This window comes from Tiliqua scincoides, chromosome 3 (assembly GCF_035046505.1).
Source record: "Tiliqua scincoides isolate rTilSci1 chromosome 3, rTilSci1.hap2, whole genome shotgun sequence".
Lineage (NCBI taxonomy): Eukaryota > Metazoa > Chordata > Lepidosauria > Squamata > Scincidae > Tiliqua > Tiliqua scincoides.
In genome coordinates this window covers 52882268-53026446 of record NC_089823.1, presented here as the reverse complement: position 1 = coordinate 53026446, position 144179 = coordinate 52882268, and the positions used below count along the sequence as shown (strand labels likewise).

The 144179-nt window shown below is 42.4% G+C and overlaps 1 protein-coding gene and 1 pseudogene across 1 annotated transcript; both read left to right on the top strand.

Moving 5' to 3' along the window:
• The first annotated feature begins 35285 nt into the window (after positions 1-35285).
• On the top strand, positions 35286-131227 carry NRIP1 (nuclear receptor interacting protein 1). Its single transcript, XM_066621003.1, has 2 exons — positions 35286-35650; positions 120955-131227. The coding sequence occupies exon 2, from the start codon at positions 121314-121316 to the stop codon at positions 124815-124817; it is 3504 nt and encodes a 1167-aa protein (XP_066477100.1). The 5' UTR covers positions 35286-35650; positions 120955-121313; the 3' UTR covers positions 124818-131227.
• Positions 131228-139563: 8336 nt separating this feature from the next.
• On the top strand, positions 139564-139683 carry LOC136647237 (5S ribosomal RNA; annotated as a pseudogene).
• The last annotated feature ends 4496 nt before the right edge of the window (positions 139684-144179 follow it).

The following is a 144179-nucleotide window of genomic DNA, read 5'->3' as shown; positions in this document are numbered from 1 at the left end:
TTGCCTGAGGGACATTTGACCCTTCTTGTTCTTCCACTGATATTGCTAATCACTGTATCTGTTCTTTTCCTTCGTGGAAGAGTTTGCTTGGTATTGTCCACAAAAATCACTGAGGAAAAAGCCCAGAAAGATGTACAGTATTTGTCTTCTAATTTTGTATAGATTAAATTCTGAATCACTGATTCTAATTATGCCTACAAACCATGTGAAGGCCACCTTGTGTTGCAGAAAAAATGAAACTATGTATTTAAAAAAATATATTGTTGGCCTCCTTTCTCCAGAGTTTATTATACACTGTAAATAGGGACACAACTGTATTTATATGTATATGTAATGCAGCAGACCTTTATTCAGGACCTCCAAGTTCAAAAATTGCAACAGGACCCAAATTGGATCAGGACAGTGACATTGAAAAGGGTAGGGTTAAGTCCTCCTAATTGAAATTGCTGTTATTGAATTTCCATGTGGTTTCTTTTTCTGAAAAAAGGGGAAGTGAAGTGTCATAGGTAAAAAAAAATGGCAGTCTCTGTTTTAAAGATTTGTAAATATTTACAAATATTTGTGAATATTTCAGAACAGAAATGTTTATTAGCTTTAGAAAAATTACAAAAAAGACTGCCTGGGGTAACTGAAACAGTAATGTCCATAAGACTTAAGCAGAGGTATAATATTTAAAATGGTGTAACTGCTGAGGCTATCATCCATATCAGTTCATCTGTGTAGATCATGTTGTTTTTTTTAAAGCTTCATTACCAAAAAGAACTTTACTCAAGAAGGGAATGTTAATAAGTAATGAAACAAAGAGCTCTGTCATAGAGATTAAGTGCCCCTGTGTCTAAGTACAAAGTTCATGTAGCAAAGTGCAGCTGTTAGTCTGTTCATAACCCTACAGCAGCCTTGCAACCTCTGTCCAAGATCTGTCTGCCGACTTTCCTGTTACTGTGCTGACTGGTACAAGGGCCAGCCAAGGTTCAAAGTTCACTGTCTGAAGGCTGGCTGGCTGTGTTCTTTGTGCAGATCTGACAATTTTCAGATAAGCCACAAAATGCTTATTTAAGATTATTGCAGAAGCAGTTGAACAGCTCCCATCCTAAAGTTCTCACATTTTAGCTCTGAATATATTTAAATAGATCTTCTGTTTATCAGCTGGTTTTGTAACATGCTTGAGTTACAGCATACACCAGTGGTTCTCAAACCTTTTATCCCAGGACCCACTTTTTAGAATGACAATCTGTCAGGACCCACCAGAAGTGATGTCATGGCCAGAAGTGACATCATCAAGCAGGAAAATTTTTAACAATCCTGCACTGCAATCCTACCCAGGAGTAAGTACCATTTACTATCATTGTAAGTACCATTTACTATCATTGTTAAAAACATATACATTGTAGCCTGTTAAAAGTACAGATTTCCTCAAATACAGTCACATATTAAGTTGGTATCAAGTCTAATATACTAAAAATAAAATATTGAAATGAATGGGGACCCACCTGAAATTGTCTCATGACCCACCTAGTGGGTCCCAACCCACAGTTTGAGAAACAGTGGCATAAGCCATTAATATCTGTAAAATAATACTGGTTGATGACAGGAAGTGGCAGGGAGGAGCCTGTAACAGTCTGTCTTATTAGCAGAAGACCTATACTTAAATAATTTATTTTCATTGTACAAAAGAAATAAAATAAGATGGAAAGTTTCTCCTCTGTACACAGAGAATCAATACATGGTGCAGTCTCTTACATCTGCCTGGGAAACATCCCGAACTTCCTTACAGTTAGAGCTCTGGGTGAACAGAAGTTCTGTTTTCTGTGAGTGTCATTACATGGGTTAGATGGGAAACACAGTGAATGTGGAGAAGTATGATTTTTGACTAGTCAGGACATAGCACAATTTGTGGTTGGCCTCAGGTGCCCACTTCTCCTTTGGTTCCTTGGTATTGCTGCTGCTGCTGCTGAGGTCTCAGCTCATCCATTTTTGCCAGATGCAAAACAAAAGAGCAAAACCCCCAGCAACACTGTGGCAGCAGTTCCCAGACTCTCCAGGAGTGTTTGGACCACTGTAAGACCTTGCAGGGGAGGGAAGGGGGTTGCGCTGGCACTTCTGCAATCCTGCTAGGGCCAGGAACATCAGGGCTAATTTAGATTTACCAAGGACCACAGATGGCCTCTAGGTGGGTGGGGGAAGCCTGTGGGACCCTCAGCAAGCCTCCCTGCATTTTAGAATTGTTGAAAAATGCTTGTGTCACCCACTTTCGGTTTTTGTTGTGAAACAGAAAGTGGGAAGCGCAAGCATTTTTCAACAATTCTAGGGTGCAGGGAGGCTTGCTGAGGGCCCAGCATGCTTTCCCCACTCTCTGGAGGGCATCTGTGGGCCTTGGTAAGTCTAAAATTAGCCCCAATGTCCACAGCCCCAGAGCTGCTTTCAAGGTCGCCCCTCCCCTTAAGGGTGCAGGGTCAGAGTTACTCAGGCTGGAGAGTCGTGATGCCCCAGTTTGAGAAGAGGCCCAAACGCTGTAGCCTTTCCTCATAAAGAAGGTGCCCCAGCCCAGTATTCATCTTAGTCGCTCTCTTTTGCACCTTTTCCATTTTTCACTATGTCCTTTTTGAAATGTGGTGACCAGAACTGGACACAATACTCCAGGTGTGGCCTTACCATCGATTTGTACAACGGCATTATAATACTAGCCGTTTTGTTCTCAATACCCTTCCTAATGATCCCAAGCATAGAATTGGCCTTCTTCACTGCCACCGCACATTGGGTCGACACTTTCATCGACCTGTCCACCACCACCCCAAGATCTCTCTCCTGATCTGTCACAGACAGCTCAGAACCCATCAGCCTATATCTAAAGTTTTGATTTTTTGCCCCAATGTGCATGACTTTACACTTACTGACATTGAAGCGCATCAGCCATTTTGCTGCCCATTCTGCCAGTCTGGAGAGATCCTTCTGGAGCTCCTCACAATCACTTCTGGTCTTCACCACTTGGAAAAGTTTGGTGTCGTCTGCAAACTTAGCCACTTCACTGCTCAATCCTGTCTCCAGGTCATTTATGAATTATTTCAGAATTATTCAAATAATTCTGAAAGGTTTGTGAGGCAAGACTTACCCTTACAGAAGCCATGCTGACTCTCCCTCAGCAAGGCCTGTTCGTCTATGTGTTTTGAGATCCTATCTTTGATGAGGCATTCCACCATCTTACCCGGTATGGATGTTAGGCTAACAGAAGAAAAAACAATAAGTACACAGCAATTTGAACAAATCTACAAGCATCTCCAACTTGGCGCTCTTCAGTTCCTTGTGTGCAGCTGCATGTTTAACAAACCGTTTGAAAAATCCACCCCATTACCTTATATAATAACAAAAGCAGAGGTTTTGCCACAACGAAACTTTGCCCACTGTTCCAGTCATCTCTGAAGTGGTTCCACTCCTCGCTATATCAGTTGGATCAACTTACCATCTCTACTTCAGATACACCAACAGCTCAATCCTATGTATGTCTATCTATTCAGAAGTCTCATTATAGTCAATAGGGCTTACTCCCAAGTAACAGCCCAACTTTCCAGCACCGGTGCAGCCCCAAGGTAAGGGAACAAATGTTCCCATACCTTGAGGAGACCTCAGTGACTGTCTCCCCAACACAGGAAGCAGTGCATACCCCATTGGCACAGCAGCATCAGCACTGGAAAACTGAATAGGATTGGGCCCTAAGTGTGGATAGGATTGCAGCCCAGGTAAGTTTATTCACCTTGGTGAGCACAAGTCATCAGTTTTGCAAGCCACCTTTTCAGCCTCAGTGTATCTAGCCTTCCAATATTTTGCTATTATCAATCTGAAATTGGTTGATAGGGAACCATAAGTAAAATTTCTTTTTCATGAAGCGTCTTGCACCAGGTACAAGACGCCGCAATCCTAACCAATCTTCTTAGGCCGCAATCCTAACCAATTTTCCTGCACTTACATAAGGGCAATGCAACTCGGAGGTAAGGGAACAAACATTGCCTTACCTTGAGGAGGCCTCCATGACTGTCCCCCGACTGCAGGATGCAGCACAGGCCCCACTGGCATAGCTGTGCCAGTGCTGGAAAGTTGGTTGGGATTGTGCCCTTAAGATGATATATATCTTTTATGGTAATTGCTTATCAGGCAGCCCAGGTAGACAAAATGCCATAAAGCCTCAAGTGGCAAGATGTCCTGCACCATATCCCTGCTGCCCTCCATCAACCCCTTCCCCATGCACCCTTTGAGGTGGAAAGACAGAAATTTCCCCAGGCCACTGTTTGCTGTTGATACACAGCCTGGTCCAGTCAGACTTCACCACGCCCACTACCCAGGGCATTGCCCCATGCACTGATCTTTAAAAAGGGAAGGAGAGGGGACCCGGGAAACTATAGGCCGGTCACCCTAACATCTATTCCAGGTAAGATGGTGGAATGCCTCATCAAAGATAGAATCTCAAAACACGTAGATGAACAGGCCTTGCTGAGGGAGAGTCAGCATGGCTTCTGTAAGGGTAAGTCTTGCCTCACAAACCTTTCAGAATTATTTGAAAGGGTCAACAGGCATGTGGATGTGGGAGAACTCGTGGACATTATATATCTGGACTTTCAGAAGGCGTTCAACACAGTCCCTCACCAAAGGCTACTGAGAAAACTCCATAGTCAAGGAATTAGAGGGCAGGTCCTCTTATGGTTGAGAACTGGTTGAAGACCAGGAAACAGAGAGTGGGTGTCAATGGGCAATTTTCACAATGGAGAGAGGTGAAGAGCGGTGTGCCCCAAGGATCTGTCCTGGGACCAGTGCTTTTCAACCTGTTCATAAATGACCTGGAGACAGGGTTGAGCAGTGAAGTGGCTAAGTTTGCAGATGACACCAAACTTTTCCAAGTGGTGAAGACCAGAAGCGATTATGAGGAGCTCCAGAAGGATCTCTCCAAACTGGCAGAATGGGCAGCAAAATCGCAGATGCATTTTAATGTAGAGGCATGTACAGTGGGCAAAAAATCAGAACTTCACATATAGGCTAATGGATTCTGAGCTGTCTGTGACAGATCAGGAGAGAGATCTTGGGGTGGTGGTGGACAGGTTGATGAAAGTGTCGCCCCAATGTGCGGCGGCAGTGAAGAAGGCCAATTCTATGCTTGGGATCATTAGGAAGGGTATTGAGAACAAAACGGCTAGTATTATAATGCCGTTGTACAAATCGATGGTAAGGCCACACCTGGAGTATTGTGTCCAGTTCTGGTCACCACATTTCAAAAAGGACATAGTGGAAATGAAAAAGGTGCAAAAGAGAGCGACTAAGATGAATACCGGGCTGGGGCACCTTCTTTATGAGGAAAGGCTACAGCGTTTGGGCCTCTTCAGTCTAGAAAAGATGCACCTGAGGGAGGACATTAATGAGAGATACAAAATTATGCAGGGGATGGACAGAGTGGATAGAGAGAGATGCTCTTCACTCTCTCACACAACACCAGAACCAGGGGACATCCACTAAAATTGAGTGTTTGGAGAGTTAGAACAGAGAAAAGAAAATATTTCTTTACATGGCGTGCAGCTGGTCTGTGGAACTCCTTGCCACAGGATGTGGTGATGGCATCTGGCCTAGATGCCTTTGAAAGGGGATTGGACAAGTTTCTGGAGGAAAAATCCATTATGGGTTACAAGCCATGTGTAAGCTCTTGATTTTAGAAATGGGCTGTGTCAGAATGCCAGATGCAAGGGAGGGCACCAGGATGCAGGTTTCTTGTTGTCTTGTGGCATTTGGTGGGCCACTGTGAGATACAGGAAGCTGGACTAGATGGGCCTATGGCCTGATCCAGCGGGACTGTTCTTATGTTCTTATGCACGCATGGGAGGAGGACCATCATAGGGGTGATGCACTGGCCTCCTGCAACTGGGTGATGCAAACCCTAGTGACACCACTGACCTCTGGCATTACAGCAGAATGTGAAGTTGGCAACCTTCAGTCTCGAAAGACTATGGTATCGCGCTCTGAATAGTACTACTGTAATAACATATGACATATTTTACCATTTTCATCATCCTGAATTTGGTGCATAAGAGAAGAAGAAATACAATTAAACAAGTAATTATAAAAAAAACAGCAGATAGATATGCTAAAATATTTAGGTTTACAGAGAGGCTGGTCAGCCACCTACAACCTTCTATGGTAGTTGCCTGCACTGAGCAACTTGTTGGACTAGATGATATCTAAGATCCTTTCTATCTCTAACTTCTATGCTTCTATTCTATGACCTCTCTCAAGTCATGGCATTGGTTCCATGCTTCACAATGGTTCCCACGGTTTCTCCGTCTGCTGTGTGGGCCGAAGTTTGCCATGGGCTGAAGAAGCTTTGAAAACTGCTGTGTAGTTTCAGCCTGAGTGGGGGGCTTGATCAAAGATGGAAGCTTTACTTCCCAACGGAATTCTGAAAATAGGTCAGCAGCAGCACTCTCTTGCTTATCACCTTCTCTGGGATGGACTCAGTAGGGCAGAGCTTTTGCTCTGAGGGTTATACATCAAAGTAAATAACATGATCTTTGTGGTTCCCCTGAGGACTGTGTTCTTTTGAAGTCGTCTTCCTTTACCTGCAGTCACACACACTCTCACCTTTGAAGAAGGTCAAAGGAGGCTTCCTTTCCAGACAGTTTCCGCCTTTGAAAATATACAAAATGCTTCCTTTTGGCACACATAATTCAAATAGCATATTCTTTTCCTGTAGCTTATTCTTTGCATCATATTGTGGTTCTTTTTGTCCCCCAACTTGATCCCTGCTATTGACACAGGCTAGAATAGGATATATCTGACAATGTATTCGGAAACCTCTTGAATGTATGCTTGTTTTCTATATTTTCAACATAATTATGTTGTTTCCCAGATCTTTAAATGAGAGACTTTTTAGAACAGAATAGGAAGAACGTTAGTATCTGTTTCTCAGTGCCTTTTTTCCCAAATACGTATGATAATTTATACACATACTATGTTGCACACTTGTTGGTTTGTATGCATGCACAGTTAATTCACACATTAGATTCAGTGCATGTATGGCAGGATATATAGCTTGTACTCTATATTTTGAAGAGTTCACTCTCCAGGTTCATGTTTAAAATTAACAGCTTTTCAGGCATTTACAAAAAAAACATCTATCTATGTGTGTGCAGGACTAGTTTATGCATACAATATAATGTGTAAAGAATCCACAGCAACTCCCCAAATGGTGATGCAGTGGCACCAATAAGCCACCCACTGCATCCCACAGGGGAGTTTCAGCTTCCAGATGTCTTCTTGGGGTAGGGAATTATTTTTTGTGTTGGCTGTGTTGGCTGACCAGGTCTGCACAGACCTGCATCAGCAATATCGCTGGCACAAGTCCACATGGACCCTGGTCAGGGAATCAAGGTAAGGAAGGGGTTGAGGTTTTGGCATGTGCTGCTGCCCCTGAGCCCAACCCCTTCCCAGCCACAATCAGCCCTCCTCTCCGCCCCATTGCTATCCCGTTCTGCCAGCCCAATTCCACCCACCCTCGCCTCCTTCCCACTCCCTGCCCAACTTACCAGTGCTTATGGGTGTCTGCTGTTTGCACACGGAGCTAGGCATTTGCCACTTGTGGTGTTGGCCAGGTCTTGTGTTCCAGCATGTCTCCTTTTTCGACAGCTGGAAAGTGCACCTGCAAGATAGCCAGCTGTTTGGAAAAGTAAATTTACAAAATTGGAAGGAGTGAACAATGTGATATTTTGTATATACTAATGGAAAGCTAGGCATTTTCCTATACTGAGGTTGTTCTTGTTGTTTTCAGCAGATTCAGATCTCTGCTTCTGACAAAGGATTCAGTGCAGAACTAAATATGATGACTGAGTTGGCAGCAGTGTAAAAAGGTCATTTACGCTAATGCAATAAAGATAAGCAATAAGTTCCAGTGATGCATATAGTATGTTGTGTGCTTTCTTGCTTGTTCTTTCTTCCCTGAGCAAAAGCCTGGCAACTGAATACTGTGCAAGCAGAAATTGACCAAAGTCGCCGATCATCTTGCTTGTTACAAAAAATGGCCTGTCATCGGCTGAGGTACAACCCCAAAAGCTTAGAGCAGCCCTTTTATTTTATTATTCAAATCTATCTACTTTCTAATCATCTCTTGAGCGGTGGGGAAAGCCGCTGATCGTGCACTACTTTTGCATAAAAATACACATCCCTCAAAGCTGGTGAATTCAATAGGCATTTGGAATGTGCAAAAAAAAAAAAAAAAAAAATACAGGACCAAATCCAAAGAAAGCGATTTCTGCAGTGCATTGCGACAAATACGTTTAGCAGATTTTACTTGCTCAGCATTAAACGGATGTGAAAAAGTAATGCATTTTATATTCATAGAAATTTACTGACATTTAAAAACAAAACTTCCAAGGGAATGGAGGGTGTCTTTATCCCCAGTTTCTTTTCCTAAGGGTTGTCATCACAGCCTATATAGTCATTCTATATTTACAGCAGGTTGCTCTCCATAATTTATAATTATATTTCATGGTAAAAGTGTAATTTTGGATTGTTTTTTAAACATCATTGAAATCACCCACTACTGGATGGGTGGTATTTTAGTTACCCAATGCAATTATGTTTATTAAAAAGATTCAAATTGTTGTTAAAGATCAAACACATTTCTGGGAGATTCATGCATTAGTGCCACAATCTAATTATTACTATAACACCTTAATACAACATTTTTAATATTGTTCTTTGATGTCAGATCTACCCACCAAATTCCTTGGGATCCTGTTGTTTGCTTTCCTTTGAGTTTTGAGTCATCTGGAGCTATTTCTGGCAGGTAGCTTGAAGCAATAGCAATTGTTTATTGGTGTTTTTGACTTCATCAACAGCCTAGTTCTCACAATTCATGTATTAGTTATTTAGTTTGTTTCCCCTGGGGGCTGGGGATAAGAATAGGCCCTCAGTTTGGCTGTACTTGTCATAAGAGGTGACTAAACAGCCACTGGGTAGATGGGACTCCTCAGCCTGGGAAGGCAGCTCATTTGAGAGAAAGAAAACTCTGATCCCAAACCTCCACTGCCTTGTGGCTACATCCAGTTATGGAAAAGGCTTCAGGAGTCAACCTTGAAGCAAAATCCGGAGCTAGAGTCCCTGAGGCAGTTCATGGCTGAACACAGTCACATTCTGGCAACTCCTGCGACGCCGCTAGAACCAACCGTATTGGCTTCTGCCTTTCCATTGGACCATTTCAGCAATGTGGAGAGGGGGGATTTGCTGCATGGGAAACAGTCTATCCTCCATATCTACTTTACCCAGGCTTCGCGCACTGGAGAGGACACTGTTCCAGAACCACCATTCAGTGCGCGATACTGTGGTCTTCCAAGACTGAAGGATTACAACAATATTTAGTTTGTTGATTTCAAACACTTACCTGCCCTGCTGCTTTTCCAATATGTTCAAAAGCATATGACAGCGAAGAAAACCACAATAAAATAGAATTAGTAAACAAGCAAGAAACATAAAGTTATTCTACATTATTCTTTCTAAATGCTCTAGGGTAGCGGTTCCCAAACTTTTTAGAGGATCTAGAGGCTGCTGCCTTTTTTTAAATGCCAAGGGTTTGATTATAATGGTGATTGGCAGCAGTGCTCCCCCCCCCCAAGTAGCAGAGGGAGGGCAGATCAGGCCTGGGGAGGCAATTTTGCAGCAGTGGTGTGCATTGAATCCTGACCCCCTTCCCAGGTCTGATCTGCCTCCATGGATCAACTCAGACTTGTGCCTATGATTGAGCTGGCAGAAGTGCATGTTGACACATAGTGGCTGCTGGGGGTTACCCTGGGTCAAGGGAACTTATGTTCCCTTACCCTAAAGAGGCCTTAAGTGACCGTGGGATAAGGAGATATTTTTCCTCTTATCCCATGTCAAGCCCCAGTCACCCATATGGAGCTACTTGGAGCTGCGTCAGTGCAAATCCAAGCAAGCAGTGTAAGGCTACCTGGGCCAGGAGTGGGGTTAGGATTCAGCCTGCACTGCTGTGACTGATGCTGCCCCCTTCCTGGGCCCATTCCGCCTCCTATCTGCCCTACCCCTGACCAAAATGCCCCTTCCCTGCCTCCATTCCACCCTCCCACCTCCATCTCCCACCCCCCACACCAGCCTGCCTTGGCTGGCACAAATGTACCCTATCCCAGACCGGATCCAGCCTCCAGGAGCCAGTGCAGGCCTCCGCGTCAGCACACCCAGCTGTTAAGTAGCTGCAAGCAGACACTCCTTGGCTGGCGCAGGGGGTCTGCACCAGCACAATGATATCTCTGGATTGCTCTGTAAGTCTTACTGAACATCATTGGCTTACTTCTGAGCAAAATAAAAAACAGTTTTCAAACACCTCTAATTATGAGGAATGAAATCTAAGGCTACAATCCTATAACACTTACCTGGGAGTAACTGTGCCAAGTACAATATCATCTGTACCATCTCATTGTGCCAAATTGCAATTCTACCAGCTCCCAAACTCTGCCCACCCAACTCTACTAGTGGGTTAGGACACACTTTTGCAAAACCTTGGCTAAGAGATTCAAAGTATAATGTGGGGTGAGATAAGATTTGACAACCCCCCCCCATCCGAAAACAACAGTTTCATTAACAAGAGATTAGAAAAGGCAGTAGCGTAGCTAGGGGAGAAAAACGGTAAGTACTGCAAGTGCCAGGATGTGCCGTGTAAGCACCTGCTCTCACTCATTGTCGGAGCCATTCCAGACAGCAATGGCAATGCACAAGTGATTGAAGGACCAAACGGCATCTCCTGGGCTTTGCCATTGCTACCTAGAATGGCTCTAACGGTGAGTGGGAGGGGCCACTTACACAGCGCTACCTCATTCACACTGTACATTTCAATTTCTGACAGTTCAGAGCTCTAGGTTACTAAAGAAATATGTCCTTGGGAGGGGGCAAGGATCTCTCCAGAGTCTCTGACTCAACTATCCTGTGACCATTCTTCTTAAGCCCTGTCCAGACTTTTGTAACTGGGAGTAGTCACAGCCCAAGAGCAGTGCATCAGAAAAGTTCATCCTGGCACTGATGTGCTCCATAGAACTATTTTCTCCCAGCATCTAGGGGCAGCTAAACAAATCTAGGAGCAGTCAATGTGAAAATAACTCTCAAGTTCAGGTGGATAATGACTGTACTTCCTTTGAAGCTAGAATTTCACTTAAGATGTTGATAGAGGGAACAATTTAGGTTCTTCCTAAGATTATTAAAGAGTCTAGACTTGCAAAGTTTGCTGCTTCAAAGGCATGGCTGGGTCATTAAGATAAGGGATGGGTAAATGTAATGACAGAGGTTGTCACTTTGCATTTGCTAAACACCTCTCAAAAGAGTTCTGAAAGGAGTGATATGCCCTGACAAAAGGAGACCATTGCTTTTAAATCTGGTATTGTGTATGTTGCACTGTGCAGTTGATTCTGTTAACTTGTCCTTCTGGTCTGGAGGGAGGTTTGGATCCATAGGTGGCAGAGTATTTATTTATTTATTTATTTATTTATTTATTTATTTATTTATTTATTTATTTTTCACATTTTTATATGGCCCTTCCTCCAAGGAGCTAATCATGGCCAAATATGGAATATCAGGACTTTTCTTCAGTGCACGGCGAAGTACATATGAAATATAATTCAGAAATGATATATGCTGTATGGAAGATGAATTTACAATTTATTATGCATAATAAAGGTTTGTTGTTGTTTGTTGTTTGCTTGAATTTACAATTTCCGAAGATCTTCTTTTCCTACTATCATTAACAAAAACTATAGCCATTCAGGGCCATATGGTTTCAGTATATTATTTATTTGTTCTTTTTACAGGAAAATAAAATGCCACATTGGTGTAGGCCAGCATGTAATATTATCACACAAGCGGGCTTGCTAATCATCAACTCCCAGCAGGGCCATTGTGCCATTGCAAGTTATCCAACAGATGGCCAAGTAACAGGTTCCAGTGAGGTTTGGCTGTACCTGTTGGTTCACTGTCTACCATGGAATTTTCAAAGCAACACAGGCCTGACTGGAAGGGTAAGATTGCAGTCTTGCCAAGCAGCAGCAGGGCTTATACTGGCTGCTGCAGGCTGACAAGCTATAAGTATCCCTTTGGAGTCTGCATGATCTACTCACCTGTGGCAAAGCTACCTTTGGGGAGCCAGATTCCCTGGTGCATCTGTCAGTGAGCAGGCTGCTGCACAAGTGGGGCTGTTGTTGCACTGGCATTTGTGGTGACATACCACTGTGTCTCAAAGATTGGATTGGGCTCTAAGACTGGTGCTCACTTTGCTGTTCATTAGGATTTCTGGAAGTGTTTGGGACATAGAGCTTTTCCTTTATTCCACCTCCGATTTTTGGTGTAGTCAGTCATTCTGCTGAGAAGAGTAGTCATTTGTTTAGTTGGCTGGGGTAGGAATGAATGAATGTGCATGCACATAGTTCCCAAAAAACTAATACTACATCTGGTCATGATAAGGTTAGTATATAACACTGAGATTTTTTTTATGAACTCTTATCTATAAATACATGATATGTCATAGATTTGTACTGCACGTTGGATTTGTTTTTTTTTTAATCCTTTGTAATTTTTTCTTTTGTAACCATAATCATTTTTCATGTATGCTATTCATACTCATATTCCAGCAGCGTGAAATAGGGATAGAAGAAATCTGCTGAAAAGAGAAAACTTAGTCTGTGTGCTGCATGTAAGTAAAAAATAATCATAGATAAGAACATTTTGGAAATCAATACAAGAAAATAGAAGAAAGGGAAGAGGAAGTTAGAATTAAGAGTGAGACGAATTTGAAAAGGAAAGAGATTGGGTTGCTTTGGCAGAAGATAATTAACAGGCTAAAAGGTGTGAGGCCAAGTTCTAAAATGAACAAGTGATAATTATTCACACAATGAAAGGCTGGTACAGAGTCAGCCATGGGAATCGCAAGGAAAGATTAAAAAAATGAAAAGAGCAAAGCACTCTAAAGAAAATGACAAAAGAAGTGTGATGGCAATTACAAAAACCACACATTATATACATTTGGTAACCTCATGGAATATATAATAATAATAATAACAACAACAACAACAACAACAACAACAACAACAACAACAACAACAACAACAACTAGGTATTTATATACCACCTTTCTGGTCATCGGATTACTCCTCTGACTTTATTCAAGGCAGTTTACATAGGCAGGCGTTTCTAAATCCCTCAAGGGGATTTTTACAATCATACTCTCTTTCAAGAACCAACAACATTTCAAATGGATCTTCCTGGTTTGGTCTTCTGGCCTCCAATTCTCCCACACAGGCTGGCAAGCAGCTCCATCTCTCACATGGAGGGCAGCCGGGACACTTCTTGCTCACACCCAGAACAGGTGGAATCACTCAGCTCAGCTTGTCAGCTGCTTCAAGGTCTCGCCATTCTCAGCCGTTCAGGGAGCTGCTGGTGTCCTCGAACTGGTGACCTTCTTATGTTATCTTCTGGCTAATGGAGGCTCTACCCTCTAGACCAGACCTCCTGCCCTCCTGCCTCAGAATATATTCTGAACTTGAAATGGTCATCAATTTGTAAAAGGAATTTGTCTATATAGACAATGTCTATGTCATATATGTCACATATGCTATGTCGTATATGCTGGTTACCACATCCAGCCTTTGTCAGTGCAGCACAGGAGCTCACACTGCTTTCTGGTGAACATCCCAAGTATTCACATAGAGGTCCCCCCTCCACATTACTTCCCCATTTATTGAATTGGCCTGCAGATAAATATTAGAGACAAAATCCTACCCTGATTAGTTGTAAATGGACCACAGGGTCAAAGGCAAGTGCTCTGGTGGCTTGGAATGCACATTAAGGGCTAAAATGCACACTACACAAAATGAGTCAACGTGTTGGCTTACATTTACTTCTGTGTAGCAACCAAGCAGAACTGGGACTGGGACCTCAGCAAGAAGGTAGGATTTATTTAGCTCTTTGATTCTGCACTGCTTTCCCATTCAAAATTTCTCTCCAAAGTAGCTTGCACATCCTGGAAAATGGGGAGAAAAAGTAAAATAGGAAAAAAGTTTCAGTTGAAATTGTTTAACAGAAATATCAGCTACAAAATTAAAAATAAAGACATCCAATAAAGTTACATATCTAGTAGCCAGTAAGGCCAGTGTTAAGGAATCCCAATGTTGTTACTATTGTCATTTATAAATGTCATCAGTGTAAATGAAGCAAAAATAGATGAGTCCTCCCTTCAAGGAGTTTGCAATCTAATGGCCCAATTCTATCCAATTTTCCAGTGCTGGTGCAGCTGTGCCAATGGGTTATGCACTGCATCCGGTGGAGGGGAGGCAGTCACAGAGGTATCCTCAAGGTATGGCTACATTGCAGCTGCACCAGTGCTGAAAAGTTGGATAGGATTGGGCCCGAAGCTGTTAAAGGTTCTGAGACAGTGTGTGTGTCGGGGGGGGGGGGGTATTTTTTTTAAATATGTATACAATCCAACATTTTTTATACACTGGTTGCAAATAGTGAAACTATGGATTTTTTTAAATTGGTCTTGTGAATACATTTCTATATTACCCATCAATCTAAATAACCTTGATTATTTTTTAATCTTAATTTATCATTATAAATGTCTTGCATGGTTTAATTATCAGCATGGTACAAACATTAAAAAAGGCTGTCTTAAATTGACTGAGATTGCAAACCTATACACACTTTCCTGGGAGTAAGCCTCACTGCACACAGTGGGACTTATTTCTGAGTGGACATGAATAGGATTGTTCTGTGAGCTATGTAAGAAAGGTACAGATGGACAGCCATCAATTTAAGAATTGCCATTCTGCAATGCCACTAGTGAAATCAAAGCTTCCTGCATAGTCTCTAGGGATTAAATGCATTTTAAAAATCAGATTGAATCTATTGGTAGGTTTTTTTCTCTTTCATTTTGCATTCCTATACATTTATGGTATAAGCCAGGTTTACCACCTTTAAATGGTTTACAAAACATCATCCTCTCATTGAAATGAGAGACATCTCATTGACATCACTCATTGCAGTATTTGAAATGTCTTTTCTAAGTTTAAAAAACTGTTTTAGTTCATTTGCCTTCATGGTTTTGACAAGTGGCAGCCAAATCCTATGCATGTCTACTCAGAAGTACGTCTCATTAAAGTCAATGGGACTTACTCCAAGGAAAATGTGGATAGCATTGGGCTGTAACTCTTTTATTTCACTTCTCAGGATTTTATTAGAAATGAATCAATCGCAAACCCTTCAGAACTGAAACCAACATTGATTTATTTGAATCACCTATCGGTTTACCCCTCTTTTGCTAGTAGATAAATGAGGGGAGAGAAATTCTAATTACGCAGGCAAGTATAATGACAGAGAAAAGGTATGAAAACAGTGTGTTGTGAAGCATTCCATTTTAATTTCTGTTTGTATGTGAGAACCTTGTGCTATCACTTCTGCATGCATAAACCCCCTTAGGCAAGCAGAAAGATAACTTAGGATACAATCCCCTAATATTTGATCATTTGGGGGCATTATTTTAAATTAACTGCAAGCTACACTATGGGTTCCAATACAGTGTATAGATAAATAGGTAGGCAGGCAGGCAGAATTTCAGTAGATTAGCTTTTATACGCTATCATATCATTTATATTTTGTAGGACTATCAACCTGCTTCGTGGAAAATCTGGTGGAACTACTTGTTCTAATCAGACCATCCTGTTAGTCACTCGATTGGTGTTTGCCTAAATTGTGCATTAAAACAGAATTCACATAATACCTTATTCAAAGCTTTAGAAAAGAAGAAACAGAAGAAGCTGCTGGTCTAAATTTATTAAATACCATTTTTAGAGAATATAGGGCCATTAATTTTACAGCCTAATTTCTGATTAGATTTAACAGCATCGCTGATGGACTGCATAGTTTTGATCCATTAAAAGTGATGACTTTTCAGTTCCATCATTGTAAGTGGAATTGTACCCTGTACTGCCAAGTATGGTAATATCCTCGGGGTAAGTGAACCTCTGGATTTTTTCCTTTTCTTAATTTATTGGTTTTTTCTATGTAGCTGTATTATACTGTACTTTATCAAAATCTGTTGGAATCGCTTTTAAAAGTGACAAGGAAACATACGTAGCAAAATCTTGCTTCATGCTGCCACTTAATATTTTTTGTATTTGATGTTTATTTTCCCCCTAAAGAAGAGCCAATTAATCTGGGAATGTGTTTGGAATTGCTTTTTGGACTATTTCACAAAGATACATGCACATTAGGGAGTGTCATGCAAAAAATTCCATTTTTGTCTTGATTTGATCAATGCCCTCCTGTTTTTGCTGTTGGAAGTAATGCCCAGCCTTGTTATTTGAATAAGCATTCATAATCCAAGGAGTTATTATGGTCTCTGAATTATACATTGGTCTCTGGATTATATATTTTAGACAGTATATTAGTATATACATGTTATTTTCTCCTCTGAACCATCAGAGATAAAGCATGCTAAAAATTCTTATAAATAAGAGATTGCAATTGCAGTGACATGACTTAGTATTCATTCAATGGAAAAATTCCTTGCTGATTTCAGAGGATTTTATGGACAGAGAAAGACTGCAGTGTTTAGTGGTTATACTAACCCATGACCATCAGAGGGTCCACCTGGCTGGAGAAGCACTGGTAGCAGTACTGGCAGCACTCTCAACACTGGTAGCAGAGTTCTCAGTGCATTGCCAGGATCCTAAGGCCTGCAGCAACCAGGGGCTGGCACTGAGGTGATCCGCTTTACCATGGATTAGCCCTCCCTGATGACATCAGTGGGGATTCTAGCCAGTCAGCACCGCACTCTTGCATAACACTGACTAACAGCCAGATCCTATTGGCTTATCACCCGCAGTCTTGCGTTCCTGCTGGCTCCTGGTGTCATGAAAAGTGCCACAAAGCACTCTGGCAACAGCAGTAAAGCCTCAGCACTGAGAAGTTGCATTGGGGCAGCTCCAGGTGGTATCACCACCAGTTGGTGGTGAGGTTTTTTGGGGTGGGGGAGGATGAAACTGGGTGGAGGGAGGAAGGGCTGGAGGGAGGATTGGGCCCCAGAGGGGGGTGGAGACAGTGGCAGAGGCTGCTGCCAAATCCTAAACCCCCTTCTGAGTCATGGAAACTGACATAGGTCTCCTGGTGCTTGCTCAATAGATCCAAAATATAAGCAGACCCACCTGGTCCACCCGGGCTTGACTAAGAGAGTAAGAGAAGTAAGGGAACCTCAGGCACCTTCCCTGGTCCTACAGAATACAGTGGTGACCATTTCAGCACTGCTGCTCCTCCAGGTGCTGCAGAAGCTTGGGACTGGGCCTAATACTGGCTGACTGACGTTGCCTCCTCTGCCACATTCCAGACAAAGTGAACCTCCTTAATCCCCTTGCAATAGAAGTGGGTGTTTCTCAGCTGCTGCTGCGTCATATCCCGTTTTGTTTTTCTGTGATATTATGGGCGCAATCCAGAGAACTACTTCATCAACTACTACAATCCTCATAAGTTGACTGGGCTGGAACGCAAGGTGTGTAAGCCTGCAGAGGCTGGCGTAAGTCTCCGTGCTGACAGAGGCACCAAGTCTTGTGTTGGTCTTGTGTTGGGTGGGCGGGTGGGGAGTGGGAGGTGGGGCTGGGACCCGGCAGTTATGCCGGATCCCAGCCCCAATTCCTGGAGAGTTCGCTTCAAGCCGCTCCACTCTCAGGTAGTGGCACAAGTTCGAGGAGACTCATAGGGGCCAGTGTGCCTTCCCTCTGGCTGAGTCACTCCATACCTTTGGGCCCCTATCCTCTTGGCTTGCCTGTTCCAGCACAGGATAGGATTGAGCCTCTGTAAGAGAGAAAAAAGAAAATGTAGGATTGTCTTTTTCAGTAACAGACTTGCACTTTCTATCTTTTATTTCTGATCAAAGCTCCAGGGATTTCACTGTGAGTTAAGCACACCCTTCCCACTGATACCAATGGAATCTTACTACTTAACGTTCTCTGGATAGTTCCCATAGGATAGAAGGTGATATCGGTAAAGATGATCTTGAACGATTTAAGAACCTTTTGTAAAAGGGTGAGATAAAGGAGAAGGAAAGTCGGAAGACCTATTCAAAGGTTTTGGAGCAAATGTTTGACTAGAAAGAATCTGGAATGCACACCAGCAAAAAAATTAAGATATATTTATTTTATTTTTTATTTTTCTCTTAACAGATTGAACTTGAAATTGATTTTTTGAAGAGTTTGACATTTAGGTATTACTGAGGAAATTATTTCAGGCACAACATTTGTGAACTCTGCTATTTTATATCATTTATGCTCTTCCTTGCTCAAATAAACAGTGACTGAACTGTCACAAATAAACAGCACTGAATATTTCTGGTATCAGATTTCAGCCAAAGTCTTTGACTATCAAAAACACTTGAAGTTTGGTGCAACCTCTTAAGGAAAAGGTTACTACATACATATCTGTTGAATTCCCATGTCCATACCCAGCCTGGATCAGAGAATATTCATGTACAATAATTCTAGTGGTATTGTCCACAGGCGGCCCAATCCTAATGTTAGGATTCACAGGCCTCTGTGCAGACCTCCATGCAGTCCAAGGCACATCTGTGCTTACTCAGGAGCTGACTGGGCCACCATGGAGGCCTGCACTGGCTTGGCCGGACCAGTTCCTAACTCTGCAACATCCAGCACAGGTGAGTGCCGGACAGTGTGGAGGGTGGGAGAGGGTGGTGTGGGTGTGGGAAGCTGGTGTTTTTGGGTGAGGGGAGAGCAGGAGGGTGGAATGGGGAAGGAAAGGGCCAGAGAGCGAATGGGGTCAGCAGCAGCAGCACTTGCCACATCCTAATCACCGCTCCCAGGTCTGGCAGGCCTACATGGAACGTTCCCAGACATGTAACAGCTAAATAGCTGAAAATATCCCTTACCCCAAGGTGACCTCCAGCCACATAACCTGTGTTAGATTCCGTGCAGGTTAGGATTGCGCTGTTAATCTTATTGCATAGTGCTCTTTGACTTTGGCCACCAGAAATTCATGGTTACGTCTGTTATGCAAGCTCGCGGATTTTGTAAGTGGCACTTGAATGCAGTTTTCAATCTACAAATATGCTTTGAAACATATATTCAATGATTCACATGGGTACTAGGAATGGGCAAAACCTGACCCTTTTGTTTCTGTGGATCTTGTACCTTCCCACATGCTGACACTGCATGCTCTGCATACTTACCTGCAGAAGCAGATATGCAATTTCTCACAACGCTGATCTGAATCATCATTGCATTTACCTGCATAATAGAATATTCCACAGCTGACTTTATGTTTCCCATTCAAAACACCAGCAACTTTCTACAAAGCAGATTTAAATTGTTACACATTTTTTGCTTAAGGGCCCAATCCTATCCAACATTCCACCGCTGGTGTAGCCACGATGCAGCCCCCTGGTAAGGGAGCACATGTTCCCATACCTTGAGAAGTCCCCACTGACTGCCCCTCCACCACAGAATGCAGCGTCCACCCCACTGGCACAATTGCAACAGTACTGGAAAATTAGGATTGGGCCTAATAGGATTGGGCCCTAAGCCATTTCTGCCCAACGTTGCATATACATAACAGGAACCAAATGTGTACTGTGGGCAGGGCAGAAATAGGTTAACTATCTTACAGCAGAAAACTTATGCATGTCTACTCAGAAGTAAATCCTATTCTGATCAGTGGGTTTATTTCCAGGAGGGTGTGTAGGACTGCAGCCTTACAGCCCAATCCTATGCATTTCTACTCAGAAGTAAGTCCCATTAGAGTCCAATTAGAGTCCTGGCGTACTCCCAGGAAAGTGTGGATAGGATTGGGCTGTCAGGTATTGAGTTAATTTTTTTTAAAACAAATCTGATTATAACATCAAATCTCTTGTCTGCCTGGGACACTTTTAGATAAGTAATTTTCACTAGGGCAATAGATAATCATTAGCATCACTAGTAGACAAGGCATATAACAATAGTGTGAATATGCCCCTAGACTTCTAGACCACTGTTTTCAAACTGTGGGTCAGGACCCACTAGGTGGGTTGCAAGCCGATTTCAGATGGGTCCTCATTCATTTCAATATTTTATTTTTAATATATTAGACTTGATGCTACCCTGGTCTGTGACTGCATTTGGGGAAATGTTACAGACCTGTACTTTTAACAAGCTACTATGTACAATGATAGTAAATGGGACTTACTCCTGGGTAAGTGTGGGTAGAATTGCAGCCTAGGATTGTTAAAAATTTTCCTGTTTGATGATGTCACTTCTGGTCATGACATCACTTCCAGTGGGTCCTGACAAGATTCTCATTCAAAGAAGTGGGTCCCAGTGCTAAATGTGTGAGAACCACTGTTCTAGACCAGGGGTGCTCAAACCCCGGCCCAGGGGCCAATTGTGGCTCTCGGGGACTACCAACCCGGCCCGTGGGGAGCCCCCAGTCTCCAATGAGCCTCTGACCCTCTGGAGATTTGCTGGAGCCCACACTGGCCCGACGCAACTGCTCTCAGCATGAGGATGACTATTCAACCTCTCATATGAGCTGTGAGATGAGGGCTCCATGCACTACTTGCTGTTTCACATATGTGATGTAGCAGTGGCAGCGAAGGAAAGACTGGCCTTGCTTTATGCAAGGTCTTTTATAGGCTTTGAGCTACACTTCTAATATATTCAGTTATGTAAATTTATGCAAATTTATTCAAATTTGAAATGTAACTTAATTCGGCCCCCAACACAGTGTCAGAGAGATGATGTGGCCCTCCTACCAAAATGTTTGGACACCCCTGTTCTAGACTGTTAAAACTTTTAAACTGGAAAATACACCTTATTTTAGAAACTATTGTTCAAAATTGGATGTCTATTAGTTTTTCTCAGTGTGCGGCTAGATGATTATCTATATGATAAAACACAACGATCTTCAGTTTAGGATTTGTGATCATCTCTTGCTTTCTTCCAATGCCACCCACACTGAGCAGAACTGTATGTTTGTAAAAAAATACTTTCTCCCCCTGATAGGAAGATAAGAAAGAGGTTTCTTGCCAGATTATTGATCCTTAATCTAGCAGAGGTGAAAAGAGATGAAGCTTGCTATGTGCTCTGAAGAAGATTAACCTTCACTGTAAAAGATCTGCTAAGGAAAACCAAGTTTGTTATGCATTCAAAATGCGGAAGATTACTTGGGAGAGGGATCCTGTAAATACAGCTAGGAATAGACATTTACAGATGATATTGGAAATCCAGTTTAAAAGCATAATGCCTTGTCTCACCACACAAGTAGGGAATGAACAAGATAACTTTTTTCTGCAATGGAATGCTCTTTTGTACCTAATGGGCATACTGAAGGCATTGGGCCAACTTTGTGATCCATCCAATAGTCAACATTTGTAGCCACCATTTTGTGGGAAAATTCTCATGTTTGTTGATAGGAGGCTTCTAATAACACAGGTGTGGCCAAACTTGCTTAAGCCATTTCTACCCAACATTGCATATATGCAACAGGGATCAAATGTGGGCAGGAGGTCTGGTCTAGAGGATAGAGCCTCCGTTAGCCCAAAGATAACATCAGAAGGTCACCAGTTGAAGGACACCAGCAGCTCCCTGAACGGCTGAGAATGGCGAGACCTTGAAGCAGCTGACAAGCTGAGCTGAGTGATTCCACCTGCTCTGGGTGTGAGCAAGAAGCATCTTGGCTGCCCTCCATGTGAGAGATGGAGCTGCTTGTCAGCCTGCGTGGGAGAACTGGAGGCCAGAAGCGAGACCAAACCAGGAAGAGCCATTCTGAAATGTTGTTGGTTCTAAGAACCTCTATAATTGTAAAAATCCCCTTGAGGGATTTAGAAATGCCTGCCTATGTAAACTGCCTTGAATAAAGTCAGAGGAGTAACCCGATGACCAGAAAGGCAGTATATAAATACCTAGTTGTTGCTGTTGTTATCATCATCATCATCTATGGGCTGGGCAAAAATTAATGTAAGAGCTTCATATGATACATTTCAGATGTTTGAAAGCTGCAATATTTTAGTATTTAAATTTTTAAATATATTTACTCACCATGAACATTCAATTTAATGCAGTGGACTCCCAGTTTATAACTGGTAAATAATGATAAACCTTTAACATTTTTTATGTACCTTTTATATTAATTGTCATGCAAAAAGGAGCTCAGCCTACAAATTTTCAAGAGCAGCACAATATATGTCAAAGAGCCGCAGTTTGGTCACCCCGGTATAATATTCAAAGTAGGTTACATGAAAACTCATTGTCATTTTCTCTCTACACTTCCATGGAAATATTATCTGAGATAGATCCATCATTTACAGAACTAGTGAGACAATGCCATGGTATGTGTCTGTAAGTGGTTTCAGACACTCTGCTGAAGAGTGAAGAAGCTGAAAGATCTATTTCTTGTTAGATAAAAAGAAATTGAAGTATGAGATGATTTTGTTTCTTGTTTCCTTCACTTCATCAAAACCTTTAAAGTTCCTATCCGTTGCAGGCAGTACATCCTTGACTACAAAAGGTGATGGGTAAGAAGACAGTGTTTGGTCATCTTACCAGTTGGCAGCCATACAGTAAAAGAAGATGGATGTGTGAATGAGCAAGAAGAAAAGGACTGCATATGTATTTCCAGCCACTTGCAAGGTTTAATAGCTCAAACCTAATAGCTCAAACCTTTCCACTCAGAAAGTCCCATTAATGGAGCTTACTCCCAGGAAAGTGTGGATAGGATTGCAGCCCTAGTTGGTTGAAGATAACAATATGTGGAGAAAGGGATGAACCTCAGACAACAAGGATTTTAGCATGTGAATCTGAACTATCTTTTGCAGATGAGTCAGTTCAAGTGACTCTCAGATGATGAGAAGAGCCCATTATAAACAACTCTGTTTTGTCTATTTTTAACTGCAGAAAATTGATAATCATCTAGGCTTCCATAGTTTCCAGTGAATCCATGTAGTAACAGCACTGTTGAAAGCTGGCTGAACTGATAGATGGGTTGGTAAGTCAACACATAACTGCAAACCAATCTCATGCCAATGAGTAACCTTGCATAAAGATAGTTTTGGAGTGCTAAATGAGAACTCAGCCAAGATGGAACCCTGTGGAGACACAAAGAAAAGTTCACAAGCAGAAGAACATGTATTATCCTTGGAAATATATTGCAGGTAGTGAGTTAATAAATATTCAAGCCAATGTCACCATGTGCCAAATGGGAAGATAACGTTCCATACAAATTCTAGAAGAACACTGAGATCTAGTGAAATGACAATGGAAGGAGAATGAGGCACTGCAGTTAAGTGAAAGCTATTTCTCATCTATATTTCATTTGATATTATATGCAGACTAACCTTAGGGGGTTTGAGGCATCCTGTGGAATATTTGGCATGACATCAGCTCCCACTGACTTTAGTGGAGTTGAATCAGGCCCATACAATGCTTTAATAGAGTACATTTTAGTTTCAAGTTGGGATGGGCAACTTAAGGCTCATCTAAATATAACACAATAATTTAACGTAGCCAGTATAGATATTTTGTGACAGATGGCCCAATCCCAACTTTCAGGACCATTCTGGTGTCCTCACATCCCCCTTTGCCTGGCCAGACCACCAGCCAAGGCTTGTCTGCCTACTCGTGAGTAAATGCGACATGAGGCTGCTTCGCTTTCCATAGGGCTGGGAGGGAGGGACCTCCTTCTGCCTTTTGTGTTTTTTGGGGCTGCATTCATTGGATCAGGAGCATTCTGATGTCCTTGGAGTCCTCTCAGCCTGCCCTGAGCCCTCTCAGTCCTTGCCTGGACTAAGGCAAGTTTGCGTACTTGCGAGTAAACGTAGTCACGTGGCTTCATTTCGGGCTCAATAGATGCAGTTGGGAGGGAAGCAGGGACCTCCTTCTCATGTTTTTGGGGGCTGCATTCATTGGATCAGGACCATTCTGGTGTCATTGGATTCCTGTCAGCCTGCCCTTTCTGACGGACTATGTCAAGTACACCTACTCGTGAGTAAATGCGCAATACGGCTCACTTTCACTTTCCATAGGGCTCCATGCATTTTTTTCTTTCTGGTTTTTTGGCCATACCTTTTGAACGAAAGGAGCTATTTCAATTGTTTTTTGCATTGCACTCCACTGGGAATTCTGCCTCCAACAGTGTATGGCACAACGGGGTAGCTCCAAAAGCCGCGAAGTTAGCACGTCCTCCGACCCAGGGCGCGTCACCCCCCTGGCGCATCACCCGGTGTGGCCCGCACCCCCTGCACCCCACTAGTGACGCCAGTGAAGCTGGTGGGGAATCACTGGTGGGGATGCCAGACAGCCCACTTGTGCGATGGTGGATGTTCAAAGATCCGTTGGCCTTGGTAAACTGGTGCAGGGAATTGCCAGTGGTAAGCCGGTGCGTCAAGCACAGCATTGGGCTCTTAGGTAGGATTGGGCAGTGGATGTCAAAAATGCAGATCTTGTAACTGTGCCAAATAGCTGCTTGAAAGCCCAAGCCTATGCCTGTCTTCTCAGAAGTAAGTGTCTTTAAAGTCAATGGGGCTTACTCTCAGATAAGTGTGGATAGGATTGCAACCTAAGAATGGTGCTATGGTGCCAATAGGAGGCTATACTAAGGGCACCAGCTTCAGGTATTGTGGCTTTGTAGGCAAAGTAGTAAGATGTCATGCATAAAAAAGCTGTTCAGTTTCCTGTTCTTGACTTATGAGAAATATTACAAGAAATATGAGAAATATTACACGACTTTTATTTAGGGATAATAAAAATGATGATGATGATGGTAATGATGATGATGAAATTGAAAGAGATTTCTGAACTGTTTCATGGGACCCACTATCTCAGGGTTCAAACCATGTGACTGAGTGTCCTTTCACCCATTTTAAAGAGGCAAATCCAGATTTACCGTACTGTATCTTTTATTTTACTCCTGGCTGGCGGTCTAATTGCCTCCCCCAACCAGGGGATGCAGCGCATACTCTAGCGCAGTTGCATTAGTGCCAATGGTGGGGGATAGGATTGGGCAGTTTGTCATGTCAATCACCATCATCACGAGCACATTAGCTTGAAGAAACGGACCACCTTTTCTCAGATACAAAACTTTGTGGTTTGTTTTCTGTGAAAATTATAATAATATACAGGTTGAGACTAATTATTCACATGGGTTCCATTCCAAGCACTCCCATGGATAACAAAAAACGCACTATAGCAAATCAATTTAAAAAACAAAAGTTTCTTTGCTCTGGTGATTTAAAAACAGCCTTGTTGACCTTCCTGATGTAAGATAAGAGTCATTAAGAAGACAATCCATCAGCGCTTCACTCAGCCCCTCCCTTCACCAATGCAAAATGATCACCTTTCTTTCATGTGCTGGGGGGAAGGGAGAGAGAAGGATTGATGGATTGTCAGCCAGCTGCCCTCTCACTCTCTCCCATTAAGGAGGCTGTTGTTAAAGGACTGTTCAGTTTTTAAAACTGATTTTAAAGGGATGCATTTTCATCATCTCCAGGGATCAGCACATTCCATCTCATTTGCAGGGGCCATTCCTGCTGAGTCAAATTCGTGTATTAAAAATCCGTGTATAAATAGGCTGGACCTGTAATATTATTCATGCGGGGGACGTTCAGCCTTGCTGGAAGATGTGTGGGCTGTTAACAATAAATAAGAAACAAATGCACATTTATTGCACCATAAGCTAATTGTGCATAAAGGGCCAAAGAAAAGCTTCGTTTAACTAAGGTGATTCCGTGCTAGTGAGGCCTATAGACCAGTGTTTCTCAAACTGTGGGTTGGGACCGCTAGGTGGGTCGTGAGCCAATTTCAGGCGGGTCTCCACTCATTTAAAAATTTTATTTTTAATACATTAAACTTGATGCTTCCATGGTATGTGACTGCATTTAGGGAAAGGTTACAGACCTGTACTTTTTACAAGCTACTCTGTATATGCTTTTAACAATGATAGTCAATAGGACTTACTCCTGGGTAAGTGTGGGTAGGATTGCAGCCTAGGATTACTAAAAATTTTCCTGCTTGATGATGTCACTTCCAGTCATGACACCACTTCCTGTAGGTCCTGACAGATTCTCATTCTAAAAAGTAGGTCAAGCTGCTAAATGTGTGAGAACCACTGCCATAGATATCAACTGACATATGGAAAAAACAGTGCCTTTTTAAAAAGCAGGTTTATTGGAATGCTTTGTAGAAAGACTCTATCTACTGGAATGCCCTAAGCTTTAATGAATGTTCCTGTTTATTGGGGAGTCTTTTTTCTCAAGTGCAATATGTCTTACCTCATTACACCTCAGAGTGAAAGCTCCAATCTGCACCAAATTAAATCTGAATATTGGAGACATCCTACAACGGATGCCGTTCATAGGTCACAATCTTATCAAACAGTTCTCAAAGACACCTCATTCACACGAAGATGGCTCTTTGATAATCTGGAACAGCAGACAGAGAAATGTCCACACCTATGAGGAAGAAAGTCCTGATGTGATGACAGTTGTGAGCTGGTGTTGGATGAGTCATGCTGCTATCCTGGCTCCCCAGCCTTTAAGCAAGATTTATGATCACCGTCACAAAGCTTCATTTGCTATGCAACAATGCTTTGCTTTAACACACACTGTTTGGTCAAATTGACCCAGACAACCACCTAATACGCCACTGATTGGGGAGAATTTCATTAAACCATTCCCACAATGTGTACACATAGAAATCTTAATGACAATGACTGGCCCAGGCACAAACCAGATTATGTGATCGTATAAGGCAACCTAGAAGCATAATTATCTATTCTTACATATATCTGGATGAATAAATCTTTATCCAATTAGGGGAATGCCATATTCCTCCACAAGGCCTATTGGGAAAGTGTTAAGGTCCAGTTTCATTGATAATATGGGCTGTGTGAGAATGAATAGTTTTGCCACTGTGACATGAAGAATGAATGTTTACCTTTAAATGCACCAGTAAATGGGATCGGAAGGTATCATTTTTCTACTCTGGTCCTTATGTCCAGTATCCTAATAATCAGCAGTAAGGAATCCAAAAAGACCAGTAAAGAGAGAAGAAAATACTTCAGTTATTTTATCTCCTTGGTTAAGGAAAGACAATGGATCACTAGATTACAGCTTGGCCACCCTAACACAAGGCTCACAGAAATTCTTGGTTTCAGTTATTGCTTATGTAAAGTGGCACTCTCACATTACAAGATGACTGTAATGGCCAGAAAAACCCTCATTTTGGTGGAGTGGGATCAAAAATTATCTCCATTACATGGCAATCTTTTTCAAATGTTGAACTGTAGATCACTGTTCTGTTTTGCCTGTTCTTTGTGGATGAACGTATTTTTTTATACTACGGTCACATTATGGAGAGGGGAAACAATAATTAAATCTGAACTCCTTATACTACACTCTGATACAGCTATACTGAATACATGGAAATGAAAGGGCAACATGAAATGGGAGGGAGAACTGATAGCATACACACACCAAAGGTATTGACCAAGACCTGGGCTGCAATCCTAACCTCACTTTCCTGGGAATAAGTCCCATTGAACACAATAGGACTTACTTCTGAGTAGACCTGCTTAGGATTATGCCCCAAGTCAGTTAGATGCTGCAAGGTTATGAAGTCTCTGCAGCATTAAAGCGTTCAGACGGTTTTACAGGATCACACAATAAAATGACTACAGCATTCAGGTCTTTTGCCCATTGCTCTTAGACTTCAGAGCATGACTGTCTGATCTATGTGTTAATAATGCAGAACTCTCCGATTCTGAATAGTAAGAAGTATATTTTTAGCACAGCTATCCAGTTAAAATAGGACAGTAACTCTGAGAAGCATATTCGGACATGCATGGGAAAAGGCAAATATAAGAACATACTATGTACAACTGTAAAATGACATTCTTTAATGTTCTTTATTACATACAATTTTGAAAATAGGAGATACAGAATATGTGAATTGGTGCATATATCATTATCATTATATACAGTGTTGGCAATGCACTCAGATGTCAGAAGCAGTGCAGATGTACTATGGATTCCTTCACTATTTGGAGTTGATTTTCAAAGTCCATGCCTGCGGTAATAGCAGGAGGAAGGGGGAATGCTCCAGGATTAACAGTGAAATAAACCATAGCAGATCTGCACTACTTTTGCCATCTCAGGTCCCAATCCTATCCAACTTTCTAGCTCTGATGCAGCCTTGTCAACAGTGTGTGCGCTGCATCCTGTTGGGGGGGGGGGGTTGTTACAAAGACTTCCTCAAGATAAGGGAATGTTTGTTCCCTTTGTATTGGAATCCATGAAGTTCTGGTGAGGAGGTAGATGTGGTGTCAGCAGTGGCCCCTTTAAGGGTAAGGCCTGGGCATCCAGCAGAGTGTGCTGCACAGCTGCAGTCACTTGAAGGCAATGGGGCTCTCAGGCATAAAAGCACCTGATGAAGGGAGAGTTTGGTGTGGGCAGCAGAAGGAGGAGAGCTTGAGGAAGGAGAGGCTGGAGACATGGACTTTGGAGACTGCTGGAACAGACTGCTGGAGACACTGGAGTTTGGTGTGTGGCTGCTGTGCTCAAGACCTGCTGAGGAACAAGGGGCTGCTGTAGTGGAGGGAGGACCTCTGCAGGTTGAACAGGTGAGCTACCCTGGAGGTGGGGTCCAGCAGAACTGCAAGGCAGAACCAGGGTCATTCTTGGGTAAAAAATGGGTGCTAATTAGCTAAATGTGGACATAATTCTCCAGGCAGAGCTTGGATTGGGATTTGGCAGAATACCCTTACCTTGGGGCTGCACTGTGGCTGTATCAGTGCTGGAAAATTGGATAGGATTGGGCCCTCAGTCATTATTGGATTCTGTATCCCTAACTAACAGCCCAATCCTATGGGCCTTTAAGGGCAGTGGAACAACATGACAGCATAAACATCATGACAGTATGTATATTGTGCTGTTACTAGGCTAGTCACAGCTGATGCTACAAAATGGTGGCAACTTCACACCCATGCCATAGAGCCCAGGCTACATTAACTTTGATTAATTGGTAGTGGGGCATGTGCAGAAGGCTGGTAGAGGGTAGGAGAAGTCTTGGGGTGGGGAAAGGGGGGCAGGGGATGTTTCAAAGAAGGGAGAGTGTGGATTCTGTAGTAGTGTGACTTGTACCAGGATTGCATCCCCTTTTTTTGAATTTGCCTCACCACTTCCCTTGCCTTGGACTTCAGGAAAATGACTGACTCTAAGGAGACCCTTACATGATTGGGCAGCTGACTGGGGGATATATAGAGCCAGGATGAGAGCTGAGAGCCAGCTCAGTTCAGTGGTTCAGGAGTTGGACTTAGACCTGCTTCAGACATGAAGCTTCTTGGACCTCACCTACCTCACACAGTTGTTGTGAGAACTAAAGGAGGGGAGAAACCATGTCCACCACCTTGAGCTCCTTGGTGGGAGAGCAGTACAAAAATGTGAAAAGCAAAAAATATTTTTATTTACCTCCTACTAGCTGTCTGATTGCCATCCCCCACTTCCCACTAAAGCAAACATGTGCCTTCTTGGTGTTGCTACATTCTATAGCATGACAGGGGATAGGATTGGGCTGTTATTTTTACATACTATAACTTTTGTTTCAATATATTTATCTGGCATTCCATTTATGTTTATCTACATTTTTTCTTTAAATGTTATGCTTATTGAGTTTATATAAACCACATCCATGATAGGTTACATGTTAATTGGTTCAGTTTCAATACACTTATTTTATATCATTTCACAATAATTTACACAATGCCATTTTTTAATTCGACAAATCAGATGTAACTCCCTTAGCTAAATCACCACCTGCCCTTCTCAACCTCTTAAATACAGCAATTACTGTAAAATTGTAAGTTAATTCTGCCATAGATATAATTATTATTGTCTTTTTTCTGATTATTTTGCATTCCTTTTCCTTTACTGCTATATACCAAATATATGAATTTATACTATTCCCATCAATTTTATATGATTGAAATAGATATGATTTGTGGGAATTCATCTGGAACACATACAAAACAGTACTGCCCATTCATAAATTGTTAGCTTGAACCAAATTCATAGAGGCCAATTTCAGAATCTTCTACAAGTCTTCCCTTGCCCTGCTTGGTACTCTCCACTACACAATCATGCCAAGTGTGGTATCAGAGCTTTCCCACAAAAGGCTTCAGTTTCCAGGGCTTCTCATTATTGTCTCTGAGTATGGTAGAGACTAACAGCCCAATCCTATCCACACTTTCCTGGGAGTAAGCCCCATTGAATCTAATGGGATTTACTTCTGAGTAGACATGCATAGGATTGGGCTGTAAGGTGTCACTAGGATTTGTATCACCTGGTGCGAGAGCTCATTGCCCATGATGGACCTCCTCCCATACCGAATAAATTACAATATCATATGCACAGCCTAAATGCAGTGGCATCACTAGGATTGGTGTAACCCCCATTAACTTTGTATAGTAGAATAAACAAACAGCACAACAAATCAATAACCAACAAAAGTAGCAGTGACCAACTGGATGGCACTCACAAATCTGAGTAAGAGTATGAATATTAGCACTGTTACATGGGAATGAGATCTGATACCTTACTGGATCCCTGCTGTGTCATAACACCTCATTGGCTCTCAGAATAATCAGTCTCATTACTCAGTTTTGAGTTAGGAAAGTCCACTTTTTTACATAAGAAAGTTATGTTTTCCCTTTCTGGTTATTTGTCTATAACTTTTGATAGGACATAGATATTTCAATGTGGGTTGTTTCATTGCATTCTGCATTAAATTACCAATCAAATTATATACAATATGATGGTGGTATTCAAAAATACCATAATTTTTACAACTTTGGCCAGTAGTGATGACACCTTCCCAAGGGTATCACCCAGTGCAGTCTGTACCCCACTGCACCCTCTAGTGATGCCACTGGGTAGAGAAGGGGAAAAACCCAAATGAGAGTTCATGAACCAGCCCTTACTCTAAGGAATTTCAAATACATTTAGCCATTGTTAAGAATCAGATGTCAGGTTATGTAAAATGTCCATTATTAATTTCACTGAATACAGTATTAGAAAATATCTATTTCAGAGTAGTCCCACTGGTGACTTTTCACTGAAGTGGATACTGATATTGCAACAGCAGTGATCTCATCTGATCTTGGAAGCTAAGCAGGGTCAGGCCTGGTTAGTACTTGGATGGGAGACGGCCTGGGAATACCAGGTGCTGTAGGCTTATACCATAGTCTTTTGAGACTGAAGGTTGCCAACCATTAAGTGATCTAGTTGCTGTAACCAAGCTTCAGCACTGAGCTGGTAGTGATGACCTGAACAGCAAACACTCTGAAACCTTAATGGTGAGTTATGTTTGCCTTGCTTTTTAATAAAATCATAAGACTACAAGAAAGCAGATGGTCATCATGGCCAACCTTCCGCCTCAAGGCAGAATGCTCATAATCATCCCCTTGTTTCAATTAATGCATGTAAACCAGGCTATACTTGCACAAACAGAAAGAAACCACTATACTGCAACTATGTGATTCAATAATGTGAATAAGCAAAATCACTAGAAGGTATCTAGCAGTTTCCTTTTCAAGATGATGATCTTAAAGGAGTATGACAACTGTTTAGCAGGATGGTGAACATGAAATCAAAACATTGACAGCTACTATGTCTTCATGCAGGTGCATATCTGGTTTGCAACCTTGTTTTTTATTGTATAGCGGGCATCTTGGCCCCTTCAAGTGCCCCCCTCAGACAAGTAGTTTACTTCCCCCCCCCTCCTTCAGTGGATCAGTTCCCATCAGTGAGTACTTTCCACACACTGAGGATAATTTTCTTTTTCATCAAAATCTGTCTGTCTCTGTCTGTCAGTCTGTCCAAAGACTGTTCCCCATTGGCTCAGTTCTAGGCATATTGTGGATCTCTACTATAAGTGTCCCTGTTATACATTTTCCCACAGCCCTCAACTTTGTGAGGAACTAGACATAAAAATTCCCCACGCTTCTATGTTTTGCTTGCTGTTGCCCTGCTTGCATGTCTTCTTGGTCCTCCAAACTCAAAGGGACATCCCTAATATTTAGAATATGTCATTGCTGGACCTGTATGCTCTTCTAGTTCCTCGTCCCCACACTTCCATTGGAGGCCCTATCTAGTCATAATGCCTATTAGCCCACTAGCCATTAGACCTAGCTGCCCTTAACTTAAATAAGCTCCTTTCCAAGTGGTCTACACAATTGGCTATCATCACACCTTGCGGCAGTAGGGACTATAAATTAATTTTGCATCATGTGAACTCGCACTTGCTTTTGCCTTGCCTGAGTCTACTGCCAGTCAGTTTCCCTAGGGGACTCCAAGTTCCCTAAATACAAAAGAGAAAGAAACCTCATCTCTGTACACTTTCCTTAGGTACAATCCTTTAAGCCACTGTCAACTTCACCCTCAGGATATGGGTAGCCCAATTCAGTATCCAGTGGACCTGTCAGGATTGCCAGAGGCCACCTCTGTGGAAGAGACTTTTGTCCCCTTCCCTGAGTAAGGGCACAGGGGCTGCAATGGGTCTCCTCCAGTCTGTGCTGGCTATTTTGCTGGTGCAGACTGGAGGAGTTTGGTATCAGGCTTTTTGACCCAACATAGAGCATAGGATCCGGCAGAGCAGGGCTCCACCAGTCCACACCCTCGTGCCCCAGTTCCTCCCCCTTCTGCGCTCTCCCCCGCCCACCTCTTGTCCTGGAACGTCTCCCCTCTTGTCCAGAAACCCCACACCACTGCTTGGTGATGCACCTTACCGCAGGTGCTCCCCAGGCATTGGCCTCCTGGTGCTAGGCCCAGCACCAACTAGCTCTCCCAGTGCTGTAAAATGCTTTATAGCATGGCACCAGCTCCGGCGCTCAGTGCCAGCACTGGGATAATATAGCATTGGGCCCTGAATGGGGAAAGAACCTTTTTTTCTTGATTTGGGGCATTTCCCCTTTATGTCCCCTCCTTGCTGATGGGCTCGTGCATCTCACTAGGGCCTCCTCCAACCAAAATCTTGGTTTTGTTTTAAAATCTTCAAACTGGATAGTTGGCAACTATATCTCTATTGTACTTTTAATCTTCAAAAAGCTTCCCATTTGCCTCTAAAGCCTCACATTTAGCATGCTTGTTACCTTCCACTTTATCACAACACAAGAATACTGTAGCCTGAAAGGTGTTTAAATGAGTTGATTGGACTCCCCTGCTCTTCCACTCATTGGTGCTCATTGGGGAAGTGGTAATTGTGAACAGACCAAGAGAAATGCAACCATTATTCCAAAGCAATTAATATAGAAAGCAAGGGGCTTATCTTGTTTACATGGCATGGCTGTGCCAAACTTGTCTCTTTTTGGACAGAGACTCCTTCAAGCATTGGAGCCTACTGAGCAGAACTTGAAAATTCTATTTTTTTCAAATTTATTTTTTCTTATCTATACTGATGAGCTTAGGACATATTAAAATGAGAATATTTCATATTATGTATTAAAAGAAAACAAAACCTTGATAACCAGGCTACTGCTCTATCAGTCACATTTTCAGCCTTGTCCTGCGCATGTCTATTCAGAAGTAAGTCCCATTGTCGTCAATGGGGCTTGCTCCCAGGTAAGTGTGGATAGGAATGCTGCCAGAGAGCCCAGTCCTATGCATGCCTTTAAGGTGTCTGGTGTGTTAAGCCAGAAGCTCTACATACAACACATAACTGAGTGTGCAATTCAATTCACAGCAGAAAGGTGAGATATTTGCAACCCTTTTTACTCAGAAGCAGACCCACTGCTTTCCATGGGTGTTATTCTTAAATAGTGGTGCATTGAATTGTAGCCTGTGACTTTGTTTCAAATGGAAAGGAGGATCCCATCCTGGTGTGGAAAAAAAAGACCTGCTTTGCAAGCATTTGCAAAGCAGAACCAGGCTGCAGCAGCATTTGCAAAAGGGAACTAAGGAAGGAGAACAAAAGGTTAACTTTGGCTGGAATTTCCCAAAGTTGCTGTGTGAAGGAAAGTGAAGTTGCTGTAGAAACAAATGATCTTTGCATTGCTTCTAATGAGCAGTGCATGCCTGCTGCTTGAGAAAGAAACATTTCAGAGTTGAAAAACTCTGCCCTCTGATTGACCTGGAGATAAGGCAAAGTGGTGATTGGAGCTTGATTACTTGGCAAAAATTTTAGTACTATAGGTGAGTATCTATGGTAAGTCCTATTCTGTTCAATGGGGCTTACTCTCAGGAAAGTGTGGATAAGATAGCAGCCTGAGAGACAGCAATTTTATTTGAAATTTGCCCCCATTTTCATAGGCAGTTCCAGATAGGCTGCCCCCTGGTAGGTGTGAGGGCAGGGTGACCAGATGTTATAACCACAAAAGAGGACAAGGCACCCTAAAATGTAGGGCATCCAAGAAAAATGTAGGACATGACAAAATAAAAGCTGAAAACACTTGTACAGGTGTAAGCCACTTAATGACGGGGATACGTTCTCTGATCCCTGTTATGCGATTAGGTTGTTAAGCAAACATTCAGCCCAATCTAGTGCCTTTGTTGCATCAACAGACACCCCCTGCCAGACACTAGCTGGCTGCACAGGCTACTGGAGAGAGATTGCCTCTTCTTTGCATTAAGAGCCTCTTTGTGTAAATAGACACACTGCTGCAGTCTATGGGACCTGATTCCCTCATCAGGAGCCTCTTTGTTGTGCTTTGACCACTGTCATACATGCGTTCTGTCCTTAAGTGGAAGGTTGTTAAACGTTGCACTCCTGTAAACAGATCCTGATTTTATGTGGTTAATTTACTATATTACTTATTATTAAATTTAAAACTATATTACAGATCATTTGTTAAGTCCACATCTAATTTGTTAATTCCAAGAAGGATGTGCACTGCCTGCTCCCAAGGAAAAGGAGGACCTTGAAGCTCCCAGGGACAGGTCCTGGGAGAAGAGGACCCGGTCTGGTCACCTGCGTGAGGGCAGCCACCAAGCCGGGGAAGGGAGGGAAAGCGATGCGAGCAGAGAGAAACTTGGCCACGGGGATGAATGGGAAGGAAGGAAGGGGGGAGGGTCAGACGGACGGACAGACAAGGAGGGAGGATCCCGGGCTGCGGGTGAGGCTTTGAAAGTCAGCCTCCCAGCCACTGCAGCAGAGCCCTGAACCGGAGAGAAAGAGCCACAGACGCAGATGCACCCTGGAGAGGGCGGCGGCGGCGGCCCCGGAGAGCTTTGTGTGCGCGCGCGCGCGGCTGCCGGAGGAGGCGGCTTCACGAGTTGCTTCTCGGCGAGAGAGAGCCAGCCCGGAGCTCCGTCCTCCTCCCTCCGCCCCTTCCTATTCAGCGGCCGCTGGCCGGAGCTCTCCGCAGCAGTCGTTTGCGCCCGCCGGGCAGGGGTGGCTTTTGGAGAGGGCGTCGCGCGCGCCCTCGGAGCCTCCCCCGAGTGACGGGCGGACCAGGCGGGCAAGGGAGGCAGGCCGGCCGGCCGGCCAGCCCGACGGAGCGGGCGCGGAGACCGGAGGGAGCCGGAGAGGACGCTGGCGCTGCCTGGGGGCGCCGCAGAGACAGCCGCGGGGCGCGTTGGAGAGGGCCGGGCTGGAGCGCTTCGCCTTTGCTGGTGAGGACGAGCGGAGGGGGGGAGGGGAAATGGCGGTGCGGCGGCGGGGGCTCCGTGCAGGGAGAGAGCCTGGCGGCGGGGGGGGGGAGGAGGAGGATGCATGGAGCAGCCCTGCGCTGAGGCGGCGGGGAACAATACCGCGGGTTAGCCCGCAGGAGCAGGGGATGGTTTCCGGCGGCGGCAGCCCCCTCCCCACCGAGCTTTTAAGTTGGCGTGGCCATTATCGGGGGAGGGGGCGCAGCGCAGCGCAGCGGGCAAAGTTTGCGCTGTCCTCCTTGCGCGCCGCGCTCCTGAGGCCGGGCAGCGCTCCCCGCGCGCCCGCTCCCTCCTCCTGCCTGCTGCTCCCTGGAGCGACCGAGGGAGCCCCCAGTGTGTGGGTGCGCGCGAGCTGCAGCTCTCCTCCCCCTGCGGGGTTTGGGGAGGGAAGAGGACCCCGGAGTGGTCGCGCCTCTCCCTCCCTCCCTCGCCTTGAAGTCTCCTCTCATCTGCGAGCTGCCAGCTCCTCTGCTGCGCCAGGCAGGGCTTAGGCCGTGCCTGCTCTCCGCCTGCGCTCACCTCCGGTGATGCCTTCGCTTCCCCCTCATCTCCAAGCAGGCAGGCAGGCCAGACCTCAGTGCCCCCCCCCCCCGCCTCCGCTTGGCTGTCACAGACTCCCGTTCCATCTCCATCCTCCATTCAAGGCACCTTCTCATCATTTTGTTTCATAATGTGACCCCCCCCACACACTTCCACAGGCATCTCTTTCCAGCCAAAGGTCTGTATTTCAAGCCCCCCCCATCTCACCCCCTGGGGGACTTTCTTGTCCTCAGAAATGCCAACGCTGGAGTCCATTTTTCTGCCTTTCAAGTGAACATGACTTGAGGAGAATAAAACCTTATGGAAAAATGGGGCTGTAGTGACAGATGGACAACCCTCCTCGCCCCTGCAAGACCTGAGTGACACAAATTGTGTTTCTGGGGTTGCATTTTTTAAAAACAGATCCTAGCACAGCAAATTAAGGTTAATACATCGACCTAAGACTTCTTGTTCTAAAATGCAGTATTTGCAAGCAGGTCAGTGTAATGCCCAGCAACATGCTACTTCACACGTTCAGTTTGCCAAGCAAACTTTGCAAATTTAGTTTTTGCGTCTGGATCATCACTCACTCATTTAATGGTACCGGAATGCTTTATTTGGCTGGTAACAAGCGAACCAGTTAGAACTGTGACTGGCTTGGCAGCTTATGTTATCTATAATAAATTGCAGAATTGATAGGAAAAGATTGAGAGTCCCACGTAACAAATTTCAGAGAGAAATGGTTGCTTTCTAAAGGTAGACATTACTTCTTTAGCTTTTGGATAAAGCAGTCTCACAACAGCAAATCTGAATGTGTCTCTGTCTAAACTTTATTGGACTGCGCTTCTATGTGGCATTAATATGGCTTAAGGCAAAAGAAAGTTTCTGATACTAAGTGTGTGTAGTGCACTGAGTAAAAAGATATCTAATGGAAAATGTTGATGATTAATATTGTTTTAAGGCTACAAAACCTTTGCTGTTCCATGGGTGACTCTTTACAACTTCTGAAAATTTGCCTGGTGTTTCTCTTTGTGTGTTTCTATGAGTATGTCTTGGTTTGTTGATGTTTCAGAGATAATTGTTCAGCAAACTGAGAATTTATTGATAGTGAGGGTGTGGTGGGGGTTTGTATTATCTCCTACTGATAGTTCTCAGAGAAGCGGCAGTCTACCTTGTGTCCAGTAATCTCTTTGGTGTCTTCCTGGTGCTGTCTACTCCCTGATCACTAAAGAGGTACATGCATGATTTGCATGTTTGATCTGAAGAGAAATCTTGTGATACCCATCTTTTCAGGCATTATTTTGCCCCTCCCCCTTGATATTTCTTCAAAAACATTTTAAACAATTAAATTGTGTGATTGCATACATTTAGCAAGTCATCTTGTTTACTTCATCTGCTAATTTATTTTAGCAGAAGCTAAACCTGGCTATCTCATAATCTTGACTCAGGCTTCTCCTTCTTCCATCCTTCCCTCAAACTGGAACAGATTTGTTGGAGTTTGTGATTGTGTTATTGCATACATTGTTATCATGGATTAAGTGCCTAAAAGTCATTATTTAGTTATAAAGCTTCTGAACCTGTAATTTTCAGAAGATGGAGATATGAATGGGAGAACTGCTAAGGCTTATTTCAAGGCAGCGGAAGACTAAAATGAAACGCAGCAAAACAGTTGGGGTTTTTATCTGATCAGATTCAAAGATAAGAATCTCAAGAGGTTTTTGGGGGTGGTGGAGGATAGAATACTCCTGCGAATTTTTCTGTGCTGGAAGCTTTAAATCCCCATGAGGGCCCATGACTTAAGGGTCAGTTATAAATGTTAAATAATAGATGTTTTATGCACACAATTTGCTTTCGCTGTCAACCTCGGGTACCTGTTACACAGAGTTAGAAAACCTTTACATGAGGAACAATTATGAGCCTAGAAAATGTAGTGTGTGCATTGGACTAAGCATATTATGCGAGCATAGTTATTGTAGCCATCCCATTTTTTAAATATTGAAATTCTAGGCAGGAGCTCTTACCCTTTCCTTATATCAGTATGAAAAACTCAACATGAGGGATGAGCTTCTGCGGCATGTTATTTGGACTGTGTAGTGTGTATATCTTAGAATGGTAGATGTTGTTTATACAGTTAGAATTTCTCAACCACTTCTAAATCACGGCAAGTGTCACCAAAAGCTTTGGTGGATGAGTTTTTCAGGAAATGTGCAAAGAATTATGCTTTGTTTCTTTTCTCACTTAATGATCTTAACAAATAGCGATTATCAGAATTTCAGGCTAGATGAAAATATATGGGTAAACTACTCATGACTATAACCAAATATGTACTAGTGTAACACTCCACTGGGTTTCCATATAGCAGTGGTTCTGTATAGATTTTAGAAAAATGGTTTTTCAAACTGTTTTGTAGAATGCTCCGGTTCTTTGGAAAATTATTGGGGATTGAATCAGAAGAACAGTGAAATTGTGGACAGATTTACCTGAAAAATGTTATCCATTATTTTTTCTTGGTGATAATCAGTTACAGGAAGCTGTTGGTTCATTCTTGTGTAAACTTTTCATTCACATGAAATATAGCAAGACCCAAGTGTCAAGCCAGCACTCTGGAGCACTTGCCAAAATTATCTGCAGCATGTAGGGGGGCTGTGCAGACCTTCAGGGAGTTTTTTGACTTATCAGTGTGATAAAGGTAGTCTGAAGTGAAAAAGTTTAAAGAGCACTAAAGTTATTTAAAGATCATTCCCATTGACTTTTATCATGAGAACAGAATATGATGGAAGAAAAAAAAACAAAAGAAACTTAATCAGGCTTGCTTCTTACAGGTCAGGTAATCGGCTTCTCAAAACTATATTCATTTACTGTGCCAGCTATTTAACTTAAAACTAGTATAGACTAGTGTAGTGTAGTGTAGTGTAGTGTAGTGTGGAAGGGATTGTCACTCCCGAATTGGCCTTTTCAGCCACACTAGACGCTGTGCCAGAACCACCATCCAGAGCGCGATACCATAGTCTTCCGAGACTGAAGGTTGCCAACAACCAGTGTAGACAACTTGGCAAGTCAGAACGTTACCAGTTCAAATCTCACCTTAGCTGTATATTCATGATTAGCTTTAGGCAACACCTTCTCTCAACTTCTGTCTCCTACTTGCAATATGGTAATAGTATTAATCTACCTTATAGAATTGTTGTAAAGACTACAGAGAGATTGTATGGGAACCACTTTGAAAATTTTAATGCTGTATAGATGCTTAATACTGATAGTGATTTTCACACTGAATTTGGAGGTAAAGTGAGCTGTGAGGGCAGGAACATATTGCTTTGATGAACACCATACCTTTAGTCCAAAACAATATGTACTGGGGATGCTTGAAGTCATTTGCCTTTGTTTGTATGACTGTAGCCTATTACAGCAATGTACATTTCTGATGGAATTCAGTTTCATCAGTATGACTTTGAAAAGGACAGTGCGTTCTTCATTTTTAATTTTATTTCTTCAGGTCTGTTAGCATGTCTTGAAATGGTGCAAAAAAAAAAAAGGACCAATCTATTTAGAAATAACTTGGATGAAACTAGAAATGGCATTCTTTTTCCAAGCAATATTCCTAAAATATTAGCTGTTATATGTCAGGGAAGGTAGAATAATCTAATCATTTTGGATGTATTTCATTTGAGAACCTGCAGTGTAGTATAGGGATATATATTAATTTTTAAGCTAGTTTGAAATGATTACATAAGGAAGGAAAGAAACACACAGATGGAGATTAATTTTTCACAAAATATCTACTGAAGACTTGTAATTTACCTTGGCAGAAATTATTCCTCATTGATTCAGGAAATAGGAACTACATTTTCTAGAAAATGCTTTTTTACCACTGTTGCTATTGGGTTTATTGCATAGATTTTTGTTTTATAGATTTATTAGCTTTTAGATGGCTTTGAAAAAGGATTAGTCAAATTCATGTGTAATAGCTTTATCATTGACTCTCATCCATGACAGTTTAAGATATTCTCCATATTCAAAGACAGGGTCTTCCTTATTATCAGTGGCTTGTGAATAAACAACATGGAAAGTTGTTGCCTGGTTGTAGATTTCACAAAGATTAATCACTTTTAGAAACAGAACAAGTGGGGACTTGTGGACTTCACTCATTTTCTTTCTTCTACAAAAACCTTTTCTGTTCTAGTGATTATAAAGATAACATATTCTGTCTTCATATATGCTAAATGGCATTTTCATTCAGGTTGTTGATAAAATCAGGTTTCTTTAAAAAAGAAAAAAGGTTTACTTCCATATTTGAGCCCTTTAGCGCTACTGAGGTATTTCTTTTCAGCTGGCTGCAAGCAGAATTAAAATGAAGATTACACATATCACTTTGATAAAGTGCTATATTATGTAGCAGCATCCTTCCTCATGGCCATGATAATGGCCTGTAATATTTTCAGCCCAATCCTCCAACCTTCCAGTACTGATGCAACTGCAATGCAGCCTGGAGATAAGGGAACAAATACTCCCTTATCTTGAGGAGGCCTGTGACCCCCACCCCCAAGGATGTAGTGCATGCCCTATTGATTCGGCTGTATTGGTGCTGAAAAGTTAGCCAGGCTTGGGCTGTAGGGCACCTGTATGTCCTATTGGAGGACCTTGGCAGCTTAGGGCGCAATCCTAACTCCTTATGTCAGTGCTTTCCAGCACTGGCATAGCGGTGCCAATGGGACATGTGTTGCATCCTGCAGTTGGGTGTCACTCACGGAGGCCTCCTCAAAGTAAGGGAATGTTTGTTCTCTTACCTCAGAGCTGCATTGCCCTTACGTCAGTGCTGGAAAGCACTGACATAAGGGGTTAGGATTGTGCCCTTAATGTAAGTTTTTTTTCCTTTTAGGATCAGCTTCTTTTATTGCTTCCTATTGTTCCTGGATGGGCAGTCAGTATATCAGCTGCCAATATATCAGCTCTTGCATAGCCTCTCTGAGCCCAATACTATCCAACTTTTCAGTGCTGATGCACCCACAGTGCAGCCCTAAGGTAAGGGAATAAACATTCCATAAGAACATAAGAACAGCCCCGCTGGATCAGGCCTTAGGCCCATCTAGTCCAGCTTCCTGTATCTTACAGCTGCCCACCAAATGCCTCAGGGAGCGCACAAGACAATAATAATAACTTTATTTAACAATAAATAAAGACAACAAGAGACCTACATCCTGGTGCTCTCCCTTGCATCTGGCATTCTGACATAGCCCATTTCTAAAATCAGGAGGTTGCACATACCCGTTATGGCTTGTAACCCGTAATGGCTTGCCTTTAAAACCCTTTTTAAAGGCATCTAGGCCAGATGCCATCACCACATGCTGTGGCAAGGAGTTCCCTTACTTTGAGGAAGCCTCTGTGACTACCCCTCCACCACAGGATGCAGCATATGCCCTGTTGACACAGTGGCCACTTTCACAGCTGGAAAGCTGGATAGGAGTGGACCCTCAGTGCCCCAGTGTCAGTTTTTATTTTCAAAGGTAAAGCTTTAATTACCAATTTCCTTTCACCTTTTTGCATATGTTTTTAAACATACATATATGTATATGTTAAGATTTAATATATGTTAAGATTTCAGCCTAAACGAAGGATGTAAAAAAGTGAGAGGAAATAGTAATATAAGCCCCTCTCCTGATGAGAATAGTAACTAGCATTGAGGCAATTCAGAGAAGCTATTGTCTCAGGACTTGATTTGGGGAAAGGACAGAGCATCAAGCAGCAGCAGCAGCAGGCGTTACTTCATAACTTTTAGTAAAAATGAGCAGCTGCATCCTCGGAAATCTAGAGTTTAATTGTTCCATCTATCTTTCCATCTCATATGTGGAAGCATGTAGAATTGCCCTTGTTCCAAGACAGGCTCCCCCCCCCCCACTATTATACATATGTGCACGCATATCTGTTTACTGCATGCTTGTCAACCCATCAGTTTAAATGGTCTGTCCTGGAATCAGTAGTGTGATTGTCCTGTATTGCTCTCCCTGCAGTCAGTGCTGAGTGCTTGTGGAAGCTTGTGTGGTTTGATTTGCTGTGGTGTGTGTTATATTTTGATCCATGGGATATTAGTGTGTGCCTTAGCCGTTGCCAATACTGCCTCCTTTCCGGCCCTGATCCTCCATCCTCCCTGTCCTATCTCTTCCCCATTCCTTCCCTCCCCACTGCATTCTGGTCCTTCCCTGCCTCCTGTACTAACCAGTGTTGGCAGGCACCCTGTTCCACTGGTGAGTAGACCTAAACCCCCCCCCACCGCGATGGTGTCCAGGCCACTCTGAATGACTCATCACCTTTTGCAACAGTCATTACACTGCTGAAATGAGCATTCTGGTGGCACAAGGCTCAGCTAGGATCAGGTTGTTAGTTTCCTAACAAAACTGCTATTTGAAAACACGCATACATCATATTTATTTTGTCTTAATAAGAAACTGCAAAGAGTGGGCATGATCTTACTGAGCGCTATTACGTTCCACTACAAGATAGTTACAGCCCAATTCTAACTAACTTTCCAGTGCCAGTGCAATTGCAGTGCAGTTCAGAGGTAAGGGAACAAACATTCCTTTACTTTTGGGAGACCTCTGTGCCTACTCCCCCTGGCCATAGAATGCAGTGTGCATACCTGTTAGCATGGCTGCTTTGTGCAGAATACCTGCAATAATAGTTCTGAGAAGGTGAAGACAAATGTTAAAATATCTCACTCTACATATTGTAAAGGACAAGAGTTGTGCAAAGTGCCCTCTTTGTTTATCAAGTGGCCTTTCACCATGGTTCCCATCTCCAGAGTTTCCCTTGGAGACATCAAAGAGATATAGGGCGCAATCCTAACCCCTTATGTCAGTGATTTCCAGCACTGACATAAGGGCAATGCAGCCCCAAGGTAAGGGAACAAACATTCTCTCACTTTGAGGAGGCCTCTGTGAGTGACACCCAACTGCAGGATGCAGCGCACATCCCATTGGCACCGCTATGCCAGTACTGCAAAGCATTGACATAAGGGGTTAGGATTGTACCCATAGCCTCCTGCCATGCATTTTATAGCTATAATAGTCCTGACAAGGATTTATATGCTAGGGTTGGTGTTTTGTGATTGGCTGCCAGATATCGCCTTTATCCTGTACTCCAGTGTTTTTCAAACTTTGAAGAAGCTTTACTCCCTCAGTAAGTCTTTGTGGGGGAGGGGCTAGGGCAGTGAAGCGAGCCCCAGGATCACATCCCTATGGGGGGCGAGGGGGAGTGCTTTCCACTTTATGTAGGTAAGGCTGCTGGAGGCCACAGGAGGTGCGGGGAGCCCTGCGCAACCCACCACAGTTCTCCCTGAGGCTTGGAAATGTCAGTAAAAGTGGGTGCAAAGTACCTCCTGCAAAATGGAAATGCTTTGGACCTGCTTTTACTGATGATTCCAAGCCTCGGAGAGCTCTGCGGAGGGCTGCTCAGGGCTCCCCACACCTTCTGCAGCCTGCTGCAATCCTATCTACATAAAGTAAGTGGAAAGCACCCCCCTGCCCTCCCTGTGGGGAAGCGATCCTGGGTATCCCACCAATGTGAGAACCGCTGCTGTACTCCATTGTAGGAGAGTGTATGGGGTGGGGAGGTAGCAGGATTTTCTTGTGGTTTTTTTGCTTCACCATTGTTCCCTATGAGGTCATTTCTTCCTATGCCATCTCTGTCATTGGTATATCATTTTCCTGCCATTGGGGTCACATCTATTCTCTGAGGGATGCTTGGGAATGGCATATGTTGACCCTTCTTCATCCTATTCACATCCCTCCCATATTACTCCTTGATTTCCTCCCCATTTTGGCTTCTCAGTTGTGCCAGTGTGCAAGCTGTCTGTGATATTTTTCCAGTGTTGCATCAGAGCCAGTGGTTTGTCCATCAGCAGACATACTTCTATGCTGGTGGGGTGTAGTTGTGTCAGTGTACGTGGTGTATCCAGAGTACTGCAATAGGACTGGGCTGTTAGCCTCAACTTAGGATACAGTCCCATGTCCCTTCCATTGGAATTTAAATTCATAGCTTTCACTGGGTCATGCCATGCATTCTAAAATGAAAATTTATGCAGCCATTTATAGTCTCTTGTTGTATTTACAGATAAAGTACAGAATTATTTAGAAATCCTTGTGATGATTTTGAATATTCCTGAAACTGAATGATTTAGAATTAATTTCTTTATAAAAATCCTGTGATGGGGTATGAGAATTTGTGAGAGTTTTAGATAATTCTTTCAGAGGAGTTATGTTTAGTTTATATGTTTGTTAGCAGGAACATACATTGACAATGAGTGGGGCTCATTATGTCGGCATTTCAGATTGGTTATCTTGCACTGCTGTAACTTGTATTTAGCATCACATCGTTAAGATAAATTAAATTAGCCTGTATCATTGCTTATGTCAATGCTGAGTAGAGTAGGACATTTGACGTGACTATATTTTTTCATGGAAAACTTCTATTTCTAAAAATGCATTATTTCATAACATGAAGTGCTAACATACTGAGTGGATACAATACCAGTCAAATTCAACAATCTCAAAGTTGGAATCAGCTTTTTCAGGTGACTCTCTCTAGAAGGGATGGGCACACACACACACTTAAAGTATCTCAAACACAGACACATGCGCACAGAAATTTGTTAATTTGTTTGTAAACCAAACACAGAGGGGGGGATAAATAAAACCAAAAGTACACATGGCCCAAACAAATCAAATTATGAATTCATCTCATTGGTTGCATGTCGAAAAGCAACCAAAACTAAAATTCTTATTCCATCAGAAAGTGAAACCAAAACCAGTAATGCCGTCACACAATTATTACCTCCCCCACCCCATCAAATATATCGTTTCACCTTATTTTGAATACTGGAAAAACATCTGAAAGATTTATGCGACATGAAAACAGTAGATTTATGGCTCAATCCTATAGGTCCATTGCGCTGGTGTACCATGAGGGCCCCACAGTGCAACAGGGCCCCACTAATGTGGCAGCCTCTCTACCAGTCTGAGCAATAGCTGGTAAACTGTGTGTTGCTGGCTATGTGTTGCAGACCAGCCACTGTCCAGGTTCTGCAAGTGGAATGTCAGGGATTGGGGTGGATCATGGCAGCAGCATGGTCTGCTGTATCCCAACCCCCCATCCTGGGCTGGACACACCCCAAGCAGACTCATCCGAGCTATGCTAGCTCCCCACGGGAGAGTGTGTAAGATGCAGCGACCAGCAACCCTGCCTCCTTCCCACTTGCCCAACCTAGTATTAGACAGTGAAGGCCCAAATAATGTTCCTGTTCAATCATTTCTGGAAAGCTATGTCACTGATTGATGCAAAAATATTACTGCATTTTTAACTAGTTTGGGAAGTTGCTCTTAATTCTTCAGTGACAACTAGATTGGCCCAGGGACAACAAATTCTTCATAAGGAAGCATTACAAAACCAATATTGCAAACTGTATTCATGGTATAACTTCCACAGTTTGTAAATAATCTCACTGATATGAAATATAAGCTACTGACATATCAAGGAACAATCTCATCAGTGAGTGTCTGAGGAAGATTAGAAGTTTCATAGCACAGCATAGCTTTGTGTCTTTTTTCTCTTTTTTTTTTTAAAAAAAAAAGGATTGATATTGATGGGAAGTAGATAAATGTTCACTAATCCTGACTCAGGGCCATATCCTATCCAATTTTCCAGCGTTGGTGAAGCTGTGCCAATGAGGCAAGCACTTCATTCTGCAGTAGGGGAACAGTCACAGAGGCCTCCTCCAGGTCAGGGAACATTTGTTCCCTTTCCTCAGGGCTGCATTGCTGTTGCACTGGCACTGGAGATAGGATTGGTCCCTAAATCTTCATGTAGCAATGCAGCAGCACCAGTGTGGGCTGTGCTGCATCCTGCAGGGGATTTTTGCCTGCTAGAGGTCTCCTCTGGATACGGGATCATTTGTCCCCTTGCATCGGGATTAGCCTGAGTAGCCGCTGTGGGTCAACTTAGTTATATTGCAATATTGCTGGTACAAGTTTGAGTTGTGGATTGGGTTGGGAAGAGGTTAGGATTTGGCGTGTGCTGCCACCACCAAACCTGCCCCCTACCAGGGCTTGATCTTCCCACCTCCTGTCCCATCTCCTCCCTATTCTGCACTGCCCCCCATTCTACCTCCTGTGCTGGGCTTAGGTGCTTTGGCAGCCCTCTGTCACATGCCAGAATGTGCAGGAAGGTTCTGGCCTTTCTGCCAGCGTATCTGCTCCTGATGCACTCTTGCAAAGTGCTTTATAGCACTTTTGTGACAGCCAGCACTGGTGGAACATGTGTTCCACCGGTGCTTACTTTCATTAGGATTAAGTCATTAGAGTGCAATCTTTTGCATGTCTACTCAGAAATAAGCCCATTGAATTAAATGGAATTTACTTCCAGGTAAGTGTGTGTAGGATTGCTTCCTTAATTCATATAGATTGTATTCTTGATGGAAACACTGAAATAATCTAACAGATGCCATAGCCATTTCAGAACATTTTGTTAAGGTGAGTTGTACCTGCCATTTTTCAGTTTGTCAGGCAGATTGGTTTAGTAGCTAGAAACCTGTCATGTGTGGGCAGAGGAAAGTAGCACTTATACTTTCAGCAGCTTGGTTGGCATTTAATATTTTACAGCAAGTTTTTAGTTTAACGTATTTGAACTTGTACTAGATAGGGTTAATAGGTTAGCACGAAAGGTCAAATCATAAGGCATTAGGCTTAATTAAGGGAGAGCAGGAGTGGCAGGAGTATGTGACAGCTAAATGGGTTTCCCACAGACTAATGTCAGTTACAGTGCAACAGTGCCTCAACTTAAGTGAGTTATTTTGTGCAAAGGGCAATAGTGATTAACAGTCCGACATGCTAGACATTTCTAGCCAATCCCATCTGTTTTAGAGGTTAAGAAAGCACACCTTTATGAGCTGATGGATTGATTTGTGTGCCTGTCTGGTAAAGATTAGAAGTCCAAGGCCAGTGCAGTAAATGTCAGTTAAAGAATGTCACACTTTCTTAGTGGTTCTTTGTTTTAACTATCAACTGTTTTGTAGTATGGATAACGGAGGCTATGAGGCTGCAGAAGACTAAGAATTACACTTCTCAACCACCAGAGCAGGTGGCTTGAATTGAAATGTATCTGGCAAGGATCCTTTTGCATTTTTATTCTGAACTGGTGTTTCATTTATAATGAGTTTTCTAAGGATTTTAAGTAACATGGAAGTAATTTTGCTACATATACTCATTGATAACATATTTTCTGTCCTAATGGTCATATATCTAAAATTGGACACACACAACCAAGCTAGGGGAGTATCTTGCACACTTGGACGATTCCAACCGGCAAGCAGAGGGTTTGTATTCAAGGTAACACCTACCTGGTCCAGCCCCCCCAAAATACTGAAAGGGTCCACCACTTCCCACTCCCCTGTCCTGAAAGTCAAAATTTCAGGAATGTGCATGTTCTGTAGCTGCCATGATTAGAAAGTCTGGTACTTGATGCTAGCCCATATGTTGTTTGCTCAACCACCTGTCCTAGTGCTGATGACCCACCATAGGTTTTATACTTCCACTACATAAGATGAACTGGGAGAAAGAATTTTCAAAAAAGTCACTTTTCTGTGCTGCAGCAGCTGCTTTGACCAAAAAGGAAGGAATAATCTTGAAGGAACTTTTCCTCACATCTGCATTGGTTATGCAGGGCAACATGAGTTGTTTGACAGAGGCAAGTGGTGAAGAGAGCCAAAAGTGTGTTGAAAGATAGGGAGACTGGGGATGGAGGAAGGTTCGGAAGGGAGGGAGAGGGGTATAGAGAAAGAAAAAGAATAGGCTTCTGGGGGAAAGGGGCACAGATACCCGGGAGAGAAGTGTTTGTGTCCATGTTTGTGCTTGAGCCTGTATGTTCAAGACTTCTATTTTTTTCTGTGTTATCTCCTCCAATAATATCAGCATTCATGGGGAATCTCTTTTTTGAGATATTTTTCAACTGATTAATTGATCTAGGGCAGTGGTTCCCAAACTGGTGGCTGCAACCCACCAGCTTGGGAAGCACTGGCCAGTGCCCCTTAAAGGGGTGGGGAGGGGGAAGGCAGCAATGCAGTCCCCAGGATTGTGCTGCTGCTGGGGACGGGAGGAGGGTTTCTATTTACCTGCAGCCAGTGCTGCAGTTCTGGGGGATCAGGAGGATGTGGGGAGCCCTCCAAAGTCTAAAAGAAAAAAGGGCATTTTCTGTTTTATCATGAAGATGGGAAGTGCCATTTTTTCCCCTTTTTTAAAGACAGGCATGGGGAGCCCTGTGGAGGGCTCTCTGCACCTCCTGGATTCCCAGGACTGCAGCACTGGCTGCAGGTAAATAGAAAACCCCAGCAGCAGCGTGATCCTAGGAATCGCATTGCTACCTCCCCCCCCCCCAGCAACAACTTACAGTGCTCCCAACTTCCTTGTAGGAGTTTGGGAAACACTGATCTAGGGCAGCGTTTCTTAACGTTTATCCCCCACTATACCAGTTTACATAGTCCACCTATTCAAAGTACCACGAGAAGTAACTATTAATGATGTCATTGCCGGTGACTTTCAGGTTGGGAGGCCAGATACAATGTGACAAACATCTGTAAGAGGCTCAGGGTGGACAGGAGGGCTTTTTCCAGTGTGCAAAAAGTTCACACTGAAGCTCTGCCTGCTGAGCGGAGCCTCCTACTATCATGCTGCATTGCTGGTCTTGATGCCAGGCGACTGACGTCTGAGGGTCCCATGAATACCACCAGGCACCAACTCATATACCAGTGGTATGAGTACCACTGGTTGAGAAATAATGTTCTAGGGCCATTTCTTTCTTGCAGAAATATAGTGTGATGGGTTGAGAATATGAGTATGTAAACCTTCTACCTTCCCTTCCACACATACCGTTTCTGGTAGTTTAAGCTTAGTGTGTAACTCATTGTAATATCTGTTCTGTTTCTCTAGGGTGGGTGGATTTTTGCAAAAGGTTGTATGTAGCCTGAGCTGAAGTTTAATCTATGTTATTTTTGTTATAGTACCACCCAGAATCTTCAATCACATTATACATGTGCATAGAAAGTCTAATTGTTCCAAGAATTATGAATGGACAGAAGGTAGATACTGACAAAAGGGAAAGTACAGTAAAAGCCTATTGAAGAGCAAGACATTCAGTGATCTCATGGCGCCAGCTGCTTAACTACTGTGTTGGAAGGTTTCTTATGAACTTAAAATAAAATAAGGGGTGCAACAAGTCAGACTGTTTACCTTATCGTGTTTGTGACTTTGTAAACTAATGAAAATAACATCTCTCCTACTGCAAGGCTATTAATACACTGTTGAGGTAATAAAAGTGTTTTTGATTATGTTCAAGGTCTCTGTACAATTAAGGATGCCTGTCCTAATTAAAGATCAGCTAAGTTCAACTTATGTTGTTGTATATACTTTGGCCTCAGCTATGTGTTGTACGAAAACTTCCAAGTCCGTAAACAGACCTTGCTTCATAAACAAATACGCACTTCTTGTTAAGATGGTTACTGTGATTATTCTTAATGACCATGACATGCTAGTTCTTTAAAATAGAAATGTGTATTTTAAAATCAGTATTTAAACTATGGCCTTGCCATTTCATTGATTAATTGGTTCTTTACAACTTTTCTGAGTGATTCAAAAATTGCTGCTAGTTCCCGTTTTAAAGTGCTCTTTGGAACACTGAGGATAAGATACGCAACAGACTTTCAGGGTGTGCACAGAGTATGTACCAGATCCATGCATTCTTCGTTTCAGGCCTGTTGCTAGGAGCAACAATTAAGTAGCAGATGGCCACAAGCTGTCATCATGGACCAACCAGGCCATGGCATAAAAAGGGGAAGGGTAGAATTGGAGAGAGAAGTGTAATTATACAGCAGTGGTGTATAGCTGCAAGAAGCCACAAGCCTTACAAGCAAGGAAGATCTTGTGTTACCCATAGCCCTAACTCAGGACTAAGCAGGAGCGAGTATGTAAGATTGTTGTGAGAAACTGAGTGGTAGGAGAAAAGGTAGGAGGAGGTCCAGTGTTCCTAGTTCATCTGATTTCATTCAGAGTCTAGACCAGTATTTCTCATCTGGTGGTACATGTAACACTGGTGGTATGTGAAGTGATGTTTGGTGGTACATGCAGCACTCCTGGACACCTGCTGCCCAGCAGCAAGACCGCAGTGTGATGCAACAAACAGTGGTAGGAGGATTGGCTTGGCGGGCAAAGCTGCCTCACACAATTTTCACACACTTGAAAAAGTCCTCCTGCCTGCCCTGAGCATCTTACTAGTGTTTGTCATGTAACATCTGGCCTCCCAACCCAGAAGTAACTGGCAATGATGGCATCATCAGTTGCTTCCAGTGGTACTTCTGATAGGTGGACCAAAAGTGTTATGTTGGGGGATGAAGGTTGAGAAACGCTGGCCTAGACCACACTTTTGTCTGCTGAGCAATTGTAATTAAAAAGACACTTCTTTCCCCAATATCAGTGGTTCCCAACCTTTAGGAGCCCGCGGACCACTGAAGCAAACATTGGAATTGTCATGGACTGCATGCAACTCCCTCCATCTTCACCACACACAAAAAATACAATTCAATTTGATAATCCATGGGGGAGCACTCAGTGAGACTATGGAAATGCAAGCTGCAAAGGGTCCATTCTTCACCCTCTCTGGTGGTCCATGGGGAAGCCTCTTGCCAAGTCATCATCTTTCTTTTTCCTGAGACCTCGCAGACAACTCAGGGTTTCATGGACCAGCTGTTGTCCCTGGACCACAGGTTGAGAACCAGTGCCCAACATTGACCAGGACTCAGCCCCAGACCTGTTTTGAAAGTTAAGAAGGCCTAAATCATATCATGTCTTTTTCAGTTTCATTATAGGTTAGGTATTAGCCAGGGAAATCACTATTGAGGACAATCTCATAATTAGGCAAACAAATAAATGAGGGGTTAGTTTCCTATCTTTGCTTCCCTGCTACCTGCACCTAACTTCTTGTAGATAGGAAAAAGAGAGTTTCAGCTGTTCGATGCCATTAATGCTGTACTATCCTTTTGTAGTTCTGCATAATGACAGTTGCTCTTTCTTTACACAGGGCTATGTTAAACTGCTCTTTACAATTAAAGGGAGAATGATAAACCAAGTATTTAGTCATCATGGTGCAAGTCATGGTGTTTTAAAGTTTGCATGCACACTTGTATCACTGCAGCAGTGGAAACTTGTCTAGTTGCCTTGTTTGAGGCAATTTCTACTTGCCTAATGGCTGAATCCTAACCATGTGTTGGCAGACTGTGTGTTCTGTCATTGTGGCAACGTCTAGTCAGCGGGGCACTGCCGCCAGTGTAAGACCCAGAAGGTTGCACATCACCAACAGTGACCTGCAGATCATTGCTGATGGAGTTCTGCCAGTATTGGTGTGAATCTGGTTGGCAGTTGGACCAGGAGGGAACAGATTGGGATCCACGGATGGCGTGGATCTTGGTGGCGGTGCAGGAGCTCTGTCCCATTTTTCATAGGTATGAACATTCTCCTGGGAACAGCTTTTTCAACCATGGCCGGTCTGGTGGGAATTATTCCTTTTTATAATTTGTAAATGTAATTATAGGAAAAGAGAAGAAATATTAGTTACTCAGCCACATCTCTTAATGTCTTGGTAATACACAAATTTATGCAATTATTACTCAGCCACATCTCTTAATATCTTGGTAATACACAAATTTATGCAATTTTAATTCAGTGGTTTTCAAACTTTTAGCACCGGGATCCACTTTTTAGAATGAGAATCTGTCTGGACCCACCAGAAGTGATGTCATGACCAGAAGTGACATCATCATCATCATACTGTTTTTATGGGTATCTGTTAATGTGTTTTAATATGTTTTTATTTGCGGTTAAATTATGTTTTTAATCTGTTTTTAATATGTTGTAAGCCGCCCTGGGTCCCTTTCGGGGAGAAGGGTGGGATATAAATAAAGTTTATTATTATTATTATTATTATTATTATTATTATTATTATTATTATTATTATTATTATTATTATTATTATTAAGCAGGAAAATTTTTTAGCAATTACACCCACACTTACCCAAGAGTAAGTCCCATTTACTGTCATTCTTAGAAGTATATACATAGTAGCCTGTTAAAAGTACAGATCTGTAACATTTTTCCAGGTGTAGTCACATACCATAGTAGCATGAAGTCTAATATATTAAAAATAAAATATTGAAATGAATGGGGATCCACCTGAAATTGGTTTGTGACCCACATAGTGGGTCCTGACCCACAGTTTGAGAAACACTGGGTTAATCAATTACAAGTCAGATGATTAATTTTTGAATAACCTGTCAGCCCTTATTTAAGCAGAAGAGTTTTATCTTCTAGTTTTGTATGTTTCTTGAATTTGTACTGAGAACGGCAAGCAGATGCAAAAATTAGTATTTGAGTCCTATCGTTGGACAAGCCCATTCCTTAAGAGGTTTAGGTGGTCTGCCTGATTTAGGTGTAGCTTTCTTGCACACGAGTGTGATGTCAGTGTGCAGAGAAGATGACGACAACCCCATGTCTTGCTGTCTATCCAGCATGAGTGGAAAGCAGTCAAAATAACAACCACTTAGGGTTTAGCGTGTCCTTATGTACCCATTTGCTACTGCTTTGCATACCAGGAATGTGGAATTACTGACAGTCTAAATCTGAAGTTGTTGTCAGTACTGACACCCTAAAATTCTGAGGCATTTCCATTCTCAGCTGCCCCCTTACCCAGGCTCTGTGAACACTGAAAGGGTCTGCATCTTCCTCTTTTCTGCATTTGCCGCAGCCTTGTAGTTTTTTCCATCCTATTTTTACAAAAGCTCCTTTCTGTCTTGTGGTTTTATGTCAGCTTTTCTGACCTGTTAACATTAGCCTTGTTGTAAATAGTTGTAAATAGTTCAGGCCTTGTCTAAGCCCAGCAGCCTAGTCGCACATGCCAAGATCCTTTCTCCCCTTCTTGGCCTGGACCATCCCCCTGAATTCCCTTGGACGTGACATTATCTAAATAGCTGGCGCAGGTCTGAGGAGGGCATTGGAAACCAGGCAGCCTTTGTGGAAGTAAGTAAAAACTTTACTTACTTTTGCTGAGATATCTGGTCACGTTCCTATAGCATGCATTGTGTGCTCCAGCAGTGGTGCTTTCTGCTATGGCTTTCTGGCGGGAATAGGATTTGGCCTTCAGATAATTAAGGATGGTACTGTACTACCAAAAGCACTTATGTGGAAAAAAAGAATTGAATGAGGGCCCGATCTTGAAGACCCAGCAAGCATTGCAAACATGCCATGCCCACGAAACTCAGCGCTGGGTCAGTGCTGCTGCTGGTTCAGCATCAGTCTGTGCTGTGCCAGTGCCAGCCGGAGGCCCATCGCACTCTGCCCGGAGCAAGAACCAAGCTCCAGGCAGTGGAGAGGAGAGTTGGGGGAGAGGCGTTCCTGGGCAGGAAGAGGGCGAGGAGCAGGGTGGGAGGAGGGCAGACTGACGAAGCAGCTCCTTTGGATCCAGAACCCCGTGTTGGGCTCCTGGCCCAACATGAGACTGCTCAACTCTGCCCTGGCCAGTGCAAAATAGCCAGTGCAGACTTGAGAAGCCCCATTGTGGGGCCTGGGCCTTCCCCCTAGATGAATGTCCCCTTCCCCCAAGGAGCTGGTGGCAGCTGCACAAAGCCCTTAGGATGCAGCTTTCTTTGGCACAGCTACTCCTCTAGGCACTGGGCAGCTCAAGATTGGGCTGTGAACTAGTTGGTAGATAACAGTTTTACAGAACGACATGGATATTTTTAGGGAAAATCTCATCTGACGCTTATGATTCTAAAGTAACACCGAACAGTTCTTCTAAAATAGTTAAAGGGAGTGTTTGGATGCGCACACCTATAGAAAAAATATTAGCTGTAGTAATTATCACAAAGCAATGGCACACTTTCAAGAATCCAAAGTTGGCTATCATGACTACAGGAATATAACAGGTGGCATGTCAAACCAGGCAAAGCCTCAAAAATAACTGATGCTTTATCCAGAACTTCTAGAATAAAGAAAGAGTCAATCTGAGTAAGGAAATGGATAGTGTTTTGCAAATCTTACAAATAGTAGAGATGACCAGACTGAAGAATGGAAATTCCAGAAGATATCTATCCTTTTTTGAGCTATAGAAAGAATTAAGAATTGAAATGTGCATGGTGTGTTCATCTTTTAAAATGACGTAATCATAGTCGCAGAATCACTAAGAAAATGTTATATATCTCAGGGCATAATCCTGTCATGCACTGGAACAGGCAAGCCAAGAGGCTGCATCCAGCGCAGGATAGAGCCCAGAAGTGGCTCAGCCAGAGGCAAGGGGAAACTTCCCCCTTACCCCTGGGTAAGGGCTGCTGACAACTGTGGGTCTCTTCAGTCTTGCGCCACCTCTTGAGGAGAGCAGAGTTACTTGAAGTGCGAGGGACTTACGTTGGCCCAAGGGCACGTTTGGATTGTGTCCACAGTCACCTGGGAATTGAGAAAATGTTGGTGTTGATGCAGCCAAACTGACAGAGAGCATGCTTCATCCAATGGTGGTTGGAGGGTGATCGGACAGCTAGCAGGAGCTAAGTAAAAGTATTTTTTACTTGTCACCAAGTAGGCTGCCCAGCAGCCTGTGGGTCTCCTGGGACTTATGCCAGTTAGCTAGCATAAGTACAAGGAGAGAAACAGGGTGAGCTGGATGGGAAAGAGGGGAAAGAATCTAATGCATGCTGATGCTCCCAAGATCCAACCCCCTCTCCCCACCCCCTATCTCCTGATCCTCCCTGAAACTCCCTTGGCCTTCCCCCTTTCTGTTCATGACCACCAATTTACAGGCCCTGGTTCAGGCCTCTGGAACTGCTTCTGCCATGTCACTGCCCATTTGTGGCAGCAGCCCAGAAGAAAACGACAGCAACCTGGCTTTCGTACTACCGTAAAGGGCCTTGCTCTGTCAGAGTGCCAGTCTCGGCATGCAAGGACCCAATAATACTCATTTCAAGGGCCCTTTGCTTAATACCCTTTTTAAAAAAACATAAACTACTTACATTTTTATCTTTTGTTTTCCTGTTCCATGTTCATAGATATTTAGTGGTTCATCATTTTCTCTTCGCTTGCAGATGCTACTGTGGGATTGATTTTTAATAACAACCTCTGAAGGTCTGCATTTTCCTGGCAGGGTTTTTTCTCCAGATAGTTCCCATCTGCCTGGTCTCTGTGGCCTAGGATGGTGGCAGTAGATATAAACTACCAAGGGTTTTTCCTTGTTTAACAGCTTGTCCAATAAAGGGAAATCAGGAAGCAGGAAGGGATGCCTGTGCACTAACCACAGGGGCTACTCCCCTTGGTCAGCCTGTCTTTTCCCTGGTGTCTTTTTTCCATGACAAGGGTTAATAGTTATTTCATCTTTTATATGTATAGATTTTTTACATGTATATTATATATTTTACATGGCTAGAAGAATAGAGTAGCATGAATATTGTGGCTTTTCCTTTCAATGCATACTTTGGCGTTACGTGTTCATGCAAAGTTTTAAGTTTGTTTTCTATGTTCAGCACATCACAGTGACCTTGTTTTTGAAGATTGCCTTCTAGTTTGTACTAGTGCCTTCTAGTTTGTGGTGTGTTACAACTTTTGCATAAAATATTCATACTGGTGCATAGACATTAAAAATCCTAATTTCTATAATTTTCCATAATTAAAAAAGCAAATGTGTTATGCCGTTTAGCTATTAAATCTTTTATTTGCTATTTAAAATGTTGAAAAATTTAGGCCAGTGATTTTGTTTATACAGTAATAATTCTGAAGATTAAACTTCTGTGTCTACTTTGTATAAACCACTCCTAATTGTCTCTATGTCCCTTACTTCTACATACTCTGACCTTGTAGCCATTGACTTCAGTCTGGAACAATTTCAAAGTCATGTAAATGAATGTAATTAAGGTATTGCTTATCATCTTGCAGAGTTCAGAGAGAAGCACATTGGCTAAAAAGGTTTGTTTACTTAATACAGAAGGTCTGTTTCTGTTAAATTTTATTGCCTGGAATAGTTTCGTAGTGTTCTTATTTAGTTCCTAAACACAGAAATACTTGGAAATACAAATAATACATTTATTTCACCTCAGGGTGCTGTAGCTTTCTTTATTAAAGAAATTTATATCTATTCTGGAACATTTTTGTGGTACATTGAGCATAATTTCCTTACTTAAAAAAAGGAAGTCCCTTTTGACTCTTAATCAAATAAGATAATGCTTTTGATTCAATAATCAGAGCAATGCTGTTTTTTTAAAATGTCTTATCCATATAATAGTTCCCAAGCAAAGCAGGATGAACACAAAAATGATTTTCCACTTATAATATCTGCCCATTATTTGTGTATAAATATATATATATTTGTGTATATAATATATAAATATCTGCCTATTATTTGTGTAAAATATATGAATAATTTGCATGTTACTATCATATTTGAAACCCACCTGGTTGCTGGCCTGCATGGTGCAGAGCAACACACATGACTACAGTATGTTAAACATGGAAACACATCTAAGGACTTACAGCCTCATTCTAAACACCTAGAGACTGGTGCAATTTATTCATATCAACTGGTGGCCCACAATTTTGGCTCCCCCTCCCCGAGGGTTTGGCTCCATCTCTGAGAAACAGAACAAAACTCTTGAGAACGAATGTGACACATACAGGGACTGTTTGGCCCCTGCTTGACCAGAGGCACTCTGCAGCATGATGGTGGAACAGGAGATGAGATGCGGCTGTACAGCAGATGAGGAAGGGAAGTCCATTTGAACACTGCTTTATTTAAGTGCTTTGGAGGACTGCAACTGAATAGTGGCCAAACGCGAGGGTCTGTTTGGCTATTGCTTGACTAGTGTGCACTAAGCAGTGTCCTATTCTGCCTGACTATGCCCCATTCCTGCCCTTGAGCAAGTATTGGAGGCCAGGAGAAAATGGTTTGACCGTTGCTTGGCTGAGATGCTCCACAGTACGACCGGACAGCAGCCGAGCATCTGCAAAACTCAGGGCCCAATCCTGTCCAACATTCTAGCCCTGAATGAACAATACTACTAGAGATGTAAGATGTACAATCCTCACAAGGATAGTTGTATATGGTCTAGCATAGATGGTAATACCTGCACCAGCTTAATTTTAACCGAAACTGAAATTTCGTACTTTATTTTGTGAGCTTGAAACTTTTATCTCAGCAGTCTACTTACATGAGCACTCAAAACTGCTAACAAAATTAATGTAATTAATGAAACCTAACAACAATCACAGCTTAAAAAACACACAAAAGCCATCAGATTGTAGCAGCTTAAAAATAAGATCTAAAATGACAACGAATTAACTAGCCAAGATTGAATGCCTGACTGGACAAAAAAGTTTTAAGAAGGCAGCCAAAGGACATCAAAGAAGATACCCAGGGCTGGAAATATCACAACCAGGGCTCTGTCGCAGAGAAGACTTTTCAGCATTCCCCACCCAGTGAACATCAGGTAAAACAGGGAGCATAAGAGCTTATTTTTAAAGAAAGATGAAACAGAACAAATGTAATGTTAATTTAAAAAAAAAGCTTTGAAATTATTACTTACCATTTTCTATTTTATTAACAGTTTATTTAAATTATTAATGCTTTCTGTCAAATGACACGGCTGCACTTTTGAAGAACGCATGTTTATATTGTTATGCAAGTAAGCAGTGACAAAAGTTGAATAATCAGCAATTTATAAAGTATTTTATTAAAATGCTGTTCACGTCAGCTAAATTTTTCACTGGAGCTTGTTTAATCTGCCTTGAAACAGCAACTGCAATTGTTTGACAGGCTGTTTGAAAGGCTGTCTAATTTTCAATGTGTAGCTTAGAAGAACTTGCATATTTTTCTGCTGAAATGCTTGTTTGCAACTATGGCAATATATGGAACAAGATTCTTATTTTGTGTCTTGCTGTAGTTGCAAACTAGTAAGAGTATACTGTATATGGCAGGGGTGCTCAATAGGTGGATCGCGATCTACCGGTAGATCGTGAGGCAAAATGAGTAGATCGCGGAGCCCTGTCTCTCCAAACTGTTAATATGTCAGTTTCGTCTAGTGACTAGACGAAACTGACATATTTAGCAGACACTAAACTGACACTGAAACTGACACTTTAGCTGCTCTTCAGGCATGCAGCAACGAAACTGACTAGACTCCAGCAGGGGCTCCATACATTAGAGGGGGTGTCTGTCAGACGCTTCCTTCCCCCCTGGTAGATCTCCGGGCCTTGCTGGGTTTCAAAGTAGCTCTCGAGCCAAAAAAGTGTGAGCACCCCGGTATATGGTATTCTTACAGCCAGATCCTATTTGGCTTTCAAGCTGGTGGAACATGCGTTCTGCCAGTGTTAACTGCCTTGCAGAGGTTGTGGAATGCATTTCAACAGTGTGTGGAGGCATGTACTGCTGGATAACTTGCAGGAAGGCCACTGCCATACCATGCATGGTGGCAGCCCCATTGGGACCCTTTGAGGCAGGTAAATTGGCAATGGAACCAGGTCGGGCAGGGGGGAGGCCAAATAGAGATGGTGGAGGGTGGAAGGAGGCAGCAACAGGTTGAGGAGGCAGAACAGGAAGGCAGTGGAGCAGGAAATGGGCAATCTGTTCCAGGAACGGGGCAGATTTGGTAACAGCTGTGGCCACCAAATCCTTAACTCCTTCCTGGACTCGAGGTCACAGCCTGGGTCAATGTGCACCTGTATCAATGATTCAACAGAACAGATCTAATTAGACCCCTCAGCACAGCAGAGGCTTACCCCCACCCCCAGTAATTTTCCCTTACGTAGAGGAGCTATCTGTTACTCCCCCCCTCCCCCAAGATGCAGCTGTAGCTATTTACACCTTGCTGCATTGGTGGGAGGGGAACCTTAGGACTGGACTGTTATTTCCTTTTGTTGCCTTCTACTTTCAGCAGTGTTCACTACAAATGCAATCAAATCATGTATGCTGATTGCACTTAGGGAAGCAGTAGGATCACAGCAGCAACCCCTCCTTTCACTGTGCATTCAGTAGACTGTGCAAATGAACTTTATGAACTTTTGGTCCCTGCTAACTGGATAAGAGGCACTCTTTCAAATGGGTGCTCCTCTATTTAGCAGGGGGAGAGTAACTAGCCCACTTCACCCCAGCAGTGTCTTTTCTAGTGGCTGTCTGCTGGTGTTCTTTTGCATCGTTTTAGATTGTGAGCCCTTTTGGGACAGGGAGCCATTAGTTATTTGATTTTTTTCTCTGTAAACCGCTTTGTGAACTTTTAGTTGAAAAGCGGTATATAAATACTGTTAATAATTAATAATAATAATAGTATTAACATTCAGCCCAATTCTATCTGGGCCTTGCACTGCTGAAACTTGCAGTCTGGCAGCGCAAGTTCCTTTGCGGGGGTGCAAAAGCCATGATGCTACCTTCCACTTCTACGCCGCTGGTGAAAAGGACCAAAAGTGTTGTGTGTGCACATATTTGTGTGCATGTCTGATTAGACCTTTAGCATGCCTTAGAGCAGGGGTGTCCAAAGTTTTCTGCAGGAGGCCACATCATCTCTCTGACACTGTGGCAGGGGCTGGGGGAAAAAAGAATTGATTTACATTTAAAATTTGAATAAATTTACATAAGTTTACATAAATTAATATATTAGAGGTGGAACATATGAATGAATGAAGGTCTTGCAATAGCTCAAGGCCTATAAAAGGCCTTGCACAAAGCAAGGCTGGCCTTTTCTTTGTTGCCGCTACTGCATCACAGACATGAAACAGCAAGCAGTGGAGGGAGCCTGCATCCCGCAGCTGACATGAGAGGTTAAACAGTTGCCCTCACACTGAGAGTAGTTGCATCGGGCCAGTGCGGGCTCCAGCAAGTTTCTGGAGGGCCAGAGGCTCATTGGAGACTGGGGTGTCCCTGATGGCCGGATTGGGAGTCTTCAAGGGCCGCAAGTGGCCCCAGGGCCGGGGTTTGGGCACCCCTGCCTTAGAGTACTCATCCCTTTATATTGACAGCTACCACTGCAAGTGGGTTTATTGTGTGATTTAGTGGAGTGTGATACCTTGTTGGGTGTGTCTATATCTGAACCCAGGCTATAGCTGCTGGGTTTAGATCCACCAACTACTTTTAAAATAATCATATCAGTTTTTTTAGTTTTTACAATGAAACAATGAGAACCTTTTCATTGTATTAAGAAAGGTCATTAAATTATGGATACAGTTACACATTCAGAAATAGTACCAAACCGGTACTAATTACAAACTGCTAAACAGTGAAATTATTCTTGTAGAATAAAGAATTCTTAAAATCATAGAATCACCTACTGCTGGAACTGGCTTGAAAATTAGAGATCAGCTCATTAGCAGGTGATTACTACAATAACATTGAAATTGATCTTGTTGTGTAGATGCCGTTTTAGATACATTTTGATTCATTAGCTGTCTACTAAACTGACCTCAGCTGCCCTGTAAACAGATCAAATTCAGGAAACAGCAAAAGGTGTCCCAGGAAAGCTTTATCCTATGTACTACATTCCTAACAACAAAGTGCTCAATAAGTGGTGATAATTAAGCGCGATCCCCTCTGGACAGCATCAGTTTCTTTCCTGATCGGATGTGCCTTTAGCAATTAATCCTCCTTCCCCAAATACCAGATTGGCTTGTAATTCCATAGGACGATTCTGCTGTATATCAGCAGTGGTGATCTGGGTGTTTCTTTCTCCATGTAAGTCAATTTGTGAGCCATGTCAGTTGCTTCTGAGGACAGGCTGTTCTCCAATATCATCATCGGACGTGGTTCCTGGCCACCAGTCTCTCCTTCTTTCCGTTAGGATAGTGTTTCTCAAACTGTGGATCAGGACTCACTAGGTGGGTTGTGAGGCAATTTCAGGTGGGTCCGCATTCATTTCAGTATTTTTTTAATATATTAGACTTGATGTTACTATGGTAACATTTGGGGAAATGCTACACATCTATACTTTTAACAGGCTACTGTGTGTATGCTTTTAACAATGATAGTCAATGGGACTTACTCCTGGATAAGTGTGGGAAGGATTGCAGCCTAGGATTGTTAAAAATCTTCCTGCTTGATAATGTCACTTCCAGTCATGACATCACTTCCAGTGGGCCCTGGCAGATTCTCATTCTAAAAAGTGGGTCCTGCTGCTAAAAGTTTGAGAACCATTGTTTTAGGACATTGCAAGCCATACACTCTTGAAAGGGGTTCTCTGCCTCTCAATAACCTGCTTTTCATGCCGGTTGAGCAAACATTGGGTGGGAGGAGGAATAGTGGCTCAGTTGCTGTAGCAACCTGGCCACCATTCTAGTAGCATCCCTCCCATCTGCTGTCTGTGGGTTCACCTAAGAAGGTAATATCATGGGATTCTAGTAAGGAGCTCCACAACATGTCAGTATTGTCTGGCAGTGGTTCTCCAGCATTTAGAAGGGTCTTTTTCCGTACCCTAGTTAGTGGCGTCTGTGATTGAATCTGGTGTTTTCTGCTTTTAAAGCCTATGGACTGCCTGAGGTTGACCTAAACCTCTTTGCCAGATTAATTGGCCATTTCACTGTAATTGTAAGCACCACCTGGAAAAATAACACCAATGCAGGGCAAAAACAGAATAGTTAAAAACACTTTTTAAACCATTTGTTTTCTATTTTGAATTTCCTGCCCATTTATACTTGTACATAGGGCAGTGTAATCCTAACTTGCGCTGGAACAGAGATAGGCAATTGGGCCTGCACTGTATCCAGCGCAAGTTTGGGCCCGACTGTGGCTCAGCCAGGGGCAAGAGGAAACTTGTCCCCTTATCCTGAGGAGAGCCACAGCAGCCCCAATGTGTCTACACCTGATGAGGTGGCGCAGATCTGAGTAGAACGGAGCAGCCTGGAACCGCTACACACTGCCTGGGAATGGGGACTAGGATCTGGTATAACTGCTGGGTCCTGACCCTGCCTCCTGCTCCTCACCCACCCACCCCTCACCCCAAAATGCCTCCCTCCCGCTACCTCCCTACCTTTTGCCCTCTACCCTGCCCTTGACCCCTGCGCAAGCACAACTTACTCCAACAGAGGAGCAAATGTGCTTTAAGGCATGCTTGCGACCCTCCTGAGCTGGTGCAAGGGACTTGCGCCGGCCCAACAAGCACTTAGGATAGTGTTCTCAATATTATTTACAAATACAAACACCATTTTTGATTTATTGCTCTAACTTGAAGGTAAACTGCAGCTTGACAGTAACCCATGTATACCTAGGTGTTCTGTATTGGGATTGATTGAATGGATGATAGGATCTTGCAAAGACTCTTGGTACTGACCTGCCCATCCTATAGCCTCCTGAGCCATATACTCCAAAAGTGTGCCTTTTACCTTGGGGGAGAGAAACATTCCACAGATGGCTGGCATCAAAGACCTTCCAGTCGGGACCAAACTATACATTGCTTAAAATATGTTTTAAGTATTTTGCTAGTCTGGTCCATCACGCTCTCAGACCTTGGGAGCATTCAGCTTCAGACCACATTCTGTGGACTAGGTGAGGTTAATTCTTTTGCTATTTTTCCACTGTTAATTGCAGTGCCCAAGAGCTATTTCCCACCAAAGCTGCTATTTGCTTAGCCTTGAGACTCAGTTGTTAGTTAGAAGGTGTAAGAATCTCTATAAAAAGATAGTAAACTTTCTCAGTTGAGTGCTTTGTAACAGATTTCTTCAAGTGCATTTCCCTTTTCTGTGATGAGAAGTACATTAATCATAAAAACTCTAGAAAGAAAAGCTTATCTAGATGTTTAGTCAGTATGTATGTGGGAGGGTTTGCTAACAACTGTTGAATCATCAGTATGTTATGTTCATTTAGAGTTTAATATTCTTTTAGATTTCCATGTTGTCAGTATTTGTGTAAACCAATTTAAATAACATTGGTTTTGAAAACGTAACTATTAACCTCTGTAGTGAATAAATGCTGTGCTAATTATGTTGAGCCACCACCTAAAGGTATCTCAACAGTGATACAAACAAATTCATTGACACTTGTTGGTAAGTCACATTAAATCTCTGAAATTTATACTTACTTGTCATATAGCCTTTTATAATAATGAAGCTGATTTCTGGCCGTTGAACAAGAAGGAAGAAAGAAATGAACCCATTAGGATGCAGAACTGCAAGGAAAAATATTGATTATATTTTAGAAAGCCGTTTTCTTTTCTTGAATAGTATTATAAATTTTAATCTTTTTACTGTTTAATAGTTAATCCAATTCTGTCTTTTTAAAATGACCTCTTTGTGCTAATGTGGTTTCAAAAGACTGAAGCTTTCTAGTAGTTTCCATCTGTATGTTGGGAAACTTAGCAATAATAGATGCTATGTTTAATTTTTTCTAGTTAACAGTATGCTGTACTTCACTGTTCCGGTTTTATTGTGCTAATGGGGTTTTACAACATTTGGTGCAGGATTCTGCCTAGCAGTAGTCGTTGGCGTGATATTAAGCAATTTAGCAATCCCACCCAGCTTTCCAGTTCTGGTACAGCTGAAATGCATCCCATTCCCTTACCTGGAGGAGGCCTCCGTTGGCATGGCTGCACCGGCACTGGAACTTTGGATAGGATTTGGCCCTGAGAGACATTTCAAAGATGCTGACATTTTTAAAATTAAGTCTTTGAATTTATATACAGTAAAGTTCCTATTTGAATTTAAAATATTTTGTTAACTTGAAAGGGAAAATCGTTTTATTTCAAAATAGGGGCTTATGTTTATGGAAGCATCATTCTTATCACAAATACTTGTGTGAGAGAGCAGCATTTCTCTATAAATAGACACAGTGCAGTGAATAACAAGAACTTCCTGCTGCTTTTCTATAGTGTCTTACATCTTTAATGTGATATAAAACCATTAAATTAATCTTCACTCTAAAGGAAGTAGCAGGTTAGCACATCTGGCTTCTGTCTGCGTGAATGGAAATGTAAGGTCACTGTTAACATTCATTGGGATGTGTCAGCTGTGTTACATTTATGCTGTATATAACAAAATTAGATTACCTTTTAACTTCAAGCATCAGCTTCTCAATATGTAAGGTTTATTTATTTTAATATCTTTTACTCAGACAGGGATTCTGATTCTGTATGCAGTCTGTTGCTAGACTGAGGTGTAGTAGCCTTGATTTTTGATACAAAATATAAGAAACAGAATAATTCATTGTTTTTCAAACTGTGAATCAGTACACACTAGGTGAGTCGTGAGCCAATTTCAGGTGGATGCCCATTCATTTCAATATTTTATTTTTAATATATTAGACTTGATGCTACCATGGTATGTGACTGCATTTGGGGAAATGTTACAGACCTGTTCTTTTAGCAAGCTTCTATGTATATTCTTTTAACCATGACAGTAAAGGGACTTATTCCTTGGCAAGTGTGGGTTGGATTGCAGACTAGGATTGTTAAAAATTTTCCTGCTTGATGATGTCACTTCCTGTGGGTCCTGACAGATTCTCATTCTAAAAAGTGGGTCCCGATGCTAAACGTGTGAGAACCACTGGGTTAATTCATTGGGTTACAAGTCTACTATCTCCTTTATATCAAAAAGAGTAATAGTAGAGAAATTCACATATAGCAAAGTTGTCTGGTTTCTCCAGTGTATAGTGAAATAAGCATTAAACTGAATTATCTTGATGGTGGAGATAAGTAAATCCTCCCAAAAGCAGTTGCTTCACATTCCAACTAGTGGTTGGAATACAAATGCTTCACTTGCCTAAGGCCTTGGGCATGGCCCTTAGAATATTTTCTTTTTTTCTCTTTTATAACAGAAGAACCGGGACTACATTAGTCAGAGAAGCACACAACTTGCCTTTTTGTTCAAGACTGTGAGCTTTCATTTATCAAGTAGGTCCCCATGCTGCAGTCCCTTCTGCCTGGATCCTGCCTGCTCCATGGTGGAACGTGCATTCTGTCTGCAGACCCCAGTAGATAGGATTGGGCAGTAATTCAGCTAATGAGAAATTGTTTTGTTTTTGATGAGGAGACAGAGCCTGTATTACTGATAACTCTCAGTACTAAACCTTGTACATTGTTGGACATTGTAGACATTACTCTTAGAGCTGTGCTGTCAGGAGCACAGTGCTTCCTTTCTTGTCTGAAAGGAGATGGAAGGGATGTCAAGCAGGATGCCAGAGTGTGTCCTTTTATAGTACAGTGGAGAATGGCAAACTTCCAAGGACTGCTCTGAGCTGATCTCAAAAAAGAGTGACACAGCTAAGTATATTGGGGTTGCTGACTGCAGATTTGACCTAAACCTTTAATGACAGGATGGTGGGGAACAATCCATCTTTGGGGGAAGGGTCACATTTAGATACAAGGATTAAGATTGGTTCCTTTCAGTGTTCTTTCTTTGACTAATGTTAGTAGATGCATTTTAGTTTAATTGCTCCACTTTTCTGTTGCCATTGATAATGAAGGTGTGACTGATTGTAGAAAGCCAACCTGCTTAGAACTTTTGTGTCAACTCACAAAATAATCTAAATGTCTGCTTTGATCTCATTTATATTTTGCTATCATTTGCTTTCTCTGGTACCTTATTTGCTGTATTTTTTACATCTGCATTCCATAGTTTGGCTTGACTTGCCTGTTTATTTTGATTTCAATCAATAATTATGTGTAATTAAAAAAAATCTGTTCAAGATCATCTTGATGTTTCCTTGTTCATAGTTGCATACATTTCTCCTGTGCTCAAGTGGTCTCTGGTTGGACGTGTGTTTTTTTTTTTAGAAACCCAAATAAAAGAATTCCCTTGTATTGGCATTAAAACCAAAGGTTCCAGTATATTGTTTTGGAAGTTTCAGTTTATGACATATACTACTCAGTGAAATGAAAGAATTCCTGCCAACCACTAAGATAACACTACCAAGTTTTAGTTCTGTTGATTTTATAGCTAGTGTATAGGTCTAATCTCCAGCTTTGCCAGCATAAGGAATTTCATGGGTTTGTTTGTTATTTGCATCTGCTCTAAACTTCGGTCCCAGTTAGGATGCAATCCTAGAAACCACTTCAGCCCGTGCAAGTTCGACACTGTCCCTCACCAAAAGCTACTGAGAAAACTCCACAGTCAGGGAATTAGAGGGCAGGTCCTTTAATGAATTGGGAACTGGTTGAAGACCAGAAAACAGAGTGGGTGTCAATGGGCAATTTTCACAATGGAGAGAGGTGAAAAGCAGTGTGCCCCAAGGATCTGTCCTGGGACCGGTGCTTTTCAACCTCTTCATAAATGACCTGGAGACAGGGACGAGCAGTGAGGTGGCTAACTTTGCAGACGACACCAAACTTTTCCAAGTGGTGAAGACCAGAAGTGATTGTGAGGAGCTCCAGAAGGATCTCTCCAAAGTGGCAGAATGGGCAGCAAAATGGCAGGTGCGTTTCAATGTCAGTAAGTGTAAAGTCATGCACATTGGGGCAAAAATTCAAAACTTAGCATATAGGCTGATGGGTTCTGAGCTGTCTGTGACAGATCAGGAGAGAGATCTTGGGGTGGTGGTGGGCAGGTCGATGAAAGTGTTGACCCAATGTGTGGCGACAGTAAAGAAGGCCAATTCTGTGCTTCTTTCGAAATAATTCGAAAAGGTATTGAGAACAAAACGGCTAATATTATTATGCTGTTGTACAAATCGATGGTAAGGCCACACCTGGAGTATTGTGTCCAGTTCTGGTTGCCACATCTCAAAAAGGACATAGTGGAAATGGAAAAGGTGCAGAAGAGAGCAACTAAGATGATGACTGGGCTGGGGCACCTTCCTTATGAGGAAAGGCTACGGCGTTTGGGCCTCTTCAGCCTAGAAAAGAGACGCCTGAGGGGGGACATGATTGAGACGTACAAAATTATGCACGGGAAGGATAGAGAGATGCTCTTTACACTCTCACGTAACACCAGAACCAGGGGACGTCCACTAAAATTGAGTGTTGGGATGGTTAGGACAGGCAAAAGAAAATATTTCTTTACTCAGCGTGTGGTTGGTCTGTGGAACTCCTTGCCACAGGATGTGGTGATGGCATCTGGCCTAGATGCCTTTAAAAGAGGATTGGACAAGTTTCTGGAGGAAAAATCCATTATGGGTTACAAGCCATGATGTCTATGTGCAACCTCCTGATTTTAGAAATGGGCTATGTCAGAATGCCAGATGCAAGGAAGGGCACCAGGATGCAGGTCTCTTGTTGTCTTGTGGCATTTGGTGGGCTGCTGTGAGATATAGGAAGCTGAACTAGATGGGCCTATGGCCTGATCCAGTGGGGCTGTTCTTGTGTTCGTATGTGTCAGCTTGGGAGGGTCACAAATGTGCGGTAAAGCACGTTTGCGTCCCCTTGAGAGGAAGCCGGGCCAGCACTCCAAGAAGCACTGGCCTGCAGAGGCTGACATAAGCCTCCACGCCAGCTTCCCCTCGGATGCTTGCGTCAGCCCGGCTGGGCTGATGCAAGCAGAAAAGGTTGGGGGGGGAGAGGCGGGAGGGAGGTGTTCCAGGGCGGGGGGAGGGTGGGTGGCCCCAGGGATGGGTGGGTGTGCGGCCCCTGGGGTGGGCAGGCGGGAGACTGGAGGCGGGGCTGGGATCCGGCAGTTATGCTGGCTTGCCTGTACCAGCACAGGATAGGATTGCACCCTTAGATTCTTATAACTGCTGGTGTTTTTATTTTCAAAGGGGTTGCCCATTGTTTCTTTGTCTCTGTATGCTTTTGTGAAACTAGAAAAAGTTTCTTAGAACCCAGTCCTAATTCAATGGTGCACTAATGCAATGTGCTTTACAGCACACTAGCAGCAGCACACTCTGGTGGAGTGCTCACTGCACTGGTGCACATCTTCAATAGGATTGTGCCATAACAGTTTCTCTCATGGTCTTCTATCATGTAACACAGCAGCAACACTTTTTTTCTCCTCCGCACCTCATTTTTTTTTTTTAACAGCTTAAAGAAGAATTTTGGGAAACTCCAAAACTGTTTGCCAGGTTTTTACAAATTCTTTGAAGTCAGGTGGAGTGAGGGAGGCGAAGGGCCAGAGAGAGGCCAGACCAGGAAAGAATCCAGCTGGAACGAGGAGTTCTATGAAAGACTAGAACTATTCAATTGTAAAAAATCCTTATGGAAGATTTAGAACAGCCTGCCTATGTAGACCGCCTTGGATTAAAGTCTGAGGAGAAATCTGACAACCAAAGAAAGGCGGTATATAAATACCTGTATAAATAAATAAATTTGAATATGTGGGAAAAACAAGGTTTTTCCTTACTCCATGTTATAACATTGTTAACTGGTTTCACAATTGCTATGAAACAAAAATGGCTTCTTAATCAATCTCATTTGATCAAGAGAATATTTTGGGGGGAACTTCTGCTTCCTGTTATAGGAAAATGCAGGTGTACTGTTCAGAGCAAATGTGAATAGTTGGTGTAGATTTGATATTTCCACATCTTCAAACACAGGCATTGACAGTTTCTTGACAGTTGTTTAGTGACATATACTGTGCAGGATTAGAAAAATAACTACCTCGGTTCTTAGGGAACTTGTATATGCATATTAAGTGAGCATAGAGTGACATCTTAAATGTATATCATGTGCTTCCCATGTGGACCAAGTCAATGTAGCAGGTTCTGTGGCGTATAAAGTAAAAAGCAGTTTAGCATCCCATTTAGCCTGTCTTGCTGTTTTTGTGGCAAAAAAAAGAAAAAAATCCTATTGTACTTAAGGGTCATCCTAACCAGGTCTACTCAGAAGTAGTCCTATTTTGTTCAATAGGGCTTACTTGCAGGAAAGTGTGGTCCAGATTGCGGCTTACATCTATATTGCAGAATATCTATGTCTTAAATCAGGGGTGCTCAATAAGTCGATCCCGATCTACCAGTCGATCGCCAGGCAAAATGAGTAGATTGCAGGCTTCTCTCCCGTCCACGCATTCCTGGGAGTGAGCCCCGCCCTGAGAGTGAAGCATCCCTGGGAGTGAGCCCCGCTCTGGGAGTGAGCTCCTGTCCACGCATCCCTGGGAGTGAGCCCCGTTGACTCTCCTGGGGATGACTTACCTTTCCCCTGTTTTTGCACTGGTATGTATGGAGATCTGCCCCCCCCCCAACTTCCATCTGTTGGTTCTGTATGCAAGGGGTTTTGCACTGGTCTTGCTGTGATGTCTATATAGAGATATTCCCTCCCCCACACCTTTTCTTGTTTTTGCACTGGTCTGTATAGAGATCTGCTCCCCCCCCCCCACTTCCGTCTGTTGGTTCTGTGTGCAAGGGGTTTTGCACTGGTCTTGCTGTGATGTCTATATAGAGATATTCCTTCCCCCACACCTTTCCCTTGTTTTTGCACTGGTCTGTATAGAGATCTGCTCCCCCTCTCCACTTGTATTGGAATCAAGGAAGATCTGGTGAGGAGGTAGGCTATGGTGTCAGCAGTGGCCCCTTTAAGGGTAAGGCCTGGGCATCCAGCAGAGTGTGCTGCACAGCTGCAGCCACTTGAAGGCAATAGGGCCCTCAGGGATATAAGAGCATCTGAGGCAGGAAGGGCTCCACTTATTTATGTGAGCCCTTTCCTACATGAAGATCTTTAAGTCCAAGTACCGTTCCACCATGACTGATGAACATTTGGAAGTGTGCTTGAAGCTGGCTGTCAGCAGCTACTGTCCGGGCTATGCATCCTTGGCTGATTCACTTCAGTGCAAGTCATCAAAGTAAACTCAAGTAATTACAAAAAATGTTTATAGTTAATTATGTTGTGTTGTGCAATATTGGCTCATGCGGTTATGCAAGGTACACCAACATACATTGTACACATAAATGTTATATGTTATGATGGCGCGAACATTGTAAAATAACTCTGGTAGATCTCCGGGCCTTGCTGGGTTTCAAAGTAGCTCTCGAGCCAAAAAAGTGTGAGCACCCCTGTCTTAATTATAGTTTCAACTATTTTAGGCACTGACAACCATTCTGCAGGTATCAAAATGCTAATGCAGTGCCAGCTCTTCAGTCAGTGTTTTGCAAAAGATGAGTCTGACTACTTACTGCTGACACAAACGTGGTAGTTCTTGGGATATTTTGCAGATAATAATGGGCTAATTGTAATTTCAGTTTATGTTCTTTTAGGATCTATCAGTGAAACTACTGGAATTGTAATGTTCTTATTCCACGTACTCTCAATTTCTTGAGTCTTCATTTTGAAACCATGTCTTTTACTGCATGACTTGGACATCAGCACTGGCCCTTTCCACAACAGGACCCTATGGTGCTGTTGAGATATTGCTCTTCTACAATCAGCTAGAAGCAGATTTATAAATATGGTTGTATATGACATTTATGGCCCTATCCTATGTTGTAAGTGTAGCAGCACTGCTGCAAATGACACACTGCTGCCAAGTGATTCAGAGCTGCTGACATGACCGATCGGCAGCTGTGTGTGTGCTAACTCGGAGGGAGGGAGGGAGGGGATCCCAGTGGCAGTGACTTGCACAGGATCCTATCCCTCGTTTCTCAGCCTGCCTACCCACTTTCCTTCCTTGGACTTTTGCCAGTTACATAGTTAACATAGGTCTGAGAAGATCCATAGGCCACCAGAAGGCCTACCAAGGGTAAGTAAAAAATCATTTTTACTTATCCCTCATTGGCCTTCTAGTTCAAACCCCCCCCCCCCATTGCATGCAGCATATGTGCTATTGGTGCAGCTGCATGCTATAGCATGGTGGGTGATAGGATTGGGTTCTGAATATAGCAAAGTATCTTCCACCACAAAGACAAAGGTGGGTGGCATGTTACTCTCTCTGGCATAGTAAAATAGTTGAATATTGGCTGTTTAATGTTTATGATTTAATGGTTTTGTGCAAAAATAAAGCCAAATTCTTTTCCTCTCAAGAGAAGAAGCAAACAGATCAGTGGTGGGTATACTGGCTGCCATTATACCATAGTCTTTCGAGACTGAAGGTTGCCAACTACTACTATACTGGCTGCTCAATAACTTTCCTAAGCATGCATTCCAACCATTCCACAAATTAACAGCAGTTACCCAGCATTTCTTCTTCTGGTGCCAGGGTGCATGCTTTGCTTCTTCCCAGCCTCCCCATACCCATGGCTGATTTGAGTATGCTACCTGGAGGCAGAACAAGGAAAAGATAGTATGTGGGCAGGAGGAGTGTGCCAGCCAGGGCATGACTTGAAGGTGAAAGACTCTGGCTACCAAGTTGTTATGCCTGTTCGGCCAGGGAAATTGAATGGCAGTGGCCTTCCGTGTTTGCTCAGTGGGAGTTGGAAACAGGATCTTTGTCAACCAAGTTGCCAGCCACCTCATGAACCAAGTCTGGTTTATGTGTGCTGGAAGACGAATAATAGAATCTTGACTTGATAGGGTAGACTGTACTACTTGAGACTGCTGGTGAAGATGTCATTTTTGATTTCTTCTGCACATAAAAAATTATCTGCCATTAAAAAAAAAACACAAACAAAACAACACCACCAGGGAGAGAGATGCTAGCTTGATAATTGTATACTTACACAGAATTGTTAAAAAATGTGTAAACATACAAAAAAGTGATCTCCACCTGCAGTCTGAAATGTAAGTTCTGTTCTGTCTTGATTACTCTGTCACCTCATTGTGCTATTCGTGTAGAAAGTACCTCTTTAGATGTGTGAAATGAAACCAGCTAGCAGTCTGACCATGGTGGTTTTCAGCTAGAGCCCTAACTTTTATTAGGTTTTATTGTAAACGTCACACCCAAGTATTGAATTTCATCTTTGAATAAATAGAGTAACCAAGTTTAATCCATTAATGTCTTTTCTGTAGTGAAACAGGTTAACTCTATCAGGATCATATATCAGACTTTTATCATAATTAATACCATATTAATGGTAAACAGTTTTTTTGAGGCAGTGTATTTTCTATGAGTTAGTTGCTCGTAGTTGCTAGTCGAAAGTTTATGGATTCTTCATTCCACAAATATCTCATGAATGTCTGGTCCAGATCACATGCTCTGTAAAAAAAAAAATACAAAATAGCCTTTTTCATCTATGATCAGCTGGTACTATGGTTTTATTAATATCTTTGTTATGATGCATACATGAATCACTGAAAAGGCTCATCTTTAATTCCAAATGTTTCATGATATTTATCCTACATTTTTAAAAACAATATTTGCAGCCATTTGTTGTATCAAAGTAACATAATTCTTTTGCTAAGTGTGGCAGTTGAAACAGTGTATAATGATGCAACGCTTAGGGTTAATATTCAGCAGTATTGCATGGATTGCCTAGATATATATTTTTAATGGTGTACTATATATAAGAGTAAAATCGAAACGGTATGACATAAGCAGAGAATTTAAATTAAATATATTGGTATGTATTTTTGGTTTTAGCTGGTGTCCATCTTGGAGCCCAATTCTGGGCTTGGTGCGCCAGCTAACCACTGGCGCACACTGTCACAAACATGCCTTATGGCATGCAGACCCTACCACTGGGCGAGCGCTGGTGGTAACCCACTGTTGGCCATTTTTGGCATCGCTGCAGCCGCGCACTCTGGGCAGCTCAGGATTGGGCTGTTAGACAGCATTTAAACCCATTTTAGTGATAATCTAGTGATATTATATCATATATATATATATATATATATATATATATATATATATATATATATATATATATATATGAGAGGCTAATTTGAAGATTTCATTCTTTTCAGTATTTAATAGTCTTGCCTAAATAATTGCTCATGCAAGACTTTCATTATGCTGTTGCAAATAATCACTTGTAGAACAATCCTAGTGTAATATGCTTTTAAACTTAAGTGTTAGAACAAAACACTAAAACTTTAAACAAGAAATGCCTTAGTATCTCTGCCTATCATTCCAGCTTTCCCAGGAGATTTGCTAGGACCATGGATTCACCAAGCCATGCCCATATGGCAATTACATCATCACTGGGTGGCTGGGGATGAAGAAATGCTGGCAATTTGCTCACAGGAGGTGGGGCCACAGCTAGTGGGATGGAAGGGGCGGGGGTGGTATACCTGCAAGGAAGGGAAAGGAGGGGAATGTAAAGAGCAATGGAGGGACAGAGAGTGGAACAACAGTGAGAAGGTGAGTGGAAAGAGAGGCAGAGACTGGCAGGAGAGAGAGAGAGAGAGTGGAATGAGAGAGAGAGATGGAGACCAGTAGGAGGGACAGGGAGATGGAAAAGTGGTAGAAAAGATAGAGAGTGGAATGAGATTGTGGAAGGAGAGATGAGGAGACAGAATAGTAGGAGAGGTGGAGAGTGGAGGGAGTGACAGGAAGACAACAACAACAACAACAGTATTTATATACCGCTTTTCAACAAAAAGTTCACAAAGCGGTTTACAGAGAAAATCAAATATCTAATGGCTCCCTGTCCAAAAAGGGCTCACAATCTAAAAATATGCAAAAGAACACCAGCAGACAGCCACTAGAAAAGACACTAATGGGGTGAGGTGGGCCAGTTACTCTCCCCCTGCTAAATAAAAAAGGAGCACCCACTTGAAAAAGCGCCTCTTAACCAGTTAGCAGGGGTTAGGCTGAGAATAGACAGCTGGAGCTGGGAGAGATACACTGAGATGCAGGAAAGGAAAGTGGAGATGTGAAAAACAAATGGACTAGTGGGGAGCCATGTAGCCAAGATGGAGGATAGAGAGGATGAGAAACTAACAGTGGCCTTGCAGGATGGCCAGGCAGGCAGTCTAGCAGAACCCAGGGGAAGCAAGCTTGGGTCCTTTGTAGTCTATGGTGTTGAACAAACAGGTTTGAAGAAGCCAGGCTACTGCAACTTCACAGTTAAACAGATTATTTGCATTTCTGTTCTCTGACACCTGCTTTTGGCATCATCAGATCTGGCAGCTGCCCAGGTCTGACTAAAGCATTCATATACAGTCTTTCATGCAACCTGCTTTGCCTGAATCATGCAACAAGTTGATTATTAGGTGCATCAACTTGATTATAGAGACATGGCTTGTATAAATTAAAAATAGTTTTACTTCTACTGTGTAATTAAAACATTTTTAGAAGTATGATTTAAAAAAAAACAAAAAACATTGTTGCATAGCTTATGTATTCTTGGTGCAATGAACTCTTGATTTCCAAGAAAAAAGTTTCCTGAAAGTGTAGAAGTTGAGTGAAGATTGTGGTTTTTGAGTACAAGAGACATTGGGAAATGTAGTCAAGAGATCCTGGAAGCAGATGAAAGTTACTAATTAAAAAGATGGTGTCCAAAAGTAGCATTTTTGAAAACTCTATCATCTCCTGTCATGGGACAACTACACAGTCTTATATGTGTGAGAGATGGTGTGTCAGGAAGAAGGGTTTATATTTGCTTGACACTAGAGAACATTTAGGGGCAAGGAACTATCTTGTCCCTGAGGACTGAACTAGATATTGCATGTTAGTACATAACTCTGCTATCCCAGCTTTAAAAATATCCTAGCTTTGGAAGGAGCCAGTGTGAAGCAAAAAAGGCTTTCCAACTCCAAAACCGCTCCCCCCCCCCTTTCCAGCTCTGCTTTTTCAGGAATAAAAAGAACGTATAGTTGGCTGTCAAAGGCAGACACCACTTGAACTATAAGGAAAACCAAACTGCTAGCACTTAAAACAAAAAAAAAGTTGTAGAAACATGCATGAAGATAAAGTTGACAGGAGTCGAGAGACATCTGGTTCAAGACAAAACACATAAGCTGCATATGAGCACAGAAAAGTGGCTGCCAGTTTCCACACTATTTTGATAAACCAGTGGCTGCATTAGGGGAGATTAGTACAACACAGTTATTCCTATAAAATGCAATCTTTAGGAAAAGTAGCATGGGCTATGCTGGAGATGGAGATGTCCTGGCTTACTTGTGTAGAGTTTGATGCAAAGTTCTACTGCCTGTAGGGAGTGCATGAGCAGACACTGGTAAATCAGCAAGAATCATTCACAGACAAGCTACACCTGAGGCTAAATTTGCTACAGTTGCCATTTTAGGATTAAAAAACCTTTGTAGAGGCAGTTCTATGCAGGAAATCAGGAGATGAAATATTATCTGCCTTCAGGTTGTTCATCCAAACCAGGATCCTCTGTGGTTGCTACACAACAGTTAACATAAACCTGTGATGTCATACTGATGTATTTAGAATAGCATGTAGTTTAATCTTCAGACACAATCCTTCGGATTCAGTCCATCTTAGACTCTTGGTTAAGACAAATTAGATGTGTGTGGAGTATGATGGCATAGAAATATAAATTTGATTCTTATTTACGTGCCAAATTAGCATAAGAACATAAGAACAGCCCCACTGGATCAGGCCATAGGCCCATCTAGTCCAGCTTCCTGTATCTCACAGTGGCCCACCAAATGCCCCAGGGAGAACACCAGATAACAAGAGACCTGATCCTGGTGCCCTCCCTTGCATCTGGCATTCTGACATAGCCCACCTCCAAAATCAGGAGGTTGCACACACACACATCATGGCTTGTACCCTGTAATGAATTTTATAAGAACATAATAAAATCCAGCGTAATGGATTTTATAAGAACAATGGATTTTATAAGAACATAAAGCACTGTGGGCTTATCCAGAATTGAAGATTGGGAAGGAGTTTTTGTGAAGTCCTGGACTGATAGGGCAATCTTCATTCTCTGTTTCAAATAATTGGCCATCCAGAGACCTTTTTGTTTTCAAGGCTGAGGATTAAATATGAATTGCCATCGTTGGCAAAATGGCAATATTTACAATTAGGTCTTCTAGGGTCCGAACTTGGTCCAGCAGCAGCATCTGCTTCTTTATGTTTACGTTTAGAAGTACTTTCAACGTCAATGGAGAGAAAGAAACCCACAAGACTTGTTTATAAATATTTGATGTTGCTTAATAAATATGATACTCAAATACTTCTAGGAATATGGGATGCAAACTGGGCGTATCCTGTTTTGCATAACCGGTAGAAAATGGTTTTAAATAACATTCCTGCAATATCTGTGAATCTTAAACGGTGATTAATTGAACAGAATATTATTTTCAGAGTATATTGAAGACCACAATGTCTCTATAGTAAGGATTAATTAAAGAATTCAGATGCTGGCATTGTGTTGAATGTGACACATACACATATTATGTGATCTTGTTTAGAAATACACTTTTTCCATCACGGGCAGCTTCCTGGCACCTGGAGGAACAGAAACCCTATGCTTCCCAATGCCTGGTGGAACAGTGGTGCCAAGATGATGATGATGATGATGATGATGATTAACAGGTATTTATATACCGCCTTTCTTGGTCTTTATTCAAGACTTTATTCAAGGCGGTTTACATAGGCAGGCTTTATTTAAATCCCTTATTAAATAGGGATTTTTACAATTTGAAAGAAGGTTCTTTCTTTCAAGAAGCACTACATTCAGGTGTTTCATTCCGATCTGGCTTCACATTCTCATTCTGGCCTCCATCCTCTCACGCTAAGAGCAGATGGATTAGCTCGGCTTCAGCTTGTCAGCTGCTTCAAGGTCGCACGGTGCCGGTGGCCTCGAACTGGTGACCTTGTGGATGTTATCTTCAGGCAGACGGAGGCTCTACCCTCTAGACCAGACCTCCTGCCCTTTACCTCTTTATCCTGTGGGGGCCAGGAAGCCACTGGATGTCTTTTTAGGGGAAGGGGACTTTTGTTCCCTTCCCCCCCCCAGGAAAGCCCAAGCTGCCTCAGTGGGCTTTCTCGAGTGTGTTTCAGCTGATTTGCTAGTGCAGACCAAGGAGCTCCATGTCGCACTTGCAAATCTGATACAGAGCTTTGGATCAGGCAGAGAAGGCCTCTGCTGGTCCCACCCCTCTCCCCCTTCCACCCAGTTCTGCCTTCCCCCTGCCCTCCCCCCAACCCGAAAAGGAGACTTACTGCTGGCTGCACTGTGGAGTCATCTTCCTGGTGCTGAGGCCCACTCCAGTGCGCACCCAGTGCTGTAAATGTGCTTTAAAGCATGCTTACAACATGTAGCGCTGGTGCTGGGCTCCAGCACTGGCGCTACAGGGTCATAAGATTAGGCTCTAAGTGTATTAGAGCCCAATCTTATACCAGCTTCTGCTGGTGGGACTAGCACATGCATGGTCGCAAACATGCCATAAAGTATGTTGCAGCTATACAGAGGCCAGTGCCATCGGCAAACATGGGGAGATGGGAGGAGGCTGGAATGGGGGGGTGGGGAAAAGAGGTTGTGTTTTGGGATTGGAGAGGGCAGGGAGCAGGGTGATTCAGGCCTAGGAGGGATCCGGGACAGCACTCTGCCTCATCCTAACCCTACAGAGGGTTACTTTGTTTCTGCGCCAGCATTTGAACGGATGCAGATCTGAGAGGCACTATTGGGAAGGTTGTGGCTCATCTGTCTGTACTTCAAGATAGCAGTCCGGTTAGGATTGGTCTGCCCATGTTATATGACAACAATATATGTGTGTCCTTTTGAATTATCTATCTGTAGTGTGAAAATTAATAGAGAAACAGCAAAAATGAACTTTCAGCGCCCTTACCACTAGTAAAATACAGGTGTGCCTGGTATCGGTGGGGGTTCTATTTCAGAACCCCTCATGGTTAATTGAAACCATGGATATCTGGAGACATCCCCTGCACCCTATGGAAGCAAAGGGAGTCCAGCTGCCCTCACCTCTGGAGCTTTTCTGAGGCCCACAGGGGCCAGGCGTGACCACTCCTAGTGGCTGTGGGCTTCAGAATGGCCTAAAAGGCAGAAAATCTCACCCTACTTCCAGTTTTACAATAAAACCATAAGTGATGTTTTTAATGCCTTATAAGGCATTAGGAGGCTCAGGAAACCCCTATAGGGCTCCCCCGGGACTCCCAATGCCATATAAGGCATTAAAAACGTCCCTTCCGGTTTTATCATAACTTCCTTTGTGTTTTATATGTGTAGAATTAATGTTGTGCGTGCGCACAAAGAGAGAGAGAATTTTTTCTTCCTTTTCTTTTTTCCTCTCTCCCCTTAGTTTTTTGAATTTTTTTCTTTCTCACTATTAAAGGGTGGGGGGAAAAGATTGCTATGTATATTGCCATCTGAAACAAAGTGTAGATTCCAATATGTTAGCCTTCTTAAAATGAACAAATTTATCCATATTGTTTAAGAGACACACTGTAACCTCTGATCAAAACCCAGAGCCAACTCATACTCTGCAGTGTGATTTCTAGATTTCATATTAGAGTGGTCCTGCTGAATTTGATCATCATGCGGGAGAGGCAGATCATACAGGGCATCTGACTTTGGATAAGCTCTGGACAAATGTTAGCGATACAGTAAATCACATCACTGAAAGTGATCATGAGATGCAAAGAAAAATCAGGGAGGCAGTCACAGTAGAAACTCAAACAATAATAAGAACCTCCAATCAGTGGCGTAGCTAGTGAGGGGCATGGGGGCAATCTGCCCTAGGTACCAGCCTTGGGGGGAGGTGACCCTACAAGGAACTAAAATCACGGTTTTTAGGAATAATATCATAATGTCATATTCCATTAGATGTGGAATTTATAGCAGAATGCAATGAAAGAAACCAGAGCGGAATATCTCCATTCTATCAAAAGTTATGGCCAAAAAAGCAGAAAATAAAAATGCATGGAGCCCTATGGAAAGTGAAACTGAGCCATATCATGTGCTTACTTGGTTGGCAACCTTCAGTCTCGAAAGACTATGGTATAAGCCTACAGCACCTGGTATTCCCAGGCGGTTTCCCATCCAAGTACTAACCAGGCCTGACCCTGCTTAACTTCTGAGATCAGTAGGTGTGCTTGCCTTAGTCCATTGGAAAGGACAGGCTTAGAGGTATAGACACCAGAATGGTCCCAATCCAATGAACACAGCCCCCCCCCAAAACACCCAAGAAGGAAGTCCCTCCCTCCAAGCTGATGAGGGAGGTATTGAGCTCTATGAAAAGTGAAACTAAGCCATAGGGTCATGTTTACTCATGAGTAAGCAAATTTGCCTTGGCTCCTGGTCAGGTCATTGAAAGGGGAATGCGAGGCCACCAGTATGGTCCCGATATGAAGAATGTGGAGTTCAACAAATGCTCCAGAAGGCAGCCCCCGTAAAAAGGATAAAACAGAGGCTTGAGCTGGTAAGGTGAATTTTTTATTATTTTTCAGACTTGTAAAGTTGGTGATACGGTTTAAATATAAGAACTTAAATTGAACTGGGCACTGCGTAGGGCTGAAAATCTCACTGGTTTTTTTTGTGGGGGGAAAAACCAGTGGGGTTTTTTTGTTATTGCAGGCAGGCTGTAGAGAAAATTAACGTGGTGGAACAGAGTTAGCTTCCCCTTATTTAATTATCTGCTTTTCTTTACTTTAATTATTTATAATTCATTTTAATTTGCTTGATGATGTTGCTTCCAGCCATGACATCACTTCCGGTGGGTCCTGGACAGATTGTCATTCTGAAAAGTGGGTTCCGGCGCTAAAAGTTTGAGAACCACTGCCTTAACGCAAAATGGACCAAGGAGACATCCCCAAGGGGGGGGTGACACCCTAGTGACCAAAATTCTGGAAATCGTGGCTTTTAGGAATAATACCGTCATGTTATATACGATTTGATGCAGAATTTCATCCATTGTTTGTGGGGAAATATTCACTGCATTTATTTTCTAACCATTATTATTCATTTCATGTCATGACTATTACAATCTCTCAGTCTCGTCTCACAGGATTGTTGTGAGGACAAAATAAGGTTCGGAACCATGCACACACCCTGAGCCTCGTAGAGGAAGGGTGGTATAAAAATGTGATGTTGTATGGGGGTGGCAAAAATTTATGGGCCCTGGGTGTCAAATGTCCTAGCTGTGCCACTGACTCCAATTAACTTCAGACAGACTGGCTAAATGTTCAGTAGGTTTGTAACAATGAGAAAATTTTTCTAGATACAGTAACATTGTTCTGGGGAACAGTTATTAATGGAGCCAATAAGAAGTGAGGAAAGTATGGAATTTTTCCTACTGCCCATGATTTAGAGCTAGATGTAAACATTTGCAAACAACTTGGAAAAAGCAACTACAGAACAATCAGTTTTCCATATATGAGAATAGAAAACTGTTCAGGACATCCAACTCAGTCATATGTCATTCCAAAAGCAGAAATTTCTTTAAAAAATGATTTCCTGAAAGGAAATTGAAATATCCTATTAGGAAGATCAAATCCCTTTGGAAAGCTTGGGTGTTATTTGAACAGGAAGTATCGTAATGCCATCATATAATCTGTATTGTGCTTACATTTATAATATGATATTTGAATCTAGTTTGGTTACCCCATTGAGTTGGGAAAGGCTGTAATGGACTTGGAAAATATTTGGAAAATTGGCAACCAACACAATCAGTTTGTTGGGAATCTTCGCTATGAGAGAGGCTAAAGAGTTCAAAGTATTTTAATTTAGAAACAAATTATTTGCAATAATCTAACAAAACTGATTATCTGTAGACAGGGAGTATGTGCACAGTTACCTGGTGGAATTGACTGTGTCAGGATGTGACACTTACAACTGACTTAGGGTCCAGTCCTTTCCAACTTTCTAGTACCAATGCAGCTACAATGCAGCCACATGGTAAGGGAACAAACGTTTCCTTACCTTGAGAAAGACCCCATGATTGTACCCCCACTGTAGGATGCAATGCACACCGCGTTGGCACTGTTGCATCAGCGCTGGAAATTTGGATAGGACTGGGCCCTTAGATGTCTTTCACTATGATAAGTTCATGGATTATATCTGCGGCATCCATGGCTGCTACTAGGACAGCAGCGTCCATATCCCATGCAGTATACTGCTGCTACCAGATACTGGGGAATGCTGTCTTCACCATGTCCTGTCGATGAACAAAGGCTACTGTTTGAACAGAGTGCTAGACTATTTGGACCTTGATATGATCCTGCAAGGCAGGATGTAATTCCTTAGAGCAGTGTTTCTCAAACTGTGGGTAGGGACCCACTAGGTGGGTCACGAGCCAATTTCCGGTGGGTCCCCATTCATTTCAATATTTTATTTTTGATATATTAAACTTAGATGCTGCCATGGTACGTGACTGCATTTGGGGAAATGTTACAGATTGTACTTTTAACAGACTACTATGTATATGCTTTTGACAATGATAGTCAGTGGGACTTAACTCCTGGGTAAGTGTGGGTAGGGTTACCACCTAGGATTGTTAAAAATGGCCCTGCTTGATGATGTCACTTCCGGTCATGACATCACTTCCGGCAGGTCCTGACAGATTCTCATTCTAAAAAAATGGGTCCCGATGCTAAAAGTGTGAGAACCAGTGCCTTAGAGAAATAGTTGTCTGAGGTTTCTTTTAGTTTTCGTTTAATGCTAAATCTACTTTTTCCCACTGGTTGAAAGATTGCAGCGCATCAGAGAATCTTACAGTTCTTATTTCTTGTTTCCATGTTTCACATTTCTTAGTAGACAGAGTAGAAATGAGTCAGACTTTGAAGATCCAATAATTTTTTTTAAAGCCTGAAATCATAAGGATATAGAAGGATGGCCGATTGTTATTTCTGATCTCTGCATTACCCATAGACTGTGTCTTTATTCTGTGCCTTACTTTACTGTGCCTTTATTGTGTACCTTACATTACTGTGCCTTCATTTAGTTCAAGCAGTCTTGTAAGTGCTTTAATGTATGCTCAAAGGGTTGATTTGATAACCAGGGATTGCTGCACTGCAGTGGCATTTCAGCTGTGACCTCTTTTGCTGACTGTATGCCAATATACACTCCATACAGTAGATTGCCAGGGCTATAAGCTATCTTGTCCATTCCAGCAAGCCACTGTACTATGCTAGCTGACTGGTTGACTGCTAAAGAGTATATAGGAAATTTAATAACAACAAAGGGCAGATCCAGTGGATTTTTGCTTTTTAAAAAGCATAGAGTTGGTTTGTTTTTTGTAGCTTTTCTAGTTTAAGGTTCTAAAAAGAGAATTGATTTGAGAAAAGGCATTGGCAGTTGAAAGACCCATACCTTCTAATGTATGCTTTGTTATTTCAATAGTCTGCTGCTATTATTTTTTGTCAGATAACAAGTGAAGCAAAGAAGTGCAACTCTGGACATGTTAACACTGTTGTTTATTTACCCACATAGTGCTATATGTGTGCATGGCATCTTACAAAGAATGAGAAGACAGGTCCCTGTCACAAAGGGCAGACATTCTGAAAGTAAGTACAGGAGGTAACAGAGGAAGGACCCTTCTGAGCTTCTGAGTCTCCTGGGGAATTTACTTCAGAAGACATTCCAGAAAAGAATGGCATGTGACATGGGTTGGGGGTTACAGAAGGAAGAGCAGATCCTGTGCAAATAGAAGTGCCCCCCTTTCTATATACATATATGTAAGAGGAGTTGGATAATGTGATTACAGGTGACCCTCATTATCCACTGATTTGGTACCCATGGATTTCATAATCCACAGGTTCCAAACCTGTGGGGGAGGCCCATCTGAACCTTACAGAGCACAATCAGGATTGTGCTCTGAGGCCTGCAGAGATCGCACATGTCCACCCATGGCCTCAGACTTTGGACCCATGGCCCATTTTGGACAAAAAAACCACAATTTCCAATTTCTTGTGGAAAACAGGAGTGATGCTTATATACCATTAAAAGGCATTTTGAGGTACTGGCGTCGCTAGGGGGATGCGGGCCGCACCAGGTGACACGCTGGGGGGGTGATGCGCCCTGGGGGAGGATGTGCGAACATTGCGGCTTTAGGAGCTAGGCCATCATGCCATACACCATTGGATGTGGAATGTCCAGCAGAACGCAATGCAGAGAACAGAATTGAAATAGTTCCTTTTGTTCAAAAGTTATGGCCAAAAAACTGGAAAGAAAAAATGCATGGAGCCCTATGAAAAGTGAAAGTGAGCCGTATCGCATGTTTACTCGTGAGTAGGCATACTTGCCATAATCTGTCGGAAAGGGCAGGCAGAGAGGACTCCAAGGACATCAGAATGGTCCTGATCCAATAAATGCAGCCCCCAAAACACCTGAGAAGGAAGTCCCTCCCTCCCTCCTGCAGTCTGTTGAGCTCTATGGCAAGCAAACTCAGCCACGTGGTTGCGTTTACTTGCGCATAGGCAGACGTGCCTTGCCTTTTAGTCAGACCAGGCAAAGGGGAATGTGAGGCCACCAGAAGGGTCCCAATCCCTTGGAACTGGAGCACAACAAATGCTCCAGAACGTAGCCTCCCCCCCCCCTAAGAAGGACAAAGAAAAGAGGCTTCAGCTAGTAAGGGGAAAGTTTTTTCTGTTTTGCACTTGCAAAGCCAGGTGGGTCTTTGTCTTGATATGCTTGAAATAGAAGAACTTTAAACTGGGCACTGGGGTGGGCTGGAAATCTCACTGATTCTTTTTTTTGGGGGGGTGGTTATTGCAGGCAGGCTACAGAGTAAGCTCCATTGACCACTATGGGACTTACTTCAGAGTAGACATGCATAGGATTGGGCTCACAGGCTGTAATCCCACCCACGCTTTCCTGAGAGTAAGCCCCATTGACCACTATGGGACTTACTTCAGAGTAGATTCACTTGGTGAAACAGGACTGGCTCCCCCTTATTTAATTATTTCTTTTATTTTAATTTAATTATTTATAGTTATTTATTTTAATTTGCTGGATGATGTCACTTCTGGCCATGACATCACTTCCAATGGGTCCTGGACAGATTGTCATTCTAAAAAGTGGGTCCCAGTGCTAAAAGTTTGAGAACTGCTGCAATAAGGCATTAGTAAGTTGACATGCGTGTGTGTGTGACTCTACAAGTTTTCAAAATCACTAAAATCAGAGTTTGGAAGAATAAGACCATGTTATATATCAATCAATGTGTACTTTCATGCAGAATGCAATGAAACAAACCACATTGAAATATCTGTGTTATAACAAAAGGTACAGCCAAAAAACCGGTGGGGGAGGGGCAATGGTACATCACCAAGCCCACCTGGGGCATTGCCCTGCCCACTACATGGGGTGAGGCACAGGCCTCCCACATGACGCGAATCACTATGATATGAATCACTATGATATGATCACTAATCATAGTGATGCCACTGCCTCTAGCAGCCTAATATTGACACAAATGTTGGTCATGGTCAATGCTGGCCAAGATTACTTCTTTAACTAAGAGATCAGAGAATTATATCTGTGCTGGCCCAGAACAGTTAAGATGCAGGTGATACATGGCTGGATCTTCTGAATTTAATTCAACTTTTAGAAAAGCCATGGGGATGGTTCCCAGTTCTGATTGTTGCAGTGATGCTGTGGAAGGGAAAATTCTAAAATACATACCCCCACACCATCCCTTTATTTTTGGCACCCCCAGTAGAAAAAATACAGGCATGAAAATGAAAACTGCATTTTTTTCATAATTTCATGCAGAATGCAATGGAACAAACCACATTGAAATATCTGTGTTCTATCATAGGGTACAGCCAAAAAACCAGTGGGGGTGGGCGATGGTACATCACCACGCCCACCACCTGGGGCATTGCCAAGCCCACTGCATGGGGTGACGCGCAGGCCTTCCGCACTGGGTTACACGAATCCTAGTGACACCACTGTTCTGAGAGCCAGAGAAGCCGCTGAGAGCTTTCTATCCCCTTCCTCTTTTTGTGTGAGTGTGAGTGAGAGAGAGAGAGATTATCCATTTCTATTGTATTTTTAGTCTTGTATACATTTTTAATGCTAATAAAAATGCTTTTTAAAAAATGAAAAAAAGGAGGGGATAGAATACTGGCGCAAGTCATGTGTGTCAGAACACACCCTCCCCTCCCCCATTCCACCCTTTTCATCACTACCTTATCTGGTCAGAAGAGCATGGTGGCCACGAATGGAGCACTGTGCACTTGATCAGCAACCATTCTACATCAGTGGAAATGTCTTCCGCTGCTGTAAACTCCTCTGTGTGACAACCCAATTCTGTTTAGCGGGCGTTGGTAACCATTTTCTTAAGAGGTCGAACGTTCAGCAATGACATTATTATGTCACTGCCGAATTTCTGGATTGCCAAGCTACCCGGAATGGCTGCGTGGAGCTTGGCTTGGGAGGCAAATCCTCTTGTCCAGTTTGCCACATGTCAGACAGGGAGTAGTGGAACTCACGGAAGGACTCTACTTTGCCTCCCAAGCTGAGTTCTGCATGGGCCAGATTGCTTTGGATGGTGGGCCGGATGCTGACCCCTGCTGTACAGAACTGGACTATCAGAAATGGTTTGGTGTTGCAGAGGGTATTGTTTCTGTTTTACTAGTAATGTGATGTAAAGTGGAGCTGTTGTAGCATTGTAGCTAAGGTAGTGAATTTTGAATCCAGGAGTTTCCAGTTTGCATGAAATCAGTGGGTAGTCTTAGACATACCTCCCCCTTTCAGCTTCAGCCACATCCCAGATGTGTAATAATTCTTGCTTTATGGGGGGTGTTATAAGGATTGCAAGTTACATCATACGAACTGCTTTGAAAACTTGGAAGCTCTATACAAGCATTGAATAGTATTGTTAGTATAGTTGTGTGAAACTTCATGTAGTGTAGTTGTGTAAAACTTGGTGAAACAGCCCAAGCCTGATCTGCCCAGGGTGCGGGGCTGCAGCAGTGCCGAAAATGCACTCCGGGCAGCTGTCAGTGGCTCCTCAGGAGAAGGGGACTTTTGTCCCCTTCCCCCAGGTAAAGCAAGTAGCCCCGCAATGGGCTTGGCGGTGAATCAAAAGGTTGGCGGTGAATCAAGAACCTCCTTGTTGGGTGGTGAACCCAACACGGAGGCTCTGGATCCAGTAGAGCTTTGCTCCACCTGTTCCATCTCCCTCCCTCCCTGCTCCCTCCCCCGGCACGCCTCCTCCCTGCCCTCTCCCCAAAATGCCTCCTCCCCATCCTACACCTGCCTCCCCCCTCCCCGGAATGCTTCCTCCACGCCACCCCCCCATGCCTCCACTTACCTCTCTGCTGCTTGGTGGTCCTCACGACTGCCGAGCGGTGGAGCTCTGGCAGCCACCCAGCAGTAGCCCAGCACCTGCCAGCACCGGGCTACCACCTGCGCTTGCCCAGTGGTAGTGCTCGCAAATGTGCCTTACAGCATGTTTGCAACAGTGCGCGCCGGCAGTAAGCTGGCGTGCACTGTTCAGGATTGGGCCCTAACCCTCTAGCAGTTTGCATAGAGCTAGATTCAGCATACCAGCTATAACCAGGCCTGCTCATGAATCTCCTTTGAACCCCAACTTCATACTATTTGTAGATATTGAAATGTCTCAAATGTCAAATGTTAACTCAGGAATAGTATTCTTGACATCTGCTTACCTTATGGTAAGAGGTTAGACCTTTTTGTCTGACCTAAATATCTTTTGCCTGTCTGCAACATTTGGTTCTGTATAAAACTAACAACGTAATAAAAGTTAATAATTATACACTTAAGACTTCTGTAGTTGTCTGTTTTATGACAAACTGGCACGACATGTCTAAAACAAGTTGCAGGGAGCTTTCCTCTGTTTTCTTTGGAGAATACTGTATAATTTCTGGTTTTGCACCAAGAAGACAAGCTCATGGCAGTCCTACAAGCAGCGATAGGACCATAAAACTGGCCAGATCTAGTTAATGTCCACCCTGCCTATAGTTACTCTTCATTTTCACGTAACTCATTGAATTAGGCTTCATTCTTGACATATCTAGATCCTTGGGGTGCCTGATGTGAGGGAGAACATGGTAACTATAGTTAACAGTGGATTCTCTTTGTCTTCCTGCTCACCAAGCATGCTAAGCGAAGCACATGATACTCACTTTCATTCACATTCCTCCCTCCTATAATAGCAGTCACATTTTTTTTAAAATATTGAAATGCTGATTGCCCTATATGCTCATAGAACCTAAACTCATTAGGCAAGGAACACTGTGCATTTCCACAACATTTGTTTGATCATATTTATAAAAGTAAATTCCAGTCTTAAAAGGCCTTAGTCATTCCTTGCTCTGTTGAAAATGAAAGCAGAAATGAAGGCTGGGTTAGAACACACACACTCCACTACTTATTTACTTAAAAATTTATACCCTGCTTTACCTCCTCCTTAGGCATTCAAAGCGACTTCCAAGTACAATCTCATCGCAGTCTTCACGAGAGAGATTGTATTGTAATGTGTTCTACACAAACGTTTCTTGAAAATAGGTACAGAGTTCAAGCTGGGGTTTGTCTTTGAGACACAAAATATTTTCCTCAGCATTCATACCAACATTCATTTCATTGTCTCAGTCTTCAGGAGAAATATTACCTGCAGTCCACAAAATTGACAATATTGCTTGTGGCAACCATCAAATTCTGGTGACTAAAAGGAACAGCCTTTCGTGTACTCTACCATAGGAGGAATGTGTTTCTCTCTGTCTCTCTCTTATAATGAGATAATAACATAAATTTAATATATGATATGAGAGAGCGAGAGAGAATTTCACAGGAAGGAAGAGTGTGCTTCTTATAAAATAGTTCCAAATTGCTATGTTTACAAGCCTATGCAGGTCTATTTAAAAGTAAGTTCCATTAGACTCAATGAGCTTTACTCCCAAGTAAGTGCATTTAGGATTGTATCTGTACAGCTCAATCCTATTGATATCCCCCTCCAGCCAGTGCTGAAGGGTCAGTGTATTCCATGGGGGAATTTTGCTTTCTGGAGGTCTCTTTGATGTCTCCTTATCCCAGGGAAAGCTCAAGCTGCAGAAATGTATATACTTGGACATGTGCCTGCTAAATCCCTGGTGCAAATCTGAATGGATTTGGGCCAGTAGATCTGGCCTGGGAAGGCAGATAGGATGCAGCGCTCATCAGCCTTCTCTGCCCTTTTCCTGCCTCTCTGCTACCTGGCACATTGCTTATCTGCTCCAATACTCCAATACTGCTTATTTGCTCCAGTGAAGGCCTGCATTGGCGCAGGTGGGATGGTGTAGGCCTTCTCATTAGTGCTACTAATTTCTGCACTGTCATAACATGCTCTACCTAAAAATTTGTGTGATCTTTTTTTATTTTATTTTTAATTCATTATTTTTCTTTACATCTTAACGACTCATTTGTTGGAACGTGAGTTAATGCCAATAAAGGTCTCTAAATCTAAATCTAAACATGCTCTACTGCATGTTTGCGACAGCTTAAGTAGTTCGCACTCCCCCAACGCAGAGACACAATAGGATTGTGCCGTTATGTCACAGATTGGAAGAAAGGCTTGCTGCACATAAACCACCAGTTGCTCCTTCCCTGAACACACTGGGCAGTGGGTTCAAAAGAGATAGGCATACTTTGCTCTTTGGACTATGAGGCTAAGCATCTATTATGAGCAATGACTGATGGGCAGCCCAATCCTGAGCTGCCTGCAGCGCCCAGGCTCGGTGGCTCCGTGGAGGGCTGCTGCTGGATCCTGCACCTCCTGTGCTACCGCAGGAGGCACCTCGGGAGAAGGGGACATTCGTCCCCTTTCCCTGAGTAAGGGAAGCAGCCCCGCAATGGGGCTACTCTCTTTAGCGCCGACCAAAACGTCGGCGCTAAAGTAAAGGCGCTCGTGCAGGGCGAGCAGCCCTCCATGAACGCCTTGGATCCTGCAGAGTGGATCCGTCTCTCCCCCTCCCCCCGACATGCCTCCCGCTCGCCCCCCGGCATGCCTCCCCCCTTCCCGCAACGTCTTCCCCATGCCCCCAGCCATGCCCCTGCCTCCCATTCTGCAGCCCGGCAGTCCGGGAGACTGCCGAGCCGCGAACCGGGGTGACCGCAGCGCGCTAGCCCAGCTCTGGCCGGGATCCTGGCGGTGAGCCCCTAAAACGTGCCTTACTGAACGTTTGCAACTGTGGTCCACGGCACACGGCACCACAGGATTGAGTTCTAAGCAGAGCCAAAATTGGTACACCCTGGATATTCAGTTGCTTTGGATTTCACATCTATCCTGTCCCAGTGGAAAATATTTGAAGGGCTTTAGCTGGCATTCTTATTTGAGTCCTGAACTTTAGTACCAAATTTCATTCTGATATGTCTGTTTTCAATGTTTATGCATTTCAGTCATAATGACAAAATGCTGAATTGTCAAGGTAAGCCCACAGGTCTCACTTCATTTGGTCCAAGGCATGACCCAAGATATCCATTGCAACGCTGTAAAAAAAGTCCTGTAGAATGATGCAGCTTGTGTTCATAAAATGGGAAATGAAACATTGTTTCACTTTGAAACTACTGAATATTCAATATTAATAGCATTACTATTACCATAAGCAAGCGAACCTTGCTTATGTAATTTATTATGAAAGGAATATGGTTTCTGCATGTGCCCCTCTCTTGCTTGTTAAACTGTCTCTGGAATGCCCAAGATATGCTACTTTCTGCTTGAGAAGGGTTAAAAGGAGACAACATCCTGTCAAAGACCTTGTTTTTAATTTTGCCTCTCACACTGGCACAGATCTGGCTAAGAGCAGCCCAGATTAGTTCAGAAAACCTTTGAAGAGATTTAAGATGTCCTTCAGCCAGTCTGAAGGTTTTTGTCTTGCAAATCCAGTACAAGGGCGCCTGCAGGCATCTCGACCCTTGCTGTGCCGCTGATGCAGCTCAAGGTCACACTAACCCGCCCTGTGACATTCTACAACAACAGAAAAAAAAATGATGCAGTGAAACTGCTTCAGCATTCAGCCAAGCAACTACTTCCTTGCTTCCTCACCAAAAGAAATGCAGGGTGTGCTTCTCCTCCTCCCTCCTATTTCTTTCCTTCTCCCCCCTTCGTAGACTTTTGCTGTAGGAAATAATCCAGGATTTCTGGTGTGTGTGATGTCAAGGTCATTTCTTAATTAGAACACATGTAAAGAACAAAGCTAAATGGCTTCAAAACAGCTTTGTAGTTGATGGAGAGGATTTAAATTATTTAAAGAGATAGTTACCCAAGTATGATGGGGAAAGAATTCTAAAGACATTAACTCTTTCACTGTAGTGTACATACCCTCCCCTGCGATGTCAAAGTTGATATACAGTAATCCAAACATATAGATGTTTTGCTCATGTTTACAGTAAAGCCTTCAATTGTAATGCCCTTATATCTGAACTGTAAAAATCTAAACTGAACTTTTTTTTCCGCAGAAGACTGCTATTCTAGTATAGTACAAGGGATAACATCACATAGCTCTGCTTATGAAAGAACTATGAATTTATTCTCTCTGCTATACAAAGTTCAGTGGCATGCTATGTGAGGTTGTTACTGGAATAGATCTTGATCAATATTCTTTCTACTGAGAAAACCTCTCTTTGGGAGAATCTCTGTGTGTGTGTGTGTGTGTGTGTGTGTGTTTGTGTGTGCATGCGCGCACATGCATACCAAAAGAACTTCACTTAGGGCTTATTCACATCTGTGAATGAAGTGAGACCTGTTGGCTTACCTTGACAATTCAGCATTTTGTCATTTTGACTGAAATGCATAAACTCTGAAATGCAGCTCTGAGGTAAGGGAACAAACATTCCCTTACTTTGAGGAGGCCTCCATGAGTGACACCCAACTGCAGCACATGTCCCACTGGCACTGCTATGCCAGTGCTGGAAAGCACTGACATAAGGGGTTAGGATTGCGCCCAGTGTGTCCTAATTTGGAGTGGGTGGTAGTTTTGTATTTTCTGGGTTGTGTTCCGCCATTTCCTTTTTATTTCTTTTCTCCACACTTTACTCCAGCAGAATATATTTTTTAAATTTCATGTAATGTGTAATATATGTCTGCTGGAGATGTTAATACCACATTTTATGGTTGATTTAAAATTGTTAGGAGAATACACCAGAATTGTAACATTTATATTTCTTGTTTAGGTCACCTAGCGTTAATTGTTGTTGATTTATCTGTCCCTTTAAGGCAGGAAAGTTCTCACAAAGAGGAAGTAAAGACCAGAAGAGAGATGGGTTGCAAAAACAATATGACTCCTTTTAGACAGTTGCCTTATACTAGGTCAAATGATTTCTCCATTTAGTTTAGTTTTGTTAATAATGACTGGCACTGACTTCTGGGTTTCAGAAAGAGAGCCCTACTCTGGAGGTTCCAGGGATGGGACCTGGGACCTTTAAATGCATGTGTTCTAGTGCTGTACTCAAGTATGAAGAGGTACTGCTATTTGTTGTAGCTAAAGGTATTTGAATACTTACTTGAGTGTCAAAGTATAATTGTCAAACTATTGACTTAACAGCCATTCCTAGTCTCTTCAGTTTTTATTTGGGCACCAGCTTGCTGGTCTTATCTGAGAGTGTTGTGCTTTTATTATACTGACAATGTTAACAGAACTGTCCTGAATCTAAAATGTAATCCACTTGTCACTTGTAGTATGAGTTTAAGAAGTTTCCAGGTAGGTAGCAAGAATTGGAATCTAAAGGGCTACTTTAGATGCATGTACCAAGTGGAGCTTTTAACTTTTTGCCTTGAACAGGAGACCTCATGTCTTATAGAATTATTTGAAAGTCATTTTAGTTTCAAAAAGCATTTGACAAATGACTTGCTTTGCAGTTACAAAACAGAAACCCAAAGACCCCTTGATACTACAGAACTAGTTCTGTGTCTCATTGTTTCCTGACCGTTATGTACTGAACTTTTCTAAACCTGAATGTAGTGCTTGTTTTTTTTTAACATAATGGTTCAATGTGGTTATATATAAAATGTGCTTTTAGTGAATGGTGCTTCTCTGTGTGAGTGGGGAATGCTTGATAGTATAATTCTAAAGAAAACTACATGTGACCTCTTTTTTTCCTCCTGTTCCCTGTTCGGTTGCTGGAAGCAGACATGTATGAAGAAAATGATGCAATTCAGAGCAAGAAAACATATAGAGGAAATAGGCCATGTGAAATCCGTGCCTTCTTGCCCTTGCCTGAGGTGTAGTATGCCCTTAATAGTATGTGAGACCTAAGCTCACCTGCTAATAATTTATAATTTACTGTCCTAATTCATCGATTTGTTACCACTAATTGTACTTCATTTACTTCTGTGTAGTTTCCAGTACCTAAAGGGTTGAAAGGTTGCTGTAATTGGCACCCGCAGCTGCTCTTTCGTTTGACAGGGGATAATTTTGCAGCCTATGCTTTGTGTGACAGCTGCCTAATTGGGCATTCTCCCCTTGTAGCAAGCCTGCCTCCTCCAGCCTCCCTGCTGACAAATGGTGGTGGATTATAGATGAGGACATGCTGACCCATTCGACCTTGCTGAGACAGCCGGGAGGGGCCTCCTGCTACTTCAGGGAAGCTTTGGGTCATTTAAAGGACAAGGTCATGAGCCAGGTGGGGAAATTACATGATATCACATGACAATAGCTTGATGACACGGTCAGTATGTCAAGGACAAACTGATCAGTATTGATTATGCTTCTCTCTTTCTGATACCTCACTGAAAGCACTGATATTTCAGAAGTATTTTGCCAATTTACAGGAGATGAAATGCCAGTGATACAGTGAGGGTGCTTTCCCTCCCTTCTCCTTCCAAATGCAGGTCACACATGTAATAAAGCCTTGTCGATAATGACTCAGATTCTCAATCTCATTACCTAGGAAATACTACAGTTTCTGATGACAAATTAAAGCTTCTGACAATTGCTGTTGAATCTTTTAACATGTTAAATTCCAGTTCGCATAGGTATAGTCACATGTGTTCAAACCTAGTAATTCATTGTAATTGCATTAAAAAAGAAAAGTAAACTATATTTAGTCATTAAACTACACATAATGAATCTATATGATATTTAATTATTTGAGGGCGATCTTGCCTTTTCTGAAGAATTGAAGCATAGCATCCAATTTTTGCAGGCCAAAAAAAAAGAAAAAGCAAAACCTATTTTATGAAAATCTATGTTTCATATACTTATATAAAGCCAACAAAAATGTACATGTATTCTGAATCCTCCTTTATTTTGTTTATAAGCTTGTTGGAAATTGGAAGATTGAAATTATTTTTCCCTCCCTCAAAAATATTAAAAGCCCTATGCCTGATATCATTTATTTTAATTTTGCTTTTAGAGAATTACTGTTTTGCATGCGTGCACCCACACTTTTTTAAAGTTTTGAACCATCAACCATTCAATACAGAAAACACATTTAACTGCCTGCTGTTTTTGTGAAACGAGGATCTGTGTTGGATGCTCTTGTGTCTAAATCTTAAGCATCTCCCCAAGAAGTAATTTTAGTTCCCTGAGGTAAAAAGCCATCAGTAGTAAAGGGTGATGAATTAGTTCATTCAAGTAGGGGTGTTTGTGTGTTCTGACCTTGCTGTGCATGTGTTTAGCAGCTCTCGGTGCCTGAGTCAAGCTTGGTGGAAGCTTAATCCTGTGCCCTTGTACACGTATACTTGATTAGTAGTTGTGGTTATCTCAGCAGAAGACATTCCGCCCTCCTCCTGGTATTGGTTGGGACCCAGGCATTGGGGAGTAAAGTCGAAGGAGAAAGAAAAGAGATTTTGCATTAGTATTCTATGTAAGCCTTACTGTCTGCAGAACAAATTGATTGCTACAGTGTACCTGTGCTTGGCACCACTGCTGTGAAAGAAAGGTATGGTTGTAATCTGTTTTATTGTATTACCTATTGTCACACTCCTGGAATATTTAGCATTAAGCTCTTTCTTTGGCACATGCTATATGTCTCAGTAAAGAAATGAAATAAAGGGATGAAAAGTATGAGAGTGACTATTGGGAGATGTATCTTTGTTCACTACAGTAAACTATGTGTCCAGTTATAAGGCGACACATTTTTTTCCTGAGCACTCCAGTAGTAGCATAGAAAATGCTAACAAAAACCTACATGCAATGTCAGTATTTTCCAACATGCCTAGACAGATAAAATTATTGATAATGTTATCTGTCGGAGAGATAGGGAAAAATCTTTGGATGTGAACATTGTTACGTTGATCAGCTTAATGTTTTCTGCTCTTTACTGCACTGCTACTGCTTACTACACTGCTCAGTAGATAAAAATTAATGGAAGATGCTCATAAATGGTAGTTGCTGCATGTTGAATTAATACCTTATGCTAAAGGGGTGTTTCTGTTCTTTAGGAAAAGCAGCATGCATTCTTTTGATAGAGAGATAAAAATGTAGGTGGCCAAAATTTAGATTTATTTTAAGTTTTGGTGTAACAGTGTTCTGTGCTTAATTTTTTTAAATGTTGTGATGTTTTTTCTTTAGACATGCCAACTATAAGCTTCACCAGTTAATCATGCTGGATACCCTGATATTTGTTTTTCTGAGTCTTGTGCTGATGTTAGTTGTTTGACAGGAAGTATACAGTACTCTATTAATAAAGGTTCAGGCTATTTCACAGTGGTCTTTGTAAAGAGCACTTCATTCTTGACATTAGTGAAGTTGTGTTAGTAATTATTCAGATGTTTTCTTTTGGCTGTCAAAGCATTTAAATTATTTTAAATGCTTGGACCTGGTAATACCAAAAGTCTCAGCCAATTAAAACGTGGGACAGGTGGCAAGCTTGTGCAGAGCATTTCAATCTTGTAAAGAACTCAAACTTAGATTCATAAGGAACTGTAAATTCTCATTCCTACAGGTCACTTAAAACAACATTTAACTGATGTCTATGGCAGTTTGGTTTCAAAGAAATCCAGGGAAATATAGTACTGAAAGGTTTAAGAGATCTTTATTATGATGTAGCATTTTACATTCAAGTTAACATTTTATAGATATACACAGTTGTCTTTGTAATGGGAGCAACCTTGCATTTATACTGAGTTTATGAACATAGTTTGTGTGAATGCCCGAAAGTTACTCCTAAAATTTCACCAAGAATAAACAAGGAGCATGGATTTTATGCCAGTATAATGTATTTATCATGCCCCAAAACATTAAACTAAATTTAGGTTTTGCTTTTTGAGAGAGTTTTTTTTCCTGTTCCTGTGATACTTTGTGACTTGAAAGTAATAAAAGCAATAAATGCTTTAACATGACAAGATAATGTATATCAAAAGCATGGTATTAATGCATGTTTATTTGGACAGAAGTTCTATTAACACCCAAATAAAACTCGCCAAATAAAACATAACAAAATTTGTAACACACCATGCCAAAATTCATTATTTTTTTGTTTGATGTTAAGTAGGTGTGGCGTAATTTTGAGCTATTCTTTGTTGGGAATCTGATTAATATTTTTGAGCAAGAACAGAAAACAATAAAGGTTTATTTGGATGTGCTTGCATGAAAGTTAAACATACATAACCCCGTTTGAACTCAAGTTCAATAACTATTGGACAGGTTTATATTCTAGTTTTGCTTTTGTTTGTGACTTCCCTAACCCAACCCATCCCCATTTTTCTTGGTAACTACTACCATGGTAGCATTTTTCTCAAACTTCATTTGAAAAATAGTCTATCAACTTCCAAGTGCTGCAATATGAAAAAAAAACATTGATTCTATAAGTAGTTCGTTTTCATAAATAGAATAATTTTATAAAACACTTTCTGTTAAGGTTTTAGAATGCAATCCTGTCCAGACTTACCTGAGAATAAGTCCCATTGACTATAATGGAACTTACTTCTGAGTAGATGTTCATACAATTAGGTTCACAAGTTCTCTGTGGCCATAGGGATCATGAATGTATCTCAATTTTATATTTTGAAAAAGTAAGCATTTTGACTGACTGCATCTGTCATATATTGGTAGTCATTCAGATGTGCTGATGTATTTGAAATATATTTTTTTATTTTGTGTTGCCATCTTTATAAAACAAAAGTATTGGCATTAAATTTGTGGAGCAATCCTCTGCACGTTTACTTGGGGTAAGTCCCACTATATTCAGTAGTTCTTACTTCCAGGAAATTGCACAGGATTTCAGCTTTAATTTCCTTTTTTTTGCAGGAGGGACTGCAAACTACAGTGAGTTACAGGAGACCACTTCCTGTAGGTGTTTGTGATGGTAGTATTTCTTATTTTTATATATTTTTTGGTTTACAGAATGGTTTGCAGCGTTTCCTAAAACGCTCTTCTTAGAATGCTGAACTCTTGATTGATATTGATATCAATATTAAAGTTGGTCAAAACAGGACCACTATAGTCATCAGAGAGCTACTGAATATTAAGATATGCAGAGTTGTAAAGCATTCTTTAAAAAAAATGCTCTGGGAGTGCCAGTTGCCCAACCCTTTTTCCCTGAGAATGCATGGGTTAATAAGACAGAGAGAGGGTTCCTAGAGAGAGAAACAATTTAGCATAGTCATTTTCCACCAAGGGATGAACAAAGGAGGCATGTGAAGGATGTTTGTTTTTCACTGTGAACAACATTATCTATTTGAAGTCCAGGGAGGAGAAAAAAAGACAAGAAAAAAAGAGTAGATCAGAAAAGACTGAAGACACAGTGAGTGCTGTAGCCTTACATAAAGTCTAGTGGGAACTTACTCCTAGGAACATATGGACAATTAGCTGGAAAAGGGTAGAGAAGGAGGAGGACAGGGGATTACATAAGGATCATACCAAATCCCTGCAACCTAATACCTTGATCCAGAGCATGTTTACTCTGAAGTAAGGTCCATGGAGACCCTTGGGTCTTAGTCTCAAAGTAATATGGAGAGAAGCTGTTTGTTCAACTGATCCCTCCTTTCATTTGTCCCTTTTTAACACTTCTGCCCCACTTTTCTAAGTAAAATGTTGCACAGCCTTATAGACTGTTAAAGGTACTATAGACCAAAAATAGGACCTTGATTCATGCTCTGAAATGCTCAGGAAGCAAGTGCAGCTGCACAAGATTGTATCATATATGTTCCCTGCATTCTGTTGAAACCAGAAGGCAGCCAGTAGTATTCTGTGCTAGCTTTCCCTGCCATGTGAACATACAAAGCTGCTGTATATCAAGTCAGAGTATGAGTTTATATAGCCCTATGTAGTCTCTACTGACTAGCTATGGCTCTCCAACATCTCAGGCAATCCCTGCTTTTCTACCTGAACTTTTTTTTTTTTAAGATGTCTTTGATTCAGTCTCAGGTATTTCATTTACAAAGCATGTGTGCTCCAATATAGAGCTATGCCCTGTCTCAAGCTTCCCTGCATACTAGAGTGTCAGTTTCTACATGGACTTCAAGGAGAAGTCCAAATAAACAAATTGCAGTAATTTGTCCATGAGGCTGCAAAAGGATGAATGGCAGTGGCTAGATCCTTGATCTTCAGGAAGGAAGGAAGTTACTACTCATAGCAAAAACCAGAAACACTTTGAGGAACCTGGGCGTTGTAAACTGCAAACTTGCTTTTCTAGGCAGAGAATGATTCCATGTAAAACAGGACATCCCATTTCGCCAAAAACAGATGGGTCACCAACCTTCATTGCCCTTTTCTCGTCTATATTCAACTCCAGTTTCATCTTCATATCTCTTCCAATCACTTCATGTAGATGTAAAACAGTACTTGTAATTGAATAGAACCTTGCCCATGGGATAAATAATGCATCTTCACTATTTTCTGAGACTGACATGCCTCCAATGTAATAACTCCAGATGGATAGGGGTATAACAGCTAAAGGAAGAGGAGAAAGAGTCCCTCCCATACTGGTCTAGTATCTATAGATCATATAGATACTAGATAGTATTGCAGCCTTTTTGAGCATTAAGATGACTTCATTGGCTACCTGAAACAGCTAACTACTTTATGACTGCTAGAAGCTAGCTGTCTTTTTTTTTTTTTTTTTGCACAGAAATAAAAGCTCTAACAGCCCAATCCTATGAGTTGCCCTATAACAGTAGGATAACAGTAGGATCAAGTATAACAGTTGCCTTGATCTCAGTGGCAAACATTCACCCAGTTCCCTTAGTTGGACCCATGTGGCCTGCTTACTCTCCTCAGACTTAAACCAGCCATGGAGCTGGGGTAGGTCTAAGGAGACCATAGAGCAGTGGTTCTCAAACTGGGGCATTACAATGCCCCAGCCTGGCCTCTGCCCTCTTAAGGGGCAAGAAGGGGGGAAGGCAGTGACGTGATTGCCACACGCATCACACTCAGCCACTAGATTGGTTGAATAATGGAATCTAGTAGAATGAAATTATAATTATTTAACAGCATGAAGGTGGGATATTAGATTTTGGTCCTTTTTTCCTTGTTTCTTGCCATTTAAAGGTGGACCTCAGTATCAGTGATGAGTCAAATCAGTGGATACCAAGGTCCCACCTATATTCTTCCCCTACCAAGTGGAAAGGTCTCCTCACTTTGAGAACCACAGAATCAAGCCATTACAAACTTTGATTCAGTTCTGGTTCATCAGTATTCTTTATTTTTAGCTCTGTGGCTCAAATAGGTTAGACGTCTCAATAAACCATGGTTTATTCAGTCCAGAAGATAACATGAGCACCCACTCCTCTAACTTACCTCCTTGATTCACATCTGTCTGTGTTGTGGTTTGTTTAAATTGCTAGTCTGCAGCTGGTCCAAACCTGGAGCTGTATTTTTGTCTGTAGTTTATTAACTATTATGAGCACCGAATAGTCATTTCAAATGCTGGTTTAATCATAGCATATAAGCTATAGTTAAAGACAGTTCTGGATACAGTTAATGGTAGAGTTACAGTTTTAACAAATTCCAATGGTGAGGACAGAGTGCATGGATCTGGGCACTCCAGAACCAAATAAAGCCTGTAAATTTTGTTCCCTGAATACACACACACTAATTTTAAAAAGTAGACTGGTAACTGGTTAAGAGATCAATCCTAGGCTCGATGCACCGGCTTACTGCTGGTGCACACTGTTCCAAACGTGCTGTAAGGCACGTTTACGAGCCTTACCGCCAGGCGAGCACCAGTGCTAGCCCAGCACTGTCTGGTGCTGGGCTAGCGTTGGGCAGGTGCCCAACCTCTGCTGCTTGGCGGTTGCATGGACCGCCGAACTGCGGAGAGGAAAGCGGGGGTGAAGAGGAGGCGTTCCAGGAAGGTGGGGAGAGGGCGAGGAGCAGGCGTGATGGGGAGGTAGGAGGCGGGGAGAGGGTGGGCGTGAAGTGTACTGGGGAGGGAGGGTGGCAGGCCTGGTGGAGCTCTGCTGCACCAGATCCTGTGCATTCATGTGAGGCTTGGCGCCCGACACAAACACTCTTACTTCACCACTGACCTTTTGGTCGGTGATGAATTGAGTAACCCCTTTGCAGGGCTACTTCCCTTATCTGGAGAAAGGGACAAAGTCCCCTTCTTCCAAGGTGCCCCCCGCAGCTGCCGTTGCCGTGCAGGATGCGGTGGCAGCCATCTTACGTGCCACTGCAACCGCGTGCCACGGGAGCGCAGGATTGGGCTGCCCGATAGTTATTGTATTCATTGTATAAACCGAAAGTGAGAGTGTTTGATTCTATTCTGCATGGAATGTATCTATACTAGTATCTAACGAGAAAAAAATATTCTAGTTACAAAGAGAATGTGTACAGCAGAATAAAAAATAGAAGCAACAACCATATGATTTAATGAATCAGGCATTCAGCTTTCAATTACAGGTGTCCCCCAGTGTGTGTGGGGGATCGGTTCCTGCTGCTATTGCGGGTGCCTAAAACTGCAGATAGCGGTGAACCCAACTGAAACTCTCCTCTGTCACGCTCATGACTCTCCTCTCTTCGGTTTAGTGTTCAGGTTCTATTCCAGTCCATGAGAACTGCTTTTGGATTCACGTTTAGGTTTGTTTCAAATGCCTGTTGAGAATCCTGGTCCTATACTTGATCAGATTGAAATCCCACTAAAGTGAATAGTGTTCCTTTATAAATTAGCAAACATACTTGTTTTGACAACACTCTGCTCTTCTTTCTTTTAACCTCCTTCTCTGTATACCATTTGCTGTAATTTATGCTTTCTGTTCCCATTGCCAATACTCTAACCCAGTGATTCTCAAACTTTTAGCACCCCAACCCACTTTGCTGGCAACAATGACTACATTGTATCTTAGAATGCCTTGCAGCTTCTGGGTCGTGCCCCAGAATGCAGTGCCTCAAGGCATTCTGGGGCACCGGGACTGCAACGCATCAAAAATCTAGTCCTGACCCACTTGTGGGTTGCGACCCACAGTCTGAGAACCACTGCGTTGTCCAAGCTCCTTATTTCAGTTGTCATTCCGCTATTCAATTTATTAGGGTCTCTAAGGCTGTAATCTTTCAAACCACTGTATATACCTAAGAGCAAGTCCCACCTGAATTCATTGGAACTTACCTCTGAGTAGTCATGCATAGGATTACATTGTTATGTTGTCAGCCTCTTTCTGGACGGTTCCTCAGCTACCTTCTTGCTGGTCCAACGATTCAGTTTCCTCTAGGATAGGATAAAATAGCAACCTATTTTGCTGGTTTTAGAACCTGTAGGGCAGGGGTGTCCAATGTTTTTGGCAGGAGGGCCACATCATCTCTCTGACACTGTCGGGGGCCGGGGGGAAAAAGAATTAATTTACATTTTAAATTTGAATAAATTTACATAAGTTTACATAAATTAATATACTAGAGGTGGAACTTATATGAATGAATGAAGATCTTGCAATAGCTCAAGGCCTATAAAAGGCCTTGCACAAAGCAAGGCTGGCCTTTCCTTTGCTGCCGCTACTGCATCACAGATGTGAAACAGCAAGCAGTGAAGGGAGTCCTCATCCCACAGCTAACGCGAGCGGTCAAACAGTCACCCTCACACTGAGAGCAGTTGTGTCGGGCCATTGTGGGCTCCAGCAAGTTTCTGGAGGGCCAGAGGTTCATTGGAGACTGGGGTCTCCCTAAGGGCCGGATTGGGAGTCCTCAAGGGCCAGAAGTGGCTCCAGGGCCGGGTTTTGGGCACCCCTGCTGTAGGGAACCATTTCATAGCTTAGTTTCTAGGCAGGCCTCCATTTCCTTCACCATAGTGTGCCAGGTTCTAATTCTGTTGTTCCAGACAAATTCATTTTTGTATTCGGAAAATTAACACAAATATATAAAGTGCAGCGCAACCCTAACCTTGTGCTGACCCGTAAGTCACATTGGCACCTACTTAAGAGTCGGGGGGGTCAGATCTGGTTATAATGATCCTGACCCCGTCCCCAGCCTCTGGCTGCTCTATTCTACTTGGATTTGTGCCACCTCCTGAGGTACAAATCCGAGTAGACACATTGGGCCAGTGCAGTGCAACACGGGGTAAGGGAAAAGTTTTCCTCTTGCTTTGGGTTGTGCCAATTCTGCCTCAAACTTTCACAGGATGCAGTGCAGGCCCGCTGGCCTACCTGCTCCAGCACTAGTTAGGATTGCGTCCTGAGGTGACTGTTTAAGCCAGAGATTTTCAACCTGTGTGCTGCAGCATTGGTGTAATATTGGTGTGCTGTGAATGATCCACAGTTGTGCCATGGAAATTTGCAGGAGGGTCATTTATTAGAAGAGCCATTGGGGGATGTGACCCCCCTCCCCACCAGCAGTATGGTGTGTCTTGTCAATTGTCAAAAAATTGATGTTATGCCTTAACAATTTTAGTACCTTACCAGTATACAATGAGAAGGAAAGGGTTGAAAATCACTGACCTAACTTCAGCCTGAATTCAGTGAGAGACCCATGAGATGCATGACAAATGAAGAAGTACCTTCTTTTGTAATTAAGTCATAAAACCAACCTTCAGTGCCAAAGGTGTCATTTGTTCCAAGGCTTTGAGAATCAATTTTTTTTTGCATTTGTTAAATCTCTTTCCCAAACATACACATTTAAAAAATTGAGCTTTCTGTTGGAACATTATTCTCTTTTGCTATCAATATAGCAGTATAAACAATTTGTCATCCTGAAAATGAAACTCTTCTAGAGGCTGCAGGGCTTCTCACCCTTTACAGTGTCTATTTTCAGTCTGTTAAATTTCCTAAAGCAAATAAAATGGAGATGAAATATTCACCATTAACAGGAGGCTGAGATTTCAGTCCATGTGGATATATAGAGCTTTCCCATTTTTTTCCACCTAACACCCCTGTGTATTTAAGCATTGCTAAGAGATGGGTAAGAAAAATCTGTGGGAATGCATGTTTTCCCTCTGGCTTCTTCCCTCCATGATACCAATTAGCACCTCTAACCACTGGCGTCGCTAGGGGGCTGTGAGGGGTGCGGGCTGCACCAGGTGACACGCTGGGGGGGATGATGCGCCCTGGGGGGAGGATGCGCTAACATCACGGGGTTAGGAGCTACCGCATCATGCCATATACTCTTGGGTGCGGAATGGCCAGTGGAGTGCAGTGCAAAAAACAGAATTCAAATCGCTCCTTTTGTTCAAAAGTTATGGCCAAAAAACCAGAAGGAAAAAATGCATGGAGCCCTATGGAAAGTGAGCCGTATCGCAGGTTTACTTGCGAGTAGGCATACTTGCCATAGTCCGTTGGAAAGGGCAGGCTGAGAGGAATCCAAGGACACCAGAATGGTCCCGATCCAATGAATGCAGCCCCCCAAAAAACCGGAGAAGCTTCCCCCTTCCAGCTGCGAGTCTGAGCCCGAAATTAAGCCATGTGGCCGTGTTTACTTGCAAGTAGGCACTTATCTTAGTCTAGGCAGGCTGAGAGGCTCCAAGGACATCAGAATGGTCCTGATCCAATGAGCGCAGTCCCCAAAAACACAGGAGAAGGAGGTTCCTCCCTCCTAGCTGCCTCCCTCCCAGTCTATGGAGCCCTATGGAAAGCAAAGTAGCTTCACAGTCGTGTTTACTTGGGAGTAGGCAGACATGCTTTGGCTGGCAGTCAGGCCAGGCAAAGGGGCATGTGAGGACACCAGAAGGGTCCTGATCCGATGGAGCTGGTCCAGAAGGCAACCTCCCCCCCCCCTAAAAAAAGAACAAAAAAGAGGCTTGAATGGTAAGGGGAAAGTTTTCTGTTTTGCACTTGTGAAGCCAGGTGGGTCTTTATTCTGATGTGCCTGAAATAGAAGACCTTTAAACTGGGCACTGGGAGAGCTGGAAATCTCACAGATTCTTTTTGGGGGGTTGTTATTACAGGCAGATTACAGAGTAAGCTCCATTGACCACTATGGGACTTACTTCAGAGTAGACATGCATAGGCTTGGGCTCACAGGCTGCAATCCTACCCACACTTTCCTGAGAGTAAGCCCCATTGACCACTATGGGACTTACTTCAGAGTAGACATGCATAGACTTGGGCTCACAGGCTGTAATCCTACCCACACTTTCCTGAGAGTAAGCCTCATTGACCACTATGGGACTTACTTCAGAGTAGATTCATTTGGTGGAACAGGACTGGCTCCCCCTTATTTATTTCTTTTATTTAAATTTAATTATTTATAATTATTTTAATTTGCTTGATGATGTCACTTCTGGCCATGGCATCACTTCCAGTGGGTCCTGGACAGATTGTCATTCTAAAAAGTGGGTCCCAGTGCTAAGTTTGAGAACTATTGCAATAAGGTGTTAGTAAGTTGACATGGGCGTGTGTGTGACCCTACAAGTTTTCAAAATCACTAAAAGCAGAGTTTGGAGGAATAAGACCATCATGTTATATATCAATCAATGTGTACTTTCATGCAGAATGCAATGATACAAACCACATTGAAATATCTGTGTTATAACAAAAGGTACAGCCAAAAAACCATTGGGGGAGGGGCAATGGTACATCACCATGCCCACCTGGGGCATTGCCCTGCCCACTACATGGGGTGAGGCACAGGTCTCCCGCACGACGCGAATCCTAGTGACGCCACTGCCTCTAGCAGCCTAATATTGACACAAATGTTGGTCATGGTCAATGCTGGCCAAGATTACATCTTTAACTATATTTAAGAGATTAGAGAATTATATCTGTGCTGGACCAGAACAGTTACGATGCAGGTGATACATGGCTGGATCTTCTGAATAATTCAACTTTTAGAAAAGCCATGGGGATGGTTCCCAGTTCTGATTGTTGCAGTGATGCTGTGGAAGGGAAAATTCTAAAATGCATACCCCCACACCATCCCTTTATTTTTGGCACCCCCAGTAGAAAAAATATAGGCATGAAAATGAAAACTGCATTTTTTTTCACAGAATTAATAGGAACTTTGAAGGAAGCAATTTTGATTTGAGGAAAAGTAGGTGAATGATTAATTATTTCTCTCCAGCACAGCTACTCTGAATCAAAATTTGAATTCAGGTTGAATCCTGGTATCCACAAGGATTTGGTTTGGGGCATTTGATTTGGGGCATTTGGTGGGCCGCTGTGAGATACAGGAAGCTGGACTAGATGGGCCTATGGCCTGATCCAGTAGGGCTGTTCTTATGTTCTTATGTATTCCGTTCCCAGAACCCCCACAGATGCCAAAAATCATGTTAAAGGAAATCTATTTAAAAAACAATTTAAAAACTGTCTACCTGCTGCATTACAAAGATAAACAAGAATAAGTCTCTCTCCAGGCACTTAGAAAGGTTTCACTCTGAGGCAAGTGAGCCCTCCCTTCATCCACAGTGCAGCACTGGTAAAGAATGCAAAGAGGATGTGATAATCACTTCCACTTTACATACTTTCACATGCTCAGGGGGAAGGAGGGGTTACTTGCTTTGGAGTGAAGCTGTTCTAAGCGACTGAAGAGAGAGAGAGAGTGGTTGATTCTGCCACTGTTACAATGGTAACCTTATTCTTACCATAATGTTGCCTTATCTAGTAGACCACTAATATTCTGCTGCTGCTTGTTGTGGAGTCCTACGGCTTTGTGCAGTTCACACACGGCTGTTAAGGCCCTTTGGGAGTTTGCAATATAACCAGTGATGATGTCATCATTGGGTATCACTGAAACTGCACAGGCCAAAGGTTAGGGTGGGCCAGGATATCAAGGAGAGGTGGAACTCGGGAACACAGGCAAGTCTGTAACAGGAAGTAGAGCAGGGAAGCAGAAGGGTAGTATAGGGGAGTGCAGCACCAGACAAGGAAGCAGTCAGGAGGAACCCCAGAAGGGGAGAGGTGTAAGGGAAGAAGAATCGAGGAAGACAGAAGAACAGGCATGTAATGAAGCAGTGGTGGCAGGGGACAAGGAATAGGAAGCTGAGAGAAGAGGAGAAGCCCAAGACTAGGTGATGGGAGTGAATATCCTGGGGAACAGGCGGGCTGGCCACATTCTCAGCACCTCTTCAGATGCTCTTTGGAATCTACTGCAACACTAGGCTTTGGGATCTGGAGTTGGCTGCCCCAACCCTAAATGATCCTGGGCAACAGGCTGGGCCCCATCTGATCCAAGTGTTCACCACTGGGGTGTGGCCGTTCCTGCTAGGCAGCCCCTCTACCCTAGTAAGAAGAAACTCATGGTTAAAGACTCCCCAGTGAAGTGAATTAGGGGAGTATGACAGGAAGTGTGAACCCTTATGTAAAAGGTGCTGCTCTGTGTGATAAGCTGTTTCTGGAAGAACTCTCAACTCTGTGCCCTCTAGGAGGTGCCACCATGTCATATCCCTCCCCCCTTGATGTGTCCTTACCCCTGGGAAAAGGTGGAGGAGTGGGGTCTATCATAGTTTTAAGGAGACCCCTCAGTTTTTGGGTTATCTATTACATCTGGAAGGGACGCTTTCCCATGGCAACCTTCTTCTGTGCTTTCTAGCTTTGGTTGGTGACAGTGAACAGTACTTTAGCCCAGTGCAATCCCAATATATCCAATAAACAGAGTGAAGCAGGGAGATATTATTATTATTATTATTAACAGTATTTATATACCGCTTTTCAACTAAAAGTTCACAAAGCGGTTTACAGAGAAAAATCAAATAACCAAATGGCTCCCTGTCCCAAAAGGGCTCACAATCTAAAAATATGCAAAGGAATACCAGCAGACACCCACTAGAACAGACAGTGCTGGGGTGAGGTGGGCCAGTTACTCTCCCCCTGCTAAAAAAAGGAGCACCCACTTGAAAAAGTGCCTCTTACCCAATTAGCAGGGGTAATAGGTAATAGAGATAGGTGGTGTCATCAACCGGTAGGCCCTGCAGCTGTTTTGACCTCTGTCTTCTCTTTGGAAATGGAAGAATTGTGAAAGATAAGGACCATATTATTCATGATTAATTTTTAATATGTCAACTTCTTGTTTTTCCAGTTGTTGCTGTCATGATAATTGGTGATTGCCCACTCACTGTTCATTGTTTAAGAACTGTGGGTGCCTAGAAGTTTTGTAAATAACTTTTAAGACAGCATTTAGTGGACAGAAGGTATACTGAGAATTGTGGAGGTATAAATAACAGAAATCTATGCAAGGCTGGTTTGGAGGAGAGAACATTACAGTGACAGGACTCCATCAATAGTGAAACCTTAATGAGGGTGGGGTAGAAATATATTTTAGAAGACAAAAGCTTAAATGGGTGGAAAAATGAATGTGTGAAAAGGAAAAACAAGGGTAATAAGACAAAAGATAATTCTTTGGTAATGAACTTGGGTTACAAAGTGTGTAGTCATGATGACATTGAAGGAAGCACAGTAAAACATTTATCTTCGTTGGGCTGCTCAGCTGAGTACTGAGTATTCTGACCTTGATTCTTTAAAAGATGGATCATTTCAAAGCCTAAATATAGGGGAAGTGGTCTCTCAGATAAATTTACAGACACTTGATTTAGCACTGGGTAAAGTTCCCTTTCTTGCTAAATTTAAAGACATGTCTTTGTTTAATAGGATAAAAATGGGGGATTTTCTTCAATTTCAGTCAGTACTGCTTTTACCATAGTTATATCTTTCCTTAAATTATTTAGCAGAAGGACTAGGTTAGCCTCTTTGTACAAGATGACCTCTGGTTTACATTCTGATGAAAGAAAAATAAATAAATAATATGAAGGAAAAATAATTTAACTGTTCTCTTTCCAGATTATGCCTTAGCAACTTTTAGTAACTTTCTTTTATAAAACTGTGGTTCATGTGGTGGTTCCTTTTCATGCCTATTTAATCTTTGACCTGACTTTCCTGAGAAATAAAACCAGAATGTCAATTAGTGCTAATTAGTACCTAGCATTTTGGGAATAGGGACACCTGCCAGCCATCGAAAGGGCTTACTGCTTTCTAAACAAAAAAGTCGGGATGTATCAAGCTTTATAAAACGTTATCACTTTCTTATATTTAAACTGGCTGTAGTTTGCTTAAAGAATGGGAATATAAATGGCAGTTAGGCAAGAACTTTTTGATGGTTTCCTCTGACTGCTGTTTGCTTCTTTTCTATTTGATGCCTGTTGATCTTTGCTGACTGTAAGTTACATAAAGTAAAAACTAAGGGCATGATCTTATGCTGGGGCATCACTGGAGGCCTGCACACTGCCCCAGCAACAGCTGACAAATGAGCATAAGTCATAAGGTGGGAACGGGGCCAAGCTGGGCAGGGGGAAGGTGACCCGGAAGGGGGTGGTTCAGGCTCAGGAGGGGACAGGGCAGCAGGAAAGGCTGCCATCAAATCCTATTCCTCCCTCCCATGCCTGAAAACCTTACACTGGCTACTCGACTCTGCACCAGCAATTGAACTGGTGCAGATCCAAGTAACCCCATAGGGACTGCATAAGGGAACCAATGTTCCCTTACCCCAAAGAGATCACTGACTGTTTTGGCACCATAGGATTGGGCTGCCTGCCATCTCAAGTTGCACATGCTGCTCATAAAACTCATGCCAGGATATCTTTACGTCCAACAATATTAATAATGCATTTTGGTTTGGATAATATTTTCCTGCCCTCACATGATTATATGCATTCACATTGCATATATATCCTGCTCTCCCTTCTCCATTACTTTTTTACAATGCAATAGTGTGCATGACTACTTAGAAGTAATTTCCATTGTGTTCAATGGGGCTTACTCCCTAGAAAAGTGTGTATAGGATTCCAGCCTTAGTTGTGTACTTAAATTCATTATACTAAATTCATTGTACTTAAGTTTAGCAGCATATGTAGAGGGGTAGTTTGGATGAACCATCACCCCACAATTAATACAACTAAACAGAAAGCAAGGTGAAGGGGTAGAACATTTACGTAGCATGAGTGCACACATCCTTAATTGTGTAAGTCAGGTTCAGGTAGGATCTCCTTTAATATCTTCTGTGAATCCTATATAATAAGTGAAAATTGGGACTAAATTTCTTCCTTAGTTTGTGCAATTGCTTTTGTACAAGACTATATTGTTTTATATGCTGTTAGTATAGGCATGCTGAATATCTCAAATAAACCAGATTGCAATAGCATGAAGTCTTGTGTCAACCAGAACTTAAAAAGTTATATTTCCACTCCTGTTCTTGTTAAACTCTTTCCTTCAACCTAAAAGTTAAAAAAAGTTTTAAATGATGCTAAAAATATTCATGCTAAACATTGATAGCTTTTAACTTTTTTTTCCTAAAATACCAATTTTTAGGAAGATCAAACTATGTCTAGGGTGACCTGATACAAATTTTGTATGTCTCAATCATGTCCCCCCCTCAGGCGTCTCTTTTCTAGGCTGAAGAGGCCCAAACGCCGTAGCTTTTCCTCATAAGGAAGGTGCCCCAGCCCCGTAATCAACTTAGTCGCTCTCTTTTGCACCTTTTCCATTTCCACTATGTCTTTTTTGAGATGAGGTGACCAGAACTGGACACAATACTCCAGGTGTGGCCTTACCATAGATTTGTACAACGGCATTTTAATACTAGCCGTTTTGTTCTCAATACCCTTACTAATGATCCCAAGCATAGAATTGGCCTTCTTCACTGCCGCCGCACATTGGGTCGACACTTTCATCGACTTGTCCACCACCACCCCAAGATCTCTCTCCTGATCTGTCACAGACAGCTCAGAACCCATCAGCCTATATCTAAAGTTTTGATTTTTTGCCCCAATGTGCATAACTTTACACTTACTGACATTGAAGCGCATCTGCCATTTTGCTGCCCATTCTGCCAGTCTGGAGAGATCCTTCTGGAGCTCCTCACAATCACTTCTGGTCTTCACCACTTGGAAAAGTTTGGTGTCGTCTGGAAACTTAGCCACTTCACTGCTCAACCCTATCTCCAGGTCATTTATGAAGAGGTTGAAAAGCACCAGTCCCAGGACAGATCCTTGGGGCACACCGCTTTTCACCTCTCTCCATTGTGAAAATTGCCCATTGACACCCACTCTCTGCTTCCTGGCCTCCAACCAGTTCTCAATCCACAAGAAGACCTGTCCTCTAATTCCCTGATTGTGGAGTTTTTTCAGTAGCCTTTGGTGAGGGACCGTGTCAAACGCCTTCTGAAAGTCCTGATATATAATGTCCACGGGCTCTCTCGCATCCACATGCCTGTTGACCTTTTCAAAGAATTCTATAAGGTTTGTGAGGCAAGACTTACCCTTACAGAAGCCATGCTGACTCTCCCTCAGCAAGGCCTGTTCGTCTATGTGTTTTGTGATCCTATCTTTGATGAGGCATTCCACCATCTTACCCAGTATGAATGTTAGGCTGACCGGCCTATAGTTTCCCGGGTCCCCCCTCTTTCCCTTTTTAAAAATAGGCGTGACATTTGCTATCCTCCAATCTTCTGGCACCATGGCCGTTTTGAGGGACAAGTTGCATACCTTAGTCAAGAGGTCTGCAACTTCATTCTTCAATTCCTTAATAACTCTTGGGTGGATGCCATCAGGGCCCGGTGACTTACTGATCTTTAATTTATCAACGAGGTCTGAAACATCTTCTCTTTTAACCTCTATCTGACTTAACTCCTCAGTCAGGAGGGGCCGTTCGGGCAGCGGTATCTGCCCATGGTCTTCTGCTGTGAAGACAGATGCAAAGAACTCATTTAATTTCTCTGCCATCTCTAAGTCTCCTTTTATCTCCCCTTTCCCTCCCTCACCATCCAGAGGGCCAACCGCTTCTCTGGCGGTTTTCCTGCTTCTAACATATTTGAAGAAGCTTTTATTATTCCCCTTAATGTTGCTGGCCATGCGTTCCTCATAGTCTCGCTTGGCCTCCAGTATCACCTTCTTACATTTCTTTTGCCACAGTTTATGTTCCTTTTTATTCTCCTCATTAGGGCAGGACTTCCATTTAAGGAAGGAAGCTTCCTTGTCCTTCACAGCCTCTCTAACTTGGCTGGTTAGCCATGCGGGCACCCTCCTGGATTTAGTGGAACCCTTCTTTCTTTGCGGTATACACCTCTGCTGGGTCTCTATTACTGTTGTTTTAAGCAGCCTCCATGCACTCTGGAGAGATTGGACTCTTTTTACCCTCCCTTTCAACCTCCTTCTAACCAGCCTCCTCATTTGAGGGAAGTCCGCCCGTCGGAAGTCAAGGGTTTTTGTTAGAGATTTGCCTGGTATTCTTCCCCCAACGTGCACGTCAAAACGGATCGCAGCATGATCACTGTTCCCCAATGGCTCAGTAACGTTTACATCTCTAACCAGGTCCTGTGTACTGCACAATATTAAATCCAGAGTCACCTGTCCTCTGGTGGGCTCCGTGACTAGCTGATCTAAGCCACAGTCATTTAGCACGTCAAGAAATCCGGTTTCCTTATCGTGACCAGAACACAAATTGACCCAGTCAATATGAGGATAATTGAAGTCCCCCATGATTACAACCCTGTCCTTCCTTGTCACCTCCCTGATCTGTTTCCTCATTTCAAGGTCCCCATCCAATTTCTGGTCTGGAGGATGATTGCACGCCCCCAGTATTACATCGCTGCACAAGCCTGGTAATTTAACCCACAGAGATTCTATGGTGGAGTCTGACCCACCTTCAATCTCTACTTTGCTGGATTCTATCCCTTCCTTAACATAAACGGCCACCCCACCTCCAACACGCCCCTGAATAGTACCTAGAATAGTAGTGGTCCCAATAAAAGATGCTATCAACGTAATCCAAACTGGCCACCCATTCTGGGTTGCCTGGTCAACGTTGCTATAGGCAGATATAGAAATTATAAGGTGTCAGAGTACAAACTCTGTGTGTGTTGTGTGTGTGTGTGTGTGTGTGTGTGTGAGAGAGAGAGAGAGAGAGTGAGAGAGAGAGAGAGTCTCAGTAAGACTCATAATTCACTAAGCAGCACAGAAACACTATGTCAGAAGCTTTTTCAGTGCTTGCCCATTGATTCTTCTCCAATGTTAATTTTGCATCATCAAGTAGTGTTGCTTTTATATCAGAAGGCTATAAAGTATGTGTGAACTCTTGAATACATATAATAAAAATGGTAAAGGATGTCACTTGTGATATAGGAATGACATTGACATTTCGTTATTCAATGAAAGTATTGTTGTTCTGCTGTATATAATGTTAATTAAAATATTAAGACCCCATCCTCTTGATTGCTGTAAACAGGAACAGGTGCAATGATTGCTGCCCCAGCAAACATTGGTCCTTGAAAATTTGTGGCAAATGTAATTGTATCATATGCAATAGACTAGATCAGTGGTTCCCAAACTTTTTAGCACTTGGGCCCATTTTTTAAAATGACACTCTGTTGGAACCCACCTAACTTTGCATGACTAAGGGTGCATTTCTAACCCTTATGTCAGTGCTTTCCAGCACTGGCATAGCGGTGCCAATGGGATGTGCTGCATCCTGCAGTTGGGTGTCACTCACGGAGCCTCCTCAAAGTAAGGGAATGTTTGTTCCTTTACCTTGGAGCTGCATTGTCCTTATGTCAGTGCTGGAAAGCACTGACATAAGGGTTAGAAATGCACTCTTATGTCAGTGCTGGAAAGCACTGACATAAGGGGTTAGGATTGCGCCCTAAGAAAAATGATGATCAGTAAACAGGTTTTTCCAAATTTTTGCCAGCTGCTCAAGCCTCTGTTTTAATCCTTTTTACTGTGGTTGGGGGGACTGCCTTCTGGATGAGCTCCATGTTCATTGGATCAGGACCATTCTGGTGGCCTTGCATTCCTCTTCACTGGGCCTTGATAAAAGCCAAGGCACATTCACCTACTCTTAAGTAAATGTGCACATGCGGCTTGGTTTTACTTCTCTAGTGTCTCAGTACATTTTCTGGGGGAAAGTCCATTGTCCATCTTTTGAGACTGAAGGTTGCCAACCATTCCCAAAGTAGAGGTTTCAAAACTCCCAGTAAAGTCAATCATCTAAGAAGTAGTGCCCTTCATTCAACACATGCTTACTTCCTGATTAATAATTCTCAAGTACAGTCTATTTGGTGGGGGGGGGCACCATCACACTGAGCAGACAGCTACAAAAGCCAATAGGTGATAGAAGGGGAACAGCAGTGGGGCAACATCCTTTGTATATGGAATACTTCTGTGTATGTGAGCAAAAGCTACATATCCTACTCCTGAGAGCCTGTGTATAGTGCTGCTGTGAGTATGTATGGCTGGGTTTGTCTTCTTTCTTTGTAGTTGAATGCAACATTGACACTGTCATCAGTGATGTGTTTCAATTTTTAATAAGATAAACAATTCTAAATTCTTACATTCTGACAGCCAGCTTCTTGCAAAGTTTATAATAATCTGTAGAACTCAATCCCATGCATGTTTAACAAACAGTTGATGTGCTGTGGTTGTATTTCTGACAACCAATCTCTTTACAATGCTTCTTTGACCTGTAAAATGCAATCTTCTGCACATTTAACTGAAAGTAAAACTAGAATATACACTGTTTGAACTTTTTTGGAGCATCAAAATGCTCTGCTGTTCTTTTAAATTCAAAAGATTAGGCTGAAATCCTATACACACTTTCCAGTTCGAACTGAATTTACTTTGAGTTGACAAACAAAGGATGGTGTTGCAATTAGTTCATTTTAAACAGAACTTAAGGTACCTATTGTAAAGGACAGTTCTGTTCATGTTTACTTAATGAGACTGTTCTGAGAGCCAATGAGGTGTTGTTACGACACAGCAGGAAATCAAGAAGGTGTTAGTATAAGTCAGCTCTCATTTCCATGATCAGAGCTTATAGGACAGCTGTTACTCAGCTGTGTGAGTGTCATCAAGTTGGCCACTGGTTTTTTGTTGGTTACTGATTTGTTGGGTGACCTGTACTGTTATATATTAAAATAAATAAAGTTAATGGTTTTGCACCAAATGCAGTGATGCCACTGCATTTGGGTTGTGCATATGATATTGTACGTGACATCTTTCCCTACTCTGGCCTATGGACCAGATCTGGCACAATACTGAATCCATCCCCCAGGTAAACAGTGCTTACTGGCTAAGAGGCATTTTTTCAAGTGGGTGCTCCTCTTTTATTTAGCTGGGGGAGAGTAATTGGTGCTCCTTACCCCAGCAGTGTCTTTTCTAGTGGCTGTCCTCTGGTGTTCTTTTTGCACCTTTTTAGGTTGCTTTTACTGACCTTGAAAGGCTGTGAACATGCTTTATGGCATGTTTGTGAACACCCTCCACCGGCGCAGTGGTTTGGATTGCACTCTGAGTCTGATAGAGGATTATGACAGAATGCAGCCTTTTAATTTTAACATAAGCTATTTTTCTCTTGGTTTGGAATTGTGTTGCAAATGCTGGGCCATATAAAATAAGTACAATGATTTTTTTTTTAAGACTCAAAAACTGCACTGTACAGAAAAAACAGTGTATTTTCTGATAAGTATACAAAAATCCCTGAAGCTTTGATCAAATGCCAGCTGTTACATCAGTCCTGTTTGTAATCTTGCTTCCTGATCTGTGACCTTGACCTTGTACCCTGTATGTATGTCAAATCAGTTTTAGTGATGGGCAAATCACGGAATTTAACACAATTGTTCAGTAGAATTCAAAAGCTGAAAACAGTAATTTAGTTTCTATTATTTTCTCAGGGCTTGCAAAGTATTTTTAAAACAGTAGAATTCATACAATTGTATCCATTTTAGTAAAAATATATTAAGAATTATTTAATGTGCATTATATACGTTTAACTTATTCTCTTTAAATCCAGATAAGTATCCTCGCTGATGAATGAGTTTGACCTTGATACATTTATTGTTGTATTATCTTTCCTTTTCCTGTTTATTTCATAGTTTTAAAAAAATGTTGGCTGCAGATTAATTAGTTGTGAAATTCTCATAGTAAAATGTTTAATCTTAGTGGTGTTATTTAACAATGAAATTAGACATCTGCAAATGTCTCTGCATTGTTTCCTTTCCTTAGTTCAAATAGTTTTTAAATGAATGTTACTAACTATCTTGACATTTATGGAACAAGCTGTGAATATAAATAACCCTTTGTTGCTATTTCATAGTTATGTTCTTGCTGTAGCATTCATGAACACATAAAACTCTAGTGAGAGTTATGTCCTCAACTTTGCAATAAACAGAGATAACTTCATTTTGTCATTTATACTTACATAAAATTTGAGGAATTACTTGAGAGTGTGTGTCTTTGAATAGAGGGTTCAGTGTTTAAGCAGTTAAGTAGCAACATCTTTCTTCAACTTTTTGATTGTATTATTAGCCCTGATCCATAAATCTATAAGAGCCAGGAGAGTTCTTATCCCAGTGGGGGAAAAAAAAATGCTTGGTAACAGGGCAGAAGGGTATTTCTGCAATAGGTTCAGCTAACCTACCCACCTCCAAGTTTGGTGAGCAGGAATCTCTCAGTTCAAATCCACGCAGGGATCCGGAGCTTCTGGATACACACATTTTATGTCACTTTTAGCACAGGTCTCTCTTCAAAGGTGCAGGGAGTACCATCTGTGGAAATGGCTTTTCCAATTGTTGTATCCCATATGTATGTATGTATCCCATACTGGAGAGGACACTGTTCCACAGCCACCATTCAGAGCGCGATACCATAGTCTTCCGAGACTAAAGGATGCCAACAGCATCCCATATGTGGGACGCAAAGAGTCCAGAGAGACTTACATTTCCTAAATCTGATGGCCATCTAGAAACATCTGAATTTTTTTAAATGACCATGTGAAGAGCTTTCATTTTTCCAGACCCTTAGACGAAAAATACATTTTAAAAAATGCTACTGAGTTATTGTGTTTTGCTTAGTTGTTTAGATTGTTTTACTGTTCTTTGAAGTTTTACTAGTAAATCTCTGTGGCAATGTGTTTTTTAAAGACATACGTATTTTAATTAGAGAAATAAAATGTGATCCCGGGGATTGCATTGCCGCCTTCCTCCCTGTCCCTTAAAGAAGGAGGGACAAGTGCTTCCCTGGCTGGTGGGTCCACCAGTTTGGGAACCATTGAAATAGTCTACTAATCTATTCATGGTAAGGTCTTTTTCTCATTTTCCTACAGGTTTATATCCCTTGGTTTCCAGGAAAAACCATTCCTTTGTTATATTTAAGTGGTTGTTCAAATGCATCAAGGCTTGTTTTAAGTGTTTCCTGTGCCTGTATGTTGTTCCTGATTTGAAGGTTTGCGGAAAAAATGATGGTGTTTCCCAGTCTGTATTGTGGGGTCAGAGTTTCATAGCTTTTAATTGCATCATAGCCAATGCAATCAATGGTTGTTGTCATCCTTCAGTCTCAGAAGACTATGGTATCGCGCTCTGAATGGTGGTTCTGGAACAGAGTGTCCTCTCCAGTTCGCGTAGCCTGGGTAAAGTAGATACAGAGGATAGACTGTTACCCATGCAGCAAATCCCCCCTCTCCACGTCGCTGGAATGGTCCAAGGGAAAGGCAGAAGCCAATACGGTTTGTTCCAGCGGCGTCGCAGGAGTTGCCAGAACGTGACTGTGTTCAGCCATGAACTGCCTCAGGGACTCCGGCTCTGGATTTTGCCTCATGGTTGACTCCTGAAGCCTTTTCCATAACTGGATGTAGCCACAAGGCAGTGGAGGTTTGGGATCAGAGTTTTCCTTCTCTCAGATGAGCTGCCTTCCTAGCCTAACGGGTCCCATCTACCCGGTGGCTGTTTAGTCACCTCTTACGACAAGTACAGCCAAACTGAAGGCCTATTCTTATCCCCAGCCCCCAGGGGAAAGGGAGGCAGTACTGACAAGCAAAATTGAACTTGTTGAAAAAAATTGCCTGAATGTTCTCCATTTGCACTTGTGGTTCCCAATCCAAACTGAGCCTCAAGAAGCTTGCCCATCTCTAAAAACAACCTTGGGGTTGTGTTACTACCACACATTAAAAATTATTAAAAGTACATTAAAAAAGTACAGCCAAACTGAGGGTCTATTCTCATCCCCAGCCCCCAGGAGATAATGCAATCAATATATCTGGTTAAATAGTTTTTAATCTAGCCTTCAATAGGTTAAGTGAATTGCTGTTATTAGTTCTTGACAGTATATGACTGAAGCCAAAGCGGAGATATCTGGGATCAATTTTCTTCTGAATATTTGCCATGTTTTTTGTATTGCCTCTCTAGTTTGCATTATGCCTTTTAGTATGTTGTTGGGTTTTTTTGAGCGATATTGAGGGAATATCTGTCACATTTTGTTCAACCTTCCAAAAAGTGTCAAAGTGAACTACAGTGACTAGCATGGCTCCCTAATAGTATCTATCAACCGACCCATCTTCATGGATTTCTGCATGGTCCGTTTTTAAATGCATACTTGCTTATAATTTCATAAACGATCATTGGATGTGTTCTGCCATTTTCTTTTTTGAGGTACTGTTTTACATTGAAGGGGAGGTATGCACAGATTAAACAAATAATCTTCCTCACCTCTTCCTGAATGTGAGGTCAGAAAGATTGCCAAGTTCTTGGTTTTAGAGACAGGCTGCCGCTGATTGCCAGATGCAGGGGAGAGGTTGTGGGGGACGCAGGTTGTGTCTGTTGTCTTGTGTGCTCCCTGGGGCATTTGGAGGGCCACTGTGAGATACAGGAAGCTGGACTAGATGGACCTTTGGCCTGATCCAGCAGGGCTGCTCTTATGTTCTTATTATTCATTTAATAATTTTTTTGCTATATGACAGTGGTTCTCAAACTGGTGGGATGCAACACACCAATTTGTGTAAAGCTTCCTCCATCCCTTTAAGGGGCAGGGCAAGGGGGGAGGCAGCAACGCAGTCCCCAGGATCGTGTTGCTAAGGGAGGTGAGGGAGGGTGCTTTTACTTACTGTGGGCAGAAGCAAGGAGCCGGAGGTGTGGGGAGCCCCACACAGCCCTCCACAGGGCTCCCCGAGTGTTAGAATGTTGATTAACAGCACGTGCAAACCACTTCCGGTTTGCAAGAGGTGCTTTGCTCGTGCTGTTTCTCAACATTCTAACAATTGGGGAGCCCTGCGGAGGGCTGTGCAGAGCTCTTCACACATTTTGTGGCTTGCCCACGTCCACAGGAAGTAAAAGCACCCTCTTGACCTCCTTAGCGATGTAATCCTGGGGATCATGATGCTGCCTTCCCCCTCCCCCGCAGACTTAATTAGGGAGTAATGCTCCCTAGAAGTTTGAGAACCACTGAATGGTGATCAGTGCCCGTTGGATTGGCACACTGACAAGAGTAAAGGCATTTAGATAGATATACATGTTTTTTTAACTCTTAATGGCAGTTTAGACATAGAAATAAGGAAAACCAGTGGCAAGTATAGATAATGGGTCTATAAAGGCCTTTATGGGTCATTTGCCTATATGGGCCATTCTGATTTTTAATGAACTGTGCTTTCAAGTTTCAGGACCCATCTTCATGTAACAGACACTATTAATTATTAACATTTTTGCCTATGTGTAGGCATAGTAAACATGCTTCTACAGTTTAGCACTGGGTTCCATGTTTGCAAAATGAAAGTTGGACTACATCAGTATAACTTACTAGCTGTTAGAATCCAGTTGTGTGTTAAATGCTAGTTTTCATATTGTATCTGTTGGTTATAATCTATATTCCATTTATGACAATTGCATATATTTTAAACAATATTTTTAAAGACTGCTGTTCTCTTTTTTTTCAATTGCTTACATATGAAGGACTACTATAGGGCTGACTCAGGGAGAATTCTCAGTGGTGATTCAGAGTGTTCTCAGACCTGTTCACTGTTAGTAGCATGACCTCTCATTAAATTTCTGGAATTTAGGGGGCTAACACAGTTAACTCTTTAGAAGGTACTGAGTGACCCTCATTATCTGTGGGTGTTCCAGGAAACCCATGGATAATGAAATCCATGGTTTTCTGGTATGGTGGCCCTTCAGAGTGCCAAAAAGCACAACTTTCAGGTTTGGCTGAAAACTGGAAATCATGCTTTTCAGCCTTTTGGAGGTCTTACGTGGCCTTCCGCAGGCCAGCCTCCCCAGCCCTCAGAATGTCCTTTGGACCCGACCAGAGCACAGCTTTGGGCGGATTCAGAGGTGTACAGGTGGCCCACCCTGTTAGTTTGGAACCCACAGGTATTCAAAGCCACGGGTACCAACCCTGCAAATATGGAGGGCTGCATTTACTGTATATGCAAACAGAAACCTGTAGCAGTTACTTATTACTACAACAGTGATTACACAGGCCTACAAAACTGAGGTTCAGAAAGGCTTTTCCCAAGCTTTATGGTGGTTTGATATGAATTTGGGGTGCTGATTCCAAAAATGGCATCTGTTTTGCCCTATCACGTCTAGTTTTGGAGATATAGTATAGCCTCATTAGTGAATGGTTCAAGCAGCTTCCTCATGAGGAAGCCATGGTGTAGGCTTCCTCATGAGGAAGGTACTTGAACCATTCACTAAACAGGCTATGCCGTGTCTCCAAAACTAGACGTGATAGGGCAAAACAGATGCCGTTTTTGGAATCAGCACCCCAAATATACCCAGAAATTGGTGTAACGTTTAAGGAAGCAAAATGTGTGTTGGCCTGTGTTATCACTGCTACCACTGAAAATATATTGCTATATATTTAAAAACACTGTATTAAATGAGTTTGGCAAAGGGTATCAGTGTCATGAGGCTGAATGGTATACAGGTGGACTTTGTTTATCTGCGGATTTTACATCTATGGATCTGGCTCATCGTGGGTCCTCTGAACCCATGTTGGGCCAGATTTGGCCCCACCTGAAAGTGCCTGGAGCTCCGGTCACCTCCAGAGGGTTTTCTGAAGCCTGCAAAGGCTGCGTGTATCTGTCTCTGGCCTCTGCGGGCTTCAGAATGGCCCAGATAGGTGAAAAGACGCTTCCGGCTTCCCCAGGCTTCAGAATGCCTTAAAAGGCATAAAAATGTCACTTCTGGTTTCCTGAGAGAAACTGGAAGTTGTGACTTTTTACCTTCATGGGCCATTCTGAATCGCACAGAGGCCATGGGTGGACGCATGCAGCCTCTGCGAGCTTCAGCAAGCCCTCCAGGGACTCTGGTCCCTTTTTGTGGAGTTAAGAGACCGAAGATCATGAATTTCCTTAACCACTATTTTTGGTATCTGTGGGAGATCTAAGAATGGATCCCCCTGGATACAGAGGTCCCACCTGTATGTGCTTGTCCCTCAAATGACTAGGTTATACTTGTTCTATAAATGTTTTGTTCAGTGGTATTATTGTACCCATTTATGATATCCAGACTTTAGTTGCCATAGAAGTGATGGATTTTTGTAGTGAAAAGCTTGTTTTTTTTATCTATCACTAATTTTGCTGTGTTTTTTTATTTGACTTTAGCAGATGGTGCACTTTCTCTCTTGTGCACCACTTTGCGAATTACTGCTTAGTCATTCACAGATGCCAAACACTCTGTCTTTATGACTGACATTTATAGGTAGGCTGACTTCCTTTAAATGTCTGAAAAATCTGGGGGGAAAAGAGTTATGAAGTGGATCATTTAAATTACTATTACCCTTGATTTTTAGAATACTTAGTACAGCAGTTCCCAATCTTTCCAGCGCCATGACCTACTTCATCTTTTGCAGTGGGTTGCAATTCTTCAGAATGACTTACTGGATGCCCCCAGAAGCCTCTTCCAGGACGTGCTAGGCTGGCAACCCACTCTTGTGGCTTCCACAAGCCTCAGAATGGCCCTCAGAACCACCCAAAGCTACTTCTGGTCAGACTGGAAACCTCTACTGCAAACAGAAATTCCACTGTCCCCAAGACCTACATTGCAGTAGCAGTGAATAGGTAGCTTTTGTCAGGGCCTCTATTTGGCCCTATCCTACAATGCCATGTATCATAGGAAATATAGTAATAGTTCACATGATTTCTTATATCCATACAAAATGTTCATAAACACTAAAATCTGGTATTGACTTTGAATTGAATTTTTGAAATATATATATTTCAGCAACTGCTGACATATATCACTGAATCTGATGTAAGACAGACACGTTACTAGCAAAAGTGAATGAGGGCGCAGTCCCAAAGGCACCCTCAGCCGGTGCAAGTCCCTTGCGCCGGCCCAAACGTGTTGCAAAACTGCCATAAAGCACTTTTGCACCACCATCCAAGGAAGGAGACCAGCCCAAGCCCCATTGGGCTGGCAGAATGGTAAGCCCGCGCTGGCCTAGTCAGACCAGCACGGGGGTCAGAGAGTGTGGGGAGGGTAAGAAGCAGGCATTTGGGGGCAGGGGAGGGTAGGCGGTGGGCATACCCATGAGTGGGCTGGGCCCGGGCAGGTGGGTGGAGTCAGGATCCAGCACAAGAGCTGGATCCTAACCCTGGTCCCAGGCAGCCCAGAGGAGTTCTGGACCATCCAAGTAGCCCCATTTGGGCTACTGCTGCATTACCCACAGTAAGGGAACTGCATTCCCCTTGCTGTGGTCTGAGCCGCATTTGGCCCCAGCCTTGCGTTAGATGTGGGACAGGCCAGCCAGCCTCCCTGTTGCAGCACAGTTTGAGATGGGCTGCCCGTTTCACAGTCCCAAAAAAGTTTAAGTTCAACTCTTTGGGATTTATTGCATTGCTAAAGTTAGTGGTCCATTGTGTAACTGTTGTCTATACAGATGGGTGAGGGAGAGGGGTTGATAAGGAATATAGAGAAGGCAAGAAAGCGCTAGATGATTCAGGTAGTTTTAGCTGAGTAAGAGAAGGTTCTAGGAGAACATCCCTATTTTTACTTAAACGTTTTTGGATATGTTTTAAATACCTTGACTGATTCTGTGTTTTTCTTCTTCCATTGTAGGCATCCAAGTCTTGCATCATATGAAAAGATTTGAAGGAAAAGAAAAAAGCAACCGCCTTCTGTCCTAGAAGTCTGCTGGAAGAACATGCATATTTTTACTCTGGAACTGAATTTTAAATAATACCTCTGGGTCATCTTCACCAATGCATTTGGTGTCTTACAGCAGAAATGGATAAAATTGGAACTTTGACTCTGACACGAATACTTTCAGGAAGAAACCTGATAGGAAAACTGTGGTTGTTTTGCTACACATTTTGTAGAATGCTATAGACTTGTTTACTAACTTGAATCTCAGTCCAGCTATACAACTAGTCCTTAAGTGAATCAGAAGGGAATCTTTGCGGATACTTCTATTGAACATGACTCATGGAGAAGAGCTTGTCTCTGAGATGCACCAGGATTCCATTGTTCTAACTTACCTAGAAGGATTACTAATGCATCAAGCAGCTGGAGGTTCGGGTTCTGTGGTTGACAAAAAACCTGTTGGACCTGGTGCAGAGGATCAAAACTTAAAGGTTTCTGGAAATGCATCTCCCAGCTGTCAGAGAGATGGTCCAGTTCCTAACACACACACATATCGAGGTTCTGGCATGCTGCATCACAAAAAGGCAAGGCTGCTGCAGTCTTCTGAAGACTGGAATGCTGCAAAGAGAAGACGGTTGTCTGATTCCATTGTGGATTTAAATGGGAAAAAAGAAGTCTTGTTAGCTGGCATGGTTGAAAATGTGCCTAAAGGCAAACAAGATAGCACATTACTGGCCTCTTTGCTTCAGTCATTCAGCTCTAGGCTGCAGAGTGTAGCTTTGTCACAACAGATTAGGCAGAGCCTCAAGGAGCAAGGATATTCCCTCAACCATGATTCCCTGCAAGTTGAGAAAGACTTAAGGTGCTATGGTGTTGCATCTAGTCACTTGAAGACTCTGCTGAAGAAGAGCAAAGCAAAAGATGAAAAACTGGAGACCAGCCTGCCTGAGTTAACAACAAATCTGGCTAAAGACCGTTTTATAGAGTCCTCACATACAGGACAGAGTGCTCCTCAGGTGATCAATGAGCCACTATCTTGTGCTGCAAGATTACAAGCTGTTGCAAGCATGGTAGAAAAAAGGTCCAGTCCTGCTACATCTCCCAAACCAAGTGTGGCTTGCAGCCAGCTAGCTTTGCTCCTTTCAAGCGAAGCGCACTTGCAGCAGTACTCCAGGGAACATGCTCTGAAAGCACAAAATGCAAATCAGATTGCAAGCGAGAGACTTGCTGCAATGGCAAGATTGAAAGAAAGTGCTCCAAAAGATGTTGGTCATTTCAAAATGTCAAAAGGAATGGAAAGCCATCTGAATGGTCAGGCAAGATCCTCAACTAAATCAATAAGCAACAAAAGCAATACAACACCTTTTCAGAGTCCTATGGGCATAATTCATTCATCTCCAAAAAGCATAAGCTATAAAGCCACAGTGGAAAAAAATCACGTGAAGCCACCTACCAACAGTAGTTTACTTTTGCACCTTCTTAAAAACCACAGTGCTACTAAGCAGAATAAAGGTTATGAGCAGAGTGAGAGATCCAGTATTTTTGAGGAGAGTAGTACACCAACTACAGTTGATGAGTACTCGGACAACAATCCTAGTTTTACAGAAGATGACAGCAGCGATGATGAAAGTTCCCATTCCAACTGTCTTCCCATAGACTTATCTTTCAAACAAAAAACAAACAAACCAGACTCTGGGCAGTCTGCTTCTCTAGATAATTTAACCCAATCCCTGCTTCATAACTGGGATTCAAAAGTTCCATGTCTAGAGAATGTAGAAGAGAAGGATGCCTCTAAAAGTGCTAAGTTGAATCCACATCAGAAAGTAACTTTGCTTCAGTTATTACTTGGCCATAAAAATGAAGACAGTGCAGAGAAAAATACAGAAACTGAGGGAACAGTAGTTACAGCCGATGTGGCAAAATTTAATTTACCAACAGGGAACAGAACTCCTGTGACTGACTGCTCCAGTGCAAATCGAATTACTCCAATAAACACTCCACCTTTGCTAACTTCTGCGAAAGCAGAATCACCAATCAATCTGTCACACCATTCTCCTTTATTGGTTAAACATAATTCACCACCGTATACCTGCATCATACAGCCAGAGAGGCTAATTAATCCAGCTTCTAAACACTTGATAGATCTTTCAGTCCATAAAGAACTTCATGGAACTAAGCAGAACAGAAATGAAATGGTACAAAAATCTTCGTCATTTAGCGCAAGCAAATTATTGCAGAACTTGGCTCAATGTGGGATACAGTCTTCCATGTCAATGGATGAGCAAAGGCCAAAGGGCAAAAAGATGATGACCTTAAACACAGAGAAACCCATAGGATTGATAGATGGGCTAAATAGCTCCCTGCTTACTAACCAATCAGGTACACTTGAAGAAAACAAAATACTCAGTAGTCAGCCTTTACCAGCAGAGCAACGGTTTCCCAGTTCAGAAATCCAAAATCTGCTTGAAAGACGCACTGTCCTCCAACTGCTGCTGGGAACTTCCAACAAAGGTTTGAGTGAAACAAAAGAGAGAATGCTTTCAAAAGAAGAGAGTTTACAAGACTCAACAGAAAAGGCTTTGAATGAACAAATATTGACTGTGAAAATAAAAGCTGAGCCTTCTGAGGAATCAAATGCCCTTCAGAATCCAAATGCACAGCAAATAAGGGAAAGTGTTAGTAAGAAATTTCAAGGAATAGCTCATTCATTAGACAGAAACACGGTTTCTTCTCCAGCATCAGAAGAGTTTAAATCTGACCCTCTCTCACCTCAAGACTTTTCTTTTTCAAAGAACGGCCTACTAAGTCGATTGCTGAGACAAAATCAAGATGGATATGCCGCAGACGATCTGGACAAGAGCCACAGAAACAGTGAGCGGACATTTCTAGAATCAAAAAGTCACAGCACAGTCCCTAAGAAGAGGAAACTGCATCCTGAACTTTCAGAAAGCTCTTTAAAGATACTGAAAGGTAACAAAGGTAGCATGTCTGATTCTGCAGACAATCACAAGTCTTCTGCAGATGCCTTATATGGATCTGGGTTCAACCAGAAAGAATTGAAATTCAGCCGAACTGATGCTGAGTTAAAATATTCTTCATGTCATGGCTCAAATAATGAAAGTGAAAATAGGAGCTGGTCTAGAGAAAGCAAAGGGTTTAATGTGTTGAAACAATTGCTTCTCTCAGAAAATTGTGAAAAAGATATGTCTCCACATAGGAACAGTTCAGCAGTAACTGATAGCAAAAAGAAAGGAAGCAAAAATAATATAACAACTAATAGTAAAGCTGAATTCAGTGTTTCTTCAGTACACACAGTAATGGGGAATCCTGGGCAGTTGCCCAATTGTTTTGATCATCGAACATTTCAGTATTCCGTTGCAATGAAGAGTCCTGCCAGTTCACCCTACACTGAGCATTTGGGAAGTACTGTGTCATCCAAATCTGAATGTGATCAGTTTAATGTTTGTCACGTACCAAATGAAAAGGGGCCTATCAAATGGGTTATCACAGATGTGGACAAAAATGAGCATGAGAGAGACTCCCCAAGACTGACCAAAACAAATCCAATATTGTATTACATGTTACAGAAAGGTGGAAGTTCTGTTCAGGAAATACATGGGAAAGACACTTGGAGCGAGACATCACTGGCAGAAAATTCATCAGCTATCACATTCAAGAAAGAGTTATTGCCTGTCACAGAATGTAAAATACCTTTTCATAATATAAGAAATCCTTACAATAGCCATCTAGATAATAAGGTATCCCTTCAACACAATGTGAATGGAGGCGTCTATGGACTCTTAGAGAAAGTGTTAACGATAAAAAAAGAACCAGAGTAAATTATAATCATATGAAGTGTTTACAGTCAGGTTTAAATCTTTGCTTTTTTTTTTAAGTGTTGTATAAAGCTAGCATGATTTGAGAAAAGCATGGTATAAATGAAACATGGTTTTGTTTGATAAACGTTTCTGCCGATATTTAAAATACACGTAGCTATTTTCTTTTTCTACTTTCCAGGAAACTTGTCAGACGGGGATCTATATGAATTGTTGTCTAAACCTCCATAACAAGTCTGTGGCTTGGGACGTAGGCCTCTCATGCACATACTTTTGCTGACATAGTTGCATCTGCCTCTTCAGACTTCTCCTTTTAACTCATTTGGTTCTGTGTCCTGATGTCTTTGCAAATTACACAAGTGGTGCAGTACAGCTCTCCCAAGGAACTGTGGGCCCAATCTTGTCCAACTTTCCAGCACCAGTGCAACCTCAGTGCAGCCCTGAGGCAAGGGAACAAATGTTCCCATACCTTGAGGAGGCCTCTGTGACGGCCTCCTCACTACAGGATGCAGCGTACATCCCATTGGCACAGCTGCACTGGCTTTGGAAAATTGGATAAGATCTGGCCCTGAGGCATTATTTATAAAGTTTGTGAATCTGAACCACACGGGTGGAATTCTTTATATGTACCTGAACCAGTGTAGGAACAAAAACAGAGGAAGCAGCCTGTGCTTAGAAATGTGTATATAAAAGAGGGGTCCTTATTTGGAACTACTGATATAACACATATGTAACAAACAGCATACACTGGTGGCCAAGCACTTTGCACCATTTCATCCACCTGTGTGATATAGTTCCCTGTTTGAAGTTCTGAGCACTGGGGCAGCATAATTTTTTTTTTAAATATTTGTGAAATGTGAAAAATTTTGTTTCTATAAATGGAACACTCAGACTAAGGTATTAGTTATTATGTTTGTAGTCCTTATCAGTGTTACCTAGGGAAATGGACAGAAATGAAACTCTTAGTGCTTCCAAAATTACTTTTAATTACATTTTAATATCTGGGTGAGCAACAAGAAATATGTTCTCTAGTTCCATTTGAAAAATGCCTTCCCTAGAGATAGTCAGACAGAATTCATACAAAGTCAGATGGAATTCATACAAAGTCTGGATTATGCTTTATCTTTTGTATGTATAAAACAAGACTTCGTGCTATGCTGGAAGTAACAGATTATCATAAATTTTTATTTATTTCATTTACACTGTTAAATGTTAGTCAGATCTTGAGTCAAAATATGTGAAAGAAGTTGAGATTTTCAAGAAGTAATGTTTTTCTTTAAAAAAGAGGAAATAGAATGGTTAATCTATTAGTTGATGCTTTCGTACAACATGAGCAATATGTCTAGACAATGGAATACTATTTAAATTGCTAGAATACGTATTGGCTGATCCAAAGAGCTGCTTAGGCCTACCCAAAGCCTTGTGCATGTCCAGTAGAATCTTGGGCTTTTTCCTTTTGAGTGCCATGCCGTATCACAAAATGCGTTTCTAATTTTTGTTCATTTCAGAAGAATTTGCATGACAGACTGCTATTCAAGAAATGTAATCTGTCTTGCAAAAAATATATATCTTGTTTGAATCCATCTCAAGAGTTCCTTTTGTAAGAAGGTGATATATGTATTAATATCAATTAGGGCCCAATCCAACATTCCAGCGCTGATGCAGTCATGCCAACGAGACTTGCACTGGATCCTTCAGTTGGGAGGGGCAGTAATGAAAGTCTCCTCAAGGTAAGGGAATGTTTGCTCCCTTACCTCGAGGCTGTATTGTGGCTGCATTGGCCCTGGAATGTTGGATAGGATTGGGCCCTTAGTCTGTGAACAACTTATTTGTGGCAAGGGGGAAAATTAGCCCTTAATGTCCCAGAATTAAGCAGAGTATTTTATAAATTGGAAGGGTGGAATGAAAATTTAAGCAAAATGAAATTAAAATATAACTGGTGTAAATACACACACACCCCTCATATAATAATTGGCAGCACTCATTAAACTTGTATTTAGAACCAGAGAAGTGGGTAAGAAAAACAAACTTTCTCCAATGTGAAATCTAGCTTTCATTTCATTGACTATTCTAGTCATAAGGCATTTAAAAATAGCCTCTTAAGGAATCTCCACTAATATGACCAAACTTCTTATTACCTCCCTCATAATTTCTAGACAGTATTTGCCTGGTTACTCAGAATTGGCTTTGAATTTTATGTTATTGAAACTGTTCAACTACTGCAATAAGATCAGCATTCTTATTCACTGTATTGGTTAGTAAAGTTGGACTGTGATAATTTTGAATTCACTCTAATCATAGATATGAAGTTTCCAATGGCTTCAAAACTTTCCCAAATCATCTCTTATGGTACTTTTTAAAAAATATACCTCACTCAAGCAAAAAAGTTTTATTTGACCCAGTTGAACTGGTTGGAGTCCATTAATTTTGAGAGGATTTTTATTACTGGTTTAGGGAAACAGTAATTTTCTGTTCCGCTTCATCTGAGTATAGAAGTTTTAACTATGGTGAAAACATGTTCTAAGTGAATAAATTGCGAAGTGGATAAAGCTTAATATATTGGAGCATCCATATTTTGAATCATCAATCTTACTTGTAACACTATACTGGCTATAAATGATGATATTTAAAATATTTTGCCTCATAATTAGGATCTAGTTCTAGCCAGTGAAAACCCAGATCTCACACATACGCACACTATTAAGAATAATTATATTTTAGATTGTTGTGAATGGAGATTCATCCTCTCCTTATTTCATTTATTTTTCTTGAAAGTGAGTGAGTGTGTGTGTGAGAGAGAAAGAGAGAGAGAGAGAGAGAGAGAGAACCAGATTCTAAGTAGATTAATATCTCTGAAGAAAATATCACCCTTTAATTTACTCAAAGGGGTCTACTTATATCTTTAGATAAAAACACCAGTGCAAATTGACATGAAATAATTGACTGTATCCAGTGGTATCACTAGGGTTTGTGACAGCTGATGTGGGAGGCTAGCACGTCACCCCCATGATGAATCTCCACCCATACAGTGGGCGGGGCAGTGTCCCAGGAGGTGAGTGGGGTGATGCACCATTACCCCACACCACTTTGTTTTTTGGCTATACCTTTTAATAGAGATTTCAGTGCAGTTTGCTTCATTGCATTATTCATGAAATTCCTCATCACATGATATATAGCTTGATGGTATTATTCAAAAATACCAAGATACAAAATTTTTTGGCCAGTGGTGGTGTCACCCTTCCCCCCCATGCACAACCCCTGGTTCAGCCCCACACCCCCCATCACACTACTGGTTGTATAACACCCTTCCTTAATCCCACTCCTATGAAGCCTTCAAATGTATTTACTCATGCACTAATTCCATTACAAACATTTGTTAACTTATACTGTCTCAGCATAATCATATAGGCTGCATTTTTGTACCCCAGATTTAACCTATTTCTGTCCAGCCCACAGGTGTACACATTTGATTCATCTTGTGTATATGCAACATCGGGCAGAAATTTCTTAATAAGGTGTTACAGTTTATTGTGGCCTTTTCAACATAGAGACTAGAGAGATGACAGTTCTAATGGTTATCAATTTAGATATTTCCCCTTGGGTGATATTCATACACATATTTAAGAGCACAGAGGCAACAGTTATCTGTGTTTTATGAACACAAACAAATATTACAAATTAATGTTCAGCACTACAGACCTTCTTGTAAAGATCAGTTATTACAACCCTTTGCTTTTACTTCCTGACACAGTGAATCTCAGAATTGAGTAGACCATAAGATCTGAACCAAAAGGTTTCAAATACTTAATCAGCTGCCTTAACCACTTGGCCAGTAAAATTTATTTAAGCAAAACTAGGTTGAGATAAAGCCATACTTGCGTATAACCATGTTATGTAATTCCTGGTAAGAAACACGCAGGGTAAAATGTCAGCATTCATATATTTACACCAGAATCTTTCCCAATCACACAGAAAGCAGGGGATGGAAGGAGTGATTCAAGCAAATAAAGCATACAGCTGCTTGTATACTTTCAGTTTCTTCCTTGGTTGTCTGTAGGCTGACCTGCTATCAGAGCTCAGCTGGAAGCAAAAACGTTTAAGCAGCGGACTCCAGGAAAGAAAGCCATACTAGCTGAGTGCCTAAATATGAAATGAAGTCCAATGGGGTATAACGTTTTAAATAGCACAAAACTGCAGTAGAAGGTTGGGATGCTTTTAGTACTTTGGCCCACCACTGTTTTAACCTCAAGTGTGGGGGTCCTGCACTCAGGATCAAAAACATGGTAGGGGCAAAGAACTGATTCTAAAGGTGGTGGCGCTGCTGGGTGCGGTGGCAGCAAAGTGCCTACTGCTGCATCCTTTGGCAATGCAGCAGCCGCAGGAGGTCTCCCCAGGGGAAGGGGGCTTTTGTTCCCAAGCTCTGCAGTGGGGCTTCTCAAGTCTGTGCTGGCTATTTTACCAGCACAGATTTGAGAGGATCTGGCAGAGCAGAGCTGTGCTGGTCTGGACCCCTCCTGTCCCAGTTCTTCTCCCCTCCCCACCCTCACCCTGCCCTGGAACACCTTCCCCACCCCTGAAGCCCTCATCAACACCCAGGGCACTTAACTAGCTCTGGGCGATGTCTGACCAGCACTGGGTGTGCCTTACAGGACCTGGTGCTGGAGGTCAGTGCCAGCTCTGGCCCTGCTCAGGATTGGACCCTAAACCCCTTCACCCACTACCATAGTTGTAGTAGGTTTTGTAGAGGAGTACAAAACTCCTAGACTCAAAAAATAAAACATTGGCCACTTTGCATGTTTAGGCACAAATCTGCTTTGGCCTGAAGTCACTGGGAATTGTATGCTTCTCACCTGCTTGCCCCATTTGCTCAAATGTGAGTCCCTTCATCCCCTGCTTTTGAATGTGATGAGCAGATCCAGATTTAAATACATAAGTCCTGCTCTGTACATACAGGGAGGGAGAAATTCAACTGAAGATACAGTTGAATGCATGGCTGGAGTAGGAGTCTGGCAGCTGGGGCAGGAGAAAAATAAACAGCTGTCTTGTTCTGTAAACAGAAGAATAAATGGAACTCTCTTGTTTCTTTGCTATTCTACAAAGGCAAACACAAATATGGACTTTAGAGGGGGGGGGGACAAAAAACCCAACATTCTATTTTGCTAGAGAAAATGACTTAAGACTAGTCCTGTACACATGTAGTTGGGAGGAAGGCCCACTACCTTGGGCTACCTACACATCAGGGCTTGGGCCACCTACACATCTGCAATTCTGTACATACCAGACAATAAATCCCATTGAATTCAGTGGAATCTCTCAACAAATCTCCTTAAGTTTTATACTAAAAACATTTCTGTGTGAGTCGCTCATCTTGGGAAGATACAACACAAAAGTTTGAAAGGGAAATCAGCCATGTGTTTACTTCTTAAACTATATATTTTTTAAAAAATAGATTATAAAGTATTTGATTTACATTTTTAAAAAAGCATTGATTTAATTTTCCCCAAAATAACATCAATTAAAATGTGATAGGGTTGTCAGTGATGACAGCAAAATATTGCCAGTTTATTCTCTGCTGTATCGTAGTTGAGTAAATTGGTGAGTTATATATATATATATATATATATTTTATATATATAATATACATATGTAAATATATAGACTTGTTACACATACATGTTGAAATTGGTTTTTAAAAAAGTGATGTAAATAGTGGTTTCTTTAATGGAAAAGTACATATTTTGTATTCTATCTAATGCAAAGGAATAAACATTTTAATCTTTTTGTTATGTATATTCCATGTATTAAGTGTAAATATGATTACATAGGTTTAAAAACTTTTTGCATGTATGTATACAGTTGCAAGTCTGGAAGAATGTATAGAAAATGTTTTATTTAAAATTGTGATTACCTGCTGCATGAAAAATGCATGGGGGACCCTGTGCATCTCTGCAATGGCAAAAATGTCTTAAGTCAAACCAGATGTTTATCAAACACAACTGTATTCTGTTTCTGGACATGACTTCTGCTGTGGTATTTTAGCTTTGTGAAAGAATGTGCTTCAAATGAAAAGGGTCTAGAAATAAAATCAACTTTTTATTTTACATTTCAAAAGCACCCCTGCTCTTTAGCCGCAACCATCATTAACTTTTTGATTCGATTTCAAAACTCTCAAATTCTATTACGGTATTGTGAGACAGTGGAATATAATTCTCATTGCTGTACTTAAGAATTCTGGGATTTATGCAATTTTTTTGTTGTGGAATTTTCACTAATTTAATTGTTCTCATTTTTATTAGAAATGGTTTATTCATGTGATGTCACAAAACTGTACATACTGCAGTGTGAAGGTTTTTTTAATTCTTTCAGTGTTTACTTCCTGCAGAAAATTTGAATAAATGAAAAAATGCATTGAATATTTATTCTGCAGCTCTGCCTTTGTCTGAGCCCTAATGATTTCACTAAGAAGTCCCCTTATATACACACACATTAAAACATTATTTCTTGTAGAACAGCATATTTTACCCTGACTGAACTTTGCATGATTGCAGTGGCTGCATGCATAGGTTTTGCATGGATGTCCTGGTGAACTTATATGATGACTACTTTCACACAGTCCCTGGTGAGTCAGGAGCACACCAGTATTTCCATACCTTTCCCATAAATAATTGCACAGGCTCCGCTGGTTGTCTGAACTGCAATATGTTCCCTTAGCACTATGATTGACCTAATGAACAACTATGTTTCTTTGTCTTCCTGGTGTGCTTCTGAGGATGACCAGATGGTACCCATGATTCTGAACTAGGCCATAGACTCTGGGGACAAGCCCAGACCTAAATGTTCTAGTTGAACATTGAACAATTTATGTTCAATGAAGACCTAAAGACCTAAATTGTCCTGAAGACTTGAACAGACATATCTAGTTCAGGGATGATATTCTTCGAAAAGCATCTGACAGGTCACCCTATTTTTTTTTTTCCAGGGTTTCTTTCAGATCCTACCAACCATGCATGCTTCTGTTTACTCTTGACCATTGTTTTGCTGTCATTGACATTTGTGTTGATATATATTTGCTATGCCCTAAAGAAATTTTAGGCCTCCTTTGCAGGATTGGGATATCACATTTAACTAAAGGCCAATCATTAGAGAAACAAGCTAAGACAGTTCTGAAATGGCTTTTTGGACAGGTAAGGCAAATGTGGAGGAGGAAATGGAAAATAGAAAGTATATAAGGAACTGGTGGGGGCAGAGTCACAAAGCGTGCCATAAAGTACCTTCATATTTAACTCATAGGATCTCTATGCAAAGAAGAGCTTCCATTAGGACAGGAAAGAACTGTTCACAGTGGTGAAAGTGGAGAAAGTCAAAAGTCTGTTAGGCTACATGTATCCAAGAAAATCTATAATTTTCAGTGCAGTAGCTCAAGGAGCTCCAGCTAAACTCCCATAAAGTCTGCAGTTTGGGTCCAGTTGTGGATGATAGTCATGGACATTTTTCATATAAACATTGATTGTACTTAACTAATAGAGTAACTGTAAAAAACATACATGAGGATTTGAAAACCATGCATGCAAATGGTATAACGTACTCTATAGCATGGTTTTTGCTCAATCATTGTTTTAAAATCTACCTTGTTGTGAGTATAATTAAGGTTGTTTCGGTGCCTCCTTTTGGTTGTGTCCTACAATTATTTTGTGATGGCCCCTGAAGTTCCACGTATTGGAATGTGGTTGCAGGATTGTGGGACATTCTAGAATTTTGATTGGACCGGGAGGCATCCCTGCTCTTCTCAAGTCTTGGACATTGTGTTCTCTTCAAGTAACTATATATGCTGAAGAGTACTGACTGTACTTTAGCAGTCTCTCAAATGGCATTGTACTGCTTGTTTCTTTAAATGTGTAGTCTGTCTTATACTTGAAGAAATGGATCAGGCAATCAATTAAAACGAAAGCATTCAAGTCCATTAATGTAAAGCACTAAAATACCTCCAAGCCCTCTCGCACAGCATAGGGCTTATGTTCTTAGGCACACTCCAAGCATATGTACCCCTGCTTTACGCATCCAGATCTTCCTGTTCTATGACAGGTTTGTTACTGAATTTCAGTCTGTGAAATTAGATGAATATATTTGTGGGGAACAGTCATGTCATCTTTTGCAATATGAGCAAGCAGCTGCAGTTCACTATTTCATCCTGTAAGATAGCCTGGAAGAAGGCTTATTGAAGGTAATTGTGGAGCACTGTGAAACAAAGGAACTGAGAAGCATTATACATTACCTATGATCAAGAAAAGCAGCTCCTGGGTTCGTGTACCCCATGAGGCTATTATAGTACTACCACCACCTGCCATTTCACATGATTACTGCTTCTCAGTACAAATAAAACTGCTGGGCAAGCCACAGGTTGCTTCACATGGTCCTTAATGTTGGTTTATTTGTTAATACATTCAGGGAACTAAAAGGCTTGGGGTCACTCCTTTCTGTCTTACTTCAAAGTCCATGCAGACATGTCTGCTCTGACTTATCTATCGTTCAGGCTTTTCATCTCTATTAACTCTGGGACCTTGACCAGAGCATTTGGGGGCTTAGTTGCGAAACTACATTTGCTAGACCAAAAGAGAGTTGGGGAGAGAGGGAAATAATAGTATTCATATAATGCATGCTACATTATGCATAGCTTCTCTTTTTAACCAGCATTCCCCGAGGGACTGCATAAATCTGGAACCCATGAACTTATGTCCTAGACTTGCCACTCACTCCCATATCCTTTATATTGTCGAAACTAGATAACGTGGCAAAAAGGAAAAAGAGTGGGAAGGGATGGGTCTCCTAACTTGCAATCCTAGGCACTGGGAGTGCAGAATAAACCCCACTGAATGAATACAATTACACTTTTGGATAAACAGTAGATTGCACTGTTGCGTTCTTTCTTAGGGTCCAATCCTATCCAACCTGGTGCAGCTATGCCAATTGGGCATGCACTGCATCCTGTGATGGTGGGGCAGTCATGGTGGCCTCCTCAAGTTAAGGGAATGTTTGTCCCCTTACCTCATGGCTGAATTGCGAATGCATCAGTGCTCAAAATTTGCATGTTAGGGCCCTTAGCTAGTTTTGTTTCTCAAGGAACTTAGGCTGAAAGTGCCTCAATAGATCCTCGGGAGCTAGAAAAAAATAATAAAGGTGCATAAAGAGCACAGGTAAACAGCCGACCTATTACCTTCAGTGTGTAGCACTCCATGCACTCTTCTTGGGTCATTTCTTCCCCACAGAGCCACATGCACACACAGGTCAGTGGGATGTACGAGAGCAGGACTGCTAGATCAACATAGGTATCCACAGTGTTTCTCACTGGGTTGGGTTAAATTAAAGGTTGAACAGGAGAAGAAATCAATAGTGATGGAACAGATTGTATCCAGAAACAACTTCACATTCTACCAAAAACATTTAAAAACAAAAACCTAAACTGATTTGAAAGAGATTAATCTACTAGGTTCCTTAGCTTACCTCCTGTGGGATATGATTTTCACCATCAATGAAGAAAAACGACTATTTTGCTTCACCCTGACCATCAAAAAGCGGCTCAGGGAATTTCACACAGATTTGGAAACACACCTTGGAAAAGCGTATAAATGAACTCATACCCCTGTCATATTAAAGGAGTTTATTGCTCTTCAGGGAAGCCTTAATACTCTGTTAATTGAGAAGGCGGAAGTCAAGTTCGCACTTGACTGCACAGTATTACTAAGAGCGTAATAATAAATGGGGTAAACTTTTGCTCATATGTTACAGTTACATTTTAAAAAGAAAGCCCAATAAAATAGCTGCAGAGGTTTGTTTTTCATAAATGGTGTGCTTAATATTTTCAAAGTGTGGGAGATACAGGAGGATTTCAGTCCCTAGTTCTTGGGATATTTCATAAAATAAATTAGAGTAGATTGAGATGAACTCTCGGGGGGGGGGCAAGGCACCAAGGAATGACTGTGAATGACACGATCAGTCTCAGCCAAATGGGACATCATAATTCACAAACTCCTGGAATTCCCTTGGAATATGGGGTGAAGATGATCAGGCCATTTGGCTGTGATTAGTGAGACCCCCCTCCTATTTGCTTTCTCATTTAACTCAGCAAATCATGCAATTATGTCAGCACACCAATTTAAAAAGCATTGCATTTGAAGCCCGGTGATTAACCAAACTGGATCTTCAAAACATAAGAACACTTCTAAATCAGACCAAAGGCCTATCAAATCCAGCAGCCTTTTTTCACCCATGATCAACCAGGTGCCTTTGGGAACACAAGCAGAAGATGAGGGCATAACCCCTCTCCTGCCTTGCCAGTGTTATTGGAAGGCATCCTTCAACTGAACCTGGAGATAGCATATAGCTCCAGGACTGGTAATCATAGTCAGACCTGTTGTCCATGAATCTGTCAGGTAGCCCAATCCTAAAGGCGGTGCCACTGGGTGCAGTGGTGCCAAAGCAGCTACTGCTGTATCCTGTGGCCCTGCAGCAGCTGCCAAAGGTCACCTGGGGGAAAGCCCCAACCCCCACAGTGCACCAGCTATTTTGCCAACATGGACTTGAGAGACTGTCAGACCTTCTGGCCTAACACAGAGTTCAGGATCTGCGGAGCAAAGCTCCATTGGTCCCACCATGCTCCCACAGCAGTTTCCCCATCACTCCTATTTCTGGCTCATCCTCATAGCAGCAATAAGTGCAATGGTGAAAGGGAAAAGAGACTTTCTTGACAGCTACAAATGTAGTGATATGCTAAGTGGAGTGGAGGCTGGCAGGGTCAGAGGTAAGAGCTGAAAGGTGGGAGAAGAGGTTGAGTTCTCTAGCTCAGATTAAAATTCTAACTTGAGGATCACAATGCTCACCTTGTGTTTGAATTGAACAGTACAAGTAATTGAGGTTAGTGTTCCAAGCAAACATGAACTCTGGTGACAGACAACTCTAGCTGCAGTAGTCATCACATGAGACTAAATGCCAAACTATCCCAGTCCGTATGGAGCAGGAACATGTCCCATGTCTCCAACAGAAAGTAAGTTCAGTAAAATGCTGAACAAGCTCCAGTGATCAGTTCTTCAGTCTTCAAACTATACTAGAACACTGAGAATTTTAAAGATGACCCACTAAAATAATGGGACATTTGGCTGCATCCAACACCTTTCCCAGACCAGACAGCCTGATGCAGGGCTTCTTGGATTTGTGCCAGTGATATAGCTGGCGTGGCGCTGATCCAACAAGCCCCATGGGGTGGCTGGGGCTTACCCGGGGTAAGGGAAAATATATCCCCTTACCCCGAGGAGACCTCCAACCACCTCTGGAGTGGCACTGGATGCAGCATGGGTCATGTGGCCTGGCTGCACCAGTGCACCTTAAGATTTTGCTGCCTGACTTTTTGCACTGGAATAAATATAAATAGCGCAGAACACTCATAATATACCAAATGCAGCAAAGCAATAGGTGTGAATTGTTTATAGCTTCAAAGAGCTTCTACTGACTGAAGTGTTTCTCAGATCTCACAGTAATGTCTTTGCTCAATATGGAATGATATAGAAGCTATTCCTTTACATAGGATGGAATAGAAGAGTGCTCTGGATTCTTTGCTAGATATGATTCACACATGCAGCATCCAATTTAAGTGCCCATTCACTAAAGAACCATGTGGGTGGAGCACAATATGACCAACTAGTTGTGAGTGATCGCCGTATTATTGAATTGGGCTAAATTATATTTCAGGTCCTACACACTTCTTGTCACAGCCTCCTTAGGCTTCCAATAGAAGTCTTCATGGGCCTTCCAACAGCAGGCATCAATAATGCTGTACTAGAACTTTGCTGTTGTCCCCTCAAGCTTCCTGCGGAGCAGAAGAATGGGTGCTCCGTAGTAACAGGAAACGCTGCATGGGGGCATCCTATGGGTTATTTTGGCATGTCAAGAAAAAGCTAAAGAAGCAATGGGGAATCAGACACCTGCCTCATTTCCCAGATTGCATCATATTTCTTATGCCACTTCCTGAGTTGCTGCAATTTAGACTGATTTATAAGGCTGGCCAATTGTGAACAACTAGGGGGGATATCCATTTCCTTGTTGTATGTTCCCATAGTCTTTTTCAGCATATCACCTGAAATAATTAAAAGTGACTGAATGATTCTGAAGATTACAAATTTGCGATTTGAATGAAACTGCTTTGCAATCTTTCATCCAACACATGCCCATGTCAGTATCCCATCCTAGTTCATATCAAATGAAGTAAATTAGCTTATTATTTTTCTAGATTAGTTTTTTCCATGTGCAGTTCTCTGGAGAAATGCATTTAGAAATTCTGCTTTCAGTCTTCATTAATACTGTTTTTCATATCATTAGATGTGTGTGTTTAAAATGCCTACTGACCTTGTCATTTTTGTTTATCCTGCTGCCATGAAGACCAAGGCCTTGAAATTCTAATTTCTTTGGAGGGGGTGGAGCTGAAGCCGCTAATAGGACCCAATTAGCATCCCAGGAATAGGGAGAACTCCAAAACAACCACAAATCTCCCCACAATTATGTAATAAATGAACATAGCACTGAAAACTCTTTTTTTAAAAAAAGCCTCAACCCATTCCAGTTAGTAGGGACAATACCTGAATAAAAGCAGATGTCAAATGTGTACATGTCTTACAGTGTACACATCCCTACCTGGACAGTGAACTCAGCATGCTAATGAGATAATGTTTGTCTTCTCCTTTTCAATCTAATGTTAGTACTGTGCATGTGTAGCCCCTTCAGGAATGCCACTGGAGTGAGGAAGTGGATTCAACTCCTTCACGACCCTTTCAAACAGTTTACCAGCAAGGTTTCAACTTTTAAAGAAGGACTATACAGGGGCCCCCCCCCCCAATATCTGCGTATCCCATATCCGTGGATTCAGTTATCCATGGATCGGGTCCATGGGACACCCTGCACACTCCCCCCCTGCACATGTCCCCTCTGGAGGGTCCTCTGAGCCCAATGGAGGCTGTAGACCACAGAGCACCATCGGAGGCTTCCCAAGGCCTCCCAATGCCTTATAAGGCATTAAAAATGTCACTTCCAGTTTCACAGAGAAACCAGAAGTCACATTTTTAGCTCTAGGGTTCAGTCTGAGCCCGGCAGAGGCTGCAGATGGAGGTCTGCAGCCTATACTGGGCTCAGAGGACCCTCTGGAGGTGAGGGGAGGATGGGGGAGCAGGTGTCTGCCCATATTTGTGGTTTCATGTAACTGGGGGGGGGGCTCCAGAACAGAACCCCCCACAGATAGAGGGGCACGCCTGTATGTATGTAGCCATACCTATTCTGTACGCTTTCTGTTGGTCAGAAACTATATTGTGTAATATGGTAAATCTGAAGGTCACCATGTTTGAAGGGTTATTAAAAATAACATTCAAGTCCATTCTATTTCTGATGTTCCCTGAAGGTTTCCAGCACCTGGCCAAAGCAGATGTATACTCAAAAAATAATTGTTATGTTTGTTATGACAAGGACAGTGTGTGATAAAAGAACAAAAGCCAAATGTCATTTAATACATTGTCTTATACAGGTATTCCATAAGCACAGGGGCTTCCCACACTTACACCATGCCTGAAAGAACCCTGGTGAGCTCTGTCTGCACTACTAATGTGCTCTGCAGTTCCAATCTCAACCTCCCTGTAGTCAGTAATTGTCTGCAATGAGAAATGCTATCCACAGGGAGAGATCCTCTCCATGGTTAGGAATGTTGAGCATTGTGCTTGCTTTGAGGAACTCAGTATCTCAAAACTCTGTATCACACTGAGCAATTAGTCAGTACAGGGGATGGGTGGGAGGTGGAAGATAGACAGAATGGGTTTGGAGTGGGACGAAGGAAATTGGGTTAGGGAGGACAGATATGGGACCAGAAAGCGGGTGGTGGCAGCTGATATCCTAACCCCATTCCTGTCCTCAATCTACCTATCTAGTTCCACTCGAATTTGCGCCAGCACAGTAGCTGGCGCGGGTCCAAGTAGACTCATTGGGGCAGTGGAGGCTTGCCAATGGGCAAAAGAACAGATGTTCCATTATCTCCATTACCTCAAGGAGGCCCCCAGGCCCCAAACCCCCACATGAGATGCAGCGCACACCCTGTTAGTGCAGCTGTATTGACATATGGGGAGTTAGGTAGCATTGAGTTGCCCCACAGACAATGATGGATCGTATGCTTTTATGTTTCCTTACATACACGCAAACTCCCCTAAATGTATCAAATTGAATTCCATACAAGTGAAAGGCTCAAGTGATGCAAATGTAACAAGCAAACACTGTTTCCTTAAGGCAGAACTACCACTATATACATCTACATAATTTTGTTGCATTTCTCCACCCTGTTGCATGGTTAGCAGCCACTAGTGCAAGAGTAGGAAGAGGCCTAGCCCAATGATGCCCAAGCACAAGGTAAGTTGCACTACCTATTGTAATGGAAAGGTGCAAACTCCTGGGCAGTAGCATAGCTAGAGGGGGTACAAAATCTAAGTTTTGCAGGCACCTCACTGCACCATGCATTTGCCTCCATTTTGCTATAACAACTCGGAATGGCTCCAAAGGGGAGGGGGAAAGGTTGCTTGCAGGCACGGTGAGGCACCTGCAAAACTTTGTGCTTAGCATGGCCTCTAGCTGTGCTACTGCTCCTGGGCAAACTCCTGCCATTTTCAGTGGTACTTTTGCCCTAACAGAGGCTGAGCTGTCTGTTTAGTTTTCATTGGTTGAATCTTTATATGGCTGCAGCAACTGTTACCCTGCACACGCCTGATCTCATCTGATCTCGCAAGCTAAGCAGGGTCAGGGCTGGTTAGTACTTGGATGGGAGACCACCTGGGAATACCGGGTGCTGTAGGCTTATACCATAGTCTTTCGAGACTGAAGGTTGCCAACCGACCTTTATATGGAATGCAACTTGGTTATAGAAAGGCAGAATCTGATGCCGAGCCAGAGCCATTGCCAAAGATGCACTATGGTGCGTGACTGAGGTGCATGACCCTGAAGGGAAGGGAAGCCACTGACAGAGCAACTGTCTCAGCTGAGAGAGTCTCTCTGTCATCACTTTCTCACATCAGTCTCATCAAGCATGGAGACTCCTGCATCATCTTAGAAGCCTTTAGAGACAACTTCCTATTTCCAGATGGTACAAAGAGAAGAGAAAGCATATCCTTCATATTCCTTTGGCTGGCACCAGAACTGTGATTCCACAGAACAAATAGCAGAAGTGAGGAGGGAGGACATGGAAGGAGAGAACTGCTGCTGCCACTGTCTATGACAGTGGATAAAAGGACCTCCACAATAATAAAGGGAGTCCCACATGAATCATATGGCAGGTTCTCCCATGTATGATGGGACCTGTGGAAGACACTCTGCTGGGGAACTCCTCAGACCTGAAGCTGGTGCTGCAGGGAGCTGTCATTTCAATTGCAACCCTAGTCCTGCCAGAAGTGTATTCTGCAGGCAAAATAAAACTTTATAAACACAGGATCAGTGTGCCTCTGCATATAGAGCACTTAGATGTGGGGAAGTGTGAGAATGACAGTTAGCCCTGCCCCTCTGCACCACTGTGCTGTGTCATCACACTCCCTGCTCTTACTGGGTCCAGGGCTCATCTGCAGAGTCAAGCACTAATTCAGGAACCAGGGCCAGCCTTAGGAAGTGTGGGGCCCAATTCCACAGAATTCTTGTGGGGTCCCACATATTTGTTTTGCAGGGGCCCACTGTAGGCCCCCAACTTGCCTCCTTGAGCAGACCAGGCACAGAACTGGGTGCCAGCATGGCACCCGGAAAGAGACTGGCAGTGACATGCTGACATCATAGCCTCACCACCAACAGCTTCTGGAGTGGCCTGATTTGGCCACTCAGAAGCAGGGGTGGGGAAGTGGCCCTGTGAGAGCTCTGCTCACCAGCCTCTGCATGTAAGCTTACCTCCTAATGAAGTGTCAGCCACAGCAACCTGCTCTCCACTGCAGCATGGGAGGCCCCCAGCCTTATCAGGGACACCCAGGGCCAGTCTTGTCAGGAACACCCCAACTCTGGCTGCCCAGTGTTCCAAATTTCAGAGAGAAAGTCTTCCCAGGTTCAGTATTTGCCTTTGCAGACAAGCACTAAATGAGGGGAGGGCAGGGGGTGACCAATATGACCAAAAATAACTTGTGTACTTCTTATACCAGATATGACCTGTATGATACACTTATTCCCTGTGAACTATTTTGAAAAGGTTTTGTAAAAACTAATTTTAAAAAGACATTAGTTTTAAAATTCATTAGTGGGATTCATGCTAAGAATGAAAAAGAATCCAAAAAAGCATGCTGGCAACTTTTTGAATCTGTTTAAAACAATAAAAATTAAAAAAAATTAAGGAATGCACATAATAGAGCTTTATCCTGACTGGAAATATTAAGAAATAAAAATATTAAATTATTAATACCAAATGAAACCATTAACATTATATTTCATTTCCTGTTTCCACCCCAGGAATGTGTGCGGCGTAATAAATTCAAGGTTCACCGTTCAATCTAATAAAGGACTTGATGCATCAGCTCTTCTTCAGAATTTGGCTCTAGCTGTATTTTAATTGGAATATGTCATCCCTACCTTAGGCACATCATTTTCTTACTCTGCTGATAGTGTGCTTCATGCAAGAATTTGCCTGTACAAGAATGAGATGCTGCCAAATTGAATTACAAAAGTGGACTAATTTTTTTTTTTTGGGGGGGGGGGGAGAATTAACAAATCTATAAAAATTAAGGATTCATTTGTATCTCATCCTTCCTCCAAGGAGTAAATTAAATCCTCAGAACAACACTGTGAAGTAGATTAGGCTGAATAATAGTGGCTCACTGAAGACCACCCAACTGAGTAAGAGTCATGGCTCAGGAAGAAATGGAACCCAGATATCCTCAGACCGCATCCAGCCCTCTAATCACTCATGTATCACTCACTAGTAGGTCAGGTGTCAACCTAGTTGTGCATTGGCCAAGAGCCCACATCCACCAGAGAGCCCATTCTGCCAGGCCAACCCTTGAACTCCCAGCAGTCGTAGCAGCAGAAATGCCCAATGCACCACCAGGGGTTGGGTGAAGGTGCCATAGGAGGCAAAGTGCAGGGCTTCCAGTACTCCCTGCACCAGAAGATCAAGGCTGTCTGTTAGTTGAAGGAATCCAATGATGACGTTTTGTGAAGAACACACAAATGACAAAGATTAGCAACCGGAGGGGGAAAAAAAACTATAAAACCACCTGAACCTTCAATACTTTCAGCCAGAAGTAACAGCAGCCAAGAATGCGGATGAGCTCCTCAAAGATTTCCATTATTTTAATGTCCTGGTATCATTCCAGCCATTTTCGTCTTTTTATCTTTTGAAAACATCCTTTTAGTGAAACAGCCAGAGCTGTTGAAAGGACCACTACGGACAGGAAAAGGCACAGGCTTTAAAGACAACACAGGCCGGCATAATCTCCCTGTAAGACTCTTGCAACCAATCTATTGTGTGGGAGGAAGCCAGTGCCATGTGGTGACAATTTCACAAAGGCACACACTGAAAACAAACAATGAGAAAATCACTATGCGCATATTAGAAAAATCAACAAAATCCAAGTACCACTCAAAATTAATACTTTGCATGTACAAATGCCATCACTATTTAAACAGATAAATGCTGATCCTGAAGTTTGGGACTGGAAACAAAAGAGTTGTATTTAGAAAGCAGATTTGGCAACCGCTGCTTCTTTTAAGTAACTATAGGAATTTGGTTGGTGTACTGAACGTGTCCTTAATGGAGGGAGGAACAGAAGTTCTCATGAAGACATAACAATTTGGAGCCAGGGATGGCATCAAGAGCTAAAAATTGCAGGGACAATTCTTATTAAATGGAGCAAGGCCAAGCAAGTAACCGTTTCCAACAACTTAATCAGCTTAATCACCTACTCAAGGGAGACACTGCCAGCCAAGGGACTTTCAGAGTAATGATCCTAAGAATATAAAAACAGTGTATACACAGATGGGGAGGGGGGAAATCCATAAAATAAAGTGAGTTTCAGAGTGCAAGATAAATCGAATTGTCAGTAAACTGATAATAAAATTCAAAATTTGAACAATTCAGCTCACTGAAAAAAAAATGCACTGACTAAGACAATTGAGCAGGTAGGAAATTCAGAACCCAGTTTCAGTATCCAAAAGACTGGTGGCTTTAAAGCTGCCCTTTTTGTGGCAGCATGAAAACTTGTCACTAGCGCTGTTGAGTTGGCAACAGAGGCATGTTGTAGAGGGGAAAGGGAATGGCAGGGTGAGTTTGGCAGTGGGGAGGGAAGGGGTGGATTCCAGCAGTAACTTACATTAAGAACCTATTCATCTTTTCCAGGCACCCCTGCCTTTTTTCTCTCCTTGGATCAATGCAAAAAAAATGGGCTGGTGTAGGTTCGAGAAGACCCATAGGAGATCAGGCAGCTTACCAAAGGGTAAGTAAAAGATAATTTACTTACTCCTGCTGGCTGTCCAATTACATCCCCCAAACACTGAATGCAGCACACTCTTTGTTCATGCAACTGCATCAGCTCCAGTGGTGGGGGATAGGATTGGGCAGTGAGATGTGTTGTCTTCCGTTTTGATTTCTAAATTCCTGTTGAAGTCTACTCTAAAGCAGCAGTTCTTAAAATCACGTGTTGAGTTTGCACCACTCTAAGTAATTGTGGGGGTAGTGGATGGTAGCGACGCAATCCCCAGGATCACCACAGGGGACAAAGGGGCTTTTCTTTATTCACCCTCTGTCTTTGTCGGCCTAGGGGTGTGGGGACCCCTTCAGAACTGTGCTTCAGAACTTTGAAAAAAATACGATCACAACCCACTTCCAGGTTGTGATTGCAAAATCGGAAGTGGGTTGCAGTGGCATTTCTTACGAAGTTTGGAGGTGCAGAGGGCTCTGCAGGGTTCCCACACCCCCAAGAGGCTGGCGCTGACAGAGGGTGAGTGAAGAAAAGTTCCTTTGTTCCCTGTAGTGGTGCAATCATGGGGATCGCATAACCACCATCCCCCACCCCGCCCCTTAATGGGGCAGAGATAGTACTTCTGAGGCTGGTGGGTCACAACCCATCTGTTTGAGAACCACTGCTCTAAGGATCAGGGTTCCAAAACAGCTATTCTTGTTTTGGAATTGTTGTCACGTACAGTGAAAGAAACCCTCTTTTCAAGGAGAGGAAATCCAGGTGGCTAAACATTGCATCTCCTGCTGACTACTTTTAATAATGCATCTTTTTCTCTATTTTCTGTTATTCAAAATTAACAGCCATGATACTATTTAACATGATCATTTGTTGTCAGTTGAAAGAAAGATACATTAAAGCATCTAATCTTGCC

Excerpts from the sequence above, each read along its gene's own strand:
- NRIP1 (XM_066621003.1), top strand. The coding sequence starts at position 121,314 with ATGACTCATGGAGAAGAGCTTGTCTCTGAGATGCACCAGGATTCCATT.